The following is a 127,551-nucleotide window of genomic DNA, read 5'->3' as shown; positions in this document are numbered from 1 at the left end:
TTACAAAGCTTAGATAAAATACTTAGGTGCTATTCTTTAAATTTCTCTCTTAAAATTCAACTACATGGTTTTATTCTCATAGAATAGAAGTGTATTTTCAATTAAAACCATATGGTTGAATTTTAAGAGGAAAATTTAAGGACACAACACTTAAGTACTGTACTTATATTTTGATCAGAAAATTAAACACGTTCTTTTATCAAAAAATAAAAATTATTAAAAAAAGTAAACGTAATTAGTCACATGTTAAAAATTTTGCCTAAATTTATTAAACTTGTGATCAATTTTTACTTCTAATTTTGAAAAAGAAAGAATGTGTGGTGATTTTTGTTTTGTGATGATTTTTATTGACTAGATGTGATTGATTTTTATTTATTTTATAGTTCATTAATATTAGATTTTCAGTAGTTTGCACTAATTAACTCACTTAGCACAAAGATTAAAAAATTTAAGTGAACACATGGTACAAAATTAGCCCACAGTTGAAATCTAATTTGGAATTTAATTGAATTTTCTCTAAATTTTTGCTATATATATACACTAGTGTATAACTTGTACATATTCAAATTATACTTGGCGTAGAGTTACAAATTTTTAAGTCATAGATATATATACGTGTTTTACTCTCTCTCTCTCTCTCTCTCTCTCTCTCTCTCTCTCTCTCTCTTCTTTATACACATAAGTTGACTCTTTTTTTTTTGTTTATTGGGTTTTTCATGGATTATTTATATTAAACTCTTCGTCTTTTGCACAGTATTAACTAATTTAAAACAATTTTTTTTTAAGAAATTAAATATATATGCACATGGCACAAAATTAAATGACAATTAGAATCTAATTGGACTTTCTCTAAATTTTGACTCTAATTATATATATATAAATATAGATATTTGTAAAATTTATATTTTCAATCATGTTTATGAGGTCTGTATTATGCCCTCCCCTTGATCTAATTTCTAGATGATCACTCTAAATTGGAATGAAAATTAGGTCATACTTTAATTATCGTTTTCTTTTTCTAGATTTTTTTATTGGACTTTATTTGTTTCTTGTTATGCTATTTCTTTTATAGAAATAATAAAATTTAAAAATATGATTTTCTCTCCATGATAATTGTTCTTTTATTATTAGACTATGACAACGGTGGTGGCACCATGCCTTACACAAGGTGGTCACTTCTGACCTGAATTATTTTTTTAATATATATACCTTAAAAAATTAAATTTTAAGTTGATATGGGTACTGACCACCCTAGAGTACAAGCTTGACAACCCTAAATAAAAAATTTACCTCTCAAAAATTTTGGTCTATTGAAGGTTGAACAAAAAAATTGTAAAACATGTTATGTCTACAACATTTTCACAATATTTTTCTAACTTTTTAAAATTGATTTCACAACAAATCCTAAGTTGTAAGTTGTTGTAAGTGGACAAAAAATTAATTTCAGTGTAACAACTTGCTATATATTACAATTTTCAATGATCTTTAGATCCTAGGTTATAAGAAAATGTCTCATATTTTCATATTAATGATCAGGATGAAATAAAAATAGTATATTGATCATGACAAAGATGCTCTTTTTCAACCTTTTGGCCATAATTTCTCTAAAAACAAAATTAGTGGAGTACTGTATCGATTTAATCCATAATTTTTGGAATTTGCTCTTTTTTTTTTCTTTTTTGTGAAGTGAATATATTCTAGTTTTATTTTTATTAAATTTTGTTTAATTTAAGACTTTTAATGACTACACTGAAAAACATTTCTAAACTCGCTACCGTATGATTATATGGGTGGGGTTCGAACCCAAACCATTTATTTGACAATAAGAAACTTTACAAATTGTTATGGTATTTTATTGTTATGTGTGTTTTAGGAACTACAGCATATGTGATATGTGTATCCCCTAAATCGAAATTGTACAAGATGGATGTGAGTATCATTAGTAGTATTTTTTTTTTTTTTGGTGATAATTATTAACCATAATAACCATTGACACCGTGAGATGAATTAAGGAGGAGGAGGAGGAGGAGGAGGAGAAGAAAGTGGAGTTAAAATGTTAAATTAATTTTAAAAGATAAAAAATATTGGACTTTTGGCTACACAATTAAGGTTCATCTATATATTCCCTAATACACAGCCTTTCACTGAATTTTCTAGATGGGAGTTGTTTCAAAATTTGACATTTTATTATTGGAGATAAGATACATATCCTCTAATTGTAGTCCTACTTTCATGGATATGAGGTTCCAATAAGAGAAATCATATCTGAATTGAGAAGGCATTGTCCATCCCTAGCAGTTGTAAGAATAAAGAAAACAAACAAAAGCTTGTTTGTCAAAATAATTCATGAAAACCTAACTACGAAGAAGGACCAAGGGTATGGAAAGGCCAAATGCACGTACATGCATGGACCTTGTTGCTTTGGATGTGAGATTTCCTAACAAAAGCTTTGTTATAATATATATAGATAAAAAAAAAAAAAAAAACTTTTTAATAATAAATTGCAGAAGAAGGGAATGAAAGCAGTGACCGTTAACGTACGTAATAAAACTTACAAAACATAAAACTTAAATGATAAATTTTTGTTATTATTTTCTCCTATAGTTTATATGCATTGAATTACTTGAATATCACGAAGCCCAATTTATGGAGTATGAACCATATATATAGAAAAAAATTTAATCCTTTTGAAGTGATTCCCTGAGTAATTAATACAGGGAAATGTTTTTTTTTTTTTTAGAATACTAAATATTTTTTAACACACACACGGGGAGAGAGAAAAATGTCTTAAAGAAACTTACAATGGTGTATATTCAAAAGGGTCTAACTCTTGAATATACAGCACAGACTTTAAACCTCTTTAACTCACACTCATTTTCTAATGTAGGATTAACCCATTGTTTTTTCTTTTGAGAATACTAAATATTTTTTAATACAGGGAAATGTTAATAGTCCTGGTAAGGTGCTTGTTGAGGATGATTTGTTGTGAGGTCCATTTACTCATAAAATTGATATAAATTGATGAAGGAATTGAAAATATTACTGAAGTGACAAGTGAAATTTTTTTTTCTCAAAAAAAAAAGAGTGAAATGAAATTCAAAAATTTAGATTTATTGACTCTACACCATATTAAGATATCAATTATATATACTCTGCAACATAAAAACTTCGTTCCATAAGATTCTATTTGGCAAGGAACCTTTTTTTTTTTTATTGACATTTTTTTTTTTGTATTTTCAAGGGAGATATTTATGATTTAAATTCCCCTTCTGACTTTTTTTTATTTTTATTTTTATACAGGGTAAAAATTCTACTCTAACTTAATTTAAATGTATATGTGTATGAAGTTTCCTCCTAGAGACTTGAACCCCAGTCCTAGCCCCTACACCCTAAAAACACTTATACTTGTGGAATAACCATCACTTCAATGGTGCACGATGGTGACTATTAAATTATAATATTTTTCACTCCAATCCATTTTTTTCTTCTAAATAATTAAATCTGAGAAATAAATCAATAAAACTCATAATTAAAACCAAGGGAGTGAAGTTCATACCGTACCAGCTAGTACAGTTGGAATTTTTCACACCAAAGTCCAAATTGGTACAAAAATAGCTGTGATTTGTACCGCCTTAGATACCAGGTTATACTGTTCTAGCCATTCCAGAACATTCCAGCCATTTTGGCTGGAAAAGATATTTCGGACCAGTACAGAGCAGAGAAGAAAAGAAAAGAAAAATAATAAAAATAAATAAAGAAGAAGAGAAAGAGAAGAATGGGTTAGCCACACAGTGCCTAATTTGTGGGTTCTTCTTAAACATTTTCTTATTTGGATGTAGTTCAGCCTCCATAGCAGCTTGTCGCTACAGCTTCTTCTTCCTTCTCCTTCTTCTTTGTTCCTTTCCCTTTTTCTGCTTCTTGATATCTCTACTTGCAATCCATGACAGTTTTGTGCTTTTGTGCTATGATGCACCGACACTGACACGACACGACGATACGACAATTTTTGAAAAATAAAGATACGACACGGCATGGACATGACAATTAAATAATTAATTAAATTTTATATTTAGGCATATTTTTAAATATTTTTGGACATAAAATATGTTTATGTCTAGAATTTAAATCATGTAAGAACTACAAATAAGTAAATTAACACCCAAAGTAGTACAATAGTACACATAAAATGTTTAGAGTACAAATCCAAAGTTTAAATAGGCTACAGTCAACATCAAACTAAAGACATAATAGGAAAACAAGCTTTAAACTTTTGGGATTAAAAAAATTTTAAACGCGCTATAACACTAATAGTACGCAAATATAGCATATCTGATAAAAAAAATAAAAGAGAGAGAGAGAGAGAGAGAGAGAGAGAGATCGAAAGGGACAGAGGGCATGATGTCGACGACGACTATCTATGGAGCTCGCCGATCGGCCCAATCGAGCATCAGCGACTATCTATGAGTTACAATTTTCACGGTAATAACTTTTCAGACCACCGGCGACTGTCAAAATCTGTGATTTTTTTTTTCACTACTAGCGTATCCACCGTGTTGGAGAAGCAAAAAAAAAAAAAAAAAAACACCGCTCAGACACTAGAGTCCGACGAGTCGTGCTAGTATCTGTGTCCGACACATGTCGGACATCAGTACATCGCCAAAAATGGCGTGTCGGTGCAACCTAGCTTTTGTGTACTTTAAAATTTCTCATTAAACTATGTCAGATGGTTAGGTAGGAGTTGAAGTGGTGTGAGATAAAAGCATTTGGCTACATCTTTTGAGAAGTCACGTGTGCATCTTTCTTCTTTTTTTTTTTCTTTTTTCTTTTCCTTTTACTATTATAAATATTCTATTTATGCTAATATATTGGAGTAATGTATAGTGACTAATATATTAAACTTATGCAAAAATAGGTAAATTTTAAATATTTGTGATATATAACGGTAAATTTGAAACGGTACTAGTATCAACTAGTACCAAATTATTTCGTTTATTTAAATAAACCAAATTAGTCTCCGTTATGGTATTGCCTCTCTTGATTAAAACCCAATTTCCATTTTTCAATGAATTACTCTTAATCCAAATATAGTTTAACTCTTCCTAGGGTTTTGTAATTCAATTGATTGGTACTTCTCAATAATTCTAATAAAGACATCTAACATTCAAATTCATCATCCACCATTGTACTTATTGATTTATCACAACAACAAAAAAAGGTTTAACTATAGTGGAATGGTTTTGAAAACGTAATATGTATCTTTATGACTAAAACATATGTTTCACCTCTTTAAATTCAAATTCAAATTTAAAAGGGTAAACTACAACTTATCTATCTGTGGTAAGGCTAAAATTTAAGTTGTTTACCTGTGGTTTGAAATTTGACACTTTACCCGCCTAAGATTCTGTTCTGTAACCCATTTCCATTAATAAGATGACTAGATATGTAATTTAGCTCTACTTTCATGTTTCTCATCTTCAAAAACACAAAAAACATAAAAATACAAGGTCAAGTAAAATAAAAAAGAATCCAGCGGAATACTTGGATTATAGGATTTCAAATTGCAGATAGGCAACTTAAATTTTAGTCAAACCTCAAGTGGATAAAATGTCAAATTTTAAATCACAGGTAAGTAATTTAAATTTCAATCAAACCACAAGTAGGTAAGTTGTAATTTACCTAATTTAAAAAATAACTTTTCATAGGATGTTTTCGAAGGAGTGACTGTGTGGCTGCAAAGGGAGATTGTCTCACAAAACGAATGCTAGTCAAACTGGTTAACAAGTAACTATTGTGAATCTTCGAATTATCAGAAAAGAAAAAAGAAAAAGAGCGAATGAACAAACAAATGAAATTAATAGCTTCTAATTTTTTCACAAACTAAATTATAATTTGAAAATTTAAAGGACAATTATCAAAATCAAACAAAATTAAAAGAACCGAAAGTGTGTTAAAACAGGTTTATAATTGACTGAAAAAAAAAAAAAAAAAAAACCAGGTTTATAATTCTATCATTGAGATAAAATTAAACTAAATAATTTTCGGTATGCTATTGTTGTGATTTGGAACACCTGATAAGGGCAGTTTTAGAGAGGTATGCATTTGTAGCAACGTGGGTTTAAACGTGACATGTGGAGTAGGAAACGGAGGAGAAATCGGTGCTCTCTTTCTCTGCCCCAAATTCATGACCCAAAAAAAAAAAAAAACCTCTTCTTTTGGGTGTGATTTTTGTTTTCCAACATCATAATGAATGATTTTACATACTTTCTATTTTCTATCATTGATTTTCTCATATCTAAACCATCGTAACCATAAAGGTATTGTGCAACATAAAAGTTGTTTTCCTTTTCTCTTTTCTTTTTATTATTTGATTGGAAAGTTTTCCTTTTCTTATTCTTAGACATTTTAGAACTAACCTTGTTTAATTTCAAGAGCTATTGACCTATGAGAAGTACTATGTACACAATATTTTCACAATATACTTTTACAACAAATCCTAAAAAACAAGTTGTTATAAGTTTTTAATTTGAATCTACCATTGAAATGAATTTTTTAACCACCAATAACAACAAATAAAAACTTACTACATAATATTTATTGTAAAATTATTGTAAAAATGTCATATACATAATATTCCTCTTTCTGTTTTTAGCATAGCGAAAAACACAACCCTTATTATTGGCCAAATACCAAATAAAGCATATGTGAAAAAAATACTCTAATGAATCTTTGAAGTGCGAACCCCATGAAGGAGTATTGTGGCTTTCTCCCAAGAAATACACTAGAACACGATTGATGTGGAGACTCCAATGAGATTCAGATTCATGACTTCCGGCCAAATTTTTGGGGGATTCTTAAGTTCCAGGTGGCATAATTCCATTTGTGAGTTTGATAGAGTGCTGATCAATCAGCGTAAGCCACAAGAACCGAAAATACAGGCACAATACCCAACGTTGTCAACAATTTATTTAAGTTTCACGACATTTGCACTAACGGTCTCATTGGATATATATACAAGTCAAAGTTTAGGAAATTATAAAGTGAATAATTTTTTTTTTTAATTTTTATAAAATATAGTGAGCAACATATTCTGAATCATCAAATAAATTTTTATAGCCTTGTCAACTTATCACATCAAATACTTTGATAATTAGAAAATTTGTTTCTTTATTTTTTTTTTCCTAATACCTACCTAATAAAATTCTTTCGGAGCATGTAAAATATCCAATAGCTACCTATCATCACATTGCCATTGTTGCATAAGGGTAAATATTAGGTACTCTCGGAGTATCATAAATGTGTACTCTCTCCTCTCACATAACTATGGGTCTCACTAATTAAATTTATAGTGAGACTCACAATTCATGTAAGAGGAAAGAGTACGCATTTATGGTATTCTCGAAGTATATAATAATTTTCCGTTGCATAGTCTATCAACAGAGCTAATAGTGGAGCTTATGATAATTATGGAAACTAAATTCCTTAATCATAACGAGTATAATTAATGTGTGCCTTTAGAACATACATTGATTATCTATTTTAAGAAAATTTTTATGGAAAATTAAAAAGGTAGTAAAAAAAGTCAGTTACTTTTTCATTTTTCCATAAATTTAAAAAAAAAAAAAAATTTACTAATGTATATCCTAAGGGTATACTTTACTAAAACCTATAATAATATAGTAAATTATTTTTAAAAAAACATAATAAAGAAAATGTAATTATGATAATTATGGACTTTAAATTACTTAATTTTTTTGAGAAATAAATTACTTACAATAAGATAATAAATTATCAAAAGTAACATAATACAGTAAATGAAATTATGATAGTTATAGAAACTAAATTACTTAATTAATTCCAAAAAAAAAAAACATTTACTTAATGAAAAGTCAAACTATTAGTCAAATGTAAGAATTGTGTGAACAAAAAATTAAGGTGAAAATGTACTTTTGGTCATTATTACTCTCTCAGCCCTATGTCTCCATCTTGCCATGACGCCGTCGACACCAACTATCCCTTTGTCACTCATGAGAATGAGTTGTTGTGATCATGACAACTCACTCTCATAGTCATGGTTTTGTTCTCTACTTTTATTTTTTATTTTTTAGGGTTTGTTTCCATATCTGAACCAATTGAATATTTCTATCATTGGGTTCATGTAATATAGTTTTTGTAATAAAATCATCTCTTCTTCATTTGTAACCACTGGATTTCAATAAAACAAGGAAATACTTGGGTTGCTTCATGTTTTCTATGTTCTGTTTCTTTGTTTGTTTGTGTGTGTGTGTTTGTGTGTTTTGTGATTTGTGAATCTATGATAGCAATGTCTTGATTAGGCCATGGTTTAGGGGACCCTAAAGGGGCATGGTGGGGCGAAGCCTGTGGGGCTTATGGTGCCCATAGGGGCGGGTATGGGTGTGAAAAAAAAATCATTTAGTTAACGGACCAAGTTTGGGTAAGGGGGTTAGGTCCGCGGGGCGAATTCTGGCATAAAGAAACTTTCTCCGAACCCGACCCATTGCCATTCCTAGGGATATGGCTTTAATTTGGGTTTAGAGAGAGAGAGAGAGAGAGAGAGGGCCTGAGATTGGTGGTAGTGGATGTGAAATGGTGGTCGGTCTAGTGGTGGGTAAGGGTGGATTGTTGGTTGGGTTTGTTGTTGGTGTGGGTTGCAGTGGCTTGGTGTGTTCATTAGTGACTTATCGATGGCAGTGATGGTGATTGGTGGTCTGATCTATTCATGAGGGTTTGGCTTCTCAATTGGATATGTTTGTACTGAGAAATCGAAAGATCATTGGCTGGGCTTTGGTTTTCATTTGAAATTAAGAATCAGCTTGTACTGGAAATTGAAAGTGTATATTGTTGAAAATCTTTGTGCTTTGAATTTTTTATTCATAAATTTGTTGAAGATCTTTGTATTTGTGTATGTTCTTCGTTTCCTTGTTGAGTTCAAATTGCTATAAGTTTTGGTTTGATTTGCTAGAGGTTTTGGATTGCAGTGTCTTTTCTAGGTTTCAATGTTCTAGTTTGTTGGGTTCGATTTGCTTAAGATTTTAGTTTGATTTGCTGGAGGTTTCAAATTGGTCCTTTTTTTGGGTTTCAATTTTTTGGTAATTGAATGAGCTTGGTTGCTAAGAAAATGCAAGAATAGAAAAGAAAATCTTGATTTTTAAATTTGATAGGAAACCAAATATGTTATTTGGATAAGAACATGAACATTAATGTTTATAAGAAGAACATTAATAGTGAACAGTTATGTTTGGGAAGAACATGAAATCTTCCAAAAAAAATAATGAATTTTTTTTTTCTAATTTAATTATTTTTTTTAAGAAATCATGATTTTAGAATTATGTTATTATTATTATTATTATTTTCTGACATAGCTTTTTTTTTTAAATAATTAAAATGTTGACGTGGCATTTTTAAATGCCCAAATAAATTTTTTAATAATATTTTAATGGTCATGTCAGCATCATGTTAGCAAGCAAGGCACTCCGTCTACCACGTAGAATATATTTCCATTATTGAGATGATGGCATGGACCAAAATTGTAACGGTTTTCAATTTTCAGGAACTAAACTAGGGAAACCAAAAAAGTAGGAATCAAAACGAGAATTTCTCCAAAATGTAGGGATCAAAAATGCATTTTCACCAAAGATTAAAACTTACCCACCTGTGGTTTGACCGAAATTTAAGTTGCCTACCTGTAGTTTGAAATTCGACACTCTACCCACCTAAAGTTTGACCGAAATTTAAGTTACCAACTTGTGGTTTGAAATCTCATTATGCAAGTGTTTCACTAAATTCTTTTTGTTCTTATTTGATCTTGTATTTTTATGTTTTTGGAGGAGAGAGATATAAAAGTGGAGTAAAATTACATATTTAGCCATGTTTTTAATAGAGGTGGGATACGAAACTCTAACTGAACTAACCTTAGGTGGCTAAGTGTTAAGTTTCAAACTATAGGTAGGCAACTTAAATTTTAGTCAAACCACAGATAGATAAGTTGTATTTTGCACTTAGACTTTATTTATTTAGTTTAATGAATAAGAGCTTTAAGTATTATTACAATTTTCCTAGTTCATGCATTTGATTAACGTGCTAATTAAGTGCTAACGTTTAAATGGATTTTGGGTACTAATTAATCTCATGTATACTATTAGCACATTCGTCAACCATTTGCTATAATGCATGCCGCAATTGTATCATGTTTAATTGCAATTGCGGCATGCATTAGCAAATGGGAATATTGTGGCACGCCGCAATTGCACGTTTAATGATTAACACTTTCGTGAATTCGTCAACCATTTGGCTTGTAATAAAAATCAAAGGAATAAGTAGTACCCTAATTAATGATTGACTAATCATGTGATAGAGTACATTAGCCACTAAGTTTTTGATAATGTGAAAGTTTAAAGAAAGCACACACGATACTTTTTTTATGGAACAGAAACTAAACTGTTAGTTCCTAAGTAGTAAATGTCGAATTCACAAGGGGTTTCCTAAATCGACAAGGAAAAGAAAACTAAAATCCACCAGAAAAATAATTTGACAAAAGTTTGTGTTTATTGATAATAGTCCCCTTTGCCTCTGATGGCCACAAAACATATAAATACTGGAAAAAAAAACGTTTAGAACCCTAATTCGCACTAATTACACGATTAGGTGACAAAATATCAAAATTTACCAAAAATGGCAAAATTGAGTTAAAAGCAAAATCATAAACTACTGACCTTAAGGGTCATCCCAAAATAAATGAGACCTTAATCTAACTTTTAAATTAAAAGTTAGTGAGGAAAAACAAATATTACTATAAATAGCAAAAACACTGTATTCAGGGCCTTAATGAAGAAATTTGCCTATGTTTTGGCGACATTCATGATACATGATACTGGATCAGAACGCCGTTTCCCTTCAGCCTGCCAAATTTCATGCAATTCCGACACTGTCACCCCAATGGCCTCTACTGGCACCCTCTTTGATCTTGCATTATGATTTTCTGCTCCCCTACTGCTTCGGGAAGGCATATGTTGTCTGTTCTACGTTAGTTTTCCTAACCAAAAAAAGAAACAATCCCATGTGACGATCAGTTATTGATATTGATGTGAAAAATTTTCCCACACCGTTATTAATATATATATATATATATATATATATATATACTATTTGTTATTTAAAGCTAGATACATTGCCTCCATGATTATGGACTGGTATCCCGTAGGGATTCAGATCCTCTAGATTTTCTAGGGTACTCTACCAAATAAATTTCCTTAAATCTTAACCATTCTTTAATGATTTAATGGTTAAGATTTTGTTATGTCAGCATTCCACTAACAATAATCTTAATTGTTTTGTTTGTAACATTATTTTATTATTTTAAAAATATTGTTAGTGGAATGCTGACATGGCAGAATCTTAACTATTAAATCATTAAAGAGTGGTTAGGATTTAAGGAAATTTAATGGTAGAGTACCCTAAGAAATCTAGAGGATCTGAATCCATCTCGTAGCAGGTGCTACTTTGGATTAGATTGATCCCCTCAAAATCATTTGTTCAAATACTTATTTCAATGATTGCTTAATTAATTTCCATCCTTTACATATTAGTTAAAAAAAATAGGGGGGATGGATTTTGTTATTCTCTAATACAATTAATATATGTTGCCAAATAAGCTCAACCAAGGACATGCAAGCTTGCACTTCCACAAGGACAAGCCACATTACAATGGTCAATGGACCCAAAGTTACTAGTTGTACCAGGCTTCGCCAATGTGCAGGGAAGGATGGTCTTTTGCTAAAGAATAAATTTTTGTCCACGGAATATTCAATAAACCAATTAAGTTTTCTGAGTTCAGTCTTCAATACATCGACAACACAAGTTGCTCACTATTTTAGGCCCAAATTCTAGGGTTTCCCTGTTGCATGCAATGTTAGTTACACCAATAAATCCCACCCACTCCCAATTTAGTTACCTAAAAACAAAGAGAAGTACCATTTTTAAAAAATTTATAGAATGGAGGAAAATTAAGACCAGGGAGCATTAGCATTGAGGTTGTAAAATACCCAAATTGCTATTTTACATCCAAACATACCCAAATTGCATTTTACCCAAGTTGATATTACTAAACTTTTTTAGCAACTTTGAACATTAAGTTGATATATTTAAAAAGAGTCTGAATTTGGTAAGAATCACCAGAGTGTAAAACTCATGTTTACTCCATTTAATAAGAGATTGTCATATCAACTTGTTACTCAAAACTTAATATATCTTACCATACATAATAATATCTCAATAATCTCACAATTAAGTTGGATTTTCAAATGGATATTGGAATTTATTGAGTGTGATTGTGTCTATTCTATAATATATAATATGATAATGTGGCATGTTGAGATTGTAGAGGTAAGAGTTGGGTTTTACACCACATTCTTATAGAATTTAATTCAATTTTAATTACTACTGTAGCAACTTTTGTGAAATATATAATATATATTGTTTTATTGTTTTCCTCTCTCTCTCTCTCTCTCTCTCTCTCTCTCTCTCTCCTTATTAATGACTTTTCATCTCTCTCCTCTTTCTCTATATTATTTTATTATGTAATTATATTATTTTAGGCTGGGTTTGTTTGAGTGTAAAATATTTTCTGAGTATAAAATAATTTCAAGTGAAAATATTTTCAGGAAAAGAAAATAATTTCTAGTGTTTGGTGGCATTTAAAAAAATACTTTGAAAAATATTTTTTAGTGTTTGGTTATGTTCTTAAAAATATTATAGAAAACACATTTTCTATTTGTTCATCACATTTTCTCACATATTTTCAGCTTCCAAACAAATATATAATATCATTTCTCAATACTGAAACACAAACAAAACAAAACCAAAAAAAAATCATCAAATCCGGTCAGAGAATAATGAAGAGAGAGAGAGAGAGAGAGAGAGAGGCGACTGGGTTCGACGTTGAGGCGAGATTGCGCGGCGAAGGCAAAAGCGAGATCGCGCGGCGGAGTCGAGATCGCGTGGCGGAGTCGAGATCGCGCGGTGGAGGTGAAGGCGAGCATGATCAGATTGGGTTCATCGGAGATGGGTTTGATTGTTGAGGCGGTGCGAATCAGATCAACGATGGCGAAGGCGCGAATTAGATTGGCGATGGTGAAGGCGCGATCTCGTCGGCGCGGGTTGGGGCGCGATCTGGTGTGACTATCATTACTCTCTCTCTCTCCTTTTCTGTTTTCAGTCTGGAAAATTCTATTTGAATTATTTTCCACCAGAAGCCTTCTTATTTTATGGTCAACTGATTTAATTTTCTCTTTGACCGAATTTTTTGCGCATCCCAAACAGCAAGCACGGTGGAAAAAATTTTCCTGATTTCTTTTACCATTGAAACAAACGCAGCCTTAATATATTAGATGTTAAAATAAAAACTAAGATGTTAAATATGCTATAAAATAAGATGATATAATAAATAAAGTAACTTTTTAAATAATAAAATAACAATTAATGTAAACCCCGATATGTTCACATCGAGCTCCTAACAATAGTTAAAAGCTAAAACCTTTCAAATTCTATATTCTTTTGCTTCGTCTAAGTAAGCTAAAACAATAATAATTCCCACTATAAAACCCTTTTTTTCTTCTTCACAAAAAGTTTTTAACACTTTTAACTTTTAACCAATTGCTTGGCACTGCTTGACAGTGTCCAATGTGATTTATTGTGCATTTGGAAGTAGTTTGTTGCCGAAAGCTTATTTGAAAGTCTCTTACAGTATAATAATTTACATTAAAAGTAAATAAAATAAGACTTTTAAAAACTGAACTTAAGTAAATGAAATTATGAGAATTGCGGAAAATAAGTTACGTACTCAATCAACAATCAAACAATTGTACAAATGCAGGCATTGTGTGAACAAAAGATTTATTTCAGGACTCTATTTGTTTATTTTAATTAATTGAACAAGGGCTTTAACTACTGTTGCAATCCAACTAGTTCATGCATTTGATTAATTTTCTAACGTTGAAAAGGATTTTAGACACTAATAATCTCATTACTTTAACTAGCTAGGTCAAAATAGTATCAATAATGGGAAAACTGTGGCACGCCGCAATTTCATGTTCAATGATGAACACTTATTTCATCAACCATTTTGCTTAGAATGAAAAACAAAGGAAAAGGTAGTTGACTAATGACTAATCATGTGATAGCCGCCAGATTTTTTCTAACATATATATATATATATATATATATATATATATATATATATATATATATATATATATATGTATTCCTTGATATACGTTGAGGGCAATTATCTTTTTTGATAAACCGTTAAGGGCAATTATCAATTCATCTTCACATGGGATTGTGTATATAATATATATATATACACACTATTTGTTATCCCGTAGCAGATGTTACTTCGGATTGGATTAATCCCTTCAAAATTATTTGTTCAAATTCTTAATTAGTGATTGCTTAATTGTTATCCTTTCAATATTAGTAGGATAATAGATTTCTTTATTCTCAACCAAGGACATGCTTGCACTTCCTTGTTGTACCAGGCTTGGCCAATGAGCAAACAAGGACGGCCTTTTTCTAAAGAATAATTTTTTGTGTTCAGAATATACAATAAACCAATTTTTCTGAGTTCAGTCTTCAATACATTGGCAACACAATCCAATCACTGTTTTTGGCCTTGTTTCAGGGTTCCCTTGTTACATACAATGTTAGTTTGCAGAGGTAACTACCTAACTACCCATGTGATGATGTGATGTGCGTTGAGATTCATGCACACCTATAGAGTCCATATGGTTAGGCATATGATTTTATAAATTCAACCATGTAGGATTTGAAACTTTGTACAAATTACAATATCCTAAGGGTGAAACTTAAAAAATAAATAAATAAATAAATAATTGTACACAATGTTGTGAATGTACTTAATTAGTTTAAAATGATACGTCTTCCACTTAGAAGAGCAAGATAAGGAAGGTAGATATGTTCAAAAACTAATGTCTCAATAATCTAAGCAATTAAAAAAAATTGTGAATTTATGGGGATAGAGTAGAGATAATGTTCAAATTCAAGATCCCACTTGTTATTAAAATAAATTACCATTTGTCCTAAAGTTTTAAGAGATTAGAAAGTACTGAATTTAATTGATTATAATTATTTAACAAATATTCTAGTTAGATACACAAATCAATGTTTATAGAAGCAAAATTCGAATTATGCTATAGATTGCCAATAATAGAGGCTTTAATGAAGAGGCTAACCTTTATTTTTTCCATTTTGTTCTTAGGCAATTTTAAGTTAACATCCATGTCAGCATGACAAATCAAGCTTTTAAGCTTGACTCTAGTCGACTAATCAAGAATTGCGGATTTTGTTTTTGGCTGAAGACATTCTAATTTAAGCAAGCTGTATAAATGTAGAGTAGGTAGGATGGGTAGTTGGTCAGATCTAGTATGGATCATACATGGACAGTAGTTGGAGTCAGCGGCACTGCCTGTCTAGGACTCGATCTTGGTACCAGTCCATAATGATCAAAGTCGAATTATAGAAACTCTGTTATAACCACTTCTGTACATTTAATGTACTCTATGGATGGAGGAATACATAAAGTTGAACATAGTAAAATAAAAATAGGTTTTTTTGATCCTAATGGAGCTATTTAAAGACTCATTGAACCTCACTTTAAATAAGACGTTAGAGAAGAAACCTAAAGAGATTCAAAGAGAAAACCTAAACCTTCACCTACTGCACTTGGGAAAGTTTAGTATACAAGAGAAGGAGATTTTGCAATGACTTTTGTAAGCCAATGGTTTTGTAACAAGCATCATCTATAGCACCATATTGAAGATTTCTTAGACTAGTGGCAAAGCCACTTGAGGATTGAGGGGGGCCTTGGCACGCCCAAAATTTCTGGAATTTTTTTTTTTGTTGAAAATATCCTGAATAATTTGAAAATTTTTAAATAACCTTATCATTTTGGCCCCTCCATACCTGATAATATACATATATATATATATATATATATATATATATATATATATTTAAGGTGGTCTAAAAATAAACATAATTTTCATTTAAAATAAAATACAATCCATAAATACATATGCTGACGAAACTTTGTGATGAATTGCATTTGGATGAGAAATGGGTGGTTCCGAGAGAGACAAGGGCAGGCGGTTTGGCTCTACTATGAAGGAATACGGTTCAGATTGATGTGGACTCCTCTTCCCTTAACCATATAGACGTTATAGTCAATAAAGGGAAGGATGATTCCTGGAGTTTCACGGGTATTTAGGGGATGCCGGAGGCTAGTCGAAAATGTGAGACTTGGGTTTTACTTTGCAATCTTCATCGGAAATACACCCTTCCATGGTTGTGCGCCGGTGATTTTAATGAAGTCCTACTATCACATGAGAAGTTAGGAGGGGCACCAAGAAGTGAAACAGCAATGAGGGACTTTAGGGAGGTTGTGGATGACTGTGGGTTTATGGACCTAGGTTATGTGGGGAATAAATATTCATGGAGAGGTAGGCGAGGTGGCAACATAGTGTTGGATAGGCTTGACCGTGCTTTTGCTACTCACTTCTGGCTTGCTCTGAATTCGGCCACAAGAGTTCAATGCCTTCGGGCCAATACATTTGATCACTATTCTATAGTTATAAATCCTAAAGGAATTACAGGTAGACCTTGTAAACCCTTTAGGTTTGAACACATGTGGTTAAAGGAGAATGGATGCGGCAAAATCGTAAGGGCAGAGTGGCTATCTCCTATTCAGCATTCAAACTCTCCGTTGCTATGTGGTGATAAGCTTATGGAGTGGAGTAAACGCTCCTTTGGCAGCATGAGGAAACAATTGGAGGAAAAATCCAAGCTTTTGGAGAAGGCTAAATTTGCAGTGGCACAGGGGGCTGATTATGAGGCAATGAAATTACTTAGAATGGAAGTAAATGAGCTGCTTGACAAAGAGAGCTTAATGTGGTAGCAAAGGACAAGAGTGTTACACCTTAAGTGTGGTGCTAATAATACACGTTTTTTCCATAATAAAGCCTCTCAGAGATTTCGACGCAATAGGATTATGGGATTGCTTGATGATTCAAACTCTTGGTGCACTGATAATGCTCAGATGGCTGACATCATAGTTGGGTTTTATACAAGGCTATTCACATCCGAAAGACCAGTCAATGCCCATGGTATTTTGGAAGTGATACAACCTTTAGTTATTGAGGATATGAACACCAACTTGACTAGAGATTTTTCTAAATAAGAAGTTGATCTTGCATTGAAGGAGATGGCCCCACTTAAGGCCCCCGGGCCCGATGGTATGCCCCCTCTTTTCTTTCAATCTTTTTGGCCCTTGATTGGTGATGAAGTCTCTAAAGCTGTCCTGGATTGCTTAAATTTCTGTCACATTCCCAAAGAGTTTAATTATACTTATGTTACTCTTATTCTCAAAGTGAAGAATCCTGAAAAAATTTCTGAGTTTAGACCAATAAGTCTTTGTAACGTAATTTATAAATTGATTTCAAAGGTTCTAGCTAATCGATTGAAACCTCTGTTGCCATCTATTGTGGCTGAGAACCAAAGTGCCTTCCAAGCTAGGCGGGTGATCACAGACAATATCCTCATGGCATTTGAAACTTTGCAATGAAGACTCAGCAAAATGGTTCTACAGGTTTTATGGCTCTCAAGCTTGACATGAGCAAGGCTTATGATCGAGTTGAATGGTCTTTCCTGGAATGTCTGTTGAGAAAGATGGGTTTTCACAATAGATGGGTGAATCTTATGATGGAGTGTATTACTACTGTCTCTTACTCCATTCTGATTAATGGGGAGCATTCACAAACCATCCACCCTAGTAGAGGATTAAGACAAGGGAACCATTTATCTCCTTACCTCTTCCTTCTTTGCACTGAGGGTTTACATGGTTTAATTTCTAAAGCAGCTACTTCTGGTGATATTAGAGGTATATCTGTCTGCAGGAATGGCCCCAGATTAACCCACTTATTTTTTGCAGATGATAGCTTGCTTTTCTGCAGAGCATCGGTCCAGGAATGTACACACATCCAAAACCTTCTTACTACTTATGAAGAAGCCTCTGGACAAAAGCTGAATGGAGAGAAAACCACACTATTTTTCAGTAAAAACATGGACTGTGAGGTCCAAGACTCCATTAAAGAGCTGTTAGGGGTACCTGAGATTAAGCAGTATGAAAAATACTTCGGCTTACCATCTTTGGTAGGTAGGCATAAAAAAGCAAGTTTGGCCTACATTAAAGATCGTATATGGTCTAAGCTCTAAGGGTGGAAAGAGGAGCTCCTCTCCCAAGATGGTAAAGAAGTTCTTTTAAAGGCGGTGGTACAAGCGATCCTCGTTTACTCGATGAGTTGCTTTAAACTTCCCACTACACTATGCCACGAGATAGAGATTATGATTAGAAAATTTTGGTGGGGCCAACGTGGTATTAGGTGGCGTATTCATTGGGTAAAATGGCGCACTTTATGTAGGCCAAAAGCTATTGGAGGCATGGGTTTTAGAGAGCTCCAAAAATTTAACGATGCCATGTTAGCTAAACAAGTTTGGCGCCTACTACAAAATCAAGACTCTTTATTTTTCAGGTTCTTTAAATCAAAATTTTCCCTCATGGGTCAATTTTTGATGCCAAGGAAAATAAAGGGTCTTTTGCTTGGAAGAGTATTTTGAAGGGGAGGGACCTTATTAAACGTGGAATGAAATGGAGGATTGGGAATGGCTCTCAGGTGCGAATTTTCCATGATGCTTGGCTGCCTGGGTCTTGGCAAGGCAGAGTCCTCTCCCCTGCCTCAGAAAGCCATGCAAATGCCATGGTCTCTAGCTTAATTAACCATGAGGACAAGTGTTGGAAGGTGGACTAGTTATGGCTACTCTCTCACAACAAATTCCATTACCTGCTTTGGTGGAGATGGTGGAAGTGATAGCAGCTCGGCGGGCTTTGGTGTTTGCTAAGGAACTCGGGTTTGACAAAGTGGTTATGGAAGGTGACTCAGAACCGATTATTAATGCTATTCTTGGTGACCATATGGACTATGCTTATATGGGTCATGTAATGCAAGATATTAAGTTTATGTTTCCTAGTTTTTCCATTATTTCAGTTAAGCACATTCATAGAGAAGGGAACTGTGTTGCCCATAAACTTGCTAGAAGGGCTATTAGAAGTCATTTTCTTGTTTGGATGGAGTCTATTCCTCCTAATGTTCTTGATGTTTACCAACTTGATCTTTTAAGGCTGCAATAATATACTCTTTACCCCGTTGGGGATTTCTCTCTAAAAAAAAAGGTATTTTAACAATTACCTCAACAAATAAAAGGAAAAATGTTATTTTTATCCCAACACATCTAAAACTTATTTGTACACAGCAGTAGAAAAATTGAAAAGTAAAAAACTTTGCTGATGTGCCGCACCACCAAGTCCCCCACACAGTTGTAGAAATATTTTGCCTCACACAAGTGACTCTCACTCTTTCGCTCTCTGTCTTTGTTGGCGACTTGGCATTTGCCTTTTTTATTTATTTTTTTTTTCTTTTCAGTTGTTTCCTTTTCCTCCTCCTACTACTGCTGTAGTTTGTTTAAAAGTAAAAGTTCTATACTGTGTGACTAAACTAGACAAGAAAGAGTGAAAGATTGAAACTTATGTGCCGTGGCCCCATCCCCTAACTGTGCAGTGCTCTATGCCCCTAGTTGACCAGCTAACCCCTTTTTTTTTTAACTCTTTCAATAGTACTTTGCATTTGCTTTGTTTTGATTTTTTTTACTTTACTTTTTATTTCTTTCTTTTTTATATTTCTTATAATATATTATTTATCATTGTAATAATTAATATATTATATACCAGATGGCATTTTATATTATAAATGTAATTGATTAGTTGATTACAATATACAGTTTATACTATTATATTAACATGTATTTAGTTGTTGTTTATTATATTTTTTATGCATTGGCATTTGAATGATTGTTTGTCTTTTATTTCGCAATCTTTGGACTATTGTTTGTCATTTATGAGTGATAATTTAATTTGATAAATCTAAGTTCATGGACAAGTTTAGGACTATTGACTCATTCTTAAAAAAAATAAAAAAATGAAGACAGTAATTGAGACTTTTGGGTTCTAATGTTGAAGTGCCTACTTTCGATTATAGTATTTAATAGTATACTTTTGTTTATAGCACATATTGAGTTATGAAGTATTGTACATTACTATTTTACATTTTATACACAAATATATATATATATATATATATATATATATATATATATATATATATATATATATATATTGTGTGGGGTCCGAGGACCGAGGAGTCTTAACCGAGGAATAATCTTCATAACCCAGGCGAAGTAGGGAAAATGAATTCCAAGGACTCCATTTGATCAAGGAGGGTAATACTATCACGACAATTATTATCCCTTAAACGCCCATGGAGAGGAAAAGAGATGGCAACAAGGACAAGGATGGTGGGAGGAAGCTTCTTGAAAGGTATACCTCCCACCTCCGCATTTAATGTCTTTCACCAACCTTAGCAGCTGCATTAATGTAGAAATGACCCTTGAACAGTAACTTCAAAGTTATCATCTCCTTCTACCACTTTCAGCAAAGTCTTGATGGGATAAGTATCCTGAAAATGCTTGGGAACATACAGGTGGAGGGCTGAGATGCATAGAAAAAGGCTGTAAAAGGAAAGGAATCCACCAGAAAAAATGGATGAATATTTTCTAAGAACTTATAAGAACAGAAAAGAGAACAGTGAATAACCTAGTGTAAAACCTAAACTATATCAATATATAAGAAATTGATTTTCAGACTAGCCCGAGGAGGTCATTATCCCTAATTGTTGTTTAAACTACACCTTTCTATTACTCTGGACTTTTCAACCTTAAACTTGGCCTAAGTTTAGAATAGCACTTGAATTAGTTTCTCACTTTCTTTAACATTCTATTGTTTGGGTCTGATTCAAAGGACAAGGTACCACTGATCTAAATGAGCCTTGGGCCTTTATTTTTTGAGTCCATACATACATACATACATACATATATGCCCCCCCCCCTAAAATAAATTTCTGGCTCCGTCACTGTCTAAGACATTATACGTGCTATTGTTCCAAAGTTATACTAAATCATCTAGGGGACATTGTTGTAGTATATTAGTCACAGAGTAGAGATTCGTGCACATTAAAGAAGGTTACTGAGAAGAGTAGTCCAACCAGTTTGGAGCTGCTCTTAGATAGCTCAATAGCTAAGTTCTACTATAGGTAAGTACTTTGGATTAAGTATATCCCTTGTACTTGTAACCTTAATATTTGTCAATGGGTTTTCAAGGGAGTGATGACTTATACATCATTCATTGAGTTATTTTATTTTTTATTTTATTTTTTTATTAGGATTTCCCACATCGTGACCATATCACACCATGTTTTAAAATTTATTTTCTCGCTACATGAAATTTAGTTTTAGCAACATCTATGGTTGCATGTGCCTATCAGTCTTTAATTGGACCATTGCATAATCTGACTAATTAACTAACTTGAGTAATTGATTAAAATTGAATTGGGATCAAAATGAACCCATCATACTCTGATGCAATGTTCAACGTGTTGGGATAAATCTCTGTCTATGTGTGAATTAAATTGAATAACCCAAGCAATACAGAAAATAGAAATCTACAGAAGTGATATTTAAAAAATCAACCAACGAGAACACTAAGAAATTACGTGAAAAACCTTCTAGTGTAAAGGGAAAAACCACGGGGCAAATCTGATTAATAAACTATAATAAAATAGAGATTACAACACTCAAGTTATACCCAAAAGCCGAGTTCATAATAAGTTGGTAAAATACAATAATATCATTAGGGACAAATACAACCTCACCACAAAACCCAATAGCAATATCTTCCACTCTGAATATTTCAACTCTCTATAGTTGTAGCACCCAAATAATTTTCCTATAAAAAAACCCCCAATTTATCTTCCTTGTATGTCTTGAGCAAAAGAAAAAGCACATAATTGTTTGGACATATGAGAAGATAGCCCCATCCACATTCAGTTTTTCTTGGCTGTCATGAACGCACCACCCATGTTCAATAGCATGTTTTCTCCTTACATTCTCCAAAGTTGGGATTGCAATATGAAGAGCTCACCACCTAGAAGATTTTAAATGGGCTATTCATAGTAAAGCACTCATGAGTGTTGAGACCCCAAATTTATTAGTCTAGTAAATTGTCAATTCCTCTATTGCCTTGGCATGTTAGAGAATTTGGAATTTTAAGTAGGGATTAATTAATTTCAGAAAAGACCTTTTAACGTGCTAGATTTACTGTTTCCTGAGGTGTAAATTATGCTACGTAATTTTTTTAAAATAAAAAAGATGTCATGTCACTGAAATATTTTCATCCATGTAATGTAATTAATCCACTAAACACATAGATCACAAGAAAACTAACTAAATTCAACAAATGGACCAACAATGCACATTTTTTAATTTTAGAAACTAATAACACTCACTTGAAATTTCATAGACCAAAAGAAACTAGAAAACTAACTACAGTCAACAAATGGACCAATAATTAATACTCATTTTTAAAATTTTAGAGACTAATAATGCTCAATTGAAATTTCATAGACCAAAAGAGCTTAGTAACAAACTTTATGAACCAACAATAAATTATTAAAAATAAAAATCTATAAATCCAATAAGTGGGGTCAAATTGGAAAAAAAAAAAAAAAAAAACACAATCATATCTCTTATAAAAATTCAATATACAAAGTACAAACACCCAAATAAAGGTTTCAAGTTTCAACATTATATTTTGATTGCAAGGTCAGGCAAGCTCCAAGAATGCCCAGTGAGCAAGCACTACTACAGGCTCAAGCAATCAACTTATCACTCAATGACCTATCACACTAACCTTCATATTACAAAAACTAAAATTGTGTACAATTTTTTGCCCTAAGGATGAAAGGACAAGAATGTGGGTTCCTTTTCTATCCTTCAAAGATATGAATTTTGTATAATTTTTCCCCTCTACAAGCAACTTGTAGGCTAGACAAAACCAACAGATGTTCTAGCAACATGGTTACACGAAGCTTGGGCTACTTGATTCTTGTAAGTGAGCTTTACATTCTCCAATCTTATTCTGGAGCATGGATTTCCCGGACTACAATCAAATTTCACAGCAACCTCTGTTGCTGATGTTCCATGGATGTCTTGGTATGTCACATCACTAATTTGAACACCAGAAACTTGTTTTAAAAAAAAAAAAGTTTATATGTCAATTTACTGCATGATAGAAGTATAATAGCATGCAAGCTCCAACTAAAAAAATCTTATGCTTATGGGAACTAAAATTTTTAGAATTTATTTTGTGTGATTCACTTGAAAATGTTTGGGCATTTTCAAAAGCAACCATATCTTGGTTTAAACTATATTTGAATGCAAAATAAGGTTTTAAAAAAATAGGCGAAACTACACAATAAGTCCTTAAAGTTTACTTGCTAAGCACAATTGGTCCCTTAACTTTTAAGTGAGTACTATTAGTCTCTAAAGTTTTAAAAATGAACATTATTGGTCCATTTTTTAACTTTTGTTAGTTTTTTTGCCTATGTGTCAAATGGAACAATGACGTGTCTTTTTTTAATGACATGGCAACTGTTTTCAGCATCAAAAAATTATTTGCCAGCAAACACACCACCCTTAGGTTAGCCATTGTCTCCGGCGCCACCTCTGGCTCAGGCTAGCACTTAGTCCCCCTCCTCGGCTCACCTCCCCAAGCTCTCCTCCTCGTTGTGGACACCTCCTGCAACCTCATATGGATTATCGCTAATAAGTCTCATCAAACAAACTCAATAATTTCTTCAAATGGTACCCAGATTCCAATCTCAAATCAATATTAGATGAAAATTTGCCCAAGATCTAAGCTTGAATTACAAAACCCATTTTCAATAACCCTAGTTGCAACAAAATAGATGGTGGAAACCAAGAGGTGGGTCTGTTAGAGAACACATTTAAGCTCACGAAACCACAAAACGAAGAGGTGGGTCTTGCTCTAAATTTTTTTTTTTTTTTTGGGCTAACTTGGTCTTACTCCTAATTGATGGTGGCTAGTTTAGTATATCGAACAATAGCAATATTAATAGACGTTATAGAACAAGATTTGAAGGAATAGGAAATGATTGGGTTTTTGGCTTTTATTTTTGGGGCCAAACAAGAAATGCACGGTAAGCAAAATTGGGGTTGTGGGGATTGGGTCCAGACACTGCCAATGTAGGTGACAAGAAGGACAGGTTGGGGTGGAGAGCCAAGGAGGAGGGAGATGAAAGTATTGGCCGGATCTAGCAATGGCATCGGAGACTATGGCGAGCTTGAAGCAATGGCAGTCTGAGGAGAGAACTTGGCATGTGGTGAGTGGTGTGTTTGCTGGCATGTAATTCTTTAATACTAAAAATAGTTGTTATATCATTAAAAAAAGACACATTATTATTCTGTTAGACACATAGACAAAAAAACTAATAGAAATTAATAAAGGAACCGATAATGTTTATTTTTAAAACTTTAAGAACCAATAATGCTCACTTAAAACTTTAGGGACCAATTATGCTCTGCATGTAAACTTTAGGGACTTAGACTGTAGTTTTGCCTAATATTTTTGATGTTGAAAACAGTTGTCATGTCATTAAAAAATGACACATCATTGTTCCGTTTGACACATAGGCAAAAAAACTAACAGAAGTTAAAAAAATGGACCAATAATGCTCATTTTTAAAACTTTAGAGACCAATAGCACTCACTTAAGAGTTTAGGAACCAATTATGCTCAGCAAGTAAACTTTAAGGACTTACTGTATAGTTTCGTCTTTTAAAAACCCTGCTATAGAAGTTACAACTTCCAAAATAATATCAAATGTGTAAGCAAAATAAAAAATGGTAAGTTAGGATATACATATTGGTTAATCGTTTAAAAATTATTATTTTTTATTATATTAGCTTACTTATGTGATTTATTTATGAATTATTATACTTTATTTTATAATTCTCATTTGAAGTTAACTTTATGCGTTGGCATCCAATATATATAATTGGGCAAATATGTGTCGGGCTTCACTCAATGATGAGAAATTCGAGTCCATACTCTTTTTGTTGGGCCCAGGCTTTATTTCTTTGTAACTATACAAATATATTGGTAGCCATCTCTTTTTGTTTGGGCCGTTGCTGATTTGCCGTATTCTAAACTTGACTTCAGCAAGTCCAATAAGGCTAATCATTCATCAACACACACACACAAAAAGGAAAAAAAAGAAAAAAAAGAAGAAGAAGAAGAAGATGCAATAGGTTCACATATAAACAGTAGCTTGCCCAAAAAACATAACCATTTAGATGTAGCCTTTTAGGGCCCATTTGACTCCTTTTTTTTTATAAGCATTTTAACCAATTTTTAGCCATTTTTACTCTGTTTTTTCCTCCTTTCTCCTCAATATAAATATATCCTAGATTTTTTATTAATCATCAATGCGACCAATCTTCATGCCCTTTCTTTTTTTAATTTTTTATTTACCTACATAATTTAATATCTAACATGCATGCATCGTAATTTAAGCATGATATTAGTTTAGCCTTTTTCTTACAATAATTAGTAGGGGAGAAGGAGATGGATTCAAATCAAGATTCTCTTCCATGAGATCAAGAACTTGATGCATGTATGCTTGTCAATTCTTCTAATTACCACGTCACGAATAACACCACAAATAAGGTTTAAGCTTTTGTGCATGAAGTTCATAGTTCACCAAAGACAAAGTAGGGATAATTTGAAACAATTTGAGGTTTAATACTACAATTTTACCTGGAGCTTTTTCTTAAAATTAATTTTAAATAGGAATCAAATAAAATTTATTTAATATATTACATAAAAATATAATTTTTTTCCTTTTTAGAATTAAATTTATCTATTAAGGTTTTTTTTTTTAAACATATTTATCATTAAAAAAATTATTTTAAGAAGATGGAGACTGGAGAGGCGTGGGTCTATACAATAACAAAAAAGAAAGGCGGTACTGTTACGTTGTTGTGTTTATTTTGCATATCATGTTTGTTTGTTTGTTTTTTTTTTTTTTTATAAATAAATTTGAACTGCATATATTCTCCCTGTGGATCGGTGCCAATTTGTCAAAAGTAGATGTGCTGGAAATCGAACTGTTTGCAATTTCTAATAAATAAGTCTCTTGAGATTATAATAAACAAGTCTCTTGCAATATTTGTAAACTAAGGCCAAATTGATGAGATCGAATGAGTGCATGGGAACCCATCAACAAAATATTAGCAATCATGGGGAGTTATTCGCATGTAGCTGCGACAAAATTGTCTCCTTCATCATGCAACTTAACCGGTTGCATGAATTTGGGAGGAGCCAATACTCCTCCCAAATTCTCACCTTCTCCCCCATTACCAATTCACCATCTAGATTCTAGACCCTATTCGGATTATGTGACATGCTTGAGCTATGCTTCTCCACGTGAATGAGGCAATTTGGCATAATAGCTTCAAGGAGATAGCATGTAGGAAAGTAATGAGCCAAAATAAATTTCTTAATATCTCGAAAACCAATACAACAATCCTGTTTTGGTTTGAACAAATTGTTCCACCTCATCCCATGAATTCTGTTCTTCTCCTCTCTATGATCCCACCAAAATTGGCCAATCTGAGATTTTAGTTCCTTACATAAATTTTCAAGAAGCAAGAAACAACTCATTGAATACACTGGAATTTCTTAAGCTACGACTTTTATCAATATTTCATGTATGGCTTGGGATAGAAACTTTCCCTTCTAGCCATGAATTGTTTTGCTACATGTGCTTTCATATAGTCAAAAGCTTGCTTATTCTCCCTCCCTATATAATAGGAGGTAGCCAAGATATGTTTCTAGATTTGCAACTTGTGAGTAACTGGGTCAGATTTGACCTGAGCCATAACCCACAGTTTATAAATCGTTTACATGAGTTATTTGATAAGTAGATTTAAATTTGAGTTCAATTTAAAACTAAGCTTGATATGAGTTGTTAGTAGTGGGGTGATTGAAGATGAGTAATTGAGCGTTTTTAGGACCATTGATCATAATCTATCTTTAAATACTACTAAAAGCCTACAACAGTTAGGAAACTAATTACACTAAAAATAATTTTTTATTTATTTTGAAATCATGTACGAGAGAAATAAACTATATGTACGTATAAATTTTGAGAGCTCTCCGCCTCTCCCTATCAAGCATATGACACCAATAGGAACACCATCAAAAGTACCCTCAAATTGACTTGACACTATTGAAAAAGAGATGATGAATAAAAAAGCATATGACACCATCAACATGTAGAAATAGAATTAATTTATGTTAGACTATATATATATATATAGCATTGAATTAAAAATAGCGAAGTAAAATGCTCTCTCTCATAATATATTGTACTTAGTAAAATTTAATGTCGGTTAGGAGTTTTCCAACTAATATTTCTTTTTATTTTAGAAGATTCCAATTAATTAATATTCCTTTGTTACCACGTGCACTTCATGGTTTTTTTTTTTCTTTCTTGCCGCAACATTAATTTAACCTTCACCTCCTATACATATAAGGAATAGTTTTTAGGGTTAACAGGTTAGACCAAGTGCAAGAGAACATACTCCATTCGTCTTTGTTTTTAGTCTCGCACAATTTGGATTGCAACTGCACTTATTAGAATTTGTGTACGCTCTTCTTTCATCATCAAGTGGCAAAATTTATGTAAGTTCATGGTTCATGCAAAGCATATTTGGTAATTTAAGCATGATTTCAATTTGTTTTTTTCTTTCTTGCATTAATAAGTAGGGGAAAGAGATTCAAATTGATATTCACCTTCATGAGAACTTGACTAACTATTGCATGCACAAGAAGCTTTAAGATTTTGTGTGCTAAGTTCACTGTTCACCAAAGTAAGGATAATCTATATATATATATATATATATATATATAACCGAAACCTTTGAAGTTCTCATAATTTTTCACGTCAGCACAATATTTAATAAATAAATAAATAAAACCAAAAAAAAAAAATCATCATAAACCCGACACTCAAAAAAATAAAATAAAAAATGTAGAGCGTGTTTGGTCGTCCATTTTAAACATTAGTGTTCAGTGTTTAAACACTGAACACTGGTGTCCAAAAACCAAAAAACGTGTTTGGTCATCCATTCTTGTTCAAGGTTGTTTGGAAAAACATTGTTCAAAAACCCATTTTCAAAATGATGGTTTTGAAATCACCTCTGACCTGATTTTAAACAACAAACACTAGTGTTCAGTGGCAATTGGGTAATTATTTTGAACACTGTATGGGCCCACCTAGTCTGACATCTTTATGTATCATCTCCTCTCTTCCTCCCATCTCTTCACGCCGAATCCATTTGCACCTACCAAGATCTCATCTCACCCACACAGTCAAAGCTTAACCCAGCGGCATTAATCTCACCCACTGCCATAACTCCCCTTACCGACCCATTTGATCGTAGTCAAAGGTCTCTCCCTCACAACGGATCACCACGCCATTGATTACTCAACCCAATGCCATTAAAAATCCTCACTGACCCATCCAAAAGCGTCTTCTACACACTCAGCTTACACCGCATCACCAACCTCAGTCGAACTTGGATCTTGGAGTGATGGGTCGACGACGCAAAAACTCGATTCGTTGTTGGGTCTTGGAGTGCTGAAGGTGGAGAGGAGATTCGAGGAACATGAAGCCCAGCTGTGGATCAAGGGGCTGTGTCGATGGAGATAAGGAGCGTGGGTTTCGTTTTCTACTCTCAAAGAAGAGAAGAGAAAGAGAAGAAACAAGAAGGAACAAACACAGAGGAGCAACAGGAATATAAGATGTATTCTCTCTCCTGAATTAAAAAATTGATATTTCTTAAAAGTGTCAGCTTTTTTTAAAATCAAACATGCACATACCAAACACATTTTTATGTTTTTTGAACACTGAAACGCATTATTTAAACCATAATGCCAAACACTTTTTTTTTTTTTTTTTTTTTTTATAAACACTAAAAATACGTTTTTTTTTTTTTTTTTTTTTTTTTTTTTTTTTTTTTGTGAACCACAATTTTCACCTCTTTTTAAACAACAAATTTTGAACTCCATGACCAAACGGCTCCTAAGCTCTGCCTTTCCCTTTCACAATGGTCTGCCATTCCCATCTTCTTCTTCCTCAGTCCTCTACCAGCACGATGGTCTGCCATCCCCATGTTCTTCCTCAGTCCTCTACCAGCTCCTCCTCGATCAGACCCATAAACTTGCAACCAACAGCAAATCAAGCATCGCATCTCATCTACAGACCCACCATACCCACAAACCGAAGCCTCGATCTCCTTCCTCAGACCACCGATTTGCCACATCCAACCTCTACAACCCAGAAACGGCCCCCCATTTGCCGTGAGTCTCATCAAGCCCATGGCCACAGATAACCCACCATGCCCACCATACCCACAAAACCCACAAACATCGAACAGAGGTCGAGCTCCTTCCTCAGACCACCCACATGCAACCTCTACAACCCAGAAAAGCCGTGGGTCTCATCCAGCCCATGGCCCATCAACTACGTCGGTCGGAAATACACCCAACCCAACCCAACCCAACCGGCCCAAAGGTATCTAATAAACAAATTTAATTAGAACTCTATAATATTTTTATTTTTATTTTGAATCCGAACTCTATAACTATTAGGACTCTATAACTATTATCTTATAAATAGTTGATTCTATTAGTCTTTTTTTTCACGGCTGTTCAATTTCTAGGTTTATTGCTCTTGTTGCCTCTGTGATAATCTATGTACAATTAATTTCTAACTATTTTAGTGTGGATTTTTTATTAGCTTTTTTTGAATTTTAGTTTAGTTATATCAGATTTAGCATACAGCTTCTATTTTGTATTCTAGAGTTGATTGAGTTGGTAGTTTTAGCTGTGTTTCTCTTTGTATCTTTGCAAACCCATGCAGCCAACCTTTCTGAAATTTTGTTACCCCAGCTTCATTGATTTCTGTTTTGTATTCTAGAGTTGATTGAATTGTAGTTTTAGCTGTGTTTCTCTTTGTATCTGTAATTGAGTTTGTGCACGCACTTAGATAATCAATTTGAATTTTTTTTTTTTTTTGGTGTGAATAGATATTAAGTCGTGTCCCAAGAATTTCTCATATAATTCCATTCCCTTTTTTGTTCAGCAACTGTGTTTTTATCCTTGTTCTGAATTTATTTGTTTGTTTGTTTACAGAGTGACGGGAAGAGGCAAGTTACATTTATTAAGTTCTTCTCTTTCATCACGCGAATCGGTATGTTTTTTGGTTTAAAACTTTAGAACTGCTCCTTTTTCCCCCCTCCAATATTGTTTTCCTTTGAATGTAACCTGAAGTGTGCTGAAGCATTTAGATGTCAGTATTTAAGTATCATTATCATCTAAAACAAGGAAAAGCAATTGCATGTTCAGCATCAATTATGCATCAATTACATTATTAGATGCTTGACTTTACTTAATAGCTAATCTGGAAATCAGTGGGGCTAATTGGGGTGACTGGTATCATGATCATATGCTAACTTTAAATGCTATTCTTCTTCTTCTGTGAATGTTAAACCTGATATTTACCATATTACCACTCAAGTTGAGGATGCTATGCTACCTTAGCGAAATTGGTGTGGGTAGATTTTTTGTAGCCCATGTGATCCAAGTGTTTAAAACTTTTTTCAACACAAACAGAAAATTGTAGAGTGTAGCTTAACATTGTTAAAATTTTATAAATGCCTTTGAGCATAATGTTGTTTAGTTTATCAGATTTGAATATTGTATTGCTCAACAACATTATTTTTGTCTTTAAACGCATGAACATATGGACATGCAAGGTATGATGCAGCCGACACATTGATTAGATAATATCTTGCTGTTTGATAGTAACGCAATTAGGTAACTCGTCCAAGAATGGCTTGCTTTTTGATTGGCTAAACAAGCAACCAAATGATTCTGTGGTGTACGTGTCATTTGGGAGTGGTGCAACACTGTCACACTAGCAAATGACTGAGCTATTTGTGTCATTTTTTTTAATCTAGAAAAATGTATATTTTGTTATTATTTGATGGCTGTTACAATTCTAATGTCACATCATTTTACTAATATCTTACTACTAGACTCATAAACCATTATTATTGCTAGATTCATAATAAGTTATTGTTCCTCTACTTTCTAATTTGTGATTGCTTTAGTGTTGAATGTGGGTTGCTTCATTGTTATTTTACTGCTAGACGTATATGACTTCATTGATACTATACCACTAAAGAGGTGAAAATTTGAACTTAGAGCCTACCGCAAGATGCTCCAAACTAATAAATGGATTTGGCTAAGTCTGGGTTCATTAGAGGAGTTTGACCCACCACTCTAATCGAAGCTCCCCTAGATTGATGTTGAAGTAGCCAAAGATCTACCACCTAGAAAAGCCAAGACCCCACTTCCACTTACTAAGAATGTGCTGGTAGAGAATCAATGTTGAATTCCAATAGCTAATGTCACATCATTTGGAGGTTTATCTTAATTTTTATTTATTTTTAATTAAAAAAATTGGTAGCTTTCCTGTGCATCGCACAGGTTAGCAACTAGTTAGATACAATTTGATGTCTAAGACCAAATTTTAAGTGCAGTATTTTCTTTTATTTAAATATTAATAAATAAAATTTATTTAATGTTTTTATATAAAAAGAAATTTTTCGCTTTTCAAAATTTAATTTAATTAATAATTAAGGTTTTTAAAAATATTTTGTTTATTGCATGTAAAAGAAATTAGCAAATTCTTTTCTTCTTCTTCTTCTTCTTTTTTTTTTTTTTTTTTTTTTTTTTTTTTTTTTAAGTTCAATTGATTTTTCCTAGTATTCTCTCTCTTTTTGTTTGTGTGTGTTCAAAATTTTCATATTTAGAATCTTAGTTTCAGGTAAATATTTATAATAAAAAGATATTTTCAAAAAAAAAAAAAAAAAAAAACTAACTACAATATTAAAAAGTTGAGATTTGGACCTACCCAAAATATCTATGTATTTTTTATTTTTTTGGAGAATTCCAAAGAATCTATGTTAACCTACACTGAATTATATATATGGCTAACTGATGTTGTTGAGTTTGTTTTGCATATCAGGGTTTTAGACTAGCCGTCAGACAACTTACAATTCCTTCTTTCCTTCAGGTAACACTCTTTCAATTCAAGTCTTTATTTTCAGTCGTTTGCTTTTTTGCAACCTTTTAAAGAACAATTTGGCTTGCAACTGCATGTATTAGAATGAATTCTATAGGTATTAGTAAATTTAGCATCAGGTAGTAAATTTAGCTACTTTTTATTTTTTAATTTAAGTATGAATTATGTACATAAAAGTTTCACAATTAATAAAATGAAAAAAAAAATTATAGTAGGACCCACCACAATGCAAAACTAAGGTGTTGTGAAAATATTTTGAGATTTTCATGTGCCCCTATAACTTTCTCTTTTAGTTTTAGTTTCCCCTCCCCCAAAAATATAAAAATAAAAATAAAAATGAACATGGTTCTTCTTTGCACCTCATATTCAGTCATGGAGTTTAAACGTATTTGGATCCAATGCAATTATTGTGTTAAAAAGGTATTAAAAAAAAAAAAAAAATTTTGATCCTTTTGTTGAAATCAAAGGTGAATTTTTTACCTTTCAATTGAAATCATTGATCTATTAAACCAATTTGAATCCAAGCTTAAACCGTCCTAATGTACTATTTTTTTTTTTTTTACCATGTCGCATTTCATTAGATTCAAACCTACCCAAACAATCTATGTTTGTCCACACTTAATCATATATAATTAAGCGGTGCTGTTGGGTGTGTTTTGCAACATAATTAGCAAGTTGTCTATTACAAACCCTTCAAAGTTGTATGTGAATTTAAATACTAAAAAAATAGCAAATTTAAGAAAAAAAAATTGGCACAATTATTAAAAAAATAATTTAGAATAATTTATTTATTATAATTTAAATATATGAATTTAGATATTCTCAATACCTCAAATTTAAGAAAAATGTTAGTGCCAAATTAAAATTATTTATATATGATAATTAAATTTATATTTTCTTAAATTAATAATTAATAAGTTGTGCATTGTGCGGTTATAATACGAGTCATCACTTAATATATTTTGGTGCAGAATTCTTTTGGGTTATGTTATATTCATAATTATTTTTTTTTTTTTTGTTTTATTATTATCGTAGGGATCCACATTGGCGGTGGAATATATAGCTCATGTTATAGGGCGGTGCTGTTGTTGAGCTTTTACCTAGCCGCAACCTTCAACCCTAACCTATATATAAAAGGAAAGGTTTCAAAGCAACACAACGTTCGTTTGGAAGAGCCTCGATAGGTGCTCCCTTCTCCTTCAGGTATCTTTCTTTATATGGCACAATTTGTCTTGCAACTGTTTAAAATTTATGTAACTTGCATTATATTAGCTCTACTTCCATCGTCATCAAGTACCAGAATTCTCATGCTTTTATTACTTCAATTTTATTAGATTCTGTCTTCCCAGGTCTTTTTTCTTTATTTTATTTTTCAGAATATATCATTGATCATCTATGTTTATGCCTACTTATACATGGTTCATGAATGCATGGTACTTTAAACATGATTTTAATTTACCCTTTTTTTTCTTACAATAAGTAAGGAAGAGGAAAATCTAGATTCTTCGTCATGAGAGAACTTGAGGCTCTTCGCTACCCATTGGAAGCTTATCAATCCTTCTAATCACATAAGTAACGTCACAAGAAGCTTTAAGCTTTTGTGCATGAAGTTATTGTTCACCAAAGTAGTGAATCTTTTTAATGGTTACTCTGGTTGCGTAGTTGTAGTAATTTTGATCTCCACTCTCTTTGGGGCCATCCCAATTGTTGAGTAATATGTTGAGATTAATCTTAAAATAAGTGGTGTTAGTGATAGATTAAAAGTGATCTTAATATCTCTAATCAAAAGTACCATATTGACAATGCAACCATCCATGTCTTGAGGGATGGGGGGCATGCATGTTTGATTCTCTTTTGGGGGAGGAGAGGAGTCCTGTAATGAAGTAATTTATTTATTTAAAAATAAAGTAATTCCCATTCTACTCACAGGGCATCTATATATAGCGAAAATTGGTGGTGAGGGTGGTTGCTTCTTCTCCTTCAATTAATGGTTTAGGACAATGCGACTTGCAATAATCAATACAAGAATTGGTGCAACTTCGTGGATTGGCTTTATTTTGTCCATGGATGCATTATACTTTAGGCACGATATAGTTTAGCTACTGCAAGCATATGTATCATTCTAACCTCATGAGTAACGTAACAAGAAGCTTAAGGCTTTTGTGCATGAAGTTTATTGTTCCCCAATTAGGTATAATTAGTGGTAGAGTTTCAACCTTTTATTTTCACCATGTACATTATGTCATTGTAACTTTCTTCTTCTTCTTCCTATTCTTCCCTAAAGATTACAAGCAATTTAATCAATTCGATTTCAATATGGTATTCTTTTTTTCCCCCACAAAAACAAGATTCTATGTCGTTTTACTTCTACTCAGATTTCAATATGGCATTTTTTTAATATATTTTATTATATATATATATATTATTGGATTGATTTTTCGTATTAATTGTTTCTGACATAGTTGATCTTGCTACTTTTTGTAGTTTGTTCTAATCTCTTTAACCGCCCATATATACTATTACTCTCGCCATCCCTACTACGTTATTGTCCCTTTCATTTACGTAACAACTTTAATATCCTTGTATTCTGAATTGCTAGCTTGTATACCTTTATGTTCCCTTAAATCCAATTCAAATTTTCTAAGGACTATACGCTTTATATTTATGTTTAGAACCACTTATGAACACCCAGCTATTTTTGCAGATTAAGCAATGACAAAGCCAAAAGGAGATTTCTCCATTAAGGAGACCTCGGCAAACATTAGTGCCACAAAGTTTACTATAGGTCCTGCAACTGCCTATGATCTTGTCGAGCACATGAACTACTTGTTTGTAAATATTTTACAGGCTAGAAATTTGATAGGACTTGCTGGGCCGAATACTTGTAACCCTTATGTTGAAGTGAAGCTCGGAAACTATAGGGCCATGACTAGATTCCTTCAGAAGAAGTCAAACCCTGAATGGTATCAAGTTTTTGCTTTTAAGAAAGAACACATTCAAACAGCTGAAGTGGAGGTTATAGTCAAGGATAGGGCTAACATAACAAATGAAATCATTGGTAAAGTTTCGTTCTTGGTTAGTGATGCTCCTTTACGTGTTCCACCTGATAGTTGTTTGGCACCACAATGGTATAGATTGGAGGATAAGAACAAGAAGAAGGTTACAGCAGAGGTGATGATGTCTTTTTGGATGGGAACGCAGGTGGATGAAGCCTTTTCTGGTGCCTGGCAATCTGATTCAACAATTATCAGCAATGATGGTGTTGCTTTAACACGTTCCCAGCAATATTATTCACCTAGGCTTTGGTATCTTAGAGTTAATGTGATTCAAGCTCAAGACTTGGTACTTAGAGATAAGAATATGAAAGACCCAGAAATCTTTGTGAAGGCTACGCTTGGGACTGTAGTTGTGAGGAGTAAAGTATCGCCAAAGAAGAATGTGAATCCCACATGGAATGAAGACATTATGTTTGTTGCAGCAGAACCTTTTGATGATTCTTTGGTTTTGAGTGTAGAGAATAAGTTGCATCCAAAGAAGGAGGAAAGTGTGAGTTTAGGGAGGTATGTAATGGCTTTGTCAAATGTGCAAAAGAGGATGAATAATGCACCTGCATCTAGCAAGTGGTATAATCTTGATATGCCAGAAGAATTAAAGACTGAACAAAAGCAAGTCAAGTTTGCTAGTAAGCTTAATTTGAGGATATCTTTGGATGGTGGGTACCATGTTTTTGATGAGTGCACCCAATATAGCAGTGATCTTAGGCCCACTGCAAAACCATTGTGGAGACCTGTCATTGGTGTTTTGCATTTGGGAATCTTGAAAGCTACTGGGTTGCCAGAAATGAAGCCAATGGAGAAACGCACAGATGCATATTGTGTAGCTAAATATGGTTCACGGTGGGTGCAAACAAGGACAATTGTTAATAGTCTTGCTCCACAATGGAACGAACAATATACATGGGATGTTTATGATCCATGTACTGTCATTTCAATTGGAGTGTTTGATAATGGTCATATACAAGGAGTGGATACAGTTCGAGGGCCATGGCATCAAAGGATTGGGAAGGTAAGGATTCGCCTATCCACGCTTGAGATGAATCGTGTTTATATACTTTCTTATCCGCTTGTTATCCTACAACCTTCTGGGTTAAAAAAGATGGGAGAAGTTCAATTGGCTGTGAGATTTTGTTGTTCATCTTTGACTAATACAATTAATACTTATTCGCAACCACTACTCCCCAAGATGCACTACTTAAGCCCACTGTCAGTATATCAGCTTGATACTTTAAGGCAACAAGCTGTTTACTTGATCTCCTTGAACTTAAGCAATTCTCAGCCACCATTAAGGAAGGAGGTCATTGGCTACATACTAGATGTTGGATCACAAACATGGAGCATACGGAAAAGCAAAGCGAATTATGATAGAGTCACAACACTCTTGACTGGTTTTCTTGCTATGATCAACTGGTTTAAGAAGATACGCAATTGGACAAATCCTACCACTACTATCTTCATTTACATATTATTCCTACTGGTGGTTTTCTTTTCACAAGTAATATTACCTGCAATGTTTCTCTTCCTTTTCCTAACTGGGCTTTGGCGCTATAGAAAGAGACCAAGACTTCCTCCTCATGTGGATGCCAACTTGTCTCATGCTTATACAACAAATGAAGATGAACTTGATGAAGAGTTTGATCCAATACCATCTAGGAAGACAGGTGAAGTTCTTAAATGGAGATATGATCGATTGAGGATCATTGCTGCCAGGATGCAAACGGTGTTGGGTGACTTGGCAACACAAGGGGAGAGGCTGCAGTCTTTGTTGAGTTGGCGAGATCCTAGAGCTACAGCTATCTTTGTGTGTTTCTCTTTGGTTGTTTGCTTGGTGACATATAAGATTCCGTTCCACTATATGATTGTTCTTACAGGTACACATGTGCTAATGCATCCAAGACTTCGTGTCGATTTTCCTTCAGTTCCCCAAAACTTCTTGCGGAGGATGTCTGCAAAAACTGATAGCATGGTTTGAGAACTCAAATATTTTTTTTCTAATTTTGGGATGTTCCATTTCACTTTATTTTTAATGGATTTTGCATTGGAGTAGGCACAATTTGTAGAAATATTGTTTTATTTCTTTGGTGGTTGGTGTTGTTTTTTCTTTTATTTTTAATGGATTTTGTATTGCACTTTTAAGTTTTAGGCCGAGGGTTTGAAGGCAAAATCTTTCAGTTCCTTAGAATTGCATGTACTTGTCTTAACCCCTATGCTGGTCAAAGGCCTACAATGCTTGAACTAGGTAATGCAATCAGTATTTTGGGAAGAGATATGGCAACACAAATTAATTACACTGAGATACTGAGGAAATCTGATATTGCTACTCCTAGTACCTAGAATCAAATTGTTGAGGTAGAAATTATTGAGTTGAGAAAATTATGTAACATATTTGCTGTGTTCTCTGGACGTTGTTAAAGTACACTTGCTTGCTGTAATATATATATATATATATATATATATATATATATATATATATATATATATATATATATATTTTTTTTTTTTTGTAAAAAGGGAAATAACAAAGTTGTATTGAATCTATATATAATGGTAAATAATATATGCATCGAAGTACGGATCACTTAATTATTTGGCATTTATGCATTTAGAATAATTGTTCAAATTTCCCAAATAGATTTTTTTTTTTGAAATCAGATGCATCTTCATAGTCTAGATCTGTTGGTGGACTACTTGTGTAGCTACTATTTGTAAGAGTATGATCAACTGCTTATGGGCAATACTCAGCCATCGTTTTTAATAATAAAGAGTTACCCTATCAATTTGTATTTTTTCGTTTGCATGGGCCATTGTTAAATCATTCTAGATCTATAACCATTGACCACATGATTTGAAAAATTAACCCTGCTATAGTTGATCATTGCTGCAGGGAAGGAAAAGAGTTTAAAAATTCTAATTGTTAAACCATACCAAGCTTTGTACCCATGTTGAAGATCAGGTCTTATTTGATTATTTAAAAAGTATGCTGCTGCAGTAGTAAATGGAAACTAATTTTCTTGGCTGACTTTTGTTTGGCTGATCCCAACTTAATTGATCAATGGATTAAATTAGCAAATATGATTTTGGGATCATTAAAACCAGATGACCCTACAAAATTTTCAAGAGATCTCTTTGTTTTTTTTCTTTTCTTAATTAGAGTTTTCTAATGCATCATTACCATTATTGCAACTTGCAAGGTCAGCCCTAAACTCTCTAAATAAAGGAAAAGCGTCATCTTTGTTTGAAATGGATCTATTTATGATTTAGATCATAGCATAGTTGGTACTCATGCTCTTAAATTCATCTTGATTACCTAATGTAAACTAAAAGGGTGAGAGTGGAGAACAATAAACGAGATTTAGGGGCGATGGATGTTATTTTGAAGAAAAATCCGTTTTGCCATTGACAGACAGCGAGAGTTAGTGAGAGAGAGTAACATAAGAATAAGATAAAGTGCTGCTGGGTGAAGCTAAAGGCAAAAACACATCCTCTTCAATCAATTTGATATTCCAAACAAGATGACATGTTACCAGGATTTGATTAATATAGTTTTTTGTATGTAAATTATGATGTAATCATCTCACTTTTTTTTTTTTTTTTTTTTTTAAGTTTCAAAATCCAGCTGTTAGCATTGTTTGTAGGGCTTTTGTATCTTTTTCTCGTGCTTGGGGATTCAATTCTAGGGATGATTCCATTCTGTCGTTTTTAGACTCTCTATCTTTTTGTACATAATTTCCTTTGTTGTTTGTATATATTTTTTTCTGTTCATATGTTTTTTGGCTGCTTCATTCTTCTTTTATGAATTAGTTTTTTGTTAATAAAATTGTCTTACCATGTATCATGATCTTAGCCTACCATCAGTGACCTATGGCCTAAGTTTTTTTAATAGATCTTTAGTTGAGTAGTGGACGACAGAGGTTAATGTATAGCAGGCATATATTATATAAAGAAGAGGTAAATTATCATTATTTTTCAAGTTTGTTGGAGTTTATTGATTTCTTAAATTTTAGATGCTTGATTTTGTTTCTAGGTGTTTCTTTTGTATACCTTTCATGTATTACGGTTATCAAGGGGGGAAAAAAAGATCCTTACAAAACCTGATCTGCATTATGATGTTCTGTTACTGAGCACGCATTCAATAAAATTGTAAAAGTTCATGATGCTGGCTTTTCACTGCAAATATATATATATATATATATATATATATATATATATATATATATTAAAATACAAACATATGTAAATTTTCAATTTTCTTGGTGTTACTTTTACTAATATTCTCAATTTCTCATCAAACATGATTCAGGTCCCTCAATATCTTCTAGATAATATGTGGGGTAAGGGTGAGGCCTGTAAAATTGTGTGTACTCAACCTCGACGTATCTCAGCGACATCAGGTGTGCACTCTTTGCTATGGCCTCCAAAGTGCTTAGTTCCCTTAGTTGTTATATAAATTTTAATTTCTCAGCTTAAGGTGAAACATGATTTTGAAACTCTGGGTAATTTTTGTATTTAGTTGCTGAGAGAATCTGTTATGAAAGAGGGAATGTTGGTGATGATGTTGGATACAAGGTAATGTTCACAACTTCTCTTAATGTACTGGGATGCCCTCTATCTTCTGTATACACTTCAATACAACCATTTTTGAAACAATTTTGCGGAAATTTGCATAATGAATATTTTTTAAAATATAGTTTTCTTTTCTGAACAGCATGTTATTGATACCATGAAGGAACTTTATTTTTTATTTTTAGGTTTTTGGGTCATGTAAGATCAAATGTATTAATATGAAATTTACAAAGAGTAGAAAGGGGACAACTGGAGTATACCAGCTAGATACCCATAAGTTCCCTTGCAAGATTAAGAGTAGAATGAATCTATGAAATTACACAAATTTGATGGTCCATCCAAAGACATTCAAAACAAAATAATCAGGTTGGGATTCTGCTGCTGTGGATTTTGCATAATGGCAAGTTACTGTTTCTTTCTTAGGAATAAATATCAAAATATGATATCTTGATTTTTCCGTATGTAATTTGGTATGCAGCTTGCTTAAGCAGTAGCAATGGAATGTTTACATGGAAGCGTAAATGTACTTTGTGTTAGTATAAAATGTGTTGGATACCTAGCAAAGATAAGGGTTTCATGGTTGGTGATTATTATAGAATTTTAGTTGGCAACACTTTCTATGGTTTTCCTTGGAAAAGTATTTGGAAGTAGAAGATTCCCTCTGGAGTAGCTTTCTTTGTAGGGACTATTGCCTTAGGAAAATGCTTGACGATTGATAATTTACGAAAAAAGGTGTGGATTTTGGATTGGTGCTACATGTGAAAGAGAAACGGTGAATCAGTTGACCATCTATTCCTTCATTGTCCTTTTGCTAGGGATCTATGGTCTATGGTTTTGGGTCTATTTGGAGTTACTTGAGTTATGCCTTTGGGGCTGTTACGGTGTTGGCAAGGCAGCTTTGGTTGTCATCGAAATAGTTATATTTGGTCCATCATTCCTCATTGCTTATTGTGGTGTCTTTGGAGGGAGAGAAATAGTAGATGTTTTGAAGATATTGAGAGCTCTTTTCCGGACCTCAAGCTACTCTTTTTTAGAACTTTAAGGGATTGGTTGTTTGCTTTGCAAAATCAATCATTCCCTTCTTTTATTGATTTCCTAGACTCTTGCAATTTTTGTATATGATTTCTTATCCCTTGTTCACTCCTTGTGTACTAGGGTGTTCCTTTTTATATCAATATAACATATTACTTATCAAAAAAAATCTTTATACATTGAGCTATTACAGTTACTAACTGTATCTTTGTCTCCATGCTAGATATGATTGGAAAGCAAAGGTGGGAGGAACTCATCAATTGTGTTCTGCACAAATGGGATTTTATTGAGGGTGCTAATTTCTGAAGGGGCTGGTAGGTCAAAAACAGAAGGCGGAGCGAAACCTGCAAAGCGAGAGATTTCTGGCATTACTCACATTATCATGGTATGTATCCTTGGTTAACTAGTAGTTTCTCTCAAAAAATAAAAAAGGTAGTTTCTCTCAAAATAGAATACATGGAGTGTAAGTTTGTAAAAGTAGAAATAAAGATGAAGGGATTATAAATCTTGATTTAATAATTCATAAGGATGGTGAGATTGAAGAGGATGTGAAAGATCAAAGATAGGATCACAGATTCAGATTTGAATGTCAATGAGGTTAGTTAAATACTCCTCCCCCCATGTTTGCTAAACTTTGTTAATCATAATTTCTAATGCAACTGAATCGTTTCAGGGGGAAATTTTTGCATCATCTTTTGCTGCTGCTGCTGCATATTTGAAGTCCATTAATTTCCCAAAAGATAAAAAGGTATTTGTATTTTACCTGGTGACACAAACAGAAAATATCCTATTATACCAGCAATGTAGGGATCAGCTCCATGTGAGAGACCCAAATCATATGAAATGAGCCTTTGCATTTCAACTGCATGTGTATAATACTGTAAGCATCTACTTGAAGTTCTGGATCTTCAACTTTTATAGTGCTATTCACTTTGGAGTCCATAGATCTGATTTCTGTGTGTATGAGTCAATTTCAGTTTCAATTTTATCATTATAAAATGCAGAATTGATCTCATTTTGATGAATAATGTGATATCACTCTTAAACTGATTATGATTTTTGGTGTATATATGGTTCCTGGTTGATACAGCTTATTTCCAGCTTTTTGAAAATGATTTTGTTTTAAAAACTGTACCTTGAAAAAGGAAGCTTTAAAAAAGTTGAACTTTTATGATTAAAGATTGTTTGGGAATGATTGGTTATCTGTTTGGATGGTTTTTGTTCTCTTAAAATCTACTCCTGATTGTATGGTCAAGTATAGGAGTGATAGTCGCTTCAGACTTCAAGTGCTTAGCAATGTCTTATCTTTTAGGTATCATTCATTGGTCTGTTGAGGATCCAGATCTGAATCCAAATTTTTGGGACTTAAGACTTGGTTGTTGTTGTAGGCTGTTGAAAACGAATTTTTGAATGCCTTCAGTACTATGTGATTTCTGATGTCCCTTTTTGAGCAATGGAATCTGGACTTACTTTAATCCTTTTTTAGATTTCCCCCGAACCCAGTTATGAACTTACTTTAACTAATGTTGTTCACCCTGTTTTCCTTCAAGTTTTTTATTTTCTTTGTGTTCTTGTAAAATGTGACCTCATTGCCCTGTCATCTTCAAAATTTATGGCCAAATTTGGGAAATAATTCTGGACTATCAGTTAAGGAACAAATTTGCATTCTGGAATCTATGCTGTTGGAAAAATTGAAAGATTGCAATTTTAATGATAAGAATGGGAATAACATATTAACTACAATAGGTTTGAACTTTGTAGCAATATTGGGTACCGTTTATAACCTTTTAATTTTATTCTATTTTTTAAAACTCCCACTTGCTACCTAAAATTCATTTTTTGCCATTGATTTTCTCAGTGCAATTGCTATGGAGCTAATATCAATTGATATCAGCTTTTGAATGAGACTTGACTGTGGAAATATTTCACAATGGGGGGTGTCATCGGTAAAGCTGCAAATGGAATTGGAGGTGTTATTGGAAGTGCATTTGCAGCTCCAATCAAGACTATCTTTGGTGCATCATGTGAGTAAGAAAACTTCCATGCTTGTTAAATTTCATGTTTTATACTGTCTTTTACTAGCGTTGGGCTCTGCTACACTTAATCAACTAAGTTGTGAAGTTGAAAGAAGCTCAGTAGGCACTGAGATTGGCTTCAATTTATTTTCATTCTATTTGCATTTTCCCTGTGTCTATTCTTACTTCAATTTAGGAACTATCTCATATTTTTCCTTTAACTTGCAACATTCCTTGGGAACAGAATCTTTATTTTTTATTCTATCTAAACCTTTCACTGCTATGTGAGATTCCTTCCACATTAATACATGGGAGCCAAAGATTTGGGGTTTGTTCCATCAAAAGTCACCAACTTGAGCATCCTTTTATCTGGAAATTAGACTTCTCTACCTACTTGGCCAGTGTCAAGTAACTGAAGGGGTATTTCTGCCTTTGCTCAAGAATTACATGAGAACAGTGCAAATTATAAAATAGTAGGTTCCTTATTTTTTGGGTGAATTATATACTAAGTATTCATTTGAAGGTACGGTTGGGGTTAAATTAAGCTATTTTTTCAGTTTATTTAACTTATGTATGATTTTTTAAACTTTACTTTTAATAAACCTAGATTTTATTTTTTTTAATCTTAACAAATTCGAGAAACCTAGAAACAAACCCACAAATCTCCACTGCAATTTCCGCCGCAAATCTTCCACCTATCTCCACCGCATCACTGAGCTCGGTTCTACCACCTATCTTTAGCGCAATCTCTATCATCGAGTTGAGAGATTGAGAGATGAAAGAGAGAGACCCACCGATCTAATAGAGACCCTCTGATCTGTGAGAGATTGGAGGTAAATGCACTTTAAACCCAAATCCAAACCACCGCCCACCTCAGCCCCTCTCTCTCGCTACCCAAATCCAAACCACCACTTTTTAGATTGGGTTTGTGCTCTTAAAATTGGGTTTGTGTTTTTAAACTATTTACTCTTAAAAAAAAATGGCTTGATTATGCCGGATTCAAGTAGGTGAGAGGATTCAGAACTGGCTCGGATTCGGAGAGGGAAAGTGGTGGAGCAGAAAAATGGGAGCTTAACGGCCTTGAGAATGGCTTGAATCTGCTTCCACTCAGTGGTGACCAGGTGCTTCCTGGACATGGATCGTAGGGCTGTGGAGTCTTTCTGGAGGAGTTGCTGGGAAATAACGACGGCTGGGATTTGACTTTGAGCTCTGTCCCTCGACGACACTCTGTTCCCTACGCACTCCCTAGGGATTGCCTGGATCGTGTGGTACCTAGCCGATGATGGCTGCGATGAACTGTGGCTTGACACGGTAGTTCTCATGTTGTTGGTAGTAGAGCACCACCACCTCGCCATTTCTTCTTCTACTTCTGCAGATGCAATGAGGGGTTTGGAGTATGGAGTTTGGAGTTGGACTGTGTTGTTTTGCATGAGGGTTTTTAATTTAATTTAGTTTTTTTTTGTGATTTAATTTTTTTGAGAGTAAATAGTTTATGTTTGTTATTGTGTTCTTTGTGTTTTTGAATTTGAGTTTGTGTTTGATTCTGAGTTTGTGCTCTTATGTTCTTCTGTTGATGTTTAAATCTATGATCATGTTTTTGTGTGTTCTTATTCAAAATGAATTAAATCTAAATTTATATATTTTATTGTTTTTAATTTTGTTTTTTCTTTTTTTTATTTAGTTAAAATTGACAATTTTTTTTTAAAAAAAAAAAAATTAGATGCTGATGTGGCATTTTTTAATAATATTTTAATTCTTCCGGCTACCACCTCAGCTATTTCTGTCGATTGACTGACGGAAATGACGAAAATAACACACGTTAATTGGTTTAAGGACTAAAAGTGGTAAAATTAAAATGTAAGGACCAAAATGAAAAAAAAAAAAAAAAAACCAAAATATAAGGACTAAAATTGCATTTACGCCTTAAATATATGTATATACTAATATAATATTAATTCATTTTAAAAATTTTCTAAGGGGTCTCATAGCCAACATATGCAACCATCCCTAGGTGAAAGAATCTAAAAAAAAGAGTGGTTTTCAGTTCTCTAATCAGACCAATGATGTCATAAAAATAATTTAATTAATCATATAAATTATAAAAATAAAATAACTTATCATATTATTTACTAAATATATCCAAAAATATACAAATAATTTTAAATGAGTGTTTATACCTTACATTAAATTTAAATGTGAAGGACAAAAAAGTATAAACAATTAAATAAACATTACAAAAGTAATAAAAATTTTATAACATTTTTTTACAACATAATTAAGAATAAATAATTTAATCCAACTTGATACATTTTTCTTGTAGAGACCTATTCTAAAATAAAAGGGTTGAAAACTTAAAATATAAAGTATTCTTTAATATTTATTAAATAGCTAATATATTTGTATTCATTACCAATCAATATTAACACACTTTATCAAAATATATATATATTTATATTAACACACGCACGCAAAAAAGAGTATAAATAAAAAAATACACACAACTCTCTTAGACAACTTTCTCGAAGTTTTTTTCCAAATGGCCATAAATATCAAACATTTTTGTTAGTTGTAAGGTTTCAAAAGAATATTGGAAACTAACCTCTCGAGTTTTTAGAACTCAATTTTTGGTGTTTGTCATACCCTTACGTGGACAAATTTTCCACATGGACCAAATTTAGGCATGTAGAATCGAGTTTTTAAGACCCGAAATCTGCACACTCTAAACCTGAAATGCAGCCACTTTCAAATGCCTCGCTCAAACACTCCCAATCTCTCAAACACTCTCTCAAAGTTCAAACACTCTCAGTCTCTTAAACACTCTCTTAAAGTTCAAACACTCTCTCTCTCTTAAACATTCTCTCAAAGTTCAAACACTCTCTCACTCAAACACCCAAATTAGTCACCCTCAACCCCTCGGTGTGCAACAAAACTCACCCTCACCCTCACCCTCACCCTCAAATGCTCTCCTCTTTCCTTGCAATCGGCTTCAGACGATCGCCTCACCCATACCTTCAAAATCCCTTTTGTCCCTACCAGCAGAAGTTCAGATTTTTTTCAAGTTTGAAGGTGTGTTTTCTCATTTGTATGTTCATTTATAGGGAATTGAGAAATGAGGAATAATTTGTGATGTGGTAAAGATACTTTTTCTTATAAAAATTTGAGCTTTTTAAATAATTATTCCATCTGGGTTTCTTTTTTTTTTTCCCCTACAAAATTTGGCCTTTTTTGGTTTATTTTGTGAGATTGTAGCTTTTGATATGCGGAATCTGCACTGCTATTAATGACTGTTTCCTACATTTTTAGCTGGGCAATTTCAGAATTTTTTTCATTTTTGAAAATCTTTCCTTTTTCTTTTATTTAATTTGTTCTTTCTGTAATAAATTTTGTAATTTTTAGCTGAAATATTGTTGTAATGTATTTAAAATTTTCATATATAATTAAAAAAGCAAGTATCGTTGAATTTAATTTTGTTTGTAATTTTGATGATCTTTGTAGCTATAGTGGTGAATTTGTGTAAAGACCTTATTTGTTCCTTAAAGATGACAACATTTCACATAATTTGCAAATGTGGGTTTGCAAGCATTCATATGCAAGTTTAAATAAGAATCCATTAAGGAATGTGGTGATTTTAATACATAAAGTTTGAATTTTTTTTGAGTTATTTTATTGATATTGCAGCCTGCATATTTACAAACATTATGTGCTAAATTAATGTCCATCTGGGTCTATATAATTAGGTATTAGAAGAAGAAATTGGACATAAGGGACAAATCCTTAGATTCATTGTGAAGGAGATTCGGGTTTTATTTGTTTGGCATGTGTCACTTATTATTGTCTTGAGCTAAAATTAATAGAAGATAGTAGAAATCTATTTCATCTCAACTTTCAAGGATATAGTTGTATAGACAATAATTTGGATTTGGATTTTTATTATATAAAGTTATTTATATCTCCCACTTTCCAAGATTTCCAAGAAGCAGTATGATTCTCAATTAGTGTCTATTATTATTCCTATATCCTACAATGACTTATACAATGTATTATTCCTATTTCCTACAATGACTTATATACTGTCCTCGTTTTTTTTTTTCTTGTATGTAATGAATTTGGCTTGTCCTGATCCCTAAATTTCCTCTATTTTGGCATTTATTGTCATTGTTGTTGTTGTTGTTGTTGTTGTTATTATTATTATTTTTCCTCTTGCTAGAACTTAGAAGTTTGCATGTTCTTGGTACTCCTGTATATGTATAGTATTATGTGTACATATAAAGCCAAGTTTTTTTCCAGAAAACATAAAGCCAAGTTTTTTTTATTTTTTTTATTTTATTTTTCAATCTATGACTAGTGTTACATAATGACAACAAGTTATTTGCCCCCACACTATTAATGATCACACAATATCACTCTTTGTAGTATGGACCCTCAGATCGATGAGGAGCTAGAGATCGTGCGCCCTAGTCCCATGATGGTTCAGTGCTAACACAACAACGATATCATCGATCAACCGACATTTGGAATGGCGAGGTGAAATATCTAGTTCTAACAACCCCTTTAATATTTACGTTCTATTTGACTTTTAGCAAGTTCTTTCAAAATTGTATATCTAGTTCTAACAACCATTATAATTTTTATTGATTTTACAGGACTTGGGCCCACTTCAGTGCCGTGGTCGCTCTAAGGAGATGGCAAACATATCGATGCAAGACAATTGGGTGATAGACATTATCAAGTTAGTAGGGCTAGAAGGATTGTTTAGGGCCCCTTATAGAGAGATAGATCATGGCCTAATATTGGCCCTAGTTGAGCGATGGCGGCCGAAGACTCGTACGTTTCATCTTCCACACAGTGAGATGTCAATCACCCTACAAGATGTGGAGGTCATTTTGAGACTTCCTATTGACAGTTAGGTCTTGGTTGGGCCGACTAGTGGGGGGGATTAGAGCCGACTGTGCGAGGAGTTGCTTGGTTTTGGAGTTCCGGCGAATGTTATGGGTGAAAGAGTGTTAGAGGCTAAGTGTTATGGGTGACTAATGTGTATCTGTGTGTTATAAAAATTTTCCCAGCAAAACTCGAGTCTATAAGACTCGAAATCCAAGTAAATTTCAATTGAAGAATCGAGATCTATGTGGTATAATCGTTTTTGCCTAAGAAAATTGAGTCTTAAAGACTCAATTTTGATTTAATTAACTCGAGTCTTTAAGACTCGAGATTTATATGGCATTTTACTGTCCAACTCATCAAGTACGAAGCGAGTCTTTAAGACTCAAGTTTAATATAGAACTCGAGTTCCTAAAACTCGAGATGCTAGTTTGCTAAAAAGATTCAAATGTGTATTAACTTACTATGGGTCCGTTTGGATAGAACTTATTGCTGAAAACTGAGAACACTGTAGCAAAATAATTTTTAAATGTGTAAATAGTACTGTGGGATCCATTTTTAATAAAAAAAAATGCTGAAAAGTGAAGTTTGTGGGTCCCTTGAACAGTGCGCGGGACTCACTTATACACAAAAAAGGGGCTGAAAAGTCTACTTTTGTGGCTACTGTTTATGCACAGTACATAAACAATAGTCTTTGTCCCTTAAAAGCAGCAAAAAAAAAAAAAAAAAAAAAAAAAAACTGAAACGTGAACTGGAAACGTAGACGCAGAAGCGCTGGATCCAAACGCTACCTATATTGAATGCCCTTACTATGCTAGTCCCCAAATATCCCCTAACTCTCTCTCTCTCTCTCTCTGAAATTCAAATTCTCTTAATCTCAATCATCCTCGAATCTTGGCCTTCAAGAACAACCCCTCCACCCCAATTGGCTCACTTGTAGACGTGGGATTGCTTTCGCATTAATCATTGCCCAAACCTGCCACTACCAAGCCCCCTCAACACATTCCTCTGGTATAAATTAGAATTAGAATTAGAATTGGGGTTTTAGTTTTAAGACGTGGGTTGCTATCTTTTTTTTTTTTTTTTTTTTTGAGAAGCGGGTTGCTATATGTGTCTGTGTGTTTAATTAATGATGTTGCTTTGATGATTTCAATTCATATCTTAAACAAAGTCTTCTTTTAAAGAATTTTGGGATTTTTTTTGTTTTTAATGAATTATAATGGTTTAATGAATAGTTTCTTTAAAAAACCTTCTAAAAAAAAAGGATTTCAATTCATATCTTAAACAAAATAGTAATCTTAATCTTTGTTTTTTTGTTTGTTTTCATTGAATAACTATTATTGTGTAATGATTGATTAGTTCCTTCAAATTGGAATTCAATTGATTTCTTAAACAAATATATGGTTGCAATAACTTAGTGTCAATTATTTCATAATCTATCGCAATGACAAAATGAAGTAATTATCTATTACAATGAGATATCATTGCAATAATTTAATCCGACTTATTTTGGTCAATTATTTGTAATTTATTGTAATAAGTTTCATAAAGTAATAGACTACATCTACAAGATATTAGAAATAATAAAAATTTTATTGCAACAATCAATATATATATATCATTGCATCAAACTTGTCATTAAAATGTTTGGAGTTTATTGCAACAAATTTTTTGGTTGCACAAACCTATTACCTCAAATTTAATTGCAACATCCTGTATTAATTATTGCAATGACTCTAAGGTTATTGCAACAATTTTTTTCATTGTAATAAACATTTTTTCTTATAGTCATTCATAAAGAGAAGACAACCAATTGATACTTTCTTTCTCTCTAGGCCAATTTGTGTTCATTACCCAAGCTTGCAAAACTTTTGTAGAGCCACACGGCACACACAACCACATTCATATGTAGATTAAATTCCTAATTTGATCTTTTCATTAATAAAAATCCTGTCCCACATTAATTATGAATATTGTATTTTATGTTCCACAATTTGTAACTCGATACACATCATTTATTAATAATATTTTGAATTAAGTAATAGCATATGTTATGATTATATATTTTATTAATTTGATGTCGATGATTCACTGAATTTGCATAAAATTGTAAATGGAAAGTCAAATCATAAGCCTAGTCCATATGATTGAAAGACTGCTTGTAAGGGTTTTGTAAAAATACTTGTTTACTTGCCATTTTTCTGTTGGCTTATGCTCTTGCTTCGTATGGATAAGTACATTGTGGTGTCAATTGTGATGCTATTGTTTTAGCTGTTGGCTTGGATAGTTTCCTATAGATAGTTTTATTTTCTCACAACATATATTGAGATTTGGATTTTGAAATAACCATTAGCTTGAATAGGTAATATCACCAAGAAAATTGAGCTGTTTTATATCTATATTTTCATAATGTTTATATGATTTATTGGAAATTTATCCATGTGATATTTTAATGGAATCATCAAGTATAAGTACAAAAATGGTATATTTGCACATTTCTTTTATTTAGATTTTTATTGTTTATGAGCAAGTTAGTAGTCTAGCTTGACTGAATGTTGGGACAAACAGCAATAACCATGCTTATCCTTCTAATAAAGAAAAAAAAAACCATATTAAACCGGTTCACCCACTACTACTACTACTACTAGTATAGAAGAAGATCTATTTGATAGAAAATATTGTGAATAGGAAGTGGCAGCTTACATTCCACTACTGTCCATATTTTGTATTTATATTCAAATATATAGAGACTGTTGACAAGTTACAACTCTAAGTTACAACTGAAAGATAATTACAGCCTAACTACAATCTGTAAAGTCTATCACTAAGTGAAGATCACATTATAAATGTAATTTGTAGAGTCTATCACTAAGTGAATATAACTTCAGCATTTCTTCAGGAGATTGAGTCACTATCAAACTCATCTTTATCCTTAACATGCCCCTGCAAGCTGATGGAGGTCATGACTCATAAGCTTGGAACGTAGAAGGTGACATCTAGCAAAGGTTAACCCTTTGGTAAATAAGTCTACAAGTTGAGCTGAGGTGGAGATAAAACTTAAGAAAGATATCTCTACGTACTACCTTCTCTCTAGTGAAATGGTAATCAACTTCAACATGCTTGGTGCGGGCATGAAACACTGGATTCGTGGCAAGAGACAATGTACCAAGGTTATCACACCAAAGTCTAGGAGGACAAGGAAGGGTGATACAAAGGTCTATGAGCAGCATTCGAAGCCAATATAACTCAGCTGTCACCATAGCCATGGATTGATACTCAGACTCTGTACTTGATCGAGACACAACCTCCTGCTTCTTTGCATTCCAAGAGATTAAAGGACCAAGAAAAACTGCAAAGCCAGTAGTAGACCTTCTATCATCAACATCCCCTACCCAATCAGAGTCACAAAATGCATTTAGAATCAAAGAACCCTTGCCAAAGTAGAGACCACGATGAAGTGAGCCTTTGAGATATCTTAACACTCGCTTGGCTACTGACCAATGAATAATAGTAGGAGAGTGCATAAACTGAAGAAAATATTGTAATTGGAAGTGGCAGCTTACATCGCACATTTTGTATTCATATTCAAATAAACAGAGATTGTTGATAAGTTACAACTCTAAGTTACAATTGAAAGATAATTACAGCCTAACTACATTCTGCAAAGTCTATCACTAAGTGAAGATAACTTCAGCACTTCTTCAAGAGATTGAGTCACTAGCAAACTCATCTTTATCCTTAACACTATTAACACGCACAGCTACCAATATAACAAGTTGCCTCAGACCTTGTATAGGGTTCCAAACCTGCCCTTCTTCAAATATATCCCATAAAAAAAAGGGGTAGGAACTTCAAAGCTTTTGACTAAGAAGTGCAAAAACTTTGAGAAAGAAGCGTCTTATATTCTAATATTAGTAAAGGTGCCTTAGCTTGAGTTTTCAAACATTATTCAGTAAAAGCATAATAACATTGTCATGTAGAATCTTGTGCACTTGTGAAACTCTTAACTGCCTAATTTTAGTTTAATTTTAGTGTGTATAATCTTCATATTGATCTATATACATTAGTCATATAAAAATATTCACGTACAAGTTTTACACTCCTTGGGAACCCATGCTTTAGTATTGGAATTTGTTACAACTCATGGAATTTAGACTAAAAATGCATACTTGCCCACTAGGTCAAAAGGCAAGCAAAGGGGCCGGTTTGTGTCTAAGTACTATAAGGGTTTAATAATGGTAACCCTTAAAAAAATAAAAATAAAAATCCAAAGCCAACCCTTACGAAATTGATAGACATTGCTTGTGATACTTTAATTGGCTTTTACTTGGTGTAGGAATTCATACATCATGAATTTGCTTTTGGCGATCTAACATAATATCAAATACATTCCATTCGAGAGGACTAATCAAACTGAGCAATCTTCATGTGCACATGAGTGTGGAAAAGTTACCATGGGCTACCAATAGAATTAGAAAACATCTGAGTACTTATTGGTAGTATGTTTGATAAAATAAAGATTGCTGCTACCAATATGATTAGACAATTCTTGCTCCAATACAACTACATGCAAACTTTCAAGTGGTTGACATACAAAACTATTGCAAAGACTATAAATTGGAAAATAGCAATTAATCTATGCTCAAGAATTCCCAATAAATTAGGATGCATGGGAAAATATATATCAAATTTAAAGAAATGTTCACCAACATGGAACCAAGAAAACCAACCCTCAGTCTCACTTGTTCTGATCACTAAATTTAGACCGTAGATTTGTTGATGTTTGAAGCCAACACAAGCCGTTTACTTTTGATGTTGGAGGAGAAACAGTGCACAAGAATACTCGATCAAGAATGCTGAAAGTTCAATACTTGAAGTATCAAAAGCAGGAATCGCAATATCTCTGTCTTTTGTAAAGAATGGGAATGCTAGAAAGAGAGAAAAAGGAAGACAAGTAAATAAAGATAATGGCACAAAAGTAAAGGAAACCATAACCATTTTTTAAAAAAAAATTGACAATTATTAAACTTAGATAAATTAAAAGTTGAACACAAGAAAGCAATTTTACTTACTGGAAAATACTGAAAATTTAATATCTTGTCTAAAATATAATTTAGCTCATGCCAAGAGGTTTTTGCATACTACCGTTTAAAACGATTCAGGACCTAAAAGCATAGAATGTTACCACTATAACAATTAACTTGTATAGTAGAATTCTAGCCTAAGGTACCTCCTCTTTAGCATTAACTATCCGTTTCTCCAATCCTACAAGACCAGATTTATATTCCCCATTTGAAAATGTGCAACATTCACATTGCAGCAGAAGACTACCCAGACCATACCCCTATAGACTTCGCATTTTGTACCCTTTACGACTCGGGTCCCATTCCCTAATGATGCTGAATTCTAAGATCCAAGGTTCGTTTTTGGCCCAATCAGATGTTAAATTGACTTGAGAAATGTTAAAATAAAAAGTATAACTTTTAATGAGTAAGTATATCTATTTTTGGAAAAGTAAGGCCAAGGAAACTCTCGCTATGCTCACACAAGCACGATCCTGTGCACGCGTAGCGAATTCCAGAAACTAAATAAGATAAGTTTTCTACACTAATGTTGAGGTTATAATTGAATCCCACATCATCTGAGAGTCGTTCCAAACCCTTATTTTCACACTATAAGTAACTTTACATAATATATTTTCAAAATACACAAAATTCCCATGGGAAAACACTAAGATTCATCCTCAAGTCAATTTTCTTTTGATTACGGCATTTTCTGGCCTTGATTTTTGAGTTTAAGATTACTAATTACTCTTTTATTAAATTGTGAATAGATTTGACTAAGAGGGAACGGTAAAAAATCAAGCTTTAAAAGCTTTTGTTTGAGCTATCTAGTCTAAACTTTTCTTTTCTTTTCTTTTCCTTTTTGCACTTTAATCTTTCTGTTTGCTTTATTTTCTTGTTGTAATATGTATTATTGTTTATGTAATCTAAGTTTATGTTTTTGTATGTTTAGAAAGCATTTTAGGATGTTAGATTTAGCATTTTAAGTCTTTGTTGTGGTTCTAGGCAGAAACCCACATGCGCATAATCTTGCCTATGCACGCAAGCTTGATTATGCTCACGCAAGGTTGTTCATGCATACGTATGAACTAGCCCAGAAACCCTAATTTTATTTCATCTTTTTTCTGCTTCTGTTTTCACATGTAATACTTCTGTTTGGGCTCTTTCCCATGTTTTTATATTCTTAAGCTTCTGTTTCACATGTGTAATTGACTATTTACTTTCACGTGTTAGAATTAGGATTTATCTTGTGTTGTCTTATTTGATGCCATAAACATGCATTCACATGCTTATGTATAATGTCATAGGTGCTGAGTTGCTGTAAGGTAAGTGCGGTAACCCATGCATTATTATGAACATGCATTTTTTGTGTTGTTTGATGCTTGATTTCATGCTTAAGAGTTTGAAATACATGTTATGACCTATGCTTGATTACCATGCCCTTTTATTGGCTTGTCTTTGTTGCTACCTTGTTTGGGATGTTATGCCATGATTAGATAAATGCTAGGATGAGGTGACATGTATGCTAGATGTATGTTAGGATCTATGATGTGATGAGATGCATGATTAGATGAATGTTAGGCTTTGGTTGACAAGCATGTTAGATGTATGGTTAGAGACGATTGATGCGATGTTGTGTGTTTAGATGCATGTTAGCGTGTGTGTGAGTTAGATAACAATATTGAATGTGTCTTTAATAGGGTTAAGACATAAGACACAATAAGAGGAAGTCAACCTTAGGATTGAGCAATTTTGAGTGCCTAACACCTTTCCAAGACCGTACCTTAACTCCGAACCCATATCTCTCGTAGTAAGATCAATGGTCTTTTCTCGAGAGAACACTATATATATGGTTTCTAAACCATTACAAAAACTAGATGGCGACTTCCATTTTCGTTCTGTCCACAACCCCCCAAAAAAATCTTCACTCAAAAGTTCTTTTCTTTTAAATCACATTGTTGCCTTGAGTAATTCTTTATCTGTGTTACAATTTTTTTTTATAACCCTTTTTCTGTGTTACAAGATTCAACCTCCTGTTGTGCCTTTTGTGTTAAACTTTCAAATGAACATTATTGAACTCTTTGAACCCTTGAAAGCTAAGGTTGAAATACCTTATTGGACTCTACCTAAAAGCTTCTTGCTTAACAGTTGTTCATTTTTGGGTTAATTGGAGTTCCATTAAAAGAACCTAAAGCATTACCAAGCACTTACATCAGCCATTTAGTAGTTCTTAATAATACAAGTCTAATCGTAATAAGTTCTTTAAAAAAATCACTACAGCTTTTATTATATGTTGTAATTTTCATGTATTTCTTCATAATGTCTGAAAAATCATATGGATTTTCGAACAACTTATGCTTTTCTTATATTTTTTAAACTCATACAGTAAAAGAAGCCAATTATTGCAGTGGAGATTAAAGCACAGTGTTTAAGCTTGGACCCTATAAAGCCTTAGAACGTAATGGAAATTCCAGCTTTCTTCTACTAGGAATTTTGGAATATTGTCAAGAAATTCCAACTATGTGCTAGCCTTCTCCCATTTAGGTTCACTTCTTAAAACCCTTAACCATACTTTCAACACTTTTATTATTTACTAAATGCCCAATCCCTGATGATGTTTCAAATTTTAGACCTATAAGCCTGTGCAACGTCATAAATAAAATCATATACAAACTTCTTGTTAATAGACTCAAACCTCTCATGAATGCTCTTATTTCTCCATACCAAAATGCTTTTATACAAGGCAGACTCATTACAGACAATATCCTAATTGCTCATTAATTTTTTGACTATTTGACTAAGTTGAAAGGAATGAAGAATAATTTTGGTGCCTTAAAGATTGAGATGAGCAATGGTTAACTGGATGCTTAACTGTGTTTCCACTATTAGTTATGCTTTGCTTGTCAATGGTAGCCCTACTAATTCTTTCAAACCTTCTAGAGGATTGAGGTCAGGTGATCCGTTATCACCCTACCTTTTCCTTTTCTGTGCTAACATCCTTTCCTTAGCATTACTGCAAGCTGAGAACGAGAAACTTATCGAGGGAGTTAAAGTTGGAAAGCAAGGTTGTTCATTCATTCATCTACTCTTTGCAGCTGCCTCTATCCTCTTTTTTCATAATGATCATTCCTCTCGTGATAATATCAGAAAGACTGTAGAGTGGTATTGCAAAATCTCAAGTCAAAGTATTAATCATCAAAAATCTGAGTTGTTTTGCTCTCCCAATCTAACTAAGGAGGAAAAAAAACTCCTTCGATCAATGCTTACAAGTCAACTTAGTGCAAAAACCGAGCAAATACTTGGGAGTCAACTTTAAACTCAGAGGAAAAAGGATTTCCAAGATCTTGTTGAGAGGCTACAAAATAAATTACAAGGATGGAAGGATAATAATAAATGGAGTTGCAATTTCTTTATGAGCTCCCATATATTAATTGAGCTCCCGTACAATTATTATGGAAATCAAGGCTGTTCATTCATTCATCTGCTCTTTGCAGATGACTCTCTTCTCTTTTTTCTTAATGATCATTCCTCTCATGATAATATCAGAAAGACTGTAGAATGGTACTGCAAAATCTCAGGTCAAAGTATTAATCATAAAAAATATGAGTTGTTTTGCTCTCCCAATCTGACTGAGGAGGAAAAAAATTCCTTAGATCATTGCTTACAATAGATAAATATTCAATGCATAATCCCATAAAGTTAATAAATAGTATTGTAATTCATAATCATATTTTCATTTATTATATAAAAAATCACAAAATTTAATGTATATAATATCTGTTGTACCAAAATTTTAAAAAAATACATTTTTTTTCTCAAGAATTCAAAGGTAAGTTAGTGAAAATATTAATTTTTTAATACAAATTATGTATAATATTTTGTATATTATTAAAAAGTATATATAATTTGAAAATTATTTTTTTAGTTTTAAACAACTTTTTCAAACCTAATTTTTTCTAGCATACAATCAAAAACACCAAGAAAAATATCTAAAAAGAAATTAATAAAACTCAACAAAACTACAATATGCATAAATTAATAAAAAGAAGTAATACTGTCAGAATCTAATGTTACACCTAATCCAACATGTGAAAAATGGATAGCTAGATACATAATTTTAAGAACAAAATTAAATATGTTTTCTTAAAAGTCTCAAAGAATATACAAATAAGGTAAGGAAGATGAAGAACAATATAAAATATTCATAAAACACTTAAAGCAATTACTCAAACATCTAAGAATATCATATAACAAAGACATAACAATTCAGTATTAATTTATTAAACAAAATATTTACAAATAATGAAAGTAAACTCCATAAAGATCATTATCTTCAACAACACTAACTTTTCTTCAATAGCTTGTCCAGACTATTTTGTTGTTTTTTAATTAAAAATTAAAACTTGAAAACAACACAAAATTTGACATATTATAATATGATATTACCCAAATAAGATCAACAACAAACTTCATTCATTTAAAGTATTTATTGTTGTAAAGAAAATGATAAAAAAAAATATTTGCTTCAAGGAACGCATATGAATTAGTCAATAATATTCATTAATTAAGGTAGAGATGCAAGAAAAATAAAAAATTTCATCAAAAAAATAAAAAATAAAATTGAGAGAGAGAGAGAGAGAGAGAGAGAGAAAGAGAGAGAGAGAGAAAGAGAGAGAGAGAGAAATAACCTTTTGTGTATGAGAAAAATATGCAAAGAATGGGAGAGAGTAGCAAATTTATAGTAAGAGTTTGGGAATAAGAAGAGTCAAAATACAAGCAGACAAATGGGCAAAATAATATTTCAAGTTAAAAACGCCCAAGAGAACATATATAAACAACATTTTTGTTTTGATTTTTCATTGATTTATTATTTAGTTATAACATCAAAATTAAAGTAGATAAATATGTAAAGTTAAAACCTCCTAAAATGAATTTGTGAAATCAATATTATTTTATATTTAATATTGTAAAAAAATTAGAGGTAAAAATAAATATAAAAAACACTAATGGTGTGGTCAATAACGTGGCAGATGGGGTGACTTAATAGGAACGTAGCAACAATAAATGTTACACTTCAGCTTTTATATATATATATATATATATATATATGCCCTAAGATACTCTGATCTACCCACAGCTTTTTGGCATAAAAAGAGACACGGGGTAGCTCTCCCATATATCAAAGATTTCAGTGAAAATGATATCCCTACCAAAGCTCGACCTATCCAAATGAACCAGGAACTCATGGATACTTGCAAGGCAGAAATAGAAGACCTCCTTAAGAAAAGAATCATCAGGAAATCCAAATCACCATGGTCTTGTCCAGCCTTTTATGTCTAGAAAAATGCTGAGATAGAAAGAGGTGTCCCTAGGTTGGTTATCAATTACAAGCCCCTTAACAAAGTCTTAAAATGGGTAAGGTACCCGATTCCCAACAAGAAAGACTTAGTCAATAGGCTTAGTAGAGCAGTGGTTTTCAGCAAGTTTGACATGAATAGTGGTTTTTGGCAAATACAAATCAGAGAGCCTGATAGGTATAAGACAGCCTTCACCACACCCTTTGGACATTACGAATGGAATGTAATGCCCTTTGGCCTCAAGAATGCACCTTCTGAATTCCAAAATATCATGTATGAGATTTTCAATTCATTCTCCAGTCATGCAATTGTATACATCGATGATGTACTCATCTTTTCAGAATCTTTGGAACAACATCAGAAACACCTAAGAGCATTCCTCCATACTATCAAGCTCAATGGTCTTGTTGTTTCAGCCCCCAAGATCAAACTTTTCCAAACTAGAGTTCGTTTCTTAGGTTTTGATATTCACTATGGTGTAATAAAACTCATAGATAGACCTATCCAGTTTGCGGATAAGTTTCCAAATGAAATCATAGATAAAACCCAGCTTCAAAGATTTCTAGGATCTTTCAACTATATCTCCGATTTCTATCAAAATCTCAGACAGCAATGCAAACTTCTTTTTGATAGGCTTCGAACCAATCCGTCCCCTTGGACTCCAGCCCATACCACAGTGGTCCAACATATCAAGCAATATGTCAAGACCCTTCGTTGCTTAGGAATTCCCTCAGTCAATTCCTTAAAGATTGTCCAGACAGATGCCTCTAACATAGGGTATGGTGGCATCCTCCTCCAGCGTGTTAGTCCTAATTCTCCTGAACAGATAGTCTATTCTCATTCAGGAATATGGACTCCCACTCAGATTAATTATAGCACTATTAAGAAAGAAATACTATCTATAGTACTATGCATTTCAAAATTTCAAAGTGATCTTTTGAATCAAAAGTTTTTGATCAGGATTGATTGTAAATCTACAAAACATGTTTTAGTAGCCTGATGCTAAATCTGACCGTCACAATAAATCTGACCCTTTCCCTTATTCCTGCCTACATATATGGGATTTTTTAAAAGGTGAACATCCTTCTTAGTAGCCTGATGCCGCATAAGGTTAGAGAGTTTGGCGATAATAGCTCCTTTGCATCCCAAAGTGTGCTGCTCTCCAAGGTGTGCAACTTTTAAAAAATATATATATGTATGGTCTAATCCAATCAAACAAATATGTATGATAATAATCAAATAGAATTTGATTCCAAGCATTAGATCTCCCAATGAATTGAGTTAGAGACACAAGTAAAAAAATTATCAAATGATTCAAGGAAATATTTAGATCTATACTGAATTGGTAAGTCGATCTATGTATCAATCAAATGAATTTCATTATGATGTGGATCAATTCAATTAAGGTCATGGCACATTCTCTTACCTTGAGGCAGATACCTTGAAGTCTCAAAGCTTGTAGTGGAATTATCTACTATTCTTGGCCTATCCCTAGATCAAAGGATGACAGTTTCATTACTTAGTATGTGTTCTATCTCATAAGGAGTGTTCATTTCACAACTCATCTATCAACTCTCATAGACTTCCATTCCTTCTTATTCTTTACCCTAACTAGGAGTCCCTGTAATCATCCCCCAAAACAATAAACAAGCAGTCATCTAATTACAAATCAAACATCATACATGCAAATTTTCAGCTCAATCCATTCACCATAGAGTCAGGTGTCCATTTCTTATTGACTCCCTATTCCAGTAGCATATACTTCAATTACAAAATTTAAATGGGCTATCAAATCATATCCAATTTTCATTCCAATTTACAGAGTTAATCCTATGGATGTCTAGTTCTTTCCATTGCAGTTTCAGACACAAATAATAAAGACATGATTTATTAAAAATCATATAAACCAGCATGCTCAAATATGCCCTAAAAGAATTTCAGTCAACTTGGAAATTACACTATTATTTCTATATTCATCCAGTTGCTGTTAGACCAATTCCATTACAACCATATGTGTATCAAATTTCATAGGAACTTACCCTAGCATCCAACTTCAAAGAACATAATTTAATCCAACAATTTCATGTCGTAAACACAGATACTGTAACAGTGGCAGTTTTAACACATTCATACATAAATTCATAAAATTATTGCAAATGACCTTAATTTCGTGTGGGAATTTTCATACATAATTCTAGTTTTGCTCAAATTGTTAATCACATAAAGTAGCTTTTTAATTTATATATATTTTTTAAATCTTATCTTAGTTCATCTCTCATAATTTGTCACTTTTTCTTTGCAATGTCTTTATTAGCTAGTATGCTAGTTATTTGTTTAATTTTCTATAATTTGGTTATCATTTGAACATATTATACATGTTTATTATAACATTCTTTCTTTGGCTTAATAAATACTTTGACAAGCATGGGGAGAGATTGAAGTGACTAATTAGACATCTACTAAACGGAGGAGAGCTTGTGCTTTCATGAGTTTGTTATGGTTTATTGATTTACCTCATATTTAGGTTATTCTTTTTTCTTGTTTTTGGTAGGTAGGTTGCTATTTTTAATATCTCAAATCTGTTCATTTTATGTATGGGCTACTATATGCTACTTAATGTGTCCTTTTATAAAATTCTTGCACAAGACTAGATATTATTTTTTGGAGATGAGAAAGAAATCACAATATTTATCAAGTGATATTATCAACTCTGGCAAATATATATATATATATATATATATATATATATATATATATATATATGGATACCGAGCTCACAAGCAATCATGCAAAGATATTTTTTACCCTTATGTCGCTGTTTATGTTTTACTTCATTAAAATAAATAGATAAAAATAAAAATGAAAATTCATTGGAAACCTAATTGGGATATTGATGTGAAGGTAGGAAAAAAGATTCTCAAACAATTCAGTGTACCCATTCCAATTCCTCTACGTTAAATGTTTAAGTTCAAAAGAAAATTTGATAATTTTGTACTTTCATGTCAAGTATAAAATTCAAGAATTTTAGCAAATTTTTTCCAATTTGCACCACCAATTTGTTTTGTTGTAGGCATGACTAATTCAGGATAATCCATACTCTGATATTTCCAAAATTACAACGTGTTTCTTTTCTTTCATGTGATGATCAGTTAATATGTTGACTGCCTAGAATAAAAACTAGCATGACATCATTGTGCTTCAACGAATATTGGGCTAAACAACTGAAAACATTTTCTACCTAAATATAAATTTCTCAAATCATAGCATCAAAGATTCGCTTCATACTTTTACTTTCTTCAAATGCTCTGCATAATAATATTAAGTTCTTTCTCTTTAAAATAAAACCTTTGAGCACTAAAGGATGCATTTTATCCCTGCATTGCTTGTGTATTCCCCATAAATAGCTGCAAATCAGAAATGAATGCAAATTGTTTTATGGTTTCACCTACTTGTTGATTCTATTCAAAATCTGAAATTAAATAATTTGGTCTGGGATCTAGTTGCACTAGCTTTCTATGTGTTAATGTCATGTTCTGCTTGCAGCCTGACTCGTGATCTGATTAAGTCAGTCCAACATTGGACAAGATAAAACATGATGGTCTAACAACTAGGCATGCCAGGTTAGAGGTTGCAGCCTGGGTTGAGGAGGTTTGAGTTTGTCTGTGGAACATGGTCATGAGGAAGTGAAGGAGAGAACCCTACTTTTGTTATTTTTGGCAGATGTTATAGTCAATATTTAATTTTAACCTGTGAAGTAGAGTAAGCTGACACTCTAGTCAATATCCTAGTCATATAATTAAGGTTCTGCAGTTATTCATCATCAGAATGATAAGGAATTATTTGGGGACAGCAAAGTGTATAGTTTGAGGTTAAGAAAAGCAATGCATATGCAGTAAGAACATACTCTTTCACTAGAGCTAATGATTCTGCAAATAGTTGACAGTAGGTATGAAACATTTGGATCTTCCGTTAATGATAAGGGAATCCTGTCACCAAAGAAACAAGAATGCAGACTTTTGCCTAATTAGGATTGTTTTCAGCATGTTCAAGTTGGAAATGTACCACCAAAATCATCAAACCAGACAATTGAAATGTACTTCAAAGTACTAAAAAGAGTACAGCACAACTTAATAAAGATGATGTACAGATATTTAAACATGATTTCGATTTCTCATATCTTAAATCTCAGGCATTGCATCGGATTTGAATTATTGTTAGGATTAAAATCCATCAATATTTTCTCCTATATAAAAATACGAATTGTAAGGATAGTCCTTAGAGGTCCACCCACCTGAATTAGTCGACAAAACCATGTGAAGAAACATATGCTAATTTGCAGAGAGTACAAGGGTAGTGAAAGTGAAAATCAGAAAATGGGCCCTTTTGTGATGGGATTATGGAAGAGAAAATGGTGGCCATCCCATGTGTTATTTTACTGTTTTCTCACTGAAATGTTTCTATTTTGATTGGACACAAACTGAAGCTGTTAATGCAGTCAGACTCACGTTGAGGAAAACTGAGTTGCTTTTGATTTGAGGTTCATGTGGTAATGCAGAAAAATAGATGGGCCATTGAGTTGAAAAGCCTGTAATTTCACAATCAGTGCCATGGGGACTCACGCCATGTGGGCTGTTTTCTAAGCTCTATTTTGGAATTGGGAAGGTAAAGACTAAGAACTAGTCCTTATGGCGGCTCTGGTTCAACTTTGGGGTAAATTGACAGTGTTTCTGGGCTTCATTTCTTGTACTTGTAACTTGTGTTTTTTCCTCTACGGGGTAGTAGTGGTACGCTTTCAACAATAATTTGCAATTCTAATCAGCAAATGCAAAACGTAATTGTTAGGAATCCATTACACCAACTCTACCCGTGGCTATACAAAAAAAATTATAAGCAGTCCATTACATCAACCTTATCTTTGGTTATGTCATTTGATTATATTCATGCAGTATAACGAGTAGCCCGTGGCAAAGATTTGTGACTTCGTTCCTTTGTCCACTTTATTTCCTCTATAGATTTTGATAGATCATAGATGTATTTTACACCTATGAGGCCAAGTTTCATTTTCATTTATAATTTCTCTAATCTCACTCTATGGTGACAATAATCAAGATAAAATTATTTAAGTTTTATACAAAGTTTCCTAAGATTTTCCAATAATTTTAGTCACACTAGTAAATCAATAGCAGCATCCGTTTAATTTTAGGATAAGTAACTGCACACCTTCATGTCTTGTTTGTTACCATTTAAGTTAGTTCGAGTTAGATCAATTGACTAAGTCTTTTGTTGTTGAATAAAATACCTAAATTTGAATTCAAATCTAATTGGTGTCTTAGCCTAATGATTAAGAACAATCATCATGGAATGAATGTGTCACAATTGATTTAAATCTAATCATATGAAAAAAAAAAAAAAAAAACAAAACTCAGAAGATTTGCTGTATAAGTTCATAAATGTCGTTCCCATAGAAAAAAGAAAATATTTTTGATTGGTATGACAGTGTTTGGTTTTATTTTGGAATTATCTGAACCCCCAAAAGAGAACCCCCTCTTGTATTTGTATGAATGATTGATTTAATCATAACTCACGATGGATGTTTTTCCTCCCTAGATAGAGAACGCCAGAACGGTGTAGATTGTAGAATGAGCTGTGTGATGAGTCATGGAGAATGGAAACTTGGATTTCTCTTTCGCTTAAGAACAAAATTTAAAGTCTTGACTTATCATATATGGTTTTTTGTGGCTATATGGAGTTCGGGAACTCTTGTCAATTGCTATGAAAAGTACTTAGTACTTACTACCTCGGCTACACTTTTTCTATGTTTGAAGGGCATAATACCAAGTTGCCTCTATATTCTATAATCTATATTGTGACTGCAATCAAAGCCTTGGCGGGAAAACCCTTCCCCAACCCATGTGTCACAAATTAATTTGCTTCCATTGGATGTTACAAACATGGAATTGGAAAGGAAATTGTTGACACTAACTTCCCTTTTCCATCAGTCTATCAGAAAAAAATAATCATTTTATTTTTTATTCACCCCCATGACATATTCCTAGTTTCGCCACTACTAACCCCCTTAGAAAAAAATTTCTGAAGCTGCCAATATTTGTGATGATGTCTCTAAATAATATAAATATGGTCCTTTTAGATCAATGAATGCTATATTGATGACTTTCTTAACTTTTTTTAAACTTTATTTCAAAAGTCAATTTTCATTTTTCACTAAATTTAAAAATAAAAAAAGTAGTTTTAGAAAATCAAACCATTTTATTTAAATTATATTCTAAAAAAATTCCATTTCTCTCATTCTTTTCATGATTAAAATATGGGAACAACATAATTCAGACATCCAATTTAGCATGAAAACCCCATTCTGCAATGTACTTATAAAGAGTATCGAGCTGAGAGTGCAACATGGTGTCGTGGTGTAGTTGGTTATCACGTCAGTCTAACACACTGAAGGTCTCCGGTTCGAACCCGGGCGACGCCAATTATGTAAAACATAGCAATCTTCATTTGAATTTTTTTTATTCATGTAATTTTTGTCTGGCCTTGCTCTTTTCCCTGTGCACCAGGTTTAAGATTTCTAATAGAAGAGTAGAGCTACTTCTATCACCTAAAACCAAACATATATGAAGTCATCAATAAACAAAAGTATTAACATTCCAAGTTCTTCTCAACTTTACATCATGCTTTCCAGAGAAGATTTAACTACTATATTTTCATTGAGTTTCTGTGTGGCGCAAACCATGTGCAAACCAACAGAGGCTTTGTAAACCTATTATATATGTTATTTTTGTGAGTTGGTCAAACTCAAGATAATAATTTTAAAGAGAATAGTGATGTGTAGCCGTATTGGAAAATGGTTAAGTTATCTTCCGAGAGAGAGAGAGAGAGAGAGAGGGGGGGGGGGGGGGATGGTGGTGGGTGTTGGATTCCCATTGTAATGCATGGGACCTACTCATCTGATGATTGATGATTATTGTCAAGTTGCAATCTCAAACATTGAATCTATGGGCCTTTCTTTGATAAAACCTTGATGCAGAAATAAAGTCAATAGTTTATTAAGATCTCTCAAGAACCATTTAAAAATATCAGGAGTTTATAGCTCAACTTATATCTCGTGGTGTTTCAAACGTAAACATTCTAGATTTAAATTTCTCATACTCTAACTATTGAAGTATATAAAATAAAATAATAAAAAAATAGATAATTCAACTGATTTTAATTCTCAAGAGTTCAAATTCCCCTTCTTCTAACTATTGAATTATCTTTTTTACTATGGTGTAAAAATGGTGTTAACCAGTCTATTATTAAGGCTTGCTTGAATGGAAATTAGAATAGAGATACAAGTACCACATTTGAAACATAAAAATCAAATTGATCAACAGGGCATCGGTCAAAAAAGGAAACTTTTTGTCATTTATTTAACTTAAATCATTGAATATGTCAATGAGGACAATAGAGTTTAAATTATCAAAAACTTATTCATTGAATATGGTACAAAAATTATATTAAACATGAAAAAGAAGAGAGGAAATTTTCATGTTTGATCTGTCAAGTTCATAGGAAAAGTACAAATAATGTTAACTAGTCTGCTATCAAGGCTTTCTTGAGTTGAAACTAGAATAGAGATGCAACATCTAATAGTGAAAAAAGAAACTTTTGTCATTCAACTTCATTGAATATGGTACACAAACTGTATGAAACTCCAAAAAAAAAACCCAAAAACGGAACAAGAACAAGAACAGCCACATCATCCTCAGTTTACAAAATGCCCAAAACACCTGAAAACTTGGGCCTTTGGAGAGGGCTGTAACTCTGCGCTATCTGTTTCTTTCTTTGTGTTTTTATACAATGTCATTATTTTTTTTTCTTTTTTTTTTCTTTTTTACTCTACAAAAATCTCACTAAACAACTGAGATTCACTGGATGATTAAGTTGAAATATTGAATGTTTAGAACTGGGAAATACATCTTCTATGGCAAGCTGTGGTTCTCTTCTTTTGCTTAGTTTCCTCTCTCCAGACTTGGCCAATATCTTGTGCTATTCTCATGGCATCTAAGGACGCACCAGAGAGCCCTCTCCTTGTGAACCCAACTGCATAAAGTCCACTGTTTCCTTTCCACCCATGTGGGAAAGCTGCTTTTGGAAATCCATTCTTGGAGAAGAACTCATTTTCCTGTACATTAAACCAAAACAAAATTAGCCTATTTGTGCAAACCATCATAATAGGAAGCTTCTAAAACAGTTCTCTTTTTTTTTTTTTTTTAAAAGGATATTTTTGTAAGGTAATAGGACAAATTCAAAACTGGCATAAATGCCAAACTATCAGCTCAGAGTCTGACATTTTTTAGCATGGAAATCAAGTAATCAAACTGTTTATTGTTTTGTTAAAAACCAACTGTCAAAACTGCCTTTCAAACACCCCATAAAAGAAGAGAAACAGAGGAATTAGAACATTTTCTCACCTGAAGCCAAGAAGGGACATTGCTGCGGTATCCAGTAGCAAAAACAACTGAATCAATATCAAGCATCTCGCCATTTACAAGTTCTACTTGGTTGTGTAAGAACCTCTTGACTCCAGGAACAACCTTAATGCCACCAGATTTGATTTTGTCCAATGCACCAATGTCCAGCACAGGAGTCTTCCCCATAGTGTTCTTGAGCTGCATTGGCCCAACTGCAGGCCTTTTCAACCCGTATTTCTCAATGCTTCCAAGCATCAACCACGTAAGAAACAAGAGGAGCTTGTCAACTAGCCAAAGGGGAAGCCATTTCATCATCAAAACCGCCAATTCAAATGTAGATTTCCCAAGTATTTCTCTTGGCAAGACGTGAACCTGTATTGTAAAACAGAACAAACGCCGTTAGAATACTAGTTAAATGATTAAATTCATAATTTTCTTGGAAAAAAGTAGTCCTGAGTTAGCACTATGAGGACTTAAGTAATAGTACTTACCGAGTTACGAAGCACCAAGGATGGTGAGGCATTGTGGTTGCAAAGATCAAGAGAAACTTCCATGCCAGAATTGCCACACCCCACAACAAGTACTTTCTTCCCTTCGTACTTCTTGCCGGACTTGTACTCACTAACGTGCTTGACATCGCCTTTAAACTCAGTTAATCCTTCAATATCAGGCCAGACAACCTCAGCATTCTCGCCTGTGGCCACCACAAGCCAGCGGCAAATGTATTCAGCTTCAGAAGTCTTGACACGCCACAATCCACTAGTCTCATCGTACCTAGCGGACTGAACGCACTCATTGAATCGTGGGTTGATCTCAAAGTGCTTAGCATAGTTCTCCAAATACTCTATGAATTGAATCCTTGTTGGGTATTCAGGGAATTCTTGTGGGAAAGGAAGCTTAGGGAGCTGGCAAAATTGCTTAGGGAGGTGAAGCTTTAGCCTGTCATAGGTGCGGTTTTGCCACAAGGAAGCTATGCAATCAGCTTTTTCAAGGACAACATAGGGAACTCCTTGTTCTCTAAGACAAGCAGCTGTGGCTAGCCCAGACGGGCCAGCACCAACTATGACTGGACCATTAACCCAAATGCATCTACGAGAGAAGAAATCTTCATGATCAGCAAAACCAAAGAAGTTCTCCATGTTTGTTCAAAAGACTAAAAGGTGTCGATTGTGGGAGAAATGTGTTTGTGGCTTGAATAGAACAGAATAGAATAGAGTACAAGGTGTGAATAAGCTAGAAATGTTTTTGTGGACAATCTTGGAAGTGAAAATATGAGAGTTTTTTGTTTTTGAGGTATGAAGTCTTAGGAGCTTTTGTCAGAGAATATGATGTGAATTTTGTTTGTAGGGACTAAGGGGTGTAGAGGGTCATATATATAGGTAACATCCGAAGGGAGAGTCTTAGTCTGAAACTTGCATATCATGAGACTGTGCCTACCTTTAAAATTTTTTAATCATCTAAAAATGTTATTATATTTGGTGCATTAAAATATTAGATCTTACTATATTGTTCTTGTAGCGTATATTTTGGGGAATAAATTTATGATTTTCTTGGGAAAGTATTTTTAGTACCACAAGATGTGAATGGGCTTCTTCTCTAATTTTTTTGTTTTTGTGAAGCTGCTGTGTGTAATAAAATAGGGAATGTTAGGCAATAGCTGCTTCGCCCATGGATGCATGGCAGCTTGATGGTTCTTTTTCATTGAACACTCCAGAAATTTGAGTACATTTTGATGGAATTGATGAGCTGAAAAGATGTATCAACAATATACACATGAGGTAGTGTAAAAGGGTAATTTTATTTTTTAAATTATTATTAAAGTTTTTTTTTTTTATGTGTTTTCTTTTGGGGGGAAATAAAATTGTAGTAAACAGTAAACAGAGAATTAATATAAGAATTAGGAAGCAATGAAAGTGATGGGTCCGTCATCCACATCTGATTTTATTGGCCCACAAAAGCCTGAGCTTTGATCATCTGAGTTAGCACTTAGCAGAGTATGCTGAGTCAGACGCTCCCACGTGGAGTGGATATAGAGCCAAGTTGTAAGGTGGGCCTACATATACCATATATTTTTGGACCCCAACAAAAGCCTGTGTAATAAGCATTGGAAATGTGACTGGAAAGCTGTTGTTTCCGGCCCACAGTCATAGAGCCCATTCTGCCAACCCGTCTTGGTCACCACGCTTGTGCCATGTGTTGGCCCCACACGTAACCAACGTACACATACGTTTACCAATTTCCACAACTATCTTTTAGCAAAAAATTAAAATAAATAAAACATCACTTCCACATCCCCATTAATTTTATTTTCAGCTTAATAAAGCTAACTTCCATACTTATTGTTTAATCAACTGGTAGAGGCATATACTTTAGGTTTTGGGACTTTTTCAACACTTTTGATTGGTTTAAATTAAATAGTATTAAGAATTTTGTAACTCATCCGATGCTCGAGATATTTAAAATTTAAATTTTTGAGTAATAATATGGAAACAATAATAGTTACATAATCATTTCACAACAAACTTTAGGTATCATGTTGTTATTGGTTCTTATCTAAATTCACACCGACGTTATTTTTTTACTTACCATTAACAACTTGCCATCTAGGTTTCATTATAGAATTATTGTAAAACTATTTTGCTTGTAACTTTATTCTTAAATCTCCCTCACAACTATCAAATTATAAAAAATAAAGGTCAAAAAAGGCACACCTAACAGATCAAGCGTGATTAAAAACCCAAATAACCTTGGTAACATCAAAAGATTAATGTTTAAAAGGGTTATTATGGTTGTAGGTACCACATTAATGAAGAATCTAGAGCGCATAAATGTTTTAGGATACAATTTTGTTAGAATTTCACAATAAAACCTGAGTGACAAGTTATTATTAGCTCTCTTCTAGACTAATTATTGTCATCACTTTTTACCTCCTATTAACAACCTTTCATATAAGCTTTGTTGTGAAATTTATGTGCCTGTAGTTTCATTCTAAAATCCCCCTCTCAACTATCAAATTATATAAAAATAATAATAATAATAATGAAGATTAAAAAGTGGCACTCCTAATGGATAATAAAAAATTTAAAAAAAAAAAAAAAAAAAACCAAAGTAACCTTGGTAACATTAGAGGATTAATGTCTAAAAGGGTTGTCAGGGTTGTAGGTACCACTACTTAGCCAAGAATCTAGAGCATGTGAATGTTTAAGGGTATAATTTTGTTAGATTTTTTTTATATATTAAATTTCAATATTTAGTAATGTGTGAACCCTGCATTATATATATATATCAATCTAGAATTACTTTCATCCATGTAGCATGTGAAATGCACCAATAGAATGTTATGTATGGACTTTTTGCTATGATTGGTTGTATGTAAAGCACATATTTCTTTCACATTTGTTATTTGCGAGAGCGGAAAGTACATAATTAGTTAGTATATTATTGAATTAAAGACAAGGCTATACACGAGGATGAGAAAAGAAAGGCATAGGCAAGGAAAAGAAAACGAGTAGTAGTAGTAGTTCTTTGAATCCTATACAGGAGGAATGAGTAATACAGTGCAAAAGTTAGAAGAATATAATGTTCGGTTTGTAAGAAAAAACAGGCAAGGCTACCTCCCTGGAGGTAGATATATGAAATATCCCCAGCAGGAGTAAGTCGGTGCCACAAGTATTTGAATGTAGAATAGAAATTAGTTTTAATTTGACCTAATTGCTATAGGTAGGCATAACGATGGCCCAATTACTATACTAAAATACCCTTTTGTTTTCTTTTCTTTTTTTTTTTTAATATAATTCAATAATTACAACGGTGAGAGAATTTGAACTTTGATGGTCCCATTTGGATTGAGGCAAAGAGAGGGAGAGTGGAGGGAAGTAGGGTAGGCTTAACTAAAAATTAGACTAATTTCTTGCCAACTCTACTCTACGTACTCATCTCCACTCCGCCTCTCTCTACCTCAATTCAAACAAGTCCTGAATATTTCCATTAAAAATACCAAGAAATGTCAACTAGTTCAAATACAAAATTCTTAGCAAACCATCCATATTCTAGAGAAAGCTTACTTAGTGAATAAGTTATCTGTTGTAATTAACTACTCTCTCTGTCTCAATTTGTTTATCCTATTTTAAAATTTTAACTTTTTAAGGAAATATTATTTATTATCTTGTCTGCTATATAAAAATGTATAAGTTTTCAAAACTATCCTTAAATAAATTTATCAAAAATGGTTTTGGAAATAAAGTATAGCATAATAGGAATATTAATAAATTAATGGTTTTCAATTTTAGAAACAAGACAATATTTTAGGACATCTTAAAATAGAATAAATGACAAACAAATTGGAATGGAGTGAGTATAATTTTTTTATTAAACTATATATACGTTTATTCAAAATTGTTCTTACAGGTTGAAAGTTTCAAAAAGGTCCTTATCGTAATTTGATTGATTGAAAAAATTTGCTAGTGTAACAAAAACAAAAATCATAAAATCGAGGTCATTTTGACGACATGAAGGCTAGGATAGTATGATGTATGAACTCATTTTATCAAGTCCGTATTTTTTGTCTATTGGATGACAATTAAGAATTTTTTAAATAATTTTAAAAATATAAGAACCAAAGTATCAAGATTATTTTGAAATACATATCAAAATTTGAAGACCAAATATATAATTAATTAGGCATAACTTTGTTAACGCCAACTAGAGAATTCTAAAGCTAAATGAATTGCATTAGGATTGTCTAGTTTAGTAGTTTTGGAGAATGAATTTGCATATTTTACTACAACAATGCCTTGATTTTCGTTCATGATACGTGGAAGTCTAAGAAGTGAAAGATTAAGAAATGATGTTGCTTTCGGTACATTTTTATATAGAGAACATAGTTTAAAATTTGACACGTGTCATGAAATAGAAAATTAAAGTGGGGTTTTAGCTTTTTGGTTAGTTGATTATGACTGTAATTAATTAGTATGCCTAGGTTTAGGGTTCATTCGTGTGTGATAGAGTTGTGATGTACATATTCACTTTAATTGTGACTGAGTGAAGAGTTTTGAATTGTAAAAGTAAAGACTGTGCCCCACTCACCCACTAGGAGCTCTCGAGTGACAAAACTTATTTTCTTGGGGAAGAAGAGGGAAGCATGTGCATAAAACCTTGAACTCCATATGGGTCTCTCCTTTTCATAAAAAGATTGGAGCTATGAGCTTGGCGTTTCTAAGGTCTTGCATTTTATATTTGCTTTGGAATGAGTAGTATCATCATTTCAACTTTACTCTACTTACCCCATCCCTATTTAAATAAACTAAGCCTCCAAATGCTACACATACAAAGGGATATGAGAGAGAAATTATCTATTGTTGCAGGATTAATAATTGTTAGTGGGTTCCAGTCAGCTCAACTGATAAAATTTTTAATAATTAAAATTCTATAAATAGTACAATCATTAGAAACAGACACCATAAATTGACACTTTATAATAAAAAAAATATATTATTCACCACAATTTCGTACAACTTATTAAAGCAATCGATTATAAGTAGTGGGTAATTATTTTTGCACGAAAGTATCACTTTTCTCTATTATTCCTAATCAACAACATCAAAACTATCGCAAAAATTATAGCACAAAAGTTGTATTCACAAACTTTCTTTGAAATTAAATAGAAAGAATATTTAGTGATATCCATGCATGATATGACAGAGATATATGTGTATCCTTAGCCCCCACCAGCCTTGCAGTGCTCCTGCTCCACAGCCAGCTTGGGAATGGGAACTGTTGTGGAGCCTTTCTACTTTTAGGATGAGATAGAGTTTCTTCTACTTTTTACTTTTTTTTTTCTATATTTCTTTTATAGCAAGATCCTAGGGCTTTCATGGATGCTTTTTTTTTTCTTCTGTGGACGGCGGTACTGGTTAATGAAGAACCAAACGCGTTATTTTTTCACAGAATATTTTTTAGATGGGTAATGGCTAACTAAACTATGCAAAAGTTTTGCAAATTCTATAATTAGTTTGAGTCACGCGTAAACAAAAGTTCAAGAAAAGGTGCAATCATATATATTAGGATATCACTGACTTCTTAATTTGAAGTTGTTTATATAAGCTAGACTTGTACTGGAATGTGGATCCTCAGCTTCCTATTAACTTCACTCAGCAGAAAGTTTAACTCCACGGTATCGGGGAATGGGATTGGCGGTACCACTATAATATGTATAATCATGATAAAGATACAATTATAATATGAGCAATGCTACAAACAAAACAAATTTCTTTACTTTATTTTTTCTGCAACGTTGAAACGATAAATTATGATTACTATAACATTACTTTTATGTTGGTGTGGGTGTATGTTTCAAAAACTTTGTTTATTATTCCTAGTCCTACGTTAGTTTGGAGTGAGCTTCCATTTGTGTTTTTAAGGTATTGCAAGCTTTCAATGATATCTTAAAATAGCGAGCTTAGTGTGTACTTGAGCCTTATACATATCATTAATGCCACCAAGCCCAATTGTGTTGGGTATTGTCGCATCCCATCTCATGTGTGTGTAATCAACCCATTTTCTTTTAAGAAAAATCAAAAGGTTGTTCTCAAACCTCCATGAATGGAAGTGCATCCATATTTTTCTTGATCAATGTAATTACATAAGTTCTTGTGCAATTGACAAATCGCAATTAAGGAAATGTATTAAAAGGTTGTTTCTTAAACCACTATGAGTGGAAGTGTATCCATCACGAAGGTCGATGCTATACTATGATCCTGGAGGACTATTCAACCAAGAAAGCCATTCGCTCAAAGTTCTACTCCAAATCGGGAAATGGGATGGGTGGTGCCACTATAATATATATAATCATGATAATGATACAATTATAATATGAGCAATGCTACAGACAAAACAAATTTCTTTACTTTATTTTTTCTGCAACGTTAAAACGATAAATTATGATTAGTATAACATTACTTTTATGTTAGTGTGGGTGTATGTTTCAAAAACTTTGTTTATTATTGCTAGTCCTACATTAGTTTGGAGTGAGCTTCCATTTGTGTTTTTAAGGTATTGTAAGCTTTCAATGATATCTTAAAATAGCGAGCTTAGTGTGTACTTGAGCCTTATATATATCATTAGTGCCACCAAGCCTAATTGTGTTGGGGTATTGTCGTATCCCGTCCCTCATGTGTGAGTAATCAACCCATTTTCTTTTAAGAAAGATCAAAAGGTTGTCCTTAAACCTCCATGAGTGGAAGTGCATCCATATTTTTCTTGATCAATTACATAAGTTCATGTGCAATTGACAAATTGCGATTAAGGAAACGTATTAAAAGGTTGTTTCTTAAAACTCTATGAAGTGTATCTATCACGAAGGTCGATGCTATACTATGACACTGGAGGGTTGTTCAACCAAGAAAGCCATTCACTCAAAGTTCTACTCCAAATCGGGAAATGGGATGGGTGGTGCCACTATAATATTTATAATCATGATAAAGATACAATTATAATATGAGCAATGCTACAAACAAAACAAATTTCTTTACTTTATTTTTTCTGCAACATTAAAACGATAAATTATGATTAGTATAACATTACTTTTATGTTGGTGTGGGTGTATGTTTCAAAAACTTTGTTTATTATTGCTAGTCCTACATTAGTTTGCAGTGAGCTTCCATTTGTGTTTTTAAGGTATTGTAAGCTTTCAATGATATCTTAAAATAGCGAGCTTAGTGTGTACTTGAGCCTTATACATATCATTAGTGCCACCAAGCCCAATTGTGTTGGGGTACTGTCGTATCCCGTCCCTCATGTGTGAGTAATCAACCCATTTTCTTTTAAGAAAGATCACAAGGTTGTCCTTAAACCTCCATGACTGGAAGTGCATCCATATTTTTCTTGATCAATTACATAAGTTCTTGTGCAATTGACAAATCGCGATTAAGGAAACGTATTAAAAGGTTGTTTCTTAAAACTCTATGAAGTGTATCTATCACGAAGGTCGATGCTATACTATGACACTGGAGGGTTGTTCAACCAAGAAAGTCATTCGCTCAAAGTTCTACTCCAAATAGTACAAATCAACTTTTAATGACAATATTTTTTGTGAGATTCTATAGCATTGTGAAACTGTTCTTAAAATTTTCTTTAATTATTTTCTGTTTTTACTTATTATTCGAGATACTATTTATTGAATTAAAAAATTATTTTTCACTAAAATATTTCCAACATTTCATATGTAAATATTATTGTTATAATATTACTATGGTGGTCTTCTCCTGTTGGCTGCTAAGAACGTACCTCATAGTGAAAAGAGCATAGGAGCAGTAAATTTAGTATATATTAGGAGTGAGTGGAGAGCATGTTCCCAAAGGATAATAAGATGAAGATTAATTGGCTGGAAGTCATAGGTTATACATGTCTATTAGTGCTACTTCAACCCCCCCCCCCCCCACCCACCCTAAAAAATTCTAGCTAGGGCATAATGTGGTTTTATCTAAATAGTCATTTGCTATTACATCATTAATAGTTTCTAATAGAAACAATGTGATAGTATTTTTTTTTTTTTTTCAAAAGTAAAAAAGGTATGGGCAGAAACCAGTAGTGACAACTCTATGTTAACTTACCTATAATAAGAGACTTAAAAAAATTGGAAATTTCCTACTCCATTGGCTTAATATCTCAGTCCCACCCAAAATCCAATAATTACTTCATGGTAGTAGACAGCAATAATATCAAATTGAATCACGCTATCGTCTCCAAATAGTTTAAACTCATATATAATCTACACTACACCAATACCCTAGTCACTGAACCACCATCTTAGTGATAACAATATGGTCTTTTTTTTTTTTTTTTTTTTGGTATGAACTCGATCGATATGGTAGTATATGATTATACTGCGTGCATGGGATGAAATTTATCATTTCATGAACAATTGTTAAACCCATGTATGAGCAATTAATTGTTACAAGTACTGTTTTTCTTGCTTTTATTTTGTTATCAATTATATTTTTGGATAAATATAGATAATACACCCACGTAGTGTACTCGATCTTAAAATATGGAGCTACTGTGTGCTTTATTATGTAACATTTACTTCTCTTGTTGTTAGTTTTTTGAGACATTTTTGTTATGACACATGCATCTACAGGAAAAGAATTAAATCTTTTTTATCCTTTGAGTTTGTATCTATTCACATGACATAAGCTTTAAGGTAGAATGATTTTTTTTCCTTAATTCTTATATTAATAAGTAAACAGTATCAATAAAATGCCTCATGTAATTAACTATATATAAGGAAGATAAATGTTACAAAATAGAACACGAGATAGTTCCATGGTTTAAGGGTATATGGTAGGTAGGGGCGATTCCACATTCAAGTTAGGGTGTTAACATGAACACCTTGACTTAAAAAAAAAATTATAGATACCTGTCAAAAAAAATTATATATTAAACTAATCTATTTTGATCACTCTAAAAGAAAAGTATTGAACACCCCGATTTGAGAATTACAAGAATTTGGGTTCAACAATTATAAGATTAATGCGTTACATCCACAATATTTTTACAATAATTTCATAAAAAAAAATCCTAATTTGGACCTAATATTGACATTACTTTTTTACCCACCAATAACAACTTGTCACATAAGATATTTTGTAAAAATGTTGTGCACATAACATTACTCCAAATATAATTGTGCCACCCCAACATAATCCTTAACCTCTTAAACATTAAAATTAGCTCAAATAACATTAATGAAAATTTGATGACAACAAAAATAACCCAAACAAAAAACATATTAGGCCAACAAGTGAATAAATTATTCAACAAAAAGTCTATTAAAAAGCATCTCTAATTATTCAAATATGTAACTTAATCAACTTTTTTTTGGTAACAATGAAAAGGATTAATGTCAAAGATAACTGTTCTAATGGAAACAGGTCTCCCCGACCCATGCTCTAGCAAGTAGTTTAATCAAAAATGGGCATTGGAACCATCCTTCTAGCAGCAGAATGGCTAGACAGTGTCTAATGCAAGAGATTGCCCCGTATCAACTCCCACAACTCCCTGTTGAAGACAGGATCGTTTGGTCTCTCAGCCCAAAACCTCATTAGGCAAACCTATTCTAAGGTCAACTATGTAGAGGCATCGTTTAAAACAAATTGAATACCCCCAAGCACAGTATTATCACCTAAATGGCCCTCCACTTTGAGCTTCATACAGAAAATCGAGTTAGCAGATTTTATCCCAACATTGTGACTCTTTGTGGCCTGTGAAAGCTTGAAGACAAAAGTGCCCAACATCTCTGTTTTTAGTGTATGCCATCTTTGCCAATTGCTAGGCTTCTTGAAATATAGGTTCAGGAGCAACTTTGAATGGTAGACTTTCAAATTTGTAATTCAATCAACTCATTACATAATAATCTCTAATTTCATTTTTCCTAAAAAAATATAATTAAGATAAATAACTGTAATTATGAGTTCTCCTTGATAGTGTCAACAGCTCTGTTCTCTTTGGTTTTGGAGTCCCAACAACTTTGCTCTCAACAACTCAACTCGCAATTGTAGCATCTCTCTCTCTCTCTCTGCATTCTTAATTCTCACCTTATCTCTTTTCAGTTCTTTTTTGTTAGTAGAATGATGTTGTAATACTTCATGTATTTTTGTGTTTTTTTTTTTTTTTTTTGGAAGGGGGACATCAATATATTCAAATTCTCTTTTTATTAAAATTTAAAAAAAAAAATCTCTTTTCATTAAATTTTGTATAATTTAAAATTTTTTGTGATCATCTTAGAAATAATTTCCGGATCCGCAACTGATCATAGGTGTAGTAATTTGTCCTTAATTTTTTAATTAGTTATTTAGGTCTGATAATAGTCTAATGGATATAAAAGGAAGTTTCCGTTTATGCATGGTTTGTTACGTTAATTATCATCAGCCTACCAATATAAATGTATGCATGTAACCATGCAACTAAAATACGTAAAGCATATACGCATTTGTGTATACCCTAGAGAAAGAGAGAGAGAGAGAGAGAAGTAATGGAATCAAAGGTGATGGGTTAGGTTGAATGCATGTCGATCAAATTCTGGTTCAAAACAATACCTGTATAGTCAGTATAGATCCAACCAATCATCTACCCGGGAAATTAAAAAACAAAAACCAAAAACAAAAAACAAAAAAAGAAGGGAAAGATCCAGAGAATCTGAATGAAGGTTGTTAATAAATTATAAATTTTCCTTCCCTATAGCATTTCACATAGCTGTTTTGTTTTCCTTTTATTTAATTTTCATTATTCCCTACAAAAATTAAGTTTGGTGGAGTCTCCTAATGCCTTTTCACTTCTTTATGGTCAAACAGAAGGGATTAAATGTATGCCTCTTTAGGTTCTTCTGGTGGGCAAGGAAGGGAAATATATTAGATTTTTTTTTTTTTTTTGGAAGGCGGAAATATATTAGATTTAATATATATATATATATATATATATGTACGTGTGTGTGTATGTGTGTTAATTAATGAGTTTCTAATGTATTAAAGTTTGGGGTTAGGTTCAGTTCATGATTAAGAAAGGGCCCCAAAAGATTGCAAGAGGTTCTTTGTAGTTATTGTACTTTTAGGTCTCTCTCTCTCTCTTTCCAACTTCTATATATAAACTATAGAAGAAATACTTATGGCACCCATGACTCCAAATTTATAATATCCCCTCATTATTATTTAGCTATAAAAAAAAAAATTTCAAATCACTGGCCACACAATCATTAGAAAGAGCATAAAGTTGGATGCCTCCCATCTCCTGACAAACCGACGGTTGTATTTGCATCTTGTGTTAATGTCAACTCTAAATCTTCTCATCTAAGGGCTAGGGTGAAATGGATCTATATAAATACCAAAGATGCTCATTTAGGTGATTGAAGAATTTGGTCTTATTAGCTAAGAAGAACCATGAATGAATGATATACCAAATGGAAGATGAGAGAGAGTGAGAAAACTCAATCTCTCCATTTATTTGTCTATATCTAAATAACAAAGAAAAGCAAAAGATGGATCACATGGTACCTTGAGGAACTTTCGGAGATTAAAACATAAACCAGAAAAAAAAAAAAAAAAAAAAAAAACAAAGAATATTTCAGAAAATCTATAATTGCACAATAGAACCTTAGAAAGATTGAGAAGATCTTCGTTTCCAATATCGCCACCTCTTTGTTTTCTTTTTTGTGTGTGTTATTGTTTTTCATGTGAGTCGCTAAGTATTTCATTATTAATGGACAAGCATTAACATCATATTTATCAATTGAATATGGAATATTTTCTGCCATGTGTTTGGATTTGTTTTGATATGAAATATTTAGTGAATATGATTGGCTAAAAAAATTTAATGATCGATTCTTGTATGGGATTTTTGTCCCAAGACAATACATTTGGTCCGCATGTTAGATAGTAATTGCATTTAATTTCTTTTTTATTTGATTCTCAAAAAAATATATATTCTTTTTTATTTTTATCACCTAGAATTATTTTGACCCAATAAATCTTCAAAACAAAAACAATCCTTCTTGATTTGGAGTAATTAATTACTAAAACAATCATTTTTGGCCTTTGTTTCTCAGTTTATAAAAGGGAACTTTTTAGTGTTGCTTTGGAGTAATTAATTATTTATATATTACTACAGTATTATAACAATTCAGTATTCACTTTTCTCATGTAATAGTGCATTTCACAAACTAAATTAATAGTGAGCCATATTATTCATGTGAGATGATATAACACGTCATTATTGTACTCTTGGAATATTGTATTGCATGAGTAATTATACAATATTCTAGAAGTACAATAATGGTGTACTCTCTCTTGGCATCATAAAGTTTTACAGTGAGAAAGATGAAAAAAAGAAAAACATAACATATGGACAAAAAGTGGGTAAGTGAACCCTTGCAAGGATTTTGATAGACTATAGCTTAAGCATTGAGATAGCAATTGAATAATCCTTGCAACGATTCAATTTCCTTTCAACCTAATTTGAACTTTGTAATTAAAATAGAGTAAATTACACAACTCTCCCTTAAGGTCTAAAGGGATGACACTCAATCTCAAACCTAAAGGGTAAAAGCAATTAGTTCCAATGATACCCATTTGACCAAATACTATTAACTTGTTTTTAAAATATTTGTGTACTAACCTACCCTTTGGTTAAGGGCAGGTTTCTAAAAATACCCTCCCTTTCAAAGGCCACAGAGAAAATGTGGAAGTAAAAGATCCTATATTCAAATTGCATATCAAATTTTTAAATATCTAATAGAAAGATACTATTTAGGCATGCGAATGGATTCTAATTTTTTTTAATGTCTACAAATTATTTTTTACAGTAAAGTAGCCTGACACTTAGTAAGCTTTTGTTTCTAAAAGGATGTCTAAGTGCATAAACATTGTGGTTGGGATAAATTCTATTACCTCAAAACGTTTTTGTATGCAATGCCAATCGATAAAAAGGTGATACTTTGCCTTTTTATCCTAAATTCAATCAGTTATGTTTTCACTAATCATAATTAAGTTTTGGTCAAGAGTTTTTTTTTTAATTTAGAATATTTTGTTACTAATATTAATGGAAGAAAGTGAAGTATGTTTTTTCCCTTCAAATATATTGTAAAGTGTCATACCTCCAAACCTTAAAGGATGAGAGTGTAATTTACTCATTAAAATATTATAATGTTATTTGTATTTTTAGTTATGATTTTGGTATATATCAATCTAAATTTCATCATTATGTTTTGGGATACAAAATTAATCAGTAGGGTTGGAAGTTATTATAATTAAAATGTTCATTTTTTTGGTGGGTATATTGACAAAAATATTAAAGTTCAAGGTTAACATCACTTTTCATTTTTGGGTGGGCGAAAAAAAGAGAACAAAGATGATGTAGAAAATTAAGGTGACTTAAGTGGCTTAAAAATTGACTTAGTTTTTATGTTTCAATTAGCTCAACTAATAAAATTTACTATTATTGAATAAAAAATCTGAATTTGATTTCACATACGTCAAAAACCAATTAATATTTTGACATGATAATAAATAAAAAAAATTATGTAATGGAAATATTGAAATATATATGAATATATTAAATCTTGGAGGAGTAACTTAAAATAACACAGTTATATATTAAATCTTGTGTTAGTGTGTGTGTGACCCAATCAATAGTAATTCAAAAGTTGTCAAAATTCTTAAATTTTCTTTAATATAGTAGAAATGTAGAATCACCCACAACTGTGAATTAACTAAAATTGTCTCTATTAAAGGATCCGAAGCAATATTTTATATGTTAATCGACTGAACATGGAGTATTTTTATGAATAAAGAAAGAGAATTAGTTAAGGGGCATGTCAATAATAGAACTCATTAATAGTTAACGTGAATCATTGAGCTTGAATGTGGGTGACCTCAATCCCTTGTGATTTCATTCCCATGCTTTGTTAAAAACACTTCCCAACGACAATATTCGGTTGATGAGGCCTGAAAAACAGTTTAAATGAAGCTTGAAGTCATCTCCCTGATTAGTCATCCAGATACCATGTTTAGGGCATTGCACCTGGCGGAACCAAAGCTTTGCATGTGGCATCAACCTCTATGTTATTTTTTATATATATATAAGTGTTACAAATTAATAAACATATATATAATTATATAACCATTTTTTTTCCTATTGGCCTTCTCTTCTTCCTAGGTGCCGTCCTCCATGGTTATAGGCAAAAACCTCACATTCTATACATAGATTTAGTCTTCCAAGCTTGGGAAAAGAGAAACGAAGGTCAAGTGAGATTTCTATTAAAATATGGATTTTGAGGTGAGCATGTGGTGGTCCATTGTGAGACGTAGTTCTATAATTGTTTTTCTCGTCTATCTAAACCAATGTCCTCTACATGTGACCTTAACTTTAATGATTAATAATTAATGATGAAATTAGGTTAATTATTAGTATATATATAGCTGCATTTTGGCTATTGATGGATTAGAACTTGTGACTAATTTCTAATTACACTTTATGATTTGACTAATGCATGGCCATTGGAAATTCTAGAGCATAATCTTCAATCCAAAAAAAGAACAGAACATAATGTTAATACGTAATAACTAATTACATGATCATATATTAGCTTGTTTGACCTCCACCAAATTACTAATTCTAAATGGTTAATTTTTAGTCTCTCAGCCATGTCATATGCTTACCATGTGGAAACATGAGTTGAATATGATGTTAAAAAATCTCGAAGGTCACGAAAAAGGATGTTACATTTTCTTTATTCTTAGCCAATTAAACAGCATTATTATAGTATAAATATTTTTTTGTCAATTTCCCAAGACAATTTTATTGGCAAGTTGGTAAGAGGAGGCATGATCTAAGGCTAAATTCTGTAATTTAAATCTCAATTTTTTTTTTCGAGAAGTGAAGCTGTTCGAACTTCAAAAATGTCTACGTGGGAGTTTTAGGTGAAAGCAGATTCATGCACATCCCACGTCGATCAATTGCACCATTTTCTTTTTCTTTTTTATACCTCCAAAGCTGCAAAGAGTTTTAACATATAATACTATAATACATCTCAAGCTAGTTCCCTTATCTATATTAATTTCCCAAGAAAAACTACATGGAAGTAGAAGAGATCGATGTTTGAACACTTTATACTATTTTATTAGGGTTTCAAACGCGTTTACAAATTCTCTTTCGGTTCACAGCAGGCATTATCTAAGGTCGGTAACGACCTTTGGCTGTGATGGAGTATGATATGTAGTTCCTTAAACATGATACAAAAAACCGTCCAAAATTAAATACCTCATTTATTGTGATTAGAAATACTCAAATCCACATGTGACCCACATTAATGGATATTGTAAACTGATTTATTTCCCAAAGTAGGATGTCTAAGTCACTTAATTTGAACACTATTTACATAATTTTCGTTTGGCCTGACCTAAGTCAGACTGGGTAACCAGGTTTATGCAAAGTCAACAGTTTTTTTTTTTTTTTTTTTTGGATTAGTGAGGGCCTGTTTAGTTTAGCATTTCAAACTCACATTGTTACATTTTAAAAAATATTACACATATTTCCACATATTTTTTCACCCACACGTATTTCAAAAAATTACAAAAATTTCATCTCAAACTACTCTACCAAACATCCCCTGAGTGTTTAGTCTCAAATGGAAGAGATGCGTAGATTTAAACTAAGAGTGTATATTCCACATCCATCAACCCGACAAACTTGACTCGACTCAATTTAACCCGACAAACTTGACTCAAGTTGGTTTTTCATGATTCATGGGCTTAATTTAGTTGTAATTTTTATTTTTCTAAAGCTTACATAAGTTAGGTCGAGTTCAAATCAATTGACAATATTTTCAAACTGCATAATCCTACCTAGCCAATACTATTAATAGTTTAAAAATTACGTGTATCTAAATTTGTAAGTTTGATTGATTTTGGATTTTGAGACTTTTTTTTTATTATGATTTATTTTGACAAAATTGAAATATTAGATTCAAATTTGTAAATTAAAATAATTTATTGTGTAATTAGCTATAATAGTTGAATGGGAAACTCCAATTACCTTTTGGAAGGCTTCACAAAATGGTCATAATAACTCAAACCCGATAAGTTGGGTGGCTTGATTGGCTTCTAGAACTAAGTACCATGGTTTCGGCTGGGTTGAAAATTTATCCACCTAATGAGTTTGAGTTGAGTTGAAATGTGCGTGAAACCCAACTTGATCTGATCTATACATACCCCTAATTCATTTTGATAAACTTAAGTTAAGAATGCATGATCTACAACTCTGTGTATCCATTGGAGGGAATTTTTTGTGCTAAACAAAGTTAAAAGTTATTAGGCTTGCAATTTTTGCTTAATTGTGCAATATATAAACTAAATAGCAAAGATAATATTTTTTGTATGTACAACAAGAATAATAAAATGTTAGTGATGATTTGACTTTCTTTTTAATCCCTTTTTATTCTTCCATCTAAATTTTTGAAAGTTTATATTTTTCTCTAAAAAATATTGAAATATATATAAAATACTAAATTTTTATATGTCAATTTAAAGTTTAAACCAATTAAAGTTTTAGAACCCATCACTTTAATTGGATTAAACCAATCTAAGACCAAAAAAATTCGATTAAATTACGTTTGATCCTATCTAAACAAATTCTCATTGAATTATACTTGATTTTATCTTTTATTTATTTAGCAATATTAATTATATATATATATATATATATATATATAATTTCTCTAGACTTTCTCATGTATCACACGAATTAGCAATTGGTAATTAATTACTATAAGTTTTGAGAAACTGAGTTTTAGTTATGCTTGGACACAACATCCAAATGAAATAGCTTTCTAACTTTATTTAAAAACATTCAAACCCTTTTTCCTTCAGGTTTGGCTTATTTTAAGTACTTTTTAAATTAGAATCTCATTTATTTTAATAAGAAATTATTACATCACCCACTAACTAAATAAAATATAGAGATTAAAACTCACTACTATTTGTTATTGTGTATTTTAAAAAAAAGAATACCTCTAGTTAAAAAAGTATTGGAGGTAAGCTACACTATTTTCCTCCTCTATTTATTATCTTTTGAACTGGTCTTGAGTCATCCGAATTTGGCATTGCGAGAGAGTGAGGATTAAGGAAATTTCTAATTTGAAAATAATTAATTAATTAATTAAAATGGCTGAATTTCAGAAGTCCACCCTAGTTAATTCGCTCAATTTTTTAAAATTAGAAAGCCATATGGGGTATTGGTTAAGGCGGGATATCATATATTCAAGTACCAATCTGACCACTGAATAAGCCTTAATAACTAACTGTATAACTATAATAACTGCAAACATATATTAATTAAACAATATTACAAGAATATTACTCAACTAGGAATACAATATCTTTGAGAACATGACTTAGGGTTTACCAAAAGAATCAACAACATGACTGAGGAGTGAGAATTAGATGCTTGTGATTAATGATCTAATAAACTTGACCATATATATAAAGAATATATTCATAAAAGAGAGATCGATGTAGAAACACATGAGACCACATGGAACATCCGTTTTTAACTACAATTTTGGAATATTCAGACCGTTAGTAAGAAATTAGTATAATTCCAAATTTTTCTTGATTTTTAATTAGATATGCCAATAAACTAACATATGTGCTGCAGATATATATATATATATATAATCTCACATATAGCTAATAATCTAGGTTTTGACCATCAACCAACCCCAGCATATGATTGTTGATCATATAAACCAGTATTATAATTTATATCCTTCGTCTTTTTTTGTATAATAATAATAATAACAATAATATATCACTTGTTAATTATAAGTATATGAATCCTTACTAACTACCATTGACTATGTCATGCATTTGGATTTTGGAACATGAACAAGAAACAGATCCTACAATTGGATTTTTCTTTCTGTGAGTCGAGAAGCAGGGGGCTTTATTTTCTATGATTTTTTTTCTTATGTTCCAAATTCCAAGATTGGATGTCTATTATTATACCTCGCTAATTTATTAAATTTAGACCATCAAAATAAAGGAGTTTTTTAACATTTATTTTTGAATAATTGGTCACTGATAGTTTGAGATGCTGAATATTCACATATTTGTACTTCTTCCTTTCAAAAATAATTTCCTATAGTATATGATTATAATATGTTTCAACTGTTTTAGTGGTTTGACAGTTTCGGTTCACTGTTTTTTTTTTTTAAACAGTTTCTTTTTTTTACACTAGGTTTTAAAAGAAAACTATTTTGGGGAATTTCATTTACTTTTTGAAATATATATTAAAAAAATTCAGCCGTCCCATCATATCATAAATTTAAGATTATTCCTCAACTACAAAAAATTAAAATAAAATAAAAAAAAAATCCCTAAGTTTTTCAAAAAATTGTTTGTATAAAATTTGTGTATAAGTATATTTTGAAGACTCTTATAACTCAATAACATTGTCTCTCTTTTTTTTGGATATATATACACAATTGCAACTGTAAGACACCTTGGAGTAGATGACAATGAATAAAATGACAGCTAATCTCAATATCTAGGTACACACATGGAATACGTTATAGTGGGCAATCTGAAAAGTATTTCAATTGTCACAATAGATTGAAACATTCAACTCCAGATCTCTTGCAAACACCACAACTAAGCTCTGAGGTTCTCATTCAGTTTCTATGATTCAACTTTGATACCATGTTAAAGTCTGAAAGACTATATATTGAATTGTATGTAATAAAATACAAGAATCTACCTTATATAAATAGACATGTATATTATACAGAATCACAGATAACCTACAACTATGGGTCTAAGCTCATTGGGCTTATACTCTAATAGTATTTCTAACATTTACGATTAAAGACTTTACTAGTTAACTAATTAGATTTTAAGTCTCCTCCCCTGTGAGTACAAAAGAAAACGTAAGTACATTAGGGATATTAATTTGTAGATATGATGAAACTTCATTGGCTTGCGAGTTATGCAATCAGCATCAGTTTCTTGATGAATTGAAGAATGAAGATGACGGATGGCCGACTACACGATAAGTCAAGAACTGCATTGGATTGAGACTGACCAATAACAGAGATATTAGAATAGATACATCATACATGTGCCATTTTTTTTTTTTATGGAACTTTGATGGGGATGGTCCTTTTAAAACAAAGTTGATATTTGTCTCTTTTTAAAAAGACAGATACTCGGTTTTACCAAAATGAAAAAGATATGGCTCCTTTCACAAATCACAATCACACCAGCCCAATAAGTACATCGTGAAGATCGCCAGTTTGCATGGACCTAACCTTCTGCACAGTACCATGTCATGGCCCACAATGTCTTCTTACAAAAAATTATTTTGACAGTAAATCATTGGGAATACAATAATTCAAAATACGAAAAAGAAAGTTGTGATCAATTATGGAAAATTCTTTTATATATATAATTTGATAGTTAGGGCCCATTTAGATTGAGGGAAAATGAAATGAGAGTGAAGGAGAGTAGAGCAGAGTTGACTGAAAATAGACTAATTTTGAATTATTTCTATTTTACTCTACTCTGCTCTCCCTCCCTCCCTCCCTCCCTCCCAATCCAAAAGGACCTTTAGAGAGAGAGAGAAAGATGATTTGAATATTAGAAGTCTTTATTAAAGACACTAAAGAACGTCAGTTGAATAACAAAATTCTTGACAATTTGGAACCTTGAATTTTGGAAGAGAAAATGAATAATTGAGGAATAGTGACTATAGAGAGAAACTGTCTATAAAGATTTTAAATTGATGTGTAGTTACAACTTACATCTTAAAAAACTTGTGCTATTTTATAGTTTGTTGTATTTAATGATTTTAACTATTTGAATACTTGTAACCCTCATCATTAACAACTAGATTATTTTTTTAGTTGGAAAAAATTTTCTTTACTAGATTATATAATCTATCATATGCATAAAAACAAAGACATTTGAATTTTGATTGACGTAATAATATTATGTCATATAATTTTCTTTTTCTTTTTCAAGAAGAGTTACATAAATTTTTGAAACTTTACAATTTTGTGAGATATATTATGTCCACAATATTTTCACAATATTTTTACACTAAATTGTGAAGGGTATGTTGTTATTGTTTATAATTTAAATCTACAACTTAAATTATTTTTTTGCCCACTCATAACAACCAATAACAAACTAACACTTAGAATTTATTGTAAAAATTGTATGGACATAACATATATTTCTCCAATTTTTTACAAGTCGTCATTCTTAAACATATTTCCTAATTAAGTTTAAACTATATTTTATATTTAAACATTTCATTAGATTCTTGCAACAATTAAAATAGAATAAATCTATAAATAACTACCATAATTATTAAATTTCATCTTAAGACCCAAAAAAAAAAGTTATTAATAATTATCAAATTTATATTTAAATAAAATAAATAAATAAATATTTCACAGCATATTGCATGAGGTACCGACTAATTTATATTTTAAAGTAATGGTTATTTTTTGGAAATTCAAATTTTTTTTTTTTTTTAAAAAGGGCTATTCCAATTATAAATAGCATAGATATCCCACAAAATGGTGTGCCATCAATCCAATGGTCCGGGTTATTCAGTCTGTCATACCATAGCAATAGCATCGGTCAAGAAAATCGGCAACATTAACATGATTTGATATTGATATACATCTCTTCAAATTTATTAACCAAACTCTAAAAATTAAATGGTTTTTTTTTTTTTTTGTCTAAATGCTTGAATCATTATGACCACAAAAATTCACTTGGACAAGATAAGATATATGAAGGGAAGAAAATCTTGGATACATTTTATGTGCCGTGTCCCCATGTAGATGTGGGTTTTGAAAATAACTCACTTGAATTTAGATCCCTCCAAATTCAATTGGGTCAACATCATCATCTTCACTGCAAATAAGTAAAGACAAATTAGAGTGCATACATATAATTGATGGCTTATGATTGAGAATGTCATGAAAGCGATTGCGTCGGCTATCTAGTTTTTCCTTCTTTTCCAAAAATAGGCCTGCATTTTCTTTCTGGTTTTTCGTTTGATGAAACTCTTTGTAGGGTTGAGATTAGATTAAGCTGGGATTTAGAGTCCCTTTGTTTTTATTTTATAGTTGTGGTCAACTTGGTGTTTCCAATGTTGGCATTTAGTGCCTATTTAGCGTCTGCTTTTTGCTTACTGTTTGTGAGTTCTATATGGGTCTCATAAAACTCTACACTTATTTCATTTCGTGTTTAGCGTTTCATTTAATTTACTACAAAGTTTTAGTCAAAAAGTCAAGTCCAATCAATTGTTCATGAGTCTCATTCTATGACTTTTTTGCTCAAACTATCAAATCATTTCTACTTGTTACATGTCCCACTCTATTTTTTTTTTTCTTTTTTGTCATAGTATTTTCAACAAAAAGTCAATCAACTTATTTTATTTAGTTTTTCGTAAAAAATTAGATAAGTTGTTCCAAATGTAGCTAGAGTTCAAATTACCCCTCCCAACTTAAGATGTATTATTAAAACAAAGGGTATGATTATATTTACTAAACACAATTAGTTATTAGACAAAATAAACCAATAAAAATATACCCCAAAAAAGAAAAGAAAAAAATGAAAATAAGCTTATCCAATGAGTGAGAACCACCTTTATAAATTCATTGGGCTTTCAAAAAGCCCATTAATCTCTAATGGCCTGTTTGGGAGTTTAGAGAGGGAGGAGAGTAGAGGGGAGTAGAGGGGAGGGGAGTAGTGGGGAGGAGAGTAGAGGAGAATGATTACCCTCCACCTTGTTTGGATGTTTTTATAATTAGTAAGGGGGAAGGGAGTAATTAGCCATTCCCCTTGTTTTTAACATTGTAATTTTATAAATATAATAAGGGTAAATTAGGTAATTTACTCTATAAATAATTTTATGTGCTCCACTCTCCCTCCAAATCTCTCCAATTTGGGGGAATTAAAAATGAGGGGTTGGAGGTAGTTGAAACCCCTCCAAACCCCTCCAAATCCCTCTCCCTCCTTCCTTAAAAAACTCCCAAACAAGGTAATTGAATTACTCCCCTTCCCTCTACTCTACTCCCCCTCCTTTTTTAAACATCCAAACATGCCATAAAGGAGCACTGATCCCATCATCATCATCCAGGCCTTTACTCTACTTGTCATTGCCAATGCCCTTTTCACCCCCTTTATGTTATTAAGAACTTCTATACCTCAATCATTGTCCAAAGGAAGAAATTTTTATATCATGGATAACCGGAGTTAGCTTTATTAGGAACAAGTCTTGGCTCCTGCACAAAACCAATAGGCCAAATTTGAAGTCACATATATAGGACGTGTTGAGTTAGCTTTATTAGGAACAAGTCTTGGCTCCTGCACACAACCAATAGGCCAAATTTGAAGTCATATATATAGAATGTGTTGATATAGATAGTCTAAGGATGAATTTAGACTCTAAGCAAAAGATGGAATTTGACTACCATGTTTGTTATGGACTTATTCGCTTAAATTTAGTTGTTTATGTACAATTTTTTAAAACTTGACCTTTTGTAATTGCAATTTCACAAGTATACTCTAGCTCCATTTTCAGCATAAGGCCAAATTAAGTGGTGCTAAACAGAGAAGAAACTGACCGGGAGAATTAAAAGAAAATCAGAAATATTTATTTTTATTTTATTTTATGTTTTGGTGATCCAAATTTAAATGTGTTCAAATCAGAGAGAATTGAGCCTTGGTTTGAAAAACCTAGCCCTCCTCTTTCACATATCCTTAGAAATGGACCCAACATTAGCAAATAAGTGCATAATGCATGTGAAAGATGATGACCAGGAGAACAATGCTTGTTGAATATGAAATTTTGGTCCAGTCTCCAAGTGGCAATAAGAGAGAGATGAGGGGACCTAAATTCCATGGTCCAACAACAGGGTGTTCAAATCTTCGAGATTACTCATATGGGCCCAATTGAAAATTTGAAAACCCAAGATGAAATCCCTCTTATCCTGTTTGTTTGCAAGAAAAAATCTATCCGAGGATAAGAGCAAATCCACATTTTCACTAGCATTGCCACTTGTACAAAAGAGTGTTGGCGGCACCAACTGGACCGCCAAGATTGATCATTGTATAGCAATGGTGGGAGTGCAGTTGTGTTTTGAAGATTAAGGGTGGTCCAGTAGGGGTCCTTAATCCTACTCCTTATGGTCCTAACCCTAGTGAGAAGTGAGGACTTTCTTGTGATAGAGAAGGTTGTGGTGAACACCCTTGCGTATTAAGTAAAGCTGCTTGTGCAGACCCATGTGAATTCCTCATGGCTGGCGTGCATAACTTCTTCCTCCATTGCAAGTCAAGTTTGAGTTTGATTTTCAAGTTCATGTCGTTATACATTTATTATATAGCAAGTCGACATTAGCAATTTCTTTCTATCTCTTCTTCTGTCTAAATTATATCAATTGCATGATTTCCTTGGTCCCTTAGATTTGAAGCGACCTTTCATGATCATAAATTTTCATTTATTTTGTCTATGTTAAAATAGAAATAAACTCAAGTCAACAAAACACTCATTTAAGTTTTTGTTTTTTTGAATGCAATTGTCATTTTATGTATCATTTTCATTTACTACCTAAGCATGAACATAAAAACCGAAACCTACATATGATGGGAAGTGTGCTCCCACACAATTGGCCAAAATTAGACTGTCGGCTTGATAAGATGGCAAATTATGATTGTGAACTAAGTGAAGCTATCTGTACACTCCCACGTGAATTCTCATGGCAAGGTCAAGTTTGAGTTTCATTTTCATCTTCCTGTCGTTGTACATTTATTATATAACAGGTCAGTACTAGCTTATTTTTTCTTCTTTATTATATAACAAGTTGGTACTAGCTTATTTTTTCTTTTCTTTTTTTGTGTCCAAACTATATCAATTGCATGATTCGTTGGACATTTGAAATAATCTTTTGTAATCATGAATTTTCTTTCATTCGTCAACAAAAACTATTATTTTGTTTTTTGTTTTTCTTAATGGCATTGTCAATTCATGTATCTTTTTCAAGTGTCATCATATGCACAAAAGCCTACACAGGAAGTGTGCTCTCACACATAGATGACCCCAATCAGATTGTCAACTTGCTAAGGTGGCAAATTATTATTGTTACAATATTACTTTTAAATTGGTAGTAACATTACTTCTATTATGCATCAATCACAATATGTCTTCAAAATAGCTCAATAACATTTCGTACTTTCTTTTACAAGAACAATCTAAGTTCAAATTCTCAGTTGTTGTAATAAACATGTTGAATCATAAATGGACTCTTTTTACTACCCAAAAGAAAATCCAAAAAAATTAAATGGATTTATATTCCAATAACGAAATTGAATCACTATTTCTATTTCAAGGAAGTGATTACTGTAGGACATAAAATTGGATCAACCTTGGATTCAAAAGTAACTTTCCATTTGGTAGAAAGAGAGAAGCTATCTTTTTTTTCTTTTGCTAAGTGAAGAAAAAGATTAAGCAGATGAAATTTAAAGGTGTTAGATCTAAGTCAAATCTTAAAATTAGTACAATAACCCAGAGGTGGCTTATGTAAGAGATACCATTAGGCTACAAAGCCAATCGAAAAAAGTTGATAAAAACAATATTTCGATTTCAAATTAAAAACAATTGTTTTTTTAATATACGGACCCCTTGGGTTCGTAACTTAACCCAACTACCCAAGAGGATCCAATCCAGCACACTTAAAGGGTTAGTAGAGGAGCCATATATTCAATAAGGACAAAACGTTCTCCTCTTAAAATTCAGTCATATGATTACTTAACTAAAAAATACACTTCTATCTCATGAGAAATAATTGAGATGACTGAATATTAAGAAAACCTAAAGAACAGCACCTAAGTATTATACATAGGTCTTGCCCATTCAATAAGACCTCTCATGGCCCAGTGACCAAGCACAAAACCTTTTCACCTCTCCTTTTTTTTCTTACTAACAAAATTATAATTGAAAAAAAAAAAAAAAAAAAAACCACCCACTATCTTGATATATGTGTTTTTTTTTAGACTTTATACAACAATTTTCATAACATTATTCCAACAATCGGGCTGACATATTTTTATTAGATCTCTTCTAGATCAATCACATCATTGACATCACATTATTTTTTACTATTAAAAACTTGTTTCTTAAACAGCTGTGAAATATTTTGTAACAAACAAAGTAATTGTTTTCTTTATCAAAAAGTCATATTAAATGCTATTGACATGTAATTGTTTTCTAATGACAACTAAATTTAACCGTGATTCATTGAACAAAAAAACCACATGACTGAATTTAAACACCTTAGAAATTGTTATCTAAATTTTATCCTTTCACATATTTAGAAGTTTTTAGTCACATTGTCCCACCAATATATGCTAAAACAAAACAAAACAATACCATCTAAGAGTGTTTATGCTATGTTTTCCAGTTGCTCATAACTGGAGTCAAGGTTATGTTCCAGGCATAAAAACTCACCATGGTGAGGCACAACGAACCCCATCTGTGTGTGTGTGGTGTCTAACTTGAAGAGTACTAAGTTAAGACTGCAATAAAATTAACACTACTAAGCACACACCAGTTAGACGAGTACTAAAGTTAAGACTGCAATAAAATTAACACTACTAAGCACACACCCTAGCGCACGCACAGCTTCATCACAACAAATACATAAAGAATAGCAATCATGTACACTGATAATTAATAAACAGTGGAAGTAAACAAGTTGGGAATGGATGAAATTGCCAATGGCTTGCCATTTTCAAAATAAATTTAGAAACCTCTTTCCAAATTAATCTAAGACTCTTTGTATTGATGTTCATAAACTTGTTTCCTTTATACAACAAAAAATTGGGTGGAGAGAGCTATATCTCAGCCACCAAAGAACAACAATCTCCTAAACTCCCTATAAAAAAAAAGCCTGCCCAATGGCAGAAAACAAAACCATCCTCACAAAGAATGCACACCACCAAAAATTATATATCCCCGCCCCCTTCAACTATAAACATTGTACAATTTGAAGCTATAATAAATGAATAAAAAATTAATTTTTCAACAGGGGCGTTGACAAGGGGTAAAAAAACAAGAAGAAAGAGATGGATAAGGAATTTACAACCACCACTGCAATGACCAGAGAATCTGAATGCACCATATACCGGGACGAAAACACGAGAAAGGCATGCTTGAGCCTCCATAGCCTACTCGCTTAAAAATTGGAAGGCTGGATTCTCAAGAAGTTCGTCTGATGGTTTGACATCGGAGAATTCTTTCTCTTGCAGAGTAGTAGAAAGGTCATCAACCGAGAAGGGGATGCTGTAATGAGACATACATATTAGTTGATAACTAAAAAGCTAGTTTTCTACTATAGCTCCATTTGTTTCAACGGAAAAGATGAGATCTTTTAAATTATTTTTCTTCAAAATATATAATTTTAAAACTCTTTCCAGTTATATTTCAAAATTATCAAGCTCCTCCAAACACACATGGCAAGGGATTTTCTAGAGCCAGTTTATGGTTCTACTGTTTCTAGTGTCCCACAGAGCAAATGTAAAAGAGAAACTCTCACCCAGAATTGTCATCCAACAAGAAGGAATTGCTCACAGCATTGTTGGAGTCCTCTGTCATAAGTACCCTCATGCTAGAAATGACCTGTTGAAAGAAAAAAGGTGTGATTGTTAAGCTATCAAATTAACTTGACAAGATTAAGAATCACTAACATAGTTTTTAGAAAAAACCTTCACAGGATTAAGAATTATTAACATTTCAGAAGATATTCTCAGAAAAAAGCTTACATCTGGAGACACACTTCGAGTATTATAGTTGTCATCCCAGTAGAGCGTACATATTCTGTACAGCTGCTGAACACTTAGGATCTGAAAAATCAAGCCATGATGTCAGAGAGATTGGATTTTTTCTTTTCTTTTGCTGTTGACATCGATAAAATATCATGGATACAATTCCCAAAGGAACCAAACATATAAATTTACATTATCTGGCACTAGCATGAACAAAATGAATGTTCAGACAAGGATAAGGTGGTGAATAGTTTAGCCAATAGCCACTCAGAAGAAAGATGTGAGTTGTGTCATCAACCAAATATTTAGCATCTATTCTGTGAGCCATGCTCCTTAATTATAGGGATGGCAATGGGTCAGGTGGGGTTGGATCGTGGGTAACCCCATCCCTGCTGCCCCGTCTCCTCTTTGGGGTGGGAAAACCTGTGTGGGACGGGAGCAGAGCAGATCGGGTTTGAGGCGGGTTGGAGATGTTTTGCTAATCCTCATGAGAGTGATAAGATAAAGATGAAACATAAGGGATGTGAGAATACTATAAGAGAATGAGAGACAAGGATTTTGGAAATGGTAATAGAATAAGTATATAAAATAATTCTAACTAGGATTGTCTAGAAAAGATTAACTTCTATGTATAAATGATTTAAATATAAATATATATATATATATATATTCAGGTTGGGGCGGAACGAGCTAAATCTGTCCCTGCCCCGTCACCTCTTTAGGGCAGGGAAAATCAATGTGGGGCAATTTTGCCATCCCAACTTAATTCCTTTTTACTAAAGGCCTTCTTGCTGCTAATCAGTAATCTTAAGTCACACTGCAAAGAGTGAGAAAGAGAATGAGAGACTTACAGGGCACAGGTCATGGGTGATTTCGTCGTAGGAAATTCTATATTTCTGATGTATGACCTGTGGATCAAAATCAGTGAAAACCAAGTAAGTTCTATATCATTAGAGCTACAGTTACTTAAGAGAGAAAATTTGGACCGTGATAATTTCTAGTTAAAGCTGCCAAAGAATTTTCTAATAACATGACATTATGCAAAGTAAATCCACAATAGTTGATAATTCACTCATTCATTTAAAATAAAAGAAAATCCACAATGTTTGTGTAAGGTACGTATCTTTCAGTACAATGTGAAAGGAACTATTATCAGATGTAACAATAAAGCAACGCCTGAAGAAGGTCCAAGACCACTTTTCTAAAAATCATGTTGCATTTCAGATCGGAAATACACGAAATACACATATTCAATCCATAAATCAGATTATTTTTATATATTTAGTACATCAATCATGTTGAAAATAATGCAATGTGTTGACATGTCACTGATATAACTTGTGGATTAGCTATGAATACATTATTTATAATTACCTATTGCCAAATCATCCACAAAACACACAAGGGAGTAGATTCTATTTTTTTTATAGGTAAGTTACACATGCACAAGTGGGTCTTAAACCCATGACCTCACCCTCCAGCTAACACTTGCAACGGGAGGTGGTGCCAATTGAGCAAGAGCTCATTGGCACAAGGGAGTAGCTTGATATTAAACAGTCAAATGTTTTTATGGCTTTTAAATAATGTACTATTATCTACCCATCTATCAGCTGAAAGTAATAATGCCATGATATTGCATTATATTCTTTTATACTAACCGAAGTTTGATTTCGAAATCCCTTTTTCTATATAAGGAATAAATACATTAATATCAAAAGGGGGCGTACACCATGAATACTGGGAGTTTGCAAAAGATTTTAGTTTTATCGTTCTTTAACCTGTACACAAATTATCTCTGACCAAAAGAAAAATAGAAATTATCATTATTTATTGTATTGTCATACCTTTTTTATAATATGACAAAGTTCCAAGCTTTTCCAATAGATGATACAAATTTCAGACACTATCCCCAATTAATACTGATATTTCATATAAGCATCAACTTAAGACCACCACCCCCCCCCCCCCCCCCCCCCCCAAAAAAAAAAAAGATATGATTTTCTAGGTTATATGGACTGATCACATCCAATTATCAACAACTCAGATGAACAGATAACTAAGGTACTTAAGCAACATTCCAAATATCATAAAATTCGACAACGGTTAAGGTAGAAGCCATGGAGAAGCTTACCAAGAACCCAACAGCCTGTCTTATGTGCTTAAGTTCATCCCACGATGGGCCTGCAAACTGCAATCCAAGGAGATCAAGTTATGAACTTACAGAAAACTATGTATGCATATGGAAAACAAAGTGTTTCATAGGTTGATGTATGTATACGCCCAAAGACTCCCTTTTTTATTTTTTTTGATAAGTAACATACGCCCAGAGACTCGATGTCTACATGCAACAATTATTAAAATTAAGAAGTTGCCCCCCAAGAAACTAAAGTTTACCTCTTCTTTTGCTTGGCAGCACCATAGCTCCAGCTCAGCTAACCCAGCTTTAACATATTCCCCATTGCTAAATGTACAACACTCACGACGTAGAAGAAGACTGGAAAGTCATAACAAATTACAATTTAACTAAACTTTTCAGTATGCATTGATGAATGAAGAAAAAAACTAATTACCTATTAAAGAGTTGAACGTTGATATATGAGAAAGTTTGAGTGTAGATCTTCTGGACAAGAACTGGAGGCACCTGAAACCCCCCAACAACTATAATCATTTCTGTGAATTTAAAAGATAAAAACAGTTTGGCAATACTCAAATTTTGTAACTTTAAAATCTACAATGAAGTTCCATACAAAATTTTCTTTCAGTGTACTGAGAAGAGTGTTGAGGCCTTCAATAATGCTTAGCCAGTGATTTGTTGGAGAATCTTTTCCAAAGGACCGCCCAGATCTTAGTACACCCTTTGACGTTCTTGGTGCCTATATATCCACATCACAGGTTACACAAGCAACACACTAACTTTTAAGATAAAACAAAAAAAATGCTGCTGACAGATTATCCCATAAGGTTATGCATAAGAACTTCCAAAAGGCAATATTTTAAAAAAAGAGGCAGTCAATCAAGTTTTTACAAGGCAAAACAAAAACAAAAACAAAACATTATGGGCATTTGAGCTTTAGCCCTCCAATGTTAGTAGGACAACCACAAAATATATTTTAATGGAGTTCATAAATGAAAGAAAGTACCTGGATACATAATGACAGCAACGATGACAACTCCTTCTTCAGGTTGTCTCGGATAATTCCATATATTTTCTCCACATAGGCTGTGAGCTGCTGCTTGAAAAGCAAAGCTGGGTATTTAGCTTCTACCTGGCGTACTACATCAAATGCAGAAACAGGAAGATTGGCAGAAGAAGGAGAGCGAAAACCCTGCAATTGAATGACCATATCATATTACATTGATGAAGTAAAGTGTTGATACTTAATTATTATAATTTTGCATCACAAAAGACAAGTCAGATTACATAAAATGAAACAGAACAAATTTTTTCAAGCTAAAAAAAGAAACAAAATGAAAAATAGAATCTATACCATTGTCATCCTCCCAAATAGGGATGTTGGAGCAGGAGGTTTCCGAGCAGATGCACCACTTGCACCAGACCCCTTTAGACTTTTTTGGAGCAAGAACAATAAAGTAGATGTATTTGATAACCAATAAGCCATATGATTATTGTCATCTTGATCCTGAAATTTAAAAGATATATTATTTTTAACTTCTAATATTAGAAAGAGCACACCAAAGAAAATATGAAATTATTAAATAACTGATGGAAATCAAGCAAACCAATCTAGCATATATGCATATACAACAGTGATTATGAAAAGAGAGAGAGTGAAACTAGCAGAGCATGAATCACTTCAATTAATTTTCACTAATTAAAAGAAAAGAAATTTTTCTTTCTACTAAAAAAAAAAGCAGCTACTTCTTCCACACTTCTGACAACTTGGAGACATCACTAAAAAAAATGTCCTACTAGACCAAAGTTGGGGAAGGCAGGAAAAAAGAAACAACTGCAAATAGCTGGTCAACTTTCAATAACATAGTGCTCTACATTTATAACATAAGCCTTTATTGCACAATGAACAAAAATTGCATAGTAATGCCTGTTTTTTGAAGTCAATAGAAAATGAAGATGGTTGTTGCCTATTGTTAGAGAAATAGAAAGATAATATTATGGGTTGTACCCTTCTGTTGTATGGGTGGCACTCATCTAGAAGGGTCTAAAAGATTATTGTGATGATGTGCCTTCAAAAATATTCCCTATCTATTGTAACTACCTTTTCTATATAAGAAATGAATAGTAAGAGAGCAGTGAACTATGAATTTCCAGCTCCCCCTTTTATCTGCAATATCATCTTTTATTCCTTTTCTTTGAAATGGTATCAGAGCCTTAAACCCCTTGGCCCTCAACAGGAATTGTATGGTAAGAAGGCTGTAAACTAAGAATTTCCAGCTCCTCGTTCTCTGTGGACTATCATTTTTTATTCCTTTTCTTTGACATGGTACCAGAGACTTGGCCCTCAACAAGAATTGAATAGTAAAAGAGCTGTGAACTAAGGTTTTTCTTTCTTTTCCCTTTGCTACTCATTTCTTGGTCTTTATCTATGCACCCTAACGTTGGGTTAAAAACCTGGTTACCAGGCATCTGAGTGTTGTTGGATGGTGAGTGAAGACGTAGGTTATGGTTTGTCTTCACCACCATTGCTGCTGTCATTCTTGGTTAAAGGATGAAACAGAAAAGATGCCCAACTGAGGAATCTAATAATTCGCAGAAATCCCAGATGGTAAACACAAGAATTTTGAAGAAACAATATGTCTATAATAACAGGAAACAGTAAATTAATCCTAGATTGAAGGTGGAAGTAAAAATTGATCATTGATTATAAAGTTGTCAAAGGTTAACAAACTTGCACAATGATACAAAACATCAATATGTGGAAATCAGAAACAGTAATTCCACCCTGCAATCAAAAAGAATACAATTACACTGTACTTATAGCCATATATACCATTAACCTTAATGTTTTATTATTGGGCACAAAGGGATACTTAGGGTTTGTGCTTTCATAGAATAGAATTTGATCTGAGGGTGTGCCTCTTAATGTTTCATTAAAGATAATCAACTCTCAGATGCATGATCTTTCTGAAGATTTACATCAATAATTGGATGCTTCAAGAGTACGGAACAATCACACACAAAACAGCCATAAGCAAAGCAATCTAGTTACCTCAATGGCCGAACCAATCATCTGGATGAGACGATCAAATACACTAGTCCTTTCAGCTTCAAAAGATTTCCAGTGGAGAAGACATTTGTAGATGGTAAATGCTGCAACAGGCTTCCCATGACTGAACCCAATGTTTTTTATGACACAGCTAATAAGAGCATCAACGTTCTCCTGTAACAAAAGCAAATTTCAAATGTCAAAAATAGTCAACCTACACTCTTAAAAAAATTAAAGCATAGGCAGCTGAAGAACATGATTTTTTTTAACACAGACATGTTGCCGTTCAGCATTGGATCTTCTGAACTTGCTATCAGACTCTGTATTAAATTTCTTAACGGGTGTTGCACTCTGGGATTCCTGCAAGAATAAACTCTTTTCAATGAACACAAAAGAGGAAAGAGTACAGCAAGTGGACTCATATAAACAAATATTAAAAAAGAAACAAATATGAGGGAAAAAAAGAGTAATTACATTAGCTTTGTCCTCATCACTCACATAATGACCATTTTCCTGTCTCTGCAAAGAACAAAAAATATATATATACAAATATAAATCAAAACTAGAGATAGAGAGAGGATGAGGATTCACTCAGTGGTATAGGTTTACCTGAGTTGCTGGAGTCGTCGGATGCTCTGGTGCCTTTTTTACAGGCGTTAGAAAGGTTTGCTGCCGAAGAATTTGATTTTCAGACTCAACGTCAGAAAATTTTTCTTCAAGCCTGCAAATAAAAATAACAATAATCATGATGATAAAAATGAAATTTGAAAAGAGAGCTTTCATCCTGTGTTCAATATGTAATTAGATCTATACTCAAATCTATGTCCAATATTACAAAACAGACCATGGCAACCACCTTTGCATAGCAGTCTTTAGCTGAATTATTTTTGATTCTGCCTCCAAAGCTTGCTTCAACCGCTCTTCACTAATTTTGTTTGCCTCTTCATATCTTTTCTCAGTTTCATCAATTTTCTTTTCCAGTGAACTAACCATGGACTGCAAAATATTTCAAGAAAGCAATTGATAAGCACAAAGAAATGCACAGGTTTGTTCTCCCAAACTAAGGAAAGTTCTTGGGATGGCTATAGCAAATCAACAAGGCAGTATGTGATGCCCCAATTTGATTGATTGTGTGATGTGTGTGAATGTGTGATGAGTCTCATATCGGGTATTTACAGGGTAGATCTGGGCTTTATTAACAACTACAAGAAACCTCAATTGTGACTAGTCCTTTTGAGGTATAGTGCAAATGTGACTAGCACTTTTCCTTGGGTTGTTACATATGATATCAAAGCCGGCCCGATAATCCCATGTAGGCTCAAAAACATTACCCCACGAAGTGGGCCCTAACAAGGACAGTAGGGATTTAAGTGGGGGAGATTGTGATGCCCCAATTTGATTGATTGTGTGCTATGTGTGGGTGTGTGATGAGTCCCACATCGAATAGTTACTACGTAGATCTGGGCTTTATTAACACTACAAGAAGCCACAATTGTAACTAGTCCTTTTGAGGTATAGCGCAGATGTGACTAGCGCTTTTCCTTGGGTTGTTACACAATATCCCTCAGCAAAATGCAGCTCCTACACTTTCAACCACCTTACCTTCAGCTTTTCATTTTCACTGGTAAGCTTCTCCAGCATTTCATTGTCAATAACCGGAACCTCCTGTATAACAGGGACTTTCTCTATTGTCCTTTTTGCAGCCTCACGTTCCTTCTCAAGCATTGCTTTTGTTTCCTTAAACTGAAGCTGCATCTCTTGCAAAGTAGACTGTAGTTTTTCATTTTCTTGTGTTTTAGCTTCCTCTACATCGGCCTACACAAATTGGATATATTAGGAAATGGAAAATATGAGAAATGTAATAAAATTTCAAGAGAAACATGTTTAAGAAACAACACACACAAAGATAAATATATTCTTCTATATATCTTTCTACAAGCAAAAGAATACAGGCATTCTTCAATTACACATGCCAAAATTATAGTAGTTACAAAAACATAGCTCCATAAAGTACAAACTGAAGTTCATGAACTATTTTAAGGTGAAAGCACCTAAAAGTTCTTATAGAAGTCAGCCATAAAAATTTCAAATTTTCCACAAGTGAAATAAGATAAAGAGACCTCCCAGCATACAATGTATCCTTGTCCCTTTTCAGTTCGCAATTTGTAGGCAATTTGTTAGGAATTGAGGACAGAAAGATTAATGGAAGTGGGTTGGGTGTGTTCAAAAGACTGATTCTTACATAGATGGCAGCATCAAAAACCATCAGCGCAAGATCAACCAGATAATCACAATGAAATTTTTTTTTGCTTGTCTTACCCCTTTTTATTCAAAAATACTTTCCTTTCACATATTTTTTGGTTTCATCCACTACGCAGCGCTAGAGTTTCTAGTACGAACAGAAAACTTTGATCACATACAGACACACAGAAACCTAAGTTCTACAAAAATATATAACACATGTTTGTTACTCTATGATTTACTATCAATGAGATAATATGGTTCCATTCTTCTCCTGAACCAAGAATTGCTATCAAAAACACTTTAATTGAAAACTTAGCCATACTTCAAGAGGCCAAGGTCCACAATTCCAGAAAATAGATAAGCCTCGTAGAAAATTCATGGACTTGACTGCATGTTCGGATAAGTAATGCGATGCAGCAACATAACTCAACTTTCAATAAATTTGCAGTCGTATTAATACTTACCCTCATGCGTTTCTCCAGTTGTAATCTCCATGTCAATTCTTCAACTTGCTTTTCCAATTTATTTTTGGCAGCTTGAAGAGCACCAGTTTCCCTTGCAGCCTGTACATAGAGATGAGAAAAACTAAGAGCCCCGAAATATCACATACAAAAGCGAAAATTGACAAACTGTGCAGTGCAGCATAAGAAAAGCCACATTATCAAAAAATAAAGTAAAGCGATCATAAATGACTTGGCAAGTAGAAAAACCACAGGCTATTTCCTTTACTTTCTTTTCGTTTTTTTTTTTTTCTGGAAATTACATAACTCGCTTGTTTTGTTTTGATCTTGAGGGTGCTATAATAAAAGCCCAGTAACTCAATATCTGCCTCATATATGAAGCTGAATTTTTATAAGATGCTTTTTTTCTATTTACAAATTAAGCGCTCGATTAAAAAAGGAGGTTGTCGGCTTTCTGTGGCTGCAGAAAGCCTGAATCAGTATTCAGTGCAAAACTATACAGCATTATACTTTTTTTTGATAAGTAATGAAAATTTTATTAAAAAATGAAGAACAGCCAACCCAAGTACATTGGGAATGTACTATACAGCATTATACATCCCTATCATTCTGAAATATATCAAATATAAGCAGTGAGATTGATTAGGAGCACTTGTCAAGGACATTAATTAGCAAAAAGGAGTGACAAAGCATTGCATTAGTTTCAATTTTTTAATGTGAGAAAATTGTGAGGGTAAGGTGACAAGCTTGGTGAGACCCCAGAGATCATCAGGAGAGTGAAGTTGAGTGGTACTGGTTTGAGAAGTCAAGACAAAATGGGGCAGTAAAGCTTGAGAGAAAGGGAGAAGGATTTTGGTTGCTATGAGAAGAATGCGGTGGCTGTTGATAGTGTGGGGTGCCTAAGACAGTTAACAAATCACATGGTGAAGGAAATTGTAATTCAAGTATAGCCAACGAATGTTGAGGTTGACAAATGATGCTGGAAGAGATGATCTTTCTAAGTATTTCCATTGTAAGATAATGCAGGGTGACTGCACAAACCATTAGTGTTTGCTGTTAGATGATGGAACTCTGTCCTTTTAGCTAGCAAAAACTACAACCGCCATAAATTGACGCAACTATTGGTCAATACTTAAAATAAAAACCTTGATGCCAACCCCTTGTAAAGAGAAATAGAATCAAACAGTTCCTTTAGTTATCCCTTTCTTTCAGTTGTGAATTAGAAGGATTGAAGGAAAGCTACTTATTGCCATCAGCTCTAGAATCTGAATGCCATATAAAATATGTAGGTTATGGATCTTAAGATAGAAAAGACTTCAAATTTATTATAATTATTATTATAGGTAAATAGGGGAAGGGGGGCTGAAGGGGTTCAAATCCCAAAGCCAGGTACCACAACAGATGCTGGAACCACTGGAATATCCCTCAAACTCCACAAAAGACTTCAGCCTTTAGTTGAAAACAATGAATACATGCTTGAAAAATAATATGCATTTTACCAATTTTATCAGATGTCTCATTACAGACAAAATAACATTAAATCTCATTGTTGATTTTATCTCGAATTACAATCCCTTAGCAATTTAATTATATAAGACCTTATGAAATTGAAAAAAAAAGACAACAATGGAAGAGGTAATCACCATCTTAAGCTGGCGTAGTTCTTTTCGAGCAACTCTTCCTCTCCATGCACACTGTGTCGCAATTGTAGCTTTCTTTATCTTCATATAATGTAGTCGTGCCAAGAATTTGCGACACTGGCTCTGCAATTCAGAACCAAAAGTATTCCAAGATTGATAGTTAATAAAAGAGAAAAGAAGAATTCAGCGACACGGCTAAACAGCAAAGGTAAGACAATTGCGCGGACAGCTCCTTGAGAGAGATGTCTGAAGTCACAAGTATGATGTTGATATTTCAAAACATTTCAACGTTGTAGAATAACATAAAAAATGAAATTCAAATATAAATCTAAAATAAAATAAAAATAAAAAGATGCTTAGGAGCCTTTTAAAAATAGTGACACATTTTGTTAACAATTTACTTTACCTGAATAATAATTGCTGCTTTAGTCTGCCTTCTAAAGCGTAGCTCAGTCCGAGCGGCCATTCCACGCATTCCCCTCTGAATAGAAACGGCAGAGGAATACAATTCTGTGTAAGCTTTCCTAGCAAGATACATGCGCAAGGCTCTCTGGATCATCAGACAGGAAGCTTCTCTTCGCATGCCCTCGTAAACTTGCCGAGCAAGTTGTCCTGCAATCAGCACAGACAAAAGCTAAAAATAAACATAGACAAGTAATGTCTCAATAGACAGGACTACAAACTATGACCTAAAACGTCAGAATGCCCCCAAGAAATGTCCAGAATTAAATTTAAAATACCTCTGCATGCCGATTGAAGTTGTATAACAGAACGACGCACCAAGACATAACTTTTGCGAGCCAAATAAGAGCGGACTTTCCTTTGAATAATGCTGGCTGATCTTCCTAAGACCTCACTCCTAAGGGCATCTAGTTCTGCCATCTGACCAGCCCTAAGAAATATCTTAGTTTTACCAATCTGCAAAAAAAACAAACAGGACCAGAAGGTCACAAAAACTATCCAGCAAATAAATGTATGAACATGTGACAAATCAGCATTTTACAACAGCAAAGGTAAACACTAATTAAGTGCCACGAACTAATCTATATACCTCTCAAGCCCCCACCCCCCTCCACCCAAAAAAAAAATATACATATATATATATATATATATGTATGTATATATACACACCACAAATAAGCAATAAGGCAATATACTATTTGAGTGTGGTTTTAAAAAATCTCACTCAACATCAAAAGATTAAGGAGGACACTCAACAGCTTCCAGCATTCCTCAGACTCATAAGATTAAGGGACATATGACTAAAACAGAAGACATCATTATCAGTTCATCATCCATGCTAAATCAGATTCCAGTAGGCTTTTTCTTCTTCCTGGAAATCCTAAAATTCACCAACCCATGAGATTGTAGTGCTAAGCATTTTTTTTTTTTCTCTGTTGTGAGGAAATCTCCTGTTATCTCCTACCATCCTTTTAATTTCAATACATCCATTAAAAGGTATAATCTTTCTGTTGTGAATAATCTTACCATGTTCAATGCTCAAATGGGGTAAAATAGTATTATAGAAATTAACATCAAATAATTTTAAGTACAACCCATCTAAACACAATAAAATATATAGGTGGGTTTGGGACGAGTGAGCTTGGATTTCTCAAATAAAAATGGGACAGATTTGGGATAAGATTCATAAAACTAATCGGTTTTAAGACATATATTTTAGTGTCTTCTGTTCAGGTTTGGGAAGGCCTGCTCCATTCTAAACCCAACCCGTTGCCATTCATAACAAGAAGTTACATCTCCTCACATATAAAAGACAATTTTTTTTTCCTAAATACATTTCATAATAAGCAAAGATAAAGAGCCACAACAAACTAGATAGAGTGTAAGATGAAAAAAAGATAGCAACATAAATTAGCATCCATCGTGCAAAGGGGGACAACAATTATTTTCTTCTTAATGACGTTAAAGTATCTCTCCAAGACTTATGTTACGACCACATACTAAATTTTGGGGAAAAAATAACGCACAACTGAGCAAGAGAAACATAATTATGACTGAACCACAGCTGTGACGAATGTCAGATCACCCATCAAATAATTACCTGATAGCCTTTAAGTCCAACCTTCTCTAAAAGCCTCTTGCAAGCAGCAACCTCATCAGAACTAACATTTTATTATTATAAGAAACAAGTTAGGACCCTTGATGGCTAGGCAGCATCCAACAGAAAGAAAAACAATCAAAATACCTTACCTTCCATCCAAAACTTCAGGTGCTAGGAGGCCAAATCTGTCTACAAATTCAACAAAGGGTTTTCTAGTAGGAAATCCAGCACAACTTATCCTAATTGCCTCCATGACTCCCTGAAATAAGATGCATAATGCCATATAAACTTAAACAGACTCATTCAACTTTAAACACAATACAAACATGTACAAAAAACCAACACATAAGATATCAACATTCTTACCCCACACCGTAGTTGTTGTAGAACATTTTTATTCTCAAAGATTGCTGGCTTAAGAAGATTATTGGGTTTTACACAACGAATGTAATGCGGCTCAGTGGAACTGAGAGTTTCAAGCAACTGCTGCAATTGTTGCTGCATAAGGTACAAAAGAGGATTTTACAACCCACAATACAGAAGAAAGAAGCATTAATTTGACTTAAAAGAAGAGGAACAATATCAGACCTTGAACCGTGAACCTATTGAAGAGAACTTTGATGATTTGGATGAGTCCTCAGCTGAAGGTGGAAACAAACCTGCCACAAAGGAGCATTTCGAAGCACTCAAAAGTGCCTGATGTTCAGCAACAACGTAGTCCTTGTTCTTGTCCAGGAATTGTTCTGTTTGATAAGTGACCTGAAAATCATGTCAAGTTCTCAGTGCATGTATTTTTAAAACAAATACAATTACATCTTGCTTCTTAGGTCTAAATTTTATGACATATACATCACTAAAAAAAAGGATACAAATAAAGCATACTTACATCACCAGCGTAATGGCAAATTGTGAAGTCACTACGCGATAATTTTGGTTTGGTGAAGCGATTATGATTTTTGAATGTCTGGTATAGCTTTTGGGCAAATGTCTCATGCGTTGATCTTGGAAACATACTACAGAACACACAACTTAGCAATCTCACAACCAAACAGTCTATTCATAAATTTTTATGCCATGATATAAAACAATAAAAGCAATACACCATGCAGTTCAGTACTCACCAAGCTTCATCCAAGAGAGCAATAATGCCACCAGGTTTCTGAAAATCCACGTACATACAAATCATCAAAAAAGACGAGTCATGAATAAAGTGGAAACAAAAGACAGATGCAGAGTGAGAATCATAAATTAAAAATACCAAATGACCAGAATCATTTCATCAATCAGTTTGTTTAATTATAATTTAAGAACAATAGTAGATACATTACGACCATTGCAACCCACCCACCCCCCCCCCCTTCCCCCCAAAAAAAAGTAATTAATTGCAGTGCACTATTATCAACAGTAAAAGGTTGTATCAGAAAGGAAGATCGATACAATTATAGTAATAACAATAACAACAAAAGGAAAGTATCAGCATCAGCAACAAAAGTAGAAGAAAACAATTAACCAAGATCAAACTTCAAAGTTATTATCTCTTGCAAGTATCATTCCTCAATTTGGTTGAAGCCATTATATACTAAAAAACTAACCAAAAAAAAAACTATAAAGATATATATACCCACACACATATAGAGTTGGGTTCAAATTACACTTAGTGTAACTCTAAGCGATATTACACCACCCAATAACTTATTATTGAATTCATATTTTGAAAATCCAACCGTTGAATAACATGTTCTATATGTTCTTAACATGAATGCCAATTTTCATGGTAATCGGAAGTAATTTACCATTCGATCCACAAACTCATATTTTATGCATTATTTTAAACTACAAAAACTCGAAGTTAAATAATTGATTGATAACATGGCTATCAATCTTTGATTACCTTGAAATTTTGCAAGCATGGAGAATAATGTAATCTAATGGTGGATTTGTCAAAATTCACAGCCAATTAAAAAATATTGAACGATGTGACATTACTTAGTAACTTGAACTCAACCCATATATATATAACAGTCAATATCTCCTCCACAAGATTGTGATTTTTCAATGGCATACTAAATTTTGTTAGGTTTAGATAGGGCACAAACTAGATTTTTTTTTTTTTTTTTTTTTTGTAAATTGTAGGTAAGTTGCACATATCTAGTGGGTTCAAAACCTAGGAAGCACGAACACTTCATTTAGGGTGTTGTACCTATGTCATACCTATGTCGCACCAATGTTGTACCTGCCATGTTATGTTATAATTTTTTAGGGCACTGCTAGTTATGTTTTCAATCAGAAGCTGAGAGCACTCAAGGAAGACTTAAAGCAATGGAATTTGGCAATGTTGGGGTAAGAAAAAAAAAAGTTATTCAGATGATTAAGGAGATTGATGATTGGAAGGAGATGAAGGCGTTATCATCAGAGGAAAGACAGATGCGAGAGGACTAGAAAAGTGAATCTGGCATTATCGTCTTTGATTTGTTCTCCCTCGTATACTCACTGTGTACTTGGGAGACTCTCTCTTTTTTATATCAATGAAATTACTTATCAAAAAAATGAATCTGGAAGATGCTTTCAAAGGCTGTTCAAGATCAATCTATTCAGGGCTTCTTGGTAGGAAGGGTCAATGAGCCTTTGATGATTTCACACTTCTTATTCGTAGATGACACTTTTTTTGTGGATCTAATCCTGAACAGATTGGCTATTTGAAATGTGTACTGCTGTATTTTGAGGTGGTTCCTGGCTTGAAGATTAATTTAAATAAGTATGAATTGGTTCCAATCGATGAAGTTCCTTTGGTGTCAACTTTGGCTATCATTCTTAGGTGTAAGATTTCCAGGCTGCCTCTGAAATAATTGGAACTACCATTAGGGGCCTCTTACAGATCCAAAGCCATTTGGGATCCAATTTTGGAGAAAATAGAAAGGAAGCTGCCTGGTTGGAAAAAGATGTATCTATCATAAGGGGGTCACCTCACTTTGTTGAAAAGCACTTTGTCCAACGTACCCACTTATTTCCTTTCTTTGTTTCCCATTCCAGCTAGTGATGCTAAAAGAATTGAGAAGGTCCAAAGGGATTTCCTATGGGGGAGTCTAGGAGATGAGCATAATTTTCACCTCGTGAGTTGGAAGACTATGTGTGACCCCATTCAGGAGGGTGGTTTGCGGGTTCAAAGTATAAGTCGCTTTAGCAGTGCCTTATTGGGAAAGTGGCTTAGGAGATTTGGCATGGAGGATGATGCTCTAAGGAGATTTGTTGTGGCTACCAAATATTTAGTAGGAGGACGGACTTTGGGTGTGTCACAAGGAAGCCTTATGGAAGCATATTAGGAATGGATGTGGAAGATTTGCATCCTTTGTTCGATATGAGGTTGGCACTAGCACCTGGGTTAGATTCTGGTTGGATCTATAGTGTGGGGATGTTATTCTGAAAGAAGCATTTCCAGCTCTTTATGGCATAGCTCGGAATAAGGAGGCATTAGTGGCAGAATATTTGGGCCAGGAAAATGGTTATATGCATTGGGATTTTGTATTCAATAGAGTTGTTCAAAGATTGGGAGATGGAGGCTCTTCATTCTTATTTGGGTCTTCTTTATTCCTCCAAGATTATAAGGGATAGGACAAATCACATGTTTGGGAACCCTACCAAAAGAGGTGTGTTTGCTGTTAGGTCCAATTGTCGGGCCCTTTCACCTACTAATACTCCTGAGTTTTCCTCGGAAAAGTATTTGGAAGGTGAAAGCCGCTTCAAAGATTCCTAAGTGCATGGCGTTCTTTCTGTGGACCGCTGCACATGGTCGGATCCTCACTTTGGATAATCTAATGTTTAAGGGTCGCCCCTTGGCTAATAGGTGTTGTATGTGTTGCTATGATGGGGAGTCGGTTAACCACCTTCTTCTTCATTGCCCTGTTACCCAATCCCTATGGACTTTTATGCTTCAGGCCTTTGGTATTCTTTGGATTATGCCAAGATCGGTGGCGGGTTTGTTATCTTGCTGGCATCAGTGGCTTGGGAAGCATAACTCGAACATTTGGAACTTGGTTCCGGGATGCTTAATGTGGGTTGTGTAGTTGGAACAAAATCGTTGATCCTTTGAGGACAAAGAGAAGACGTTGAATGAGTTACAACTTTTATGCCATCGTAGCCTTTTGGAGTGGTCTCAATGTTGGGGTTTTACTAATTGTTCTTCTCTCTCTGTGTTTTTGTCCTCCCTTAGTTTAGTTTCTTGACTTCCCTCTGTTTGTTGTGCTGTTTGTTCCTTTTTTGTTTTTTCTAGTTGTTCATCATCATGAACTCCTTGTATTCCTCTTTTTTCTATCATTTATAAAAGTTTTCTGATTACCTATCAAAAAAAAAAAGAAAGCCGCTTCAAGACTGGCATTTTTCTTGTGGACAGCAGCCAGAGGGCATATCCTTACTATGGATAAACCTTCTTAAGAGCCAGATATGCAGTGTTTAGTGGTGTTGCATGTGCAAGATGAGTAGGAGTCTACGGATCATCTACTCCTTCATTGTGTGTATGTGCTTCATATTTGGTCCTTGGTGTTTTGTATGTTTGAAGCGCAGTGGGTCATGCCCATGAAGGTGGTGGACTCTGTATATGTATGTTTGGAGGACACCAATCCAGAGATATATGGGAGGCCAATCATCCTTTTATTATGTGGACAATTTGGCAGGAACAAAACAGGAGAACATTTGAGGGGACTGAACGCTCTTTGCCAGAGCTGAAGCTAGTTTTCTTGAGATTAGTGAATGCTTGGATGGCTGCCTTGATTAGCCATTCCATTTCCTCCTTGAAGACATTTCTAGATTTAAGTAACTTTTGCTAGCTTACAGATTCACTGGTACACAACCTGTACAGGGGATTCTGTTTTCCCTTTTTTGATGCAATAAAATTTCTTGATTTACCAATCAAAAATACTCATGCTTTCTGCCCATAGCACACCACTAAAATTAACAAAGCCTCAACCCAGCTACTAGGGGTTGACTACATGAATCTTTTTCACCACAGATCTTCATACTCATGCATGACTACAATTTAAATTGACTAATTTACCTAACATCTGTTTGCCAGCAGCTTTTCCTTTTAGCTTTATAGCTTATTTGTTTATCAATAGCTAAAGCTGTACTACAATTAGACTTTGGGTCCTGTTAGCAGGTGCCCTTTGGGCATTTGTTAATGAACCATTTTAGGAAAGTTTTACCACTTTTATGGGAAATATAAAAAGCTATCAAAAAGATTAGTTGCTTTTTTCTTTTCCAATAAAAATTTTCTAAAAATATTTCCTAAATCAATGCCCTTAGGGCATCCATTAACTTTTCCCTTATACTTTAACCAACTTTCAACAAAAAAGCAAATCAGCAAAGTGCTCATCAAAACACAGACCTAGCCAATCCTCTTTTCCTTTAAGCTTTCAAATGATCTGGAAGACAGGACACTTTACAAAACAGCAACAGATTTAGAATTGACAGAAAATCATTAATTGCAAATGTAGTAATCATTAATTGCATATGTAGTAATTGAAAACAGAATGTGCTTCATCCACTTTTGGAGTAATTAACAAGGACACAAAAGTCAATCATATGCAATCAAGATTCACTTCAGCAGAATGAACATGTAAAGAAAGTTTGATTCATCAAAGGCAAAAAAAAGCATGTAAAGTATTGTTCTAAAAAAGTGAAAAAAGGAGGCAACCCTAGTACATAGGGAGTATACAAGAGAAGCACCAACACATAAAGAAAGTTCCAATCAAAGAAAGAAAGCTAAGCAAAACAGTATGCATGTTAGATGCACAAACCTTTTCAATAAGATCTAGAATATCTTGATTATCAACAAACTCAATGTAACTCCAATCAATTTCCTCTTTTGTATATTCTTCTTGCTCCATTTTGAAAACATGCTGCCAACAAAATACGTTTGCATCAGAAACACGTGGACTACACCTGGACTGAAGAAACACCAAGGGCAACAACAACAAAATTACAGATATTCTTCACAGAAAAACCTGATTGAAATGTTGCTGAAGCTTCTCATTGGTGAGATTGATGCAAAATTGCTCAAAACTGCAAAAATACACCCAAAAAAAAAAAGATGAAAGAAGATAACAACCATCTAAAGCATCACTTATAAAACCAGTCTACAATTTAAATTTGATGTTATACTCTTGCAAGGCATTACTTTTAATCACTTTACAAGTCTTCTTGGCAGAAAAGTAATGACCTCAAAATTGGCATATTAGTAGGAATAGAAAATTCCAGATAAGCAAATTTGGCTTAGGTAACTACCACTGGAAGTTAGAATAAATTAACAGAAGAAGCTTTGACATCATAAGATTTCTTAAACAAGCGTAATATGTATTGTAGGGCAGAATAAGATATTAAAATATTAAAAAGAACTAAAAGGAAACTGCTCTTTCAAAGCTCCAATTGCATGTAGACATAAGCAAGGTGTCTAGAATTACCATAATGTAACATCATCCCAACCTAAGGACTACTCAAGCAGAACAAAGACAAAATTAGTGGTAAAAGCAAACAGGCAGCCAATGCAAGGAACTGTGCCCGTTTGGTAACGCATTATCAAACCAACTTTTTCAAAGTACAGTTTTTTAAACGCCACATTTTCTAGGTACAGCTTTTTCGAACAACCACTTTTTCAAAAGGCTGAAGAATAAACCATTCCAGACGGGCACTTCATGTTTATACGAAGATGACAAATCTTCTCACCTGTCCCAAGGATAAAGAAATGAAAGAATTGAACACATAAACCAGCACATTTTACTTTTATATAGATGCTCAAACCCCCCATAGTAACAATGCTTCACGTGTTTGAATTCCTTTGATGTACTTAAAAGGCAAAAGCAAAACAGCGAGATAGCGGTTATTGAAAAGAAGTAAGCCTCACAAGTCATATTGAAGTACTGAAAAGTAGTAATGTGAAGGGAGAGGGAGACATGGTTGTAAATTCATAGTAAAAACAAACGGTAAAAGATATATATGGTTAATTACTAAAGAAGTCAGATGAAGAGTATGATGCTTGATGAGTCAGAGTGTAACAAGTTGCAGAAGGTGCAGACTCAGCCTTGAATAGTGAAGCATTGCCCTTATGAGCTCACATGGAGAAACTAATCTATGCCAATTATAAAAAGATACAGCAAACCAGTTAAGCACCTGTTTGTCTTGAAACTCTCAAATCCATATATATCCAGAACACCAATCAAGGACTTTGACTCCGGGTCTTGACCAATTGAACTATTTAATCTATCCACAAGCCTGTACAACCAAGAAGGAAATTAGAGAGAAGTACTGCAAAACAAGCCACTGCAAGTTGCAATACAAACTTAAACAAAGTAACCAGTATTACTAAGTAAGGTCCCCACTAAAAAATCTTCAATCAAAAACTCCAATGAGAAAAGCTTACCAGTCAAACAACCTCGCATAGACAATTTTTGCCAAAGCATCTCTACTGGTAGCTGCAGCTTCTGGATCCAGCCATTTTGTGATAGTTTCATCACGGGTTACAATTACACGTTTGCAAAGAGAATCTTCTAGTGCCTTTGCATCACACCTGAACAAAATTTATGAATTACCTACATATTCTTACCATAGAATATGCTGAGCAAAATTATCAACTGGCGCATTTTTAGTGAGAATGTTTGTCAATCAAATTGTTTAGTTACATGAAAAGCTCAGACGCAGTTCTTAGATGATAGCAAGATTTTTCATCTTTGGGCTTGGACGAGTCTGTTTCCTCCCCTTTTGTAAATTCAATGTTCCCAAGATGCAGAATTGCGGCCACAACTCGAAATATTGCATCCTGAAAGGGGGTAGAAATGAATAAAAATAAGATTTACAAATAGCAATTATACTTGGAAGGATCTTGTCTTCCACTTGAACTAATTCCCTATGAAATACCTGCTCATCAGTACTTATTCCAACAACTTCCATTGCCCTCCGAGTGGCAATATATTCCTTTGAATCATCAACCCCATCCAACTCAAAGCAATTTGTTTGATTCAAATAATGATATGTTCTCGGGTTTCCCAATTTGTACCTCTGAACATCCTGTTGAAGGTATAAGAGAAGAAAAATGAGAAATGTCTGGAAGCCAAAAAAAAAAAGAGCAGTTGATGCTTTACACATGTAACATAGAAAAGCTGAAAGTATTCTTGCTTCTGCTTGAAAAAGAAAAATTCATTTGTCATAAACAAAGAAATGAAAATGACATTTGAAGTTTTCAAAGTCTGTTTTCAGACATGTCTCTAAAAAACATTCATTTTCTGGGGACATCATGTTTCTATTTTTATATCAATTTCCCAGCAAAAAACATAAGAAGATGAATGAAAAGATCTGATATCCATTTATGTCTTAGTCTAAACCATGAAACTGGGTTGTGCGAGAACAATACAGGCATCATGCTGCTAGGAAAAGTGGTGGAATACTGCACCCTAGATGGCAATAAAACTGAGACAAAAGCAAACACATTCACAAATAATGTTTCCCATTTTCAGATTCTAAAATTCCAATTTAGAAGAAAGAATACTTTTTTCCAAATGGAACTTAAGACGGCCTAATTTTACAGCAAAAGATTTTAAGTTTTTACTTATCAATACAAACATACAGCAAAAAAACTAAAGTATGATTAAAAATTCAATGTGTGATTCTTTTTATCACTTAGTTTGTATATAACAGAGTTCAATTCACCAACAAAAGAAGAAGAAAAAATATTAAATTACAAAGTTTACCATAAAACCATTAAAGATTAAAAAGTCATGTGGGAATGCATATTGAGACAAAGATCAACAAAAATCCATTACCAGGAATTACAAAAAAAAAAAAAAAACATCTCCCACAACAACAACAAGCCTTAATCCCAAACTTTTTGAGTAAGCTATGGATCCTCAACAAATTAGTTAGGGTCAGCCACATGTATTCTTTCCACCCATTCTATTCTATCTAAAGCCGTATTCTCTGTTATTCCCTTAATTGATAAGTCCTTTTTTATTGCTTCTGCTAATGTTATTTAAGGTCTTCCTCTACCTTTTTCAATTCCCTCAACTTGGATTGGATTAATTTACTCTTTTTTACCGGTGCATTATTCGCTCTCCTCTGAACATAACCAAACCATCACAATTCACAAGTGACTCTCTCTCATCTTTTCATCAATAGGAGCTACCCCTAACTTTAAATGGATTTCCTCACTTCGGTGTTATGATCCTAATGTCCCACATGAATTAAGTGTAAGCTTAACCGTGTGTTTATAAGCTCTTGGGTACCCTCTCCTTGCAAACTGGTTTTCATAGTTGAGTTCTAACATTTAGTATCAAAGCCAACAACCATATCGAGTAATCAAACGTAGCTCATTGAGTACGAGATCAAATGAGTTGCGGCTTTGTGGTCGGATCTTGAAGGGAGCAACCTAGAGGCTAAATTAAAATAACTGATAGGTGAGTGGAGCCTCCAAAGAGAGAAAGGGCTACCATCGGATTAGTGTCGCTAGAGTAAGTTGTTGTGGACATCGATTGCGAAGCGTGGTGATATGTTATGATTCTAATGTCCCACATGGATTAATTGTAAGCTTAACCATGTGTTTATAAGCTCTTAGACACCCTCCCCTTGCAAGCCTGTTGGGTGAGTTTTACTCATGGATTTCTAACATTAGGATTTATCCTTTCATGTATTTTCACTTATCCATCTTTACATTCTCATTTCAAATACACTCATTTTATGAATATGTTGCTTCTTAATAGCCCAACATTCACTACCTTAGAGCATTGCTAGTCGTTTAGCAGTTTTATAAAAAAATTTCTTTACTTAATAGATATTCTATGATCACACAATGCTCTTGATGCACTTCTACACTTCATCCACCTTACTCTTATGCTATGATTTACATCAACTACAAACCTCCATCTTTATGAATTATTGATCTAACATATCAAAGCTCTCATTCTTTAATATCTCTTGACCATCAAGTCTTAAAACTCCTTCGTCTGTATTTCTTTTATTTCTTTTGTTACTAAACCTCATTCCATGTACACTGATTTAGTCCTAATTAATCAAAAGCCTTTAAATTCTAGAACTTCTCACCAAATTTCTAACATGGCATTAACTACACTTCTAGTTTCATCCATTAAAGCCATATCATCTGCAAAAGGCATTCACCAAGAGACTTTCTCTTGAATCGATTTAGTGAGCTCATCCATGACTAGTGCAAAGAGAGATGGATTTAATGTTGATCTTTGATGCAAAACCTATAGTGATGATAGGAAACTAACTTATTATTCCCCCACTTGTACTCACACTAGTTACAACTCCGTCATATATATCCTTTTTTTTTTGGATAAATTACAAGTCCATCATATATATCCTTAATCGACTTTATATAATTTCGAGGAACTCCTTTCGTTTCCAAAACCCACCACATAACCTCTTTATGGACCCTATCATATACTTTCTCTATGTCTGTATTGGATCCATTCATAATGGAGTGACTAAATTTTACACTAGCCATCAACCCAGGCGTAGGACCGAATGCTAACAAATATATGACATTAAGCACAGACCTAGGCGGAGTTACAAAAAACATATCTCCTACAATAATAATAATAATAAAATGACAAATCAAACTAGGTAGCAATCAATAAAAGCTAAGCTCTAATTTCCATTAAAGATTACCCAATTCTTACTTTCTAAAATCACAAAAGAAAAGTGCCATAATCAACCTTCTCGAATTCTGAACCATTTTGACATCAACTGCCAGTCTAAAACTAGGACTACAAACATATTATCTTGGTACCACTAACAAAGTAGAAATCTCAAGAAGGAATCATGACACAAGAAAATTGCAAAACGGACAATGAATATTAGACAATTCACCAACACAGACTTGATCTTGCATACTTCCTAAAGGCCAAATGTTTGAATGTATGAATCTTATCTCTTATCCTTGACCTTAGAAATATAGAGTTCAAAAGCAAGCCAAACCAAACAAAAAGGTTTGGTACATTTTTTGCAGAGTAATGGGTTGGCTTGGTTTTGGACTTAGGGTCCGTTTGGATGCAGCCGAAACTGAAAACTGAAAAACACTGTAACAAAATAATTTTTTAATGTGTAAAATACTGTTCACCCTTAAAATCACTGTTCATTGGCCTAAAATCACTGTTCATCGCCAATGAACAGTGAACAAAGTGCATCCCAGAGAGAGGAAAAATTAAAACCCACTGGTACTGTTCATGGAAAAAGTCAACAATCACGGCTGGAAAAAAAAAACACTGAAACGCCAGAAGCATGAGTTTTCAGTCGGATCCAAACGCTCTCTTAGTCAACAAGTTGTTTCAGTCTTTTGGGCATCTCATAAAACCCCTAAACCAAACAGAACCAATGAGTACACCCAAGTACAGCAATTTTATTGGTTGCCTCGTGGAGTCAACTAATGATAAGAATTGTTCTCCTATCCCTTACATACACTCTCTCTCATCTCAACATCTCACTAACGCACCACCTCCCTTAGCTCACTCAACTCTCAGCCACTCTCACGTCTTCATCTCTCATCCTTTACTCTCATTGGAGCCATGCCTCACAATCAAATGTTCCAAAATATGGATCCAGACTCATTAGATAGCTCAATTGAACTCAAAGTCCCCAAAAAAACTTGAGTACCTATCCAATCAATCAAGTTTAGTTTTCTATTTTTTATTCTCTGATAAGTTCTGCCTCCAAAGGGAGGAAATGGAGAGATTTGAACTAGTGACCTTCGCTTCATGAGGCATGATCCCCAACCTCATTTGCTACCCCTTGGGGTTTGCCACCATAGCTAACTAATGTCTATAATTTTTTGAATGTACATTTCCAGGAGTTTATACGTATTAGGTTGATAAGAATTTGGAGCTAAATTTGATTTACCTGTACTACCTGATTGAAAACTAAACCAACCACTTCTCCTTGCTTAAGTTAGTACTAGTTTTGTTTGTCTGATAGGTAAGTTACACACACACCCTAGTCAATGAGCCTTACCTCAAACGATATTTCTTCCATTCATAGGTGAGGGTGGAGGGTAAGGAAAGGGGTTCAAAATACACCAGGGGCATGCATAACTTACATATAAATAATAAATAAATAAAAAGGAGGCTACACACTCGCCAGTTTGTTTTGAGTTGACAACCTCACCCTCTACCTTGTTTTTACAAGGAGAGGAAGCACCATTTGAGGTAGAAATCATGAGCAACTTAGGATTGGTTTTCTTAAGACATTTGTTGGGAGTTGGTTTAGGTCTTAGAAAACTGATAAAGGTTGGTCATGTACTGATGTTTCAGATTTACATGAAATCCAATCCAAACTAGCCCATGCCCATCCCTAATAATAACGCAAAAAATACAGCACCAATAAAACCATAAATTTTCATGCGACTTTCAAGAATTGGAAGCAAATCCCTAGAAGTGAGTTGACAAAACTGCCAAGAGCCTTGTAGCTTAACTTGTACCTCCTCGTGTTTCTAACGGAGACATCTAGGGTTCACATCCCCTTCGCCCAACTATTGAATTGTCACAAAAAAAAAACAAACAAATAAACAAACAAACAAACAAAAAGTGAGTTGAAAATACTATCTCCATTTGATAAGCAACTTCCAACTGCCTTCATTGACCCAAGGCACTTTCCAACTAATTACTATCAATAGGATAAGTTCCAATAAGCAACCCCCCCCCCCAAAAAAAAAATTCATATTGGTTGCACAAAAAGCCATGTCTACCAAAAAGTAACAATTCCATTGATATAGGAAAAACAATTGGAAATGCTCTTAGCATCAAGGCATGCCACTACAGTTCTACACTGAATTTCCCAAACTCCAACATTGATCCGCTATATTTAAATTAGGGTTCCAAGAAAAAGAATAAAAATATAAACTCATTTTAAGCACACACAACAACAATCTATAAGTGAAGAAAGAGAATCACCAGCAAACCTCTAGTTTTAACCTCCACATCAAACATCAGCATGAACAATAAACAATCATACACAAGACTAGAATATCTAGAGCTGAAACATCAAGAGGGAGAAAGTATCGTGGTCCGCTCTGCAAATCCTACTTTAGCCAGTTCACAAGACTATGAGACAAATATTTCCATGCAAAGACAGTAATACAAAAGAAACAAATAATCTGCAAGTATCAATCCTGATTCTTTCCATGAAGCTGATTTAGCAAAGCAATTTAGGAACCATTACCTCTGGTGGTGCAGCACAAAGCATGTAGAAACAGTGATAATTTCTCTCAGGATCAGACACCTGGCAAACACGTGATCTTTCCAGCAAATAAGTTCTGATAGCAGCTCCTGAAATTCTCCCCATCTTGTCAAATTGAATCTCCACGAACTTACCAAAACGACTGCAAAAATAATATGCACATAAGAATGGAACCCTAACACATAGATAGTATCATATAAAATTTGCATTATACACATAAGAATATTTTTAAAACAATAGATCATCCCACCTCGAGTTATTGTTTCTAACAGTCTTTGCATTACCAAATGCTTCCAGAACAGGATTGGACTGCAAATCAGAGAAAAACACAACAAAAGCATGTATGATACAGGTGACAGTTACAAACTTAGGAAGGAAAATTATTGAAATAAAATTCAAGCCAATGACCTCTAGCTCGAAGAGAAATACCTAACCCCACAATAATAGAGTGGTGGATGAGGTTACGTAGGTTCAAGACCCTTTGGGTGTGTATGTTATAAAAGTCAACATCATATCTTACTTCTATATGTACCAGTAAGATTCTAGATTTTTTTTACCTCCAGGACTTGCTGCTCAACAGTCCTCCCCTCCGCTGCAGCTCTACCTCCCATGTAAGCAAGATAAGCCATGAGCAATTTTGTGCTTTCAGTTTTACCAGCCCCACTTTCACCACTGACCAATATTGACTGACTCACTCCCTCATTAATCATAAGCCTGCACACACATCAATGGCATCTTACATTGCCAGACAAGCAAAGAGATGACATGAAGAGCTTTACAATGAGAAAGTAATAAAGTACCTGTATGCAGCATCTGCAACAGCAAATGGATGTGGGCTCAGCTCGCCAAAGGCTGCCCCTTTATATTGTTGCATCATATGGCTATCATAAAGATGTGGTAGTCTTCTAAAAGGGTTCACAGCAATCAATATATTTCCTGTGTAAGTCTAAAGTCACCAATAAGTGTATCAGCTTCAGATAATACTGAAGATGTAAAGAAACAAAAACAATGTCGCACCCCTCCCCTCTTCCAGCCCCAATTCAACAAATAATAATAATAATAATAATAATAATAAGAAAAAAGGACAATCTATGATGGAATAACTATCTTTTTTTTATAATCATTTTTGTGGAACTCTATTTTAAATACTTACGTATATCTCATTGATATCATATCTTGATCTTAAATTGTCTAGGACTCCCGGTTCATGCAAATAAGCCAGCTTTGTCATATCATCCACTCCACATGGTGGGGCTTCAGCATCTTTAGGGTAGACATTGGAAGCTTTAACAACAACCTGCAGTTTCCACATAAAGAATAGTGGGGAAATTTATTAAAATCAGTACTCATACACAAAAGGCATCAATATCTCCAAACGCTTTCTTCTAAAACAGGCAAAAACCATCAATAACAACCTAATGGAAAATTGATACCATAAATTGAAGTGTTCAACAAATGAATTTTTTAATTATGAAAAAAAAAATGACACACGGACGTTACATTAACAAAAGATGAATTATCATTAAGCATATGACAAAATCAAGGTGATATGTGCAGTAAAATATGCCCAAGAGTAAATATTATCCAAAGCACGTACTGTCTTCCCTGAAGTGCATAGGACCTTAATTTCTTCACCATGAACCTCCACAACTTCACCATCTTCCCAAGCTACATCAGGATCCTCCACCCAAACAAAAGACCCAACCGCAGGACTAATAGCAGCAGCCTGCAAAGCAAAAGTGTCTTAAGTCTAACACATCAAGTGAACTGAATTACTATATTCCATCATCCCACAAGACTTACAGATCATGAAAATATGCACAAGCAGCCATCTGTAACTGCTGTGGTGAAGATGTAAGGCTAAAGCAATTTTCTCTTTTCTCAATGATACAACAGAGAAAAAAGATTCCATATACATACTCAAGTAAAAGAGCAAATAAGTAAAAAAGGGAAGGGGAATCCCTATGTGTGTATGTTCAGGCTAAAGTATTCCATGCAACATTGCTCAAAATACAGTTTTTGTATCAAGTGGAGCTGACTATATAGTTGGTTGTGACAAAATTCAGATTACAAAATCAAGTGATTATGTTGAACTTATGTTAGCCTGAACAAATAAATTACAAATGTTAAATAATAATAATAAAACACAATTGATGTGGTGTAGAAGATGAACAAATCTGAAAAGTAGAGAGAAACCAAAATTTCTAATGAATCTTGTGCTAAACCAAACCAGAACTTATCTAGAAGAAAATAACCCAGCATATGCAACATCAATCGTTTATAAGAACATCTTCAGCAAGAAAGAATATAATATTCCAAAATTATCACTCAAAATAAGCAGTATAAGTAAGATAAAGATATAGGCTGTGCAAAAACCCACTAGATGAATTTACTAGCATGACAAAGAGGAGTGTACCAAATCCTATTTTTCATATATCAAACCTAACTACCAAGTATCTAAGAGGTTAGTGACTGAGATTAAGGCTTTTTATTAGTTGAATTGACTAGTTACATAAACATTAGAGTAACACCACATCTGGCTGCACAGAATTTATATATAACTGGCAGCTAGGAATAAACAAAATATAGATTTATCTATTGAAAAAATTAGAGTACCCAAGCCAGAAAATGCAAAATTTATTTATATGAGAATCAACCAAGTCAAAAAGCTAGAGGATGATATCAATTTCCATGCAACCAAACACAACCTAATTGTTAATCACTAACTGGATTAGCTATAGGTCAAGAATAAATTGCAACACCATTAATAGCCTTCCTTTGAGGACCAATCAGCAGAAAGCTGAAGAAAGACATTCACTATCAAATAAATCATCAAATTCTTGTCAATGTACCTCTCCTCAAACTAAATCCTTGTTTTCAATTTCAATTTACTGTATTCCTTACAAGATCTCCACCCACACAGTAAGCACTTAAGTTGGGGCTCCTAACCTTTTGCTTGGTAAATCAAAATAGGCATTTAACCAAACATAACAAAAAAGAAATCCAAATCTGAATATGATGAAAAAGAAACCAAAGAAACAAACTTTAAAATGAAATGAAAGATATTCATATATCCACTTCTACTTCAACTTAAGTACAGATCAGTAATCAAAATACTAAACCAACAATAACCCATTAAACTATCAATAATCCTGCATTGAGAAACATAAAAAAATTCCACATAATTAAAAGAACCCATATACAAGAAATGTACAAATCAATCAAGAACAGCAAAAAATAAAAATAAAAATACCATTTTGACAGAGATTTGATCAGATCAGAAACTTGGGGCTGCTTATGGATCTACTTCCACTTCCTTTGAATTCAGATACAATGAATTCTTCAACTTCTTTCCCTTCCTTTCAGTACAACGTTTATTGATGTATGGGTTTAGAACAATTAAAAATAATAATAATAATAAAAGAATTAAAAGAAAAAATATATACTTGTTCAATGAAAAAGAATGAGAAGCTTGAACCATTCAACAAACCCAAATATTTTTTCAAAAGAAGAGAGAAGGAAGGTGTGTCTGAAGCAGAAACTGGGTTTCTTTTTGTTTCTGCTTTGTTTGTTTTCTTTGTTCCCTCCCACTACTCCTCTCTTCTCCTCTGGCTTATGTTTTTTACACTCTTTCTTTAGTCATTACTAATTGAATAAATAATTCTTGTTAATTAAGATAAGAAGGAAATAAAAATTCAAAACGTTTATGTTAAGTTTTGTGATTCCGGAAATGCCCTTCAACTTTGGCTTTAATTACGGTGACTTTAACGACATGACAACTCGGACATAGTCAACTGTGTGTCACTACTTAAGGTTGTCTGAAACTTTACACAAAACTCAAAATGCTAACGCGGTAACACTTTGCACTAGTTCTCACGGTCGTCGAGTTGAATTTTTTTTACTTACTTTTTTGTTAAGGTTGGTAAAGATTTTTTCTGTTACATACGGGTTTCTAACTTTACACTAGTTCATGGTGGAGTTGAGACTTTGGGTTTGGTAAGATTTTTTCGGTTACATAACTTACTCATCATTTTGTTTTCTTTTTTTTTTTTTACACACTCAAAATACAATTCACACTTTAATATTGGAGTAATTTGGTAGTTTTGATTCTGTGTACTAAATTTTCTCATTTTGGATTCGTAGCTCTAAATTGAAATCTTTTTGTTAATGTGTCGCGATGGGACTTTTGTAAGTATGAACTTAACTCTCAAAATGAAATTGTTTTTTTTTTCCATTTAAAACTAAATCGTTTTGACCTCTATTAATGTCATATAATATATTATTTTGACTAAATTGCTACTTAAAATCTTAAAATTTAGGATAATTTTGATTTTGTCTCCCTTAAAATCTCAACTTTTGAATTTGTGAAATTGCATAATTTTGAGTTGAGGTGGCCAAATGGCCAATTAACAATTCTCTCATCATGGTGTATGGATGAAACAACTTGAATCTAAACAATATAATATATCATGTTAATAAAAGTATAAATCTAAATTTTAAAACTTTAGAGAATAGTATCTAGATTACCAAAGTATAAATTGAACTCTAGTCTCTTTTTTAATAAATATATTATATCCTATATAATAAAATATGCATTGCTAATAGTTTTATAGCTAAACTTTTACCTTCCAAGTGTTTTAAATAAAAAAAATATTACATTTATAGCATTTTCACAACACTTTGATAACAAATTATAATTGGTTAGTTGTTATTGGTTAATAAAATTAAAATTTTGGAGTTCTACAAATTATAAAGAGAGAAAGTGGTTGCCTGCCAAGCCACCAAGCAACCTTTCTCTGTTCTTTCTTTTTTTATCACCTTATGACATTTATCAAGAGAAAAATAGAATAAAATAAAATAAAACTTCATATGCCATTATAATGCTATAATATAAAATTATTAACATGTTTTACTCTAAACAAAATGTTATCATCAAAGTGACTTCAATTATTACACCATTAACAAATTGTTAACTCCTATGTGATATGATCGATCTAATTCCATAAATCATTGGACATTAACGTACAATTTGGTCCTTAAACAATATATGAAACTTCAATTCATTACCAAACTAGTATTCATTATGTCAATTGAGTACTTACAAATTTTAAGCATAATCTGTTATTAAAACCAAGGTATAATATCACCAGGTGGATGATGTGATAGACTTTTTTTTTATATACATTGCATTACAATCATAGCACAATACGTTACATTATGTGTCTCTCACATTTTAAACATATGGAGATATATGAATATATTTGTGTCTCAAAAAAAAAAAAATTTGTGAGAACCATCACCTTAGCATAATATATGACAATTTGTTTTTTCCTTCAAGAAAAGAACTACAAGTTCTTGATCATAACTCTTCTCAAAAAAATAAAAAAGTTTTTTATCATAATAAATGATTTTGTTTTAGGTATCAATTAAATTACAAGACTCTTGGCATATATATGATATGTGATATGTAATTATGGGTTCTAGCTAGTTAACCTAAGTTAACTAGTAAAGTGTTTCTCAAAAAAAAAAAAAAAAAAAAAACTAGTAAAGTCTTTCTTCCTCTACTAAAAGGACTTAAGTTTGAATCCAGCCTACACACAAAACCAATAAGTATCTTACCCTATTAATAAAGAGCAGGGGTGGCAAAATTTGACACGACATGTGAACCCGACACGACACGACACGAAATTAGCAGGTTATGGGTTGAGGCTTAACGGGTTCGTGTCATATTCGGGTTGACACGGCTAACCCGTTTAATAAATGGGTTGGGTTAGTGTTGAACACATGAAACCCGTTTGACATGTCTGACCCGTTTAATTAAATGATATTTTACCAATATACCCTTCAAACTCTAGGTATATGAACTTATTAGTTGTTGTGATTTATATTCTTTGACATATTGTGATTGATTATTTGTGATATTGAGATATGCTTTAATTTTGAATGATTATTTGTGATGCAGTTACTCGTTAGTTCTGAATTTTATATTAAAAATATTTATTTGTTTGTTTTTTCATTAATTTTTATTTTTCATTTTGATGAAATCTGATAAACAGGTCAACACGACTGACCCGTTTAATAAATGGGTCGTGTTAGGGTTGAGGAATCTTGACCCGTTTAATAAACATGTCGGGTTAGTGTTGACCTATGTAGTCGAATACTCATGACTTGACACGACACGAACCCGACACGCGAACACGAATTGCCACCCCTAATAAAGAGTAATCATCATAAAGTGAGAGTCATAAGTTCAAAAATTATTGTATAAAAAAAATAAAAACAAAAACTTACTAACTAAATAAAACACACACGTGTCATGCGATTGAGTACTTTAAAGACAAAATTGATGAGTGATATGAACTAGAGATACAAACTATTTTACAAAAAAAATTCTACAAACTATTAATGTGATGAGGGATTATTGGTAAATGAAAAAATGATATTAATGACGGACTTAAATGAAAACCAATAAAAAGTTGGTCACATCAATATTTTGTAAAATAGTTTGTACCTATAGCATTACTATAAAAAAAAAAAACTACCAAATCAACGATTAAAATTTAGATTTTAGCAATAAATGATAAAATGGCCTGTTTTTATAACTTTAAAAACAAAATTGAAACAACCAATAGTTTTTTTTTTACCAAATAGTTCATCAGCATATAATTGAAATTCAATGTATACTTTACAAACTCAAAATATAATTTACCTACGTTGATTTATAAGGTAATATTACAATTTAAATATTTCTCCCACCAGATATTCAGGGAAGTTTCTCTTTAAGGCAAGAATCACACAATTTTGTTAATATATTATAAAGTTTATTAGAATATACATTATACAAAGGAATTTTTTTTTTTTTTGAGAAAGAAATTGAAATACAAAAGATAGAATAGAAATTTTGCATTGAAATTAGTACATGTACATCAATTACATAATAAATAATAGAACTAATGCAATGGATTTAAGAAATGCATATTTGATTTTTTTTAAGGAAGAAAATCGATATCATCACATAATGTAGATGGATGGAATTTTGAACTATTTCACCATACTATCTATTTATTATATAAAAAAATTGGTATGTAATTTAACTCATTAAATAAGTCAAATATATACTCTTTTTTTTTTAATGTAAGATAGAATTTATACTCTAATATAATTTAAGTGTATATGTGTGTGAAGCTCCCTCCTAGAGACTTGAACCTCGGCCCTTGTCCCCACACTCCACAAGCATTTATACTTGTAAAGTGACCATTGCACCAAGGTGTGTGGTAAATATACACTTTAAATGATTTGAACTTTGAAGTCAAATTTAAAGATTCTTTTAACAAATAAAAAGGAATTTCAATATTATTCTTTTGGCAATAAAATTGATTTAGCAAAAAATTAAGTAAATTCTTTTTAAGTTATGTCATGGACTTGCCCTTCAAAATTTAGAGCCTAACCATGATGTAGTTGGGGGCTCGAGCAGTATTCCAGTAATTCCAACACTTCTTATGCTTAAGCCCCCTTTCCTCCTATTTACCAAGAAAAAATATACACGATGTAATTGGCAATGTGTTAAATAATCAATTACTCTTTAATTTGTAAATTGAACTTGGATTCAAATTTTCCTTTCCTATTTATTATAAGGATGAAAAAAAAATTGTCAATTCAATTTTTGATTGCATTAGTATCCTTACTTCATTTTTATTTTGAAAATAGAATTGTTTGAAATAATTATAATTAAAAAATAGTAAAGTTTTTTAAAAAATTATACTTTAAAGAAATGCAATTAATAACTCATTATCAAACCGATACTAGTTAAAAGCGTTATAGCTTAACCGATTGATACAAAGGGATATAACTTATATAGGGGCATTTAAAAAGAGGTCAGGTTCATTAACACAAACTTGTAACTTTTGTTTTGCTATAAAAAAAAATAAAAAACTTGTAACTTTTGTAGGGCCGGTTTGTAACTTTGGTTGGGCCATTAAAGTAATGGAAGTTTGGATTTAAAAAAGAAAGACCAATACAAAAGAGAAGTAGATTAAAATATACACCAATTTGGCATTCATTTTATTCTATATGTCCTTCCAATCAATTATTAGAGAACGCTAAACAATTATATGGGATCTAATTAGATCAGTTGGTAAAGTACTTAATAATTAAATAAAAAATCTGAAGTTTAATATTTGTTTACATCAAAAATTGATTGGTGTTTTAGTCTGATGATAAAGAACTATCATTAAGAGCAAACAATATAAATTAAAACTCTCTCTAAGTAAAACAAAACAATTGAAACATGTTGAGAATGGAAATGATTGCACTGTTCAAACTGAGAAAGATCGGTGAATGAATATGTGACCCAGAACAGAAGAAGGCAATGAGTGCCAGCCCGAACCTGGTTAAATTTGAGGAACACAACTGGATTGTACTGAAACTACAGAACAATATTGAAAGGACCAAATTCATGCATGAAAAAAGAGAGCAAAGCTGTGACTTTTGTTTTGTCAGATTGTAATAAGATCGGTGGGTAGACACATTAATTCACATCTCATGCATAAAAAGAGAGCAATAGGCTTTTTTAGATTCTGCGGTGCTCACCAACATGTACCATTGTCCATGTGGAAGGCTGACAATGAAGCATGATAAAATTTCA

General features: G+C 33.0%; 5 protein-coding genes and 1 non-coding gene across 9 annotated transcripts; 4 read left to right on the top strand and 2 right to left on the bottom strand.

Annotated features, from left to right (window-relative positions):
• The first annotated feature begins 16,303 nt into the window (after positions 1–16,303).
• On the top strand, positions 16,304–16,987 carry LOC142620655 (uncharacterized). The gene has a single exon (XM_075793990.1). It carries the CDS (start codon positions 16,304–16,306, stop codon positions 16,985–16,987), a length of 684 nt encoding a protein of 227 aa, XP_075650105.1.
• A 1,911-nt stretch (positions 16,988–18,898) lies between these two features.
• LOC142620654 (uncharacterized) lies at positions 18,899–19,276 on the top strand. Its single transcript, XM_075793988.1, has one exon. It carries the CDS (start codon positions 18,899–18,901, stop codon positions 19,274–19,276), a length of 378 nt encoding a protein of 125 aa, XP_075650103.1.
• Positions 19,277–29,218: 9,942 nt separating this feature from the next.
• On the top strand, positions 29,219–44,533 carry LOC142618760 (FT-interacting protein 3-like). Of its 2 annotated transcripts, none has more exons than XM_075791775.1 (12): positions 29,219–29,695; positions 30,316–30,373; positions 32,216–32,263; positions 33,308–33,475; positions 34,977–37,199; positions 39,629–39,719; positions 39,839–39,894; positions 41,147–41,308; positions 41,451–41,520; positions 41,597–41,671; positions 42,782–42,947; positions 43,946–44,533. In XM_075791775.1, the coding sequence occupies exons 5-6, from the start codon at positions 34,985–34,987 to the stop codon at positions 39,649–39,651; spliced, it is 2,238 nt and encodes a 745-aa protein (XP_075647890.1). In that variant the 5' UTR covers positions 29,219–29,695; positions 30,316–30,373; positions 32,216–32,263; positions 33,308–33,475; positions 34,977–34,984; the 3' UTR covers positions 39,652–39,719; positions 39,839–39,894; positions 41,147–41,308; positions 41,451–41,520; positions 41,597–41,671; positions 42,782–42,947; positions 43,946–44,533. The 2 variants fall into 2 exon arrangements, with proteins under 2 accessions (XP_075647890.1, XP_075647889.1); XM_075791774.1 differs by having other exon boundaries at positions 34,977–37,294; positions 42,782–42,951.
• Positions 44,534–64,652: 20,119 nt separating this feature from the next.
• TRNAV-AAC (transfer RNA valine (anticodon AAC)) lies at positions 64,653–64,726 on the top strand. The gene has a single exon. It is a non-coding gene; the product is annotated as a tRNA-Val (tRNA).
• Positions 64,727–65,911: 1,185 nt separating this feature from the next.
• Positions 65,912–68,023, bottom strand: LOC142620950 (putative indole-3-pyruvate monooxygenase YUCCA5). The gene is made up of 3 exons (XM_075794272.1): positions 67,199–68,023; positions 66,708–67,079; positions 65,912–66,418 (listed from the first exon to the last, which is right to left on the bottom strand). Exons 1-3 carry the CDS (start codon positions 67,844–67,846, stop codon positions 66,194–66,196), a joined length of 1,245 nt encoding a protein of 414 aa, XP_075650387.1. The 5' UTR covers positions 67,847–68,023; the 3' UTR covers positions 65,912–66,193.
• Positions 68,024–93,079: 25,056 nt separating this feature from the next.
• LOC142619251 (myosin-6-like) lies at positions 93,080–122,499 on the bottom strand. 3 transcript variants are annotated; one of them, XM_075792312.1, is made up of 40 exons: positions 122,354–122,491; positions 122,161–122,266; positions 120,505–120,633; positions 120,061–120,204; positions 119,708–119,853; positions 119,465–119,621; positions 119,158–119,216; positions 118,890–119,049; positions 113,583–113,732; positions 113,348–113,484; positions 113,089–113,235; positions 112,839–112,940; positions 111,677–111,734; positions 111,470–111,571; positions 106,802–106,839; positions 106,567–106,693; positions 106,269–106,439; positions 106,047–106,178; positions 105,830–105,939; positions 105,681–105,741; positions 104,359–104,536; positions 104,025–104,230; positions 103,622–103,741; positions 101,982–102,080; positions 100,876–101,088; positions 100,130–100,269; positions 99,883–99,994; positions 99,748–99,792; positions 99,550–99,633; positions 99,277–99,447; positions 97,579–97,731; positions 97,231–97,416; positions 96,838–96,963; positions 96,661–96,731; positions 96,485–96,584; positions 96,222–96,278; positions 94,942–94,998; positions 94,088–94,168; positions 93,862–93,944; positions 93,080–93,608 (listed from the first exon to the last, which is right to left on the bottom strand). In XM_075792312.1, the coding sequence occupies exons 2-40, from the start codon at positions 122,161–122,163 to the stop codon at positions 93,494–93,496; spliced, it is 4,530 nt and encodes a 1,509-aa protein (XP_075648427.1). In that variant the 5' UTR covers positions 122,164–122,266; positions 122,354–122,491; the 3' UTR covers positions 93,080–93,493. The 3 variants fall into 3 exon arrangements, with proteins under 3 accessions (XP_075648427.1, XP_075648426.1, XP_075648428.1); XM_075792311.1 differs by having other exon boundaries at positions 122,161–122,499; XM_075792313.1 differs by lacking the exons at positions 120,505–120,633; positions 122,161–122,266; positions 122,354–122,491 and having other exon boundaries at positions 119,708–119,843; positions 120,061–120,167.
• Between the last annotated feature and the right edge of the window lie 5,052 nt (positions 122,500–127,551).

Source organism: Castanea sativa, chromosome 12 (assembly GCF_040712315.1).
Source record: "Castanea sativa cultivar Marrone di Chiusa Pesio chromosome 12, ASM4071231v1".
NCBI classification, from domain to species: Eukaryota; Viridiplantae; Streptophyta; class Magnoliopsida; order Fagales; family Fagaceae; genus Castanea; species Castanea sativa.
This window is presented reverse-complemented; position numbering and strand designations above follow the sequence as displayed.

Bases quoted from the DNA above. Each gene is read 5' to 3' on its own strand.
- LOC142620655 (XM_075793990.1), top strand. From the start codon at position 16,304: ATGCCGGAGGCTAGTCGAAAATGTGAGACTTGGGTTTTACTTTGCAAT.
- LOC142620654 (XM_075793988.1), top strand. From the start codon at position 18,899: ATGGCTACTCTCTCACAACAAATTCCATTACCTGCTTTGGTGGAGATG.
- LOC142618760 (XM_075791774.1), top strand. From the start codon at position 34,985: ATGACAAAGCCAAAAGGAGATTTCTCCATTAAGGAGACCTCGGCAAAC. The intron at 37,295-39,628 runs GTTTGAGAACTC...AACATGATTCAG, and splicing joins CTGCAAAAACTGATAGCATG to GTCCCTCAATATCTTCTAGA. The intron at 39,720-39,838 runs GTGTGCACTCTT...TTTTGTATTTAG, and splicing joins ACGTATCTCAGCGACATCAG to TTGCTGAGAGAATCTGTTAT.
- LOC142620950 (XM_075794272.1), bottom strand. From the start codon at position 67,846: ATGGAGAACTTCTTTGGTTTTGCTGATCATGAAGATTTCTTCTCTCGT. The intron at 67,080-67,198 runs GTAAGTACTATT...TTTACAATACAG, and splicing joins CCTTGGTGCTTCGTAACTCG to GTTCACGTCTTGCCAAGAGA. The intron at 66,419-66,707 runs GTGAGAAAATGT...TTTAATGTACAG, and splicing joins ATGTCCCTTCTTGGCTTCAG to GAAAATGAGTTCTTCTCCAA.
- LOC142619251 (XM_075792311.1), bottom strand. The intron at 119,854-120,060 runs GTAAGTATTTAA...TGGTGACTTTAG, and splicing joins ATGATATCAATGAGATATAC to ACTTACACAGGAAATATATT. The intron at 96,585-96,660 runs GTAATTAGTTTT...ATGACTTTCCAG, and splicing joins AACGTTCAACTCTTTAATAG to TCTTCTTCTACGTCGTGAGT.